Below are 130456 nucleotides of genomic sequence, written 5' to 3' on the forward strand. Positions count from 1 at the left end.
GGCTTAATCTAGGTGGAGGATCCTAGAAGTGGTATCATTTCAGCTTGTACTTCTATAAATTCCTAAAACTCAAAGTTTTCACTGTTAACAATGAGAAGCACACCTTTGTCTTCATAAGGTTCACCAGTTTCATATAACTCCTTCTACAAGAAACTGACAAAAGTGGTTCCTTCTGGGGGAGGCACTGGAATTCTACAGGTTTGGGATCTAATGGCCTAGGATAGGAAATTACTTACTTTTCACTGTACATTTATTCCTTTTTATTTAAAATATCAATATTAAAATAAGTTTAAAAACAAATGACTCCTGATCCTCTTTATAAAGATTCTGTAAATGTTTACACAATGGAAGTCTATGCAGCAGAAAGAAAGAAGGAGCTCCTACCCTTTGCAACAGCATGGATGGAGCTGGAAAATATTATGCTTAGCGAAACAAGCCAGTCAGTGAAAGACAAATACCATATGATTTCACCTTTAACAGGAACCTAAATAACAAAACAAAGAAACAATCAAAATATTACCAAAGACACTGAAATAGAGGACAGACTGACAGTGACCGGAGGGGAGAGAAGAGGGAATTTAAGGGGACAGTGGGAAGGGTTCACAGGAACAAACTTAAAGGACACATGGTCATAAACTAAGGGGAGGGTGGTAATGGGAGGGAAGTGGGGAGGGTGGGAGGGGGGACTGGATTGGGAGTAAAAAGGAGAAAACTGCATTTGAACAATGATTAAAATAAAATTAAAAAAAAAGATTCTGTAAATGTGATCCGAAAGGCAGATCAATTGTCTTTGTTTTCTACACTCCCTTTACTCAAAGGACATAAAAATAGTCAATATTCCATGTCAGAGGCATTAATCAGACAACTACCAAAGCACCTTTTCAATGTGAAATGCTAAGCATCTCTTCTGAGAACATTGGTTTTGTAATTTTGAAATCTCCCTCCCTGTTAATCATCCCTGAACACACAAATATAAAGAACTAATGATATCAAAGTACCACTTTAACCACCAACCCTTGCTCCCAGGCCTGGTCTGACTCTTTAATGCTCTGTGTTATAATCTTGGGCCCTTTCTTCTAATAAATTCCAATTTGTCCATGTATTCCTATCGCAGTCATTTCAGTAGCAATGCCCTGGGTTAAAAGACTGAGTTTCCTTAGACTACTTTGCAGCTAGGTATGGCCAGGCAACTAAGTTCCAGCCCATGAGAAGTATTGTGTCCTTTTCTGAGATTCCTCAGCCAGGAGATGCTCTCCGTTTGTCCTTCCCTGTGTATTCTTCCTGGAAGTGATTTTTGAGGATGGAAAGCGTATGCTGAAGATGGCAGAACAGAGAGATAGGATGCTGGATCTCTGATGGGATCCTGAAGCCACCATCCAACACCTGGCTCCTTCCTGTGAATTTCTTTCATTTGGGAGAATAAATCACTCTGTGGTTAAGTTATTATTATTTTGAGCTGCTGTTATATGCTGTTTACATAACTTTCTTTCTCTTCCCCACCCCACATTCTTTCTTCTTCATAATCACTTTTCTGTAATCCCTGTACTTTTGTACATTGTAATATACTCTCTAATTTTTGGAACTTTTAGCTTCCCTGCACACCACTCCATCTTTTGCCCAGAGCCACTTCCAGGTGTTCTCCTTTGTCAGCCCCCTTGTGCTGTCCTCCACATAAAATGCTGCACACTCTGCAGTTCTGCTATCTTGCAGTTAGTTCCCACTAGGAAGGTCAGCTTCAAAGAGGGACTGTCCTGTCTACTCACATCTGTGTTCCTAGAACTTAAAAGAGCATTTGACTTGTAGTAACTACTCCAGAAATATTTCATTGAGTTTATTGAGCACCCTTCTAAGCACGGAGGACAATTCAGTTAACAAAATAGAACAAAAATCCCTTTTCTGTGACACTCAAACTCAAACACTCAAAGTGTGGAAGAAAGAAAAATAAACAATAAACATTAAATCAATGAATCATTCAATGAAAAGATGATAAACTAATGCAGTATGTTACCAGGGGGCAGGTGCTGTGGAAAACCAGAGCAGGGCAAAGCGGGTTGGGGGATCATGGTAGAGAAAATGTGCAAGGGGGGAAATGGTCACAGTGTTGAATGAATAAATGAGGAAGAGTTAGCCCTTGGTGAAGGCAACATTTGAGTGAAGATTTAAAGGTGGTGAGAAAGGGAGCCATTCAGATATCTCAGGGAAGAGCATTCTAAGCAACTAGTACAATGAGGAGACAGCTAGTTCAAAGGCCCCATGGCTTCAAGGAATAGTGCTGAAGTTACTGAGCCTAGAGAAAAGTGAGCAGATGGGAGAGAGGTGTAAGAAGAGGTCAGAGATCTTATGCCTTGTAGGTCAATCTTAGTTCTTTGGCTATTACTCTTAGGGACATGGAGAGTCATGTCAGAAGAGGGGCAGGATGTGGCTTTAATTTTAGAAGAACACTCTGGCTGCTGTGTTGAGAACAGGTTGTAAAGGAAGAAGAATGGGAGCAGGGAGACCAGTAAAGAGACCTGAAATAATTCAAGTGAGAGATGGTTAAAACCTTGGATGAGGATGTAGCAGGAAGCAGGAGAAAATGATCAGATTCTAAATATACTTTAATGCCTCTAGAGGCTAGGAGACTTGTCAGGCAATTGGATATGGGAATGACAGAAATAAGAAAATAATTCCTTGAATGACTCCAAGATTTTTGGTGAAGGCAACTGGAAGAATGATTTTGTATTAACTGAAATAGAACTCTATGCGGAGGAGGCTCAGGGGTGATTTGAGTGTGGCTGTGTGAGGTGGGAGAAGTCTATCAAACATTCAAGTAGAGATGTCCACCAGACAGTTGGATATACTCACTTGGAGTTCAAAGAAAAGTTCTGGGTTAGGGGTATAAACTTTGGAGTCATCATGAATATATGAAAAAAGGCCCTGAACAATGATAAAAAAATATTTACCTTTATTCAAGGAACCTTAACATTATGTGGCAGAAGGAATGGCTTCCAGAGAGTGAACAAGACCATTTATCAAGAAATGGGTCAAAACCTCTATGATGCTTCTGAAACTTTCTCAAAACATGGCCTGCAGATCCGCTAAATCAGACTAAAACCATCTTTTGTCATTCAGTACTGTTAGTGATTCTTGCACATATTCAAATCTGAAAATCATCCACTCTGTGTGTGTAACTCTGTGGCACAGAGTGTCATTTGGAAGTTTCTACTGTCATACTTACGATGGCATCTGAGTGTGGGTTACACATCGTGGGCACAGCCTAAGGGCAGAGTCACTAGAAATCACTGATATCCAATTTGTTTTATAATTGCCACAGACTGATACATGTTGCATGGGATTTATCAATATTCAAGGGAATATATTTCTGGGCAATCTTCTGAATGATTGCCTGCATCATCTCCATAGCAACCCTGATAATTCGCCTTTAAGATGGATCTCTCTTGCTATGAGTAATAACAACTTGGGTTCGGATGGGCATGATATTTCAGGAAAGAGGCTGCTGTTTCTCAGCCATATATGATTCTCTGGGGTCAACATTTAAAAACCTATATACCCATGACAGTTTTTCAGTTCTTTGTAATCTTGACTTTTTTTCTTTTACTATTTTTGCTTACTGGTGGAAGTTTAAGAGCACATGAGATTATGCTATAGTCTGATGAACTGGAAAGTCCTTACAAAGTAATTGATTACTCAGAGAAACACAGCAGACAGGTGAAAGGATTACCCAGGTACCCTTTCAGGGAAATGCTAGTTTCAGAAGACTATGCAAAGACACTTAACAGGTTTCTTGAGTAATCATTTTCAAAGAAGACAGGACTCAGATTAACCTATAGTAACTAAATAATATGTTCAAGTTTTCTAGACCAAGAAAGCCATAAATCCAAATATCTCTTCAAATGGTTTGTCAGAATGTGTGGTAGTTGTGGGCTTCATACATTTCCTTCCTGGTCCTTTAGCATACTGGCATTGCCATTCTTAACACAGATATTGTTCTCACGGGTTCAAGATCCTGAAGCTACCTTTTTAATCTACTATATCAAAAAGAAACAGATAAAGCCACTTGGTTCAGTATGCTATAAAGAATCTGGTATTAAAGAACCTTTAGAAAGCATTTGGGCCAGCCCTGGCTGGCGTAGCTCAGTGGATTGAGTGCGGGCTGCAAACCAAAGTGTCGCAGGTTCGATTCCCAGCCAGGGTACACACTAAATGAAATCTTAAAAAAAAAAAGAAGGTCTTTCCTGATTAAAAAAAAAAAAAAGAAAACGTGCTTTAAAAATAAGCATTTGGGCCATTTTTTAAATCGTAAAACACAAGTTGTGACATCTCAAAGTTTTGTTTTCTAAAATTCTAGGTATTTCCGACTTCAGGTCTGCTGGACAAAAGGTTCACATTTTAAATAGTTGTCACTTTCATTTGTCTCAATTTTTTAAAGATTTTATTTATTTATTTTTAGAGAGGGAATGGAGGGAGAAAGAGAGAGAGAGAGAAACATCAATGTGCAGTTGCTGGGGGTCATGGCCTACAACCCAGGCATGTACCCTGACTGGGAATCAAACCTGCAACACTTTTATTCGCAGCCCGTGCTCAATCCACTGAGCTACGCCAGCCAGGGCAATTTGTCTCAATTTTAAAATAATATATTTTTATAATTTTTTCCATAAAACAGTAATAAATTTGATTGATATGTAGCACCTAAATTCAGTAACAGTGCCCAGGGACTGAGAGTCTGGGACATAGAGACCATAGGAATCACATTCATGTGGTTCTGAGAAAGCCTAAGCTGGAGGTCACTGGCCCACAGCATCTCAGAGCTAATATCTGAAACCCGAAGAAGACAGGACCTGGAAAGGGGGAGGGCAAATGGTACAGCTGGAAAGTGATGACTCTCTGGCACCATCCTAAGCACCCCTTCTGGCCTGGACTCTGGAAGAGGTGGGAGAAGAGCACAGTGGAGGCTCCAGTCCAGAGACAATAGTGGGAGAACAGGGTTCCCTGGGGAAGTCACCCTGCCTCTCCGAATGTACACCAGAAGGAGCAGCAGCATCCAATAAAGAAACACTGACTTCCTCATGAAACTCATGAGCTATGACTCTTGGCAGATAGCAAGTTTGTAAGTTATATTTATATTATTTTTTTCATTTACCAATGCTTACTAGTAAATAACTCAGAAGGGACTTCATAAACATTGAGATATCCCTTCAAACTCCCATCGTCTACTTTATTCAGATGACATTTCATTCAGATCTTCTTGTTTCCTCCTGCAAGCACTGGATTTTATTCCAAAATATTAAGCTCCATGATTTCCCTTCTCTTTCTTCACATGGGAAGTAGGAAACACATGGCTATGAAAAACACTGGGACTGGGACTGAGGCATGATGGGAAGGGAGCAAACGCCTGTGCCAGGGTACATCACAATGTCTGGAAAGTTCTGCCACACTTTGTATATGCCTTCCCATGATGGCATTTTCGCTTCAGTTAATATCAACAGTCCCTTCAGTACAGGCATCATGTTGTCTTTCTATAGCATTTGGAGTCTGTTGCATTAGGCATTCTCCAAGTATTTGTTGACTCATGATCTATGCAAACTTAAAAAGAAAAAAAATAAAATATCCTACCATGCGTCCATTTTCAAGACTGCAAATAGCATGAGATGTTGTCACAAAGGTTTAGTAGCAAAGCTGTAGTGTACTTACGTGTTTGGCTAACCTGGGAGCTGTAAACAGGATGAAAAATATAATGTAACAAAATGTTCTCAACATGTACTTGCTTAGAAGAAATTACCATTTGGAAGGTATCAACAGTGCCTCCTAAATCATCTGTTATTAAATATATTGTCAAGAGAATAAATCCTTTTGTTGTATATTATAAGAAAACAGCTTTATACAAGATTCCAATAGGAAATAAAGAAAAGGGAAAGAACATTTGGTAAAACATCCTTTGTTCAAGTAGCAGTTCCCATTTCCCCTTTGTTTTTATAGCTGTTAGAGATGATGACAACAAAAACTAATAGTCTCTAAATATTTCAAATTATACACATATACTATACATAAAATTATATAATATTGTGTATACAACAATACAACAATAATCGAGCAATTATCTTTACAATAGTTATATGAGATAATTCTCAGAACTGTCTCCAAGGGATCTCTAAATGCTCTAGTAAAAACTTAGAAAATAATTGAATTCCTTCACAGGAGTGTTTCCAATAAGTCAATTACGATGAACTAGGATGTTAATGAGACTTAGTGTGGTCATCATTTCTTAATATGTACAAATATCATTATGTTGTATGCCTGAAATTAATATAATGTTATATATCGATTATATCTCAATTTAAAAAGAGAAAGAAAACTCAATCAAGCTAATACAATGCAGGAGCAGAGAAAAATAAGTATGGAAAAGACTAGGTAAATGGAAAGCATAAAATATCATAGAAATAAATATATTAGTAACCAAAATAACTATAGTCTAAATGTATTAATTAAAAGTCATAGATTGTCAGATTCGACTTAAAAAAACCAACCACCAACAAATCCAGCTGTACACTCTTATAAGAGACGTATCTAAAGCAAAAGGACAGGTGCAGTTTGGAAATGAAAAATGGGAAAATATAAATCAGACAACTACTAATAAAAAATGGCAATATAGCTATAGTACTATGAAAGAATGATTAAGGATATGATCACTATGCTATGATAAAAAGATAAAAAAATTCACCAGGAGGATTTAGTAAATCATTCATTTTCTTTAGTAACATAATATCAAAACATGGAATGAAAATTTGGTATAATTATATTGTTGCTATCCTGGAACACCTCTCTTCCTCCTCCCATCTACACAAACTCTATCCGAGCCCATTTTTCAGATGGCATAATGATCCCTTGGGGAATTCCCCCCCTCCCCGTAATCAGGCCAGAAATCACCAAGACTCATTCTCAGAATGTCAATTACTAAACATACCAGAAATGTTAGTATATTTCATTCTACTTTACCTTCTGTATGTTGAAATTCTCTCATTAGTTTCCTTTGAAGGAACACCAAACTAGGGAAACACAAAACTTCCCCAATTTTATTATTTAAGGGAGTTAACTTTGAAGCTTTAATACTTTACTATAAATGTAATAATCGAAGAATATCATCAGTTCTACATCCTGGGCCAAGAAAGACACAGATAAAGCCCATCCACAACTTTTTTTTTCTCAGGCCTAACCTTGTAAAATATAACTATTTTATAAATATTTTATAAATATCTTCTATCTTTTCCCCTATAAGACATTTTTCCAGAACCACTAACAAATAGTAAAGTGAACTATACCTTGCTCATTCTCTACCCTACCTTCCAATTCTCAAAGTAGTTTAATGGTTCAGCAAAGAAAAAAGAAAAGCATCATGAATAACCCATAAAACACAATAATCGGCCTCCATGTTATTGAAAACTGAATAGCACTGTGACTACACTGTGTGCAGGGAGCTATTTCACTATGCGGAGTCATACAGCCAGCCTCGGAATGAGATAAATGACTCAGGAAGAGGGAGAGGTTTGTAAAATGAGATATAGCAGCCAAAAACTTTAATCAACAACCAGGAGCCCTGGCCAGGTAGCTCAGTTGGTTAGAACGTCACCCCAAAACACCAAGGTTGTGGGTATGATCCGAAGTCAGGGCACATACAGGAATAAACCAATGAGTGCATCAATAAGTGGAACAACAATTCGATGCTTTTCTCTCTCCTTTCCTCTCTCTCTCTCAAATAAATAAATTTTTTTTTAAGTTTTTATTTATTTATTTTTTTAGAGAGAGAAGGGAAAGAGATAGAGAGAGAGAGAGAGAGAGAGAGAGAGAGAGAGAGAGAGAGAAACATCAATGTGTGGTTGTTGGGGGTTATGGCCTGCAACCCAGAAATGTACCCTGGCTGGGAATCGAACCTGCGACACTTCGGTTCGCAGCCCATGCTCAATCCACTGAGCTATGCCAGCCAGGGCTAAATTTTTAAAAAAACACAAAAGAAAGCACTTCACAAGAGAATAATATCAGAACACCTGAACAGCATAGATTTCTAACAAAAGGATCACAGAGATGAATCAAAAAGACCACCTACTCAAAACCTTTTATTTTCGCCCTGGCTGGCGTAGCTCAGTGGATTGAGCATGGGATGCAAACCAAAGTGTTGCAGGTTCGATTCCCAGCTAGGGTACATGCCTGGGTTGCAGGCCATAACCCCCAGCAACCGCATATTGATGTTTCTTTCTCTCTCTATCTTCCTCCCTTCTCTCTCTAAAAATAAATAAATAAGATTTAAAAAAAAAACTTTTATTTTCCAGATAATAAACTGAAACCTGAGACCTAAACTGTATGTGTATCTCCCTTAAAATCTACAGGCTTTTCAGAGAAGGGAACTCAAGACCTACAATAATTAAGTCAGTTTCCCCAACTGAAATTCAACACTACCTTAGATAATGAGGCAAGTGAAATAAATACTGGAAAATACCAGGAACATTATTTATACATTCTAAATAGCAAGTTCTACTTATGCCTTTCCTTGCAGGAAAGTACACACTCCTGCACTCAAGCAACTGGATCTTGTTCACTATCAAGTGGCTCAAGGAGCTAGATGAGACTTTAGTGCACTCTTGGATACTAACAAAGACACAATGACACACCTTCTTGCCACTAAGACGTGCTTTTTTCTGCTGTCTTCCTTTGGCAAGTAAAAATAACCAGGGGGAAAAAAAAGTTTCTGCTACAGAATTTACCAGATATGTAGTCATATTTTTCATAGATGTGTTCTAAACAATAACAGGTCAATAATGTTTAGAAACAATTTTTGGTTAAGAGAGGCCAAGAATTCATGTTTATTTGGCATAGCAGTAACTTATGGTATATTATTAATATTGCTCATTTGAGAAATTAGAAGAAAAACTTGATTAACATATATTTACACATGGTCTATGATTGCAAAGATAAATTAGACAAATTGAAGGCTGTGTGACAGTAAAGTTGCTTTCCTAAGGGGAAAGGCATTTATTATGACTCAGGTGCCTAATCTAGCGTAAATCACTCTAAAGTTGTTTGCAGAAATTGTCCATATTTTATTGACTAAGAATACACAAAATGCTTTCTTATTCATTAGAGTTTTACTCTCAAAAACTAAAATATAACAGAAAAGGATAATTTAAAAAATAGATCTACATTTTCTGTTGATTCTGAGTACAAATATCCCTTAAATTCTGAAACTTCAGTTTTCCCTTTTATATCAATCTTTCATTCTCATATTGAATCCCTTATAGAAGTAAAATCTGAAGCCTAATATCAGTCTCATTCCCTTGGGATTTGGCGATGAACTCTTATGAATGAAAACAAGCAGCCAGTGGAGCTTACCACAAGTAGTGACAAAATTTTAGCACATAAAGAAAACTGCCTTTGCCCTGGCCTCTGTGGCTCAGTAGATTGAAGCATTGTTCCATAGACCAAAAGATTAGGGGTTTGATTCCCAGTCAGGGCATATGCCTGGGTTATAAGTTCAATCCTCAGTTGAGACGCATACAAGAGGGCAACCAATCAATGTTTCTCTCTCTCTTTCCCTCCTCCCCTCTGCCCCTCCCTCTCTTACACTATCCTTAAAAGCAGTGAAAAAAATGTCCTGAGGTAGTGTCAAAAAAATAAAAACTAAAGAAAATGGCATTTGCCAATTTTCAAAAAACAGAAATCATTGTGTATTTTACAGAGAGCAAAACAAATTAAGGCAACTCCAAAATGCTACCATTATTTTTACTATTCTAAAACCTAAAGTACTTTGTAGGCAAATATAGGCTGTTTGGTAGGCTTTTTAAATCTGCTTCTAAATGAAACTCAAGCACCAACTTACACCTTATACAAAAATAGATTCAAGGTGGATAAAAGACTTAAATATAAAGCGTGACACCATTAAAGTCCTAGAAGAAAACGTAGGTAGGAAAATCTCAGATATTTCACACAGAAACTTTTTTACTGACTTGTCTCCTAGAGCAAGGGACATAAAGGAAAGAATAAACAAATGGGACCTCATCAAAATTAAAAGCTTTTGTACAGCTAAGGAAAACAGTATCAAAATAAAAAGAGAACCAACTGTATGGGAAAACATATTTGCTAATGATACCTCAGACAAGGGTTTAATCTCCAAAATATATAAAGAACTTACACTACTCCACTCTAAGAAGACAAGTAACCCAATTAAAAAATGGGCAAAGGACTTGAACAGACACTTCTCCAAGGAGGACATACAGAAAATCCAAAGACACATGAAGCGATGCTCAATATCGCTAGCCATCAGAGAGATGCAGATTAAAACCACAATGAGATACCACTTCACACCAGTCAGAATGGCCATCATAAACAAAGCAACAAACAACAAGTGTTGGAGAGGATGTGGAGAAAGGGGGTCCCTAGTGCACTGTTGGTGGGACTGCAGGCTGGTACAACCATTATGGAAAGCAGTTTGGAACTTCCTCAGAAAACTAAAAATGGATCTGCCTTTTGACCCATCAATTCCATTGCTGGGACTCTATCCTAAGAACACTAAAACACCAATACAAAAGAACCTTTGCACCCCGATGTTCATAGCAGCACAATTTACAATAGCTAGGTGCTGGAAGCAACCTAGATGCCCATCAGTAAATGAATGGATCAAAAAACTATGGTACATTTACACAATGGAATTCTATGCAGCAGAAAGAAAGAAGGAGCTCATACCCTTTGCAACAGCATGGATGGAGCTGGAAAGCATTATGCTAAGTGAAACAAGCCAGGCAGTGAAAGACAAATACCACATGATATCACCTTTAACAGGAATCTAAGCAACAAAACAAAACAAAAAACTAGCAAAATATAACCAAAGACACTGAAATAGGGGATAGTCTCACAGTGGCCAGAGGGGAGAGAAGAGGGAATTTCAGGGGGGAATGGGTAGGGATTACAGGAACAAATTTGGAGGACACATGGACAAAAACTAGGGGTGGGGGGTAATGGGGGGAAGGGGGGAGGGTTGGGTGGATGGGCTGGAACGGGAGTAGGGGGGAGAAAACTGTACTTGAACAATGATTGAAATAAAAAAAATACAAAAAAAATCTGCTTCTACACTAACTGCACAAAATTTTAATACTGTAACTTTTTTGTTCCTTTTTAAATTAAGGATGTTTTTGTACAGGTTTCTGACTAAAACTGAGGCACATGAATACACAGATTTTAGTCTATAAGAAATTTTCAAAATTAAATTTTCCCTTCAAGTACTTCCAAATTAAAATTATAAATCAGTAAAAAAGAACTATGAGTAATGTAAGCATTTTAAGGACCCTTTTCTACTATTTTATCAAATTACTGGCACATTGAATTTCCTACACAAAAATACTCAAAATAACTATGTTTGAAGAATGGCTGAATCATCCTTAAAAATTTCCACTAACAAAAAGGAGCAGCTCAAAAACATTTAGACAGTAAATCTATGTTAATACTGTATCAAAAGAATGTAGACATTGCCTACAAAAAAATGTTTTACTGGCCATTGTAGTTATGTTTTGAGGGAAGGTGAAAGGTGTTACTTTCATATCTTTAACCTTCTTGTCCCTGGTTGAAGGTAAGGGGGGTAAAATCTCCCTATAGTTTACCTTAGTTAGTGAAAACCTTCTTAATAGTTGCTACAAAAATGTAATTGTTGCTTCTTCTTTCCTGCACCTCATCTTTTCACTTTTTGAGGACTGTTCTTAAGGTTGTAGAAAGATAGCTAAGATGAAAAATAAGAATGGGGAAGAAATATTTTGAAAATAATCATAAGGAGCACTATCATCCATGTGAGTAGAGAGTTGGTTGGGGACTAATAATGAACTCTCAACACCAAGAACAAATACATTTTATTGGGAAGAAAAAGGAAATGTTTGATGCAGTGATTTGGCAAAATCTGTGGTACATGAATCTTCAGGACTGACCTGTAGAGAGACCAGAGGCAGAAAACTGTAAGGGTGCCTCTGGGATAGCTCCCTGGGTATCAGTCAGGGTCCTGGCAGGAAAGACATAGAGGTCAAGCTGAGTAATTTAAGAAAAATCCACTAAGGGAATATCACAAAGATGTGGGCATAATTTAAGGAAATTCAAAATAGAAGAGTGCTACAATGGCAAGAGCCATAACCACTCCCAGGCCTACAGGGGCAGGGGAACAGTTATAGGAGCCAGGGGAGGGTGGCTGCATGGAGACAGATGCCTAATTGGAGCTATGGCCATTGAGAAGAACCTGCCAAAACTTCCAGTCTAGATGATAGCATAGGTAAATGTGGTACTCACATCCTCCCACAACCATATCAAAATTACAACTAAACAACCATCATTCAGAACCACCTGAAATCTGAATGAATGGGAGTCCTACAATTATGCAATTAAATAAGACACACTGAGACTAGTAGGAGGGGCAGAGATGTGGATAGGGCTGGTCCCACACCCACATGTGGTGGATAAAAATCCACAGGCATATCTCAACTGGAGAGGTCCAAGCCCCACACCAGGACCCTCAGCCCAGGGTTCCAGTGCCAGGAAGATAAGTCCACATAACTTCTGGCTATAAAGACCAGCGGGGATTGAGGCTGAGGGAGATGAAATGTTTCTGGACTCCCAGGCAGCTCTTCTTAAAGTGCTGGCACAGGGACTTACTCACACTCACTCCCTCTGAGTTCCAGTGCAGAAACAGCAGCTTGAAAGGCACCAGAGGCATATGGGGAAGAACCAAATTGTCTGGCATCAGGATGAGGGCTGGGAGGCCAGCTTTCTCCCAGACAGAAGTACTGGCAGGGGCCATTGCTCCTTTTCTGAGCCTTCCCCACTCAGAACCTGCAGGCAGGTGCCATATCTGAGTCTCCATCAACCTGCCTCACACTGTTCACCCCATGCTGTTGATTTCCTGAGGCCAGCCCCACCCAAATTTCAAGCCCATGCAAGCTGTCTCCAGTGGCTTTTTTATACAAATTGCCTATCTTGGCTAATGCTTCAGATTTCCCTAAAATCTCTCAAATAAGCAGCATCTGGCTTCAGGAGGCCCTCTCACCAAGTGGCCCCAAGTCCCAAGTGGGCACTAGTGGCAGCCGGCCATGATTCACAGCCTGGTCTCGCCTGGACACCTCTAAGCCCAGCACAAATAGCAGCCATCTTCAGATTGCTTTGTAGTTCATGCTGGTGGCCCCACACAGGATGCAGGTGGCAGCTGACCTAGGCCTGCACCTCCCCAGTGCACCCAGTGGACAGCTTCAGAACACATCTAGGCACTATCTCCACAAGCAGCACACTCAAGGGGTGGAATCAGCAGGCACTAGAACCCTGCCTAAGTAAGTCTTGCTCTTGGGGTGGGCCTCTGCAAGCTAATCTTCCACAGTGGTCAGAGGTCAGTGAGTAGTGGTCACATCCAGTCCTTGCAGCTGATCAGCCTGGGGGTAAATCCCTCTCATTGACATGCCAACAGCTATCAAGGCTCAACAAGGGGAGGGTATACACAGCCCACCCAGGAGGCCCACCTCAAGTACCCAGCTTGGGTGACTGGAGAGGCTATGCTACTGGAACCTACATAATAATGACTACATTAGGCCACTCTATCATGCCAGGGAGATGTAGCAGCTCTACTTACTACATAGAAAATAAACATAGTGAGACTACCAAAATGAGAAGACAAAGAAACGTCCCAAATGAAAGAACAGAACAAAACTCCAGAAAAAGAATGAAACATAATAGAGACAAGCAATCTACTAGATGCAGAGCTCAAAACAATGGTTATAAGGATGCTCAATGAACTTAAGGAGAGAGCAGGTGAACTTAGTGAGAACTTCAACAAAGAGATATGAAACAAAAATGGAAATAGAAAATCATAAGTCAGAAATGAATAATATATTAATTGTAATGAAGAATATATTATAGGGAATCAACAGTACAGTAGATAAAACTGAGGATCAAATCAGAGATTTGAAAGATAAGGAAGCAAAAACACCCAATCACAATGGCAACAAGAAAAAAAATTTTAATGGGGATAGTGTTAGAAGCCTCAGGAACAACTTCAAGTATGCCAACATTTGCATCATGGGAGTGCCAGAAGGAGGATAGCATGAAATTGAAACCTATTTGAAAAAATAATGCAGAAAACTTCCCTAACTTGGTAAAGGAAATAGACATACAAGTCCAGGAAGCACAGAGAGCCCCAAACAAGATGAACCAAAGCACATCATAATTAAAATGCTAAAGGTTAAAGACAATCTTAAAACAGCAAGAGAAAAGCAGTTAATTACCTACAAGGGAGCTCCCATAAGACTGTCAGCTGATATCTCAACAGAAACCTTGCAGACCAGAAGGAAGGAGCAAGAAATATTCAAAGTAATGAAAAGCAAGGACCTACATCCAAGATTACTCTAGCCTGCAATGTTATCATTAAGGATCAAAGGACAGATAAAGAGCTTCCCAGACAAGAAAAAGCTAAAGGAGTTCATCACCACCAAACCAGTATTACATGAAATGTTAAAGGGAAGCAGGAGGAGGAGGAAGAGGGAGAGGGGAGGGGAAGAGATGTGGAGGAGGAGAAGAAGAAGGAGATCCCTGACTGGTGTGGTTAAGTGTGTTGGGCACAGCCCCATAAACTGAAAGGTCACTGGTTCAATTCCCAGTCAGGGCACATGCCTAGGTTGTAGCCATATTGATGGTTGGGGCATGCGAGGAGCAACTGGTTGATGTTTCTCTTGCATATCAGTGTTTCCCTACCTTTCTTCCTCCCTCCCTTCCCCTCTCTCTAAAAATAAACAAATAAAATATTTTTAAGATCAAAAATAGGAACAATAACATGGCAATAAATATACATCTATTAACAATCAAACCTAAAAAACAAACAAGCAAGCAGAACAGAAACAGATGCAAAAATACAGAGAACATTTTAATGACTGCCAGATGGGAGGGAGTTTGGGAAGATGGTGAAAAAGGTAAAGGGATTAAGAAGTACAAATTGGTTGTTACGGAAGAGTCATGGGGATATAAAGCACAGCATAGAAAATGTAATCAATAATATTCTAATAAGTATGTATGGTGTCAATGGGTGTGAGATTTATCAAGATGACCTCTTAGTAAGTTATGTAATATCTAGTCTGCGGTGTACACTTGAAACTAATATAATAATGTATGTCAACTATAATTGAAAATTTTTTAAAAATATTAAAAGTTAAAAAAAAGCAGAGCCAGCTGACCCACAGCAATCTGCAGAGGACTAGAGGCATACATGCCTTCACCTTACTCTCTTCACACCCTCTGATCTTTTGTCACCACCACCTGCTGGCTGCACCCAGCTGGATGCCAGGGGCAGGGAGCAGCATGGAGGCAGGATCTAGAGAAGCAAATAGAAGAGACCCTGTCTTGGGGTAAGGTCATGGTAGTGGGAATGGAAAAGGTAAAACACAAGATAAATTTAACAGGACTTTCTGCCTGAGTGGATTTAGAGATGGAAAGAGAAAAATCAAGGATGATATCATAGCTTCAAGCCTGAGTTACCAGAAGAAAATGACAATAACATCAGCTGAGCCTATTTTTACCAACCATTGTATTCCCAATGCATAGCATAGTACCTTGGGCATAAAAAACCTTCTATAAACATTTGTCAGAGTAAAAAAAAGTGAATGGATGGATAGATGATGGGAAAAGCAAATTTGAGAGAAGACAATGTGTTAATGTAATCTTATACATACTGAGTTCAGAGTATGATGAAAGAGCCCAGCGGATTTGAGCCTAAAGCTCTGAAAAGGAAAGAAATAAATATGTACTCTAAGAACCATCCACACAGTGTATCAACACAATGAAATACTATGCAGCTGTAAAAAAGAAGGAACTCTTATCGTTTGTGACAGCATGGATAGACCTGGAGATAATTATGCTAAACAAAATAAGCCAGTCAGAGAAACACAAATACTATATGATCTCACTCATATGTGTAATCTAAAAACATAATAAAATGACAAACAAAATAAAACCTGAGGCATGGATACATGGAACAGAATGACAGATCTCAGAGGGGAGGAGGTTGGGGGGACTAAAAGAGATTAGCCAAAGAACATAGATGCATATATGCATACCCCATGGACACAGACAATAATGTGGTGAAGGCTGAAGCCAGGGATCTGGGTGGAAGGAGGCAAAGGTGGAGGAAATGGGGGACATCTGTAATAGTGTCAACAATTAAAAAAAAAGAACTATCTGCACGAATATCAGCTGACACCATGAGAGTAGATGAAATTCATAAAAAGCAGGTATAAAGAGAAAAGGAGGAGGGCCTAATGATCAAACTTGAGAGCTCTGTCTTATGAGACAAAGGAAGGAAGGGAAACCAATATAGAGAAAAGACAAAGGGAAAAACCAACAAAGGAAAAAGATAATATATGCAATCATTTGTTGTACTGTTAAAATAATTTCACATACATTTGCACATCACTGGCAGGTTTTCTTCTTCTTGACATTCTAGCCTTGCCTGACATACGTATGACACAAATGCAAGCTGGAGACCACCACTTACCTCCTTGCCTCAATCAGATGCTCTAGTTTCCCATCTTATCAGTTTTGTTCACCTAGAATCTAACTCAGCCAACACTAATCCTGTTGTAATTAAGAAAAGTCTCAGGACTTCCAGTAAAGATAGCAGCCTAGGTAAACAGCTTGCCTCCTCACACAACAACATCAAATTACAACTAAAATACAGAACAGCCATCACTCAGAACTGTCAGAAATTGAGTTGAATGGAAATCTGACAACTACAAAATTAAAGAAACCACATCCATCCAGACTGGTAGGAGGGGCACAGACACAGAATGGGCTGGTCAAACATCCATATGTGGTGGATAAAAATTGAGGAGGGATATCTCAGGAGTAAGGAGTCCCAGCCTCACAGCAGGCCCCTCAGTCCAGGGTTCCAGTGCTAGCAAGATAAGCCCCCATAACTTCTGGCTGCAAAAACCAATAGGGATTGAATTGGTGGAAGAAACTTCTGGAGTCTCAAGAAATTCCTCTCAAAGAACCCACACACAGACTTAGACTCACTCTCTGAGTTTCAGTACCAGGGTAGCAGCTTGAAAGGCACCAGCGGCATACAGGGAGAAACTGAAGTGTCTGGCATTAAAGCAAGAGCTGAGGGACAGAGGGGCAGGCAAAGGCCATTGTCTCTTTTCTGAGCCCTCCCCCTACAGAGTCACAGACTCTGAGACCTCCCCCTACAGAGCTGGCGGGCTGGTGCCACACCTGAGTTTCCATCAACCTGGCTAACACTGTTTACCCCACTCTGGAAATCCCCAGAGACTCCATCCCACCCAACTTATGGCACATGAATGACTGACCTTGCCTCATGCTTCACAACTTTGTAAATTCTCTCAAATAAGCAACAGCTAACCTCAGTGAGCCCCTAGCCCCAGTACCCAGCACTAGCAGCAACCAGCCTAGATTCACAGCTTGGCTTCTCCTGGGTATCCCCAAGCCCAGTACAAGTAGCAGCCATCTCAGAGTGCTTTATAGCTCAGGCAGAGTGGCCCTGGGCAAAACACAGGTCAGGGCTGATCTTAGCCTGCACCACCTGGGAAACCCCAGAGTTGGTGTACCCATTGGACAGCTAGAGACCATATCAGTGCACCACCACCCTGCCTCTGCACAGCTGATTATCTACAAAGGGCAGAGATTAGTAGTCAGTGGTCACAGCCAGTCCTTGTAGCTGACTGGCCTGGGTAAATCCCTCCCATTAACTTGCCAACAGCAATCAAGTCTCAACTACAAGAGGAGAGTGTACTCAGCCTACACAAAGGGCGCACCTCAACTACTAAGCTTGAGTGATAGGGGAGGCTGTGCTACTGGACCCTACAGGACACCTACTACATTAGGCCACACTACCAAGCCAGAGAGATGTAGCAGCTCTACCTAATACATAGAAAAAAAACACAGCAGGAGTGCCAGAATGAGCAGACAAAGAGCAGACAAAGAAACATGGCCCAAATGAAAGAACAGACAAAAATTCCTGAAAAACAACTAAACAAAATGAGACAAGCAATCTATCAGATACAGAGTTCAAAACACTGCTTATAAGGATGTTCAAGGAACTTAGTGAGGACCTCAACAGCATAAAAAAGATCCACACAGAAATAAAAGATAACTGATTAAAATAAAGAACAATTTATAGGGAAACAAAAGTAGAATGGATGAAGTTGATCTGGAACATAAAGAAGCAAAAAACCACCAATCAGAACAACAACAACAAAAAAGAATCCAAGAAAATGAGGATAGTGGAAGCAGCCTCTGGGACAACTTCAAGAGTTCCAACATTCTCATCATAGGGGTACCAGAAGGAGAAGAGAAAGAGCAATAAATTGGAAATCTATTTGAAAAAAATAACAAAAGAAAACTTCCCTAATTTGATGAAGGAAATAGACATGCAAGTCCGGAAAACACAGAATTCCAAACAAGATGGATTTGAAGAGACCCACTCCAAGACATATCATAACTAAAGTGCTAAAGGTTAAAGATAATTGAAAGAATCTTAAAAGCAGCAAGAGAAAAGCAGTGAGTGACCTACATGGGAATTCCCATAAGACTGTCAGGTGACTTCTCAAAAGAAACTTTGCAGTATAGAATGGACTGGCAAGAAATATTCAAAAGTCATGAAAAGTGGGGGACCTACAGCCAAGATTGCTCTACCCAGCAAAGCTATCATTTAGAATCAAAGGGCACATAAAGAGCTTCCCAGACAAGAAAAAACTAATGGAGTTCATCATCACCAAACCATTATGATATGAAATATTAAAGGGACTTATTTAAGAAAAAGAAGAAGATCAAAACTATGAACAATAAAATGACATTAAATACATATCTATTAACAATTGAATCTAAAATACAAACTAAGCAAACAGGAAGAACACTCTCCATGGATATGGAGAGTGTTTTGATGGTTGCCAGATGGGAGGGGGATGTAAGGGAATGGGTGAAGAGGTGAGGGTATTAAGGAGGACAAATAGGAAGTTACAGAATAGCCATGGGGATATAAAGTACAGTATAGGAAATGGAGTAGCCAAAGAACTTATACACATGACCCATGGACATGAACAAAGGTATAGGGATTGCCTGAAGGACTGGAAGATGCTGGGTAGAGGGGTGCCAAGGGGAAAATATTGGGACAACTGTAATAGCATAATCAATAGAATATTTTTAAAAAAGAAAGGTCTATGGGAGGGTTGAGTGGGTGGGCTGGAATGGGAGTAAAAGGGAGAAAACTGTACTTGAACAATGATTAAAATTTAAAAAAAAGAAAGGTCTGTTTACGAGGCTCATTCTTTCAAACATCATGTATTTCATACCTATTTTGCATTCAGCACTATGCTCAACAAAGTAGAAGTAAAAATAAGTCTCTGGTCATCATGGAAATTAAAATCCACTTGGACTAAAAAACCATTGAGCACAAAATAACTAGAATTCAATTAAGAGTTGACTTGTATGATTCAAACCAAATACCATTTCAACCAGTGAGAATGCATGCTACCCAGCACCTGTTGATATCTCTCTTCTCCCCCCGCCCCCCACATCCCCAACACAGGTTGATAGAGATGAATCCTAGATAGTTGTACTTCTATTAAACGCCCAATCATGCCATATGGTAAATTTCTCTTTACCTTTCTTTCTTCTCCACTGTTCCATAAGGTCTCGATTATCTTTGCATCTATTGTCTGGAACATGGAAGGCATTCATATCTTTGTTAAATGTATGTATGAATCAGAAGCTAAGCCAATTCCAGAGTAGCTGCCAGTGTCCTTAACTCTCTCCTACAGTAAATCCCAAAAGCTTTAAGGTTAAAATCTATTACCTAATATGGCCATTGACCAAGACTTGGCCCAGAGGATGACTGGTATTAAAGATCTGGTGCTGAGTGTTCAGGTAGAAAGGCTCAGAAAAACCCTGACAAATCCTAAAATGCTTTTAGAAAAGAGGTCGAAAGAAGATTCTAATACAATGCCTGAAGTATAAAATGTGTTCAGTAAATATTTTATGAGTGAATGAACAAAAGATAACTGAAGAAAGATAGTGAGCTCAAAAGGAGACCAAACTCAGAAGACAGGTGTGACAGATGTGGCTGTATCTAAAGCTTTCTGTAGCAGAAACTTAACTGAGTCTATTTCCTAATGGCTATTATGTCCATTTCCATATGTTAATTTTCCAGCATAACCCCCTCTTATTACTCCCAAACACCTTTTAAAGGAAAACAAAACCTCTTCACCCCACAGGTAGCTGTGACTCCCCAACTTGACTGGACATACTCATCATCTAGAGATCTTGCTAAAATGAAGGTTCTGAAGTATTACGTCTGGGGTGAGGCCAGAAATTTTGCATTTCTAACAAACTCCCAGCTGGGGCTATTGACGCTGGTCCAGAGACCATACTTGTAAAGTCTTAAGAGCCTAGAAGACATTTTACAGAGAATATAGAAGTAGTGGTAAAGCTGTGAGTAAGCTTCCTCCTGCTCCCGGATTTCCTAGTTATGTAACATTAGACAAGTCACTTTACCTCTCTGAGCCTTCCTTTGTCATCAGAGTAACATGGTGAATAACAACAACTAAGACTTACTGAGCGCTTACCATGTACCATACACTGTATCATATTTATCACCTTATAAATAGGACTTACGTTAAACAACCTGCCCAAGGTAGGTACAGTACACCTGGATCTGTTTCTAAGTAGTCTGACTCAAGAACCTGGTGTTTAAGTCATCGTGTAAGACTGCCTCTTCAGCCTAGCTCCTGCAACTTTTACGAAGATTAACTAATACCTGGTGAGTAACACAAGTTCCAGACTCTAATCTAAACTGCCTTGGGGACATTTTAGTTCATCTATCTTTATATCAACCCTGGAAGGTTATGGGTTTTAAAATAAGCCCAAGTAAGTTAAAGCTGAAGGTCAAACAGTGGCACAGTTAGGACTGGAATCCAGGCAGTCTAACTGCAGGACCGGTCGCTCTTTTGCAACCAGTCAAAAAAGGAGGCAACCAGGACTCCAGCCTACGAGCGCTCAGCAAGCTGCGGTGGGCGCACGCCACTCAAGGCGGTCTGTAAGCCCTGCTTGCTCCCAAAGCAAACCGAGTCTCTCACACTTAGCTTCACGTTTTCTGTGGAAAGAGTCTTTCTTGGGCCACAACCAGGATCCGCCCCCCGCCCCCCCCCCCCCCCCCCCCCCCCCGCCATGCACGGGTCAGTGTTCTGGTGAAATATAATTTGTCCAGTCCCAAAAAGGGCTGACTGGCTAAACATCTTGAGAACACATTTTCACTTTGTGACAGAGTCGCTCCGGAATCCCGCAACACTTAGCCCCAGGAACTTGCGCCGCCCACCTGCGCCGCCGCCTCCTGAGAGACGCAGTCCCATTTAGAGTCTGCAATTTGTAGATGGGGCTCCTCGCGCCAGTTCCACCTCCACCCCAACTGGAGCCAAAAGGACCGCTTCGAATACCATCTGCTCTCCAACAGCGCCCTCTGCCGGCCTCTTCTCCAGTTGCTCGAGTTATGAACCAATTCCGGTTGCTCCGGAAGTAAAGTTTTCTTTTCCGGGGCGCGCCTACGGACGTTCGCACGTGGTTGTGTTTCCCCAGTTTGTGCCGGTACTGGCGGGCAAGTAATTTGAACTGTCTTCCCGGAGTTAGTCGAGCCCCGGAGCCATGGAGGGCCAGAGTGTGGAGGAACTGCTGGCAAAGGCGGAGCAGGACGAAGCCGAGAAGCTACGGCTCATCACGGTGCACAAGGAGCTGGAACTGGAGTTCGACCTGGGTAACCTGCTGGCTTCCGACCGGAACCCCCCCACGGGCCTGCGGCGCGGGGGACCCACGCCGGAGGCTGAGCTGAAGGCTTTGGCGCGGGACAACACGCAGCTGCTCATCAATCAGCTGTGGCAGCTGCCGACGGAGCGCGTGGAGGAGGCGGTGGTGGCGCAGCTGCCGGAACCCATCACTCGCCTGCCGCGGGAAAAGCCAGTTCCCCGGCCGCGGCCGCTGACACGCTGGCAGCAGTTCGCGCGACTTAAGGGCATCCGTCCCAAGAAGAAGACCAATTTGGTATGGGACGAGGTGAGTGGCCAGTGGCGGCGCCGCTGGGGATACCAGCGCGCCCGCGACGACACCAAGGAGTGGCTGATCGAAGTGCCTGGCAATGCCGACCCCTTGGAGGACCAGTTCGCCAAGCGCACCCAGGCTAAAAAGGAACGGGTGGCCAAGAACGAGCTGAACCGGCTGCGTAACTTAGCCCGCGCGCACAAGATGCAGCTGCCCAGTTCGGCCGGTTTGCACCCTACCGGACACCAGAGTAAGGAGGAGCTGGGCCGCGCCTTGCAAGTGGCAAAGGTCTCCACTGCTTCTGTGGGGCGCTTCCAGGAGCGTCTGCCGAAGGAGAAGGCACCCCGGGGCTCCGGCAAGAAGAGAAAGTTTCAGCCCCTTTTTGGGGACTTTGCAGCAGAGAAGAAGAGCCAATTGGAGATGCTACGAGTCATGAACAGCAAAAAGCCTCAGCTGGACGTGACAAGGGCCACCAATAAGCAGATGAGGGAGGAGGACCAGGAAGAGGCTGCCAAGAGGAGGAAAATGGGCCAAAAGGGCAAGAGAAAGGGGGGCCGGCAGGGTCCTGGAGGCAAGAGGAAAGGGGGTCCACCTAGCCAGGGGGGGAAGAGTAAAGGAGGTTTGGGAGGTAAGATGAATTCCGGGCCACCTGGCTTGGGTAGCAAGAGGAAAGGAGGGCAACGCCAAGGAGGAAAGAAGAGGAAGTAAAGTTCATCCTTCCACCCGCCTGCCTGTAAACTAAGAACTATTCTAAATGTTGAGGTCCAAGTCCTGTAGGGGGGATAAAAGAACTTGAGGTTCATTGAACTTGAGGTTGTAGGGAAAGACATGCTCTCCCCTCAAGAAGAATGTAAATGTTGGACTTTACAGATTAATGTTTTTTGTGTTTTTTTTCCAACAACTCCAGGCCTTTGGCTGGAAATTTAAAGGATGTATTTGAGGACATAAGAATTTGGTCAAACAGCCATCTTTTCTCTCTTTTTTTTTTTTTTAAACTTTGGATGTGGTGTGAGGGAGAATTATTAGGCGTTATTTTTATAACAAGCTTGTGTATTTATCAAAGGTAGGGCACAGAAGATCACATTTTTAGAACTGGCCTTAAAAGTAATTGTGAAGTTATTTAATAAAAGTGTGTCTGTAGCTAATATTGCTTTTAACTCTTTGGCTATTGGTAGAAATTTTAAGTAAAGTCAGTGACCTGGATATCTGTACAGATAATTTTTGTTTACTTTGTAAAAAACACAAAGCAACTAAATTGTGATTATTTCAGTGATACCACTGTAAGAAATCATACTTCTTTTAGTATTAGATATAATATAGAAGGTGTAGTATAACTGGTGTTTCTGAAAAAAGATTTCCTGCTTTTGAGCACTGAAAACATTGATTTGTCATGGATGATAAATTTGAGCCTAAATAATGGTAATAATCATCCTTAATCCAGAAAATACTCAAATCTTTCAACATTTATGCTCCCAGTTTATTTAGTTTCAAGTAGAGTCTGTTTTGGGAAGACAGAAAACCTACAGATTTCTTAATTGGAATATTATCTTATTATCTTTAGATTATTTTGTCAAATTGACCTGCGCTGGTTTGTTTGGGTGGTAAAATGGTTATAGCTATTCTGGGTCTCTTTTTCCTACTTGATCTCAGTAATTTATCCTCGTAAATCTAAATATCTCCTTAAAAAGATTCATAGTAGATCTAGAATCCAGGGCGGGGTTTGCTGCTATTACCAAGCTAAGAGTCACTCTACTCTGCATTTTGGTCTGACAGTTGATAGGAAATTAAAATGGGAAATTCACTTTTTTAACTGTTCTCATTTTTATAAGGTTACTTTTGGAAATTCTTATGAAAAAAATACTGATTTCTTACAGGATACTTAAGATACATGCTCAATCATTACATTGGATACTTTCTAAGTTAAAGTTGAACTTTGCCAAGTTGATCATTGATCAGCTATTCCACTTGGACATGGATGCACTTGGGGCTGCTGTGCCCTCTCAGAGAGTATAGGTTAATCATGGAAAGTTTTAAGCGCTCATGAAACGATTTAATAGAAAATCCTGAACAACATCAAAAAGCCACACCATTCACAGAGCATTTAACATTTAACTTTAAAAATTTCAACTTGGTGGTGGTGAGGGGCCATGTTTGTGTTTACACTTGCATGATTTGGCAGTTGAACACAACACAGGCCCTGTAAAAAAGGGACCCTTGGGCTTTTTGCAGGGTTCTTCTTTGCTAAAACAGTTTAAGTAGTGTCTTTCTTTTTTCTGAAAGTACTTTAAGAAGTCAGAATCGCATTTTAAAGAAATTAGTTGGAAAAGAAGGATCTTGCTTTTCTCGTTCCCCTCGTGTGAATTAGAAGTATTCGAGACCCCACCGAGCAGTTACTTTTACAGCAATTTCAAAGATGGATGGGGAGACAGCTGCTGAGACGGTTGAAGTATTGGCTGGTAGGAAAGTGGTCCCGAGCCCCAGGGCTGAGGCTGGTGGGCAGTCCCGGCCCAGTGGGCGGGAGGAGGCAGGCGCTGCAGGAATTGGCCAGTCTGGGGATTGGGGGCGGGGCCACAGGGAGACAACCACGCAGTCATGGCCGCTGCCTCCCGCTCCCGGGTCGCGCACTTGCTGAGGCAACTGCAGCGTGCGGCGTGAGTGCGGGGCCTGGTGGGCGGGCAGGGGACCCGAGAGTGCCATCGTGCCCACGCAGCCCCTCTGGGTGTGATGCGCCTGAGCCCCGCGCATTCTCCCTTGGGTTACTTTCATAAACTTGAGGAAGGGGCTACCGCAGTGCATGGCCACTTTGCACTGGGCGAGACAGTTCCACGCAATCATGCACTGCGCAGTGAAGCAGGTTTTTACCCCGTTCTATATGCAGTTAAGGAAACAGGCCCGGAGAGGACACTGCCTGGCCCCACGTCATATCAGACGCCTCATGGCTTGGCACAGTGACCAAGACAAATTCGTGTATCCAATCAATGCTTTTATATTGGGTGCATGTTACCAACATACTATTGGTAACGTGCCAAAAACTATTCTAGGAGCTGGGGATACAAAGATGAAAGACACTGGAGCACTCTAAAGTCTAGTAGGATATAGGGTTGAGGGGTTAGGGTTTGTAAAACGGGTCTGGGCAGAATGCAGCGGACAGAGGGTGTAGAAGAGAAAGATGAAGCTGAGGAGTCACCCGAAGCTTCACTTGCATGCGCAGCACTGTTACAGCAGGAATGGTAAAATGTTATGACGTGTGTGACTCCTCTTCTGTTAAGACAAAAATGCAAGGTACGTAAGCAGCTGCCTGATAAAATTCTTGTTGGATGTGCCAGTGCAATATTGGGTCTGGAAAAATTCGAACAAATGGGTGGAGAAAAATGAGGGGCTAGGGGGCACTAGAGAGAAATTTCAAGCCAAGGGAAGGGAAGCACAAGAGGCAAGAGAAATAGAAAGTCAGCACCCTCCAGCCTCTTCATAGGAGAAGACAGATGGTGAAAGACCATGAATAGAAAATAGAACTTACTGAGCACTTACCATATGCCAGGCACTGTCCTACACACTTTACACATGCTATTATTAATAGTAACTGTAATCCTTACAACAATCTTCTGCAATACTGTATTGTATCCTCATTACAGGTGAAGAAATAAAGGCATGGAGAAAAAGAATTTGTCCAGTGTCACATAGCTAAGCAAATGGCACAGCTGTAATACGAACTCATATATTCTGGTTTCACAGTTCTTGTTCTCATCTAAGGAGTTTGAATTGTGCCGTGTGGTTAATGGAAAATTGTGGAAGCAATAATTCTTACTGTGAAACACTAATATGTTGAAATGCCCCATGAAAAAAAGAATTCAGTAGCCAAATAGATTTGGGAAACTAACTGCTCACTGCTGCATAGCTCTCTTGGAGAGTCAGGATGCATGTGAGCACAGGAAGGGCTCTGAGAAGTCGTGCAAGGGGAACAAATGGTCAGTTGTATTTAAACTCTTCATTCTAAACTTGTGTCATCATAGACCTTTTCACCAAGCAACACCATTTCTATCCCGTGGAAGTGTCATATAGGTGTTTTTAGAATGGTTGCATGAGAAAGGTGTGTGGCATAATTAGAATTAGGTTAGAGCTTTCTGGTGGCAGTGGAGAAGAAATACTAGAGGTAGTTGTAGAGTGCTCCAGCTCAAAGGTGATGGCTTCAGACACCAAAGAGAACCAGTCAGTACAAGAGGTAGATGTGAGAAATATTGAGGGATTGGTTAGAATCAGCAAGATTTTGTACAGTTTTAGTGAGATCGGGAGAAATTGAGGTGTCTGCCTGGAGCATCAGGTAAATATTGGGGACATTTACCAAAGTCAGGACTATAAGAGTTCGCTTTAGGAGGAAGGTGATGACTTACAAGTCCTGGGCATTTTGAGTTGGACATGACTCGGGTATATCCAGATAAAGACCCCCAGCTGGGAATTGAATAGATTGTTCTGGAGTTCAGGTTGAGAGCGCACCATGAGTGTGGCAGCAAAGGCCCTGGCAAACTCGGCATAGAGGCAAAGGGCCGAGAATGAAGTCCTAGGGAGCAGCACTGTTACAGCCTGAGTAGTAAAATGGTGTTTTGTTTGTCCTACACATTTTTTTTACAAGGTAAGCATTTAAAAGTGGGACTTTTCAAATAAAAATCTTGGAAAATTGGGAAATGGCATGATGGGGCCCACATCTGGAGGAAGTCTGCAGGGGCCGAGGTGGTGGCCACCGTCTTTGGACAGGGCAGCACTCCAGCTTCCTGAGAGACCCAGCACAGCCCACTGCTCTCTCCATACAGCAGCTGCTCTGACGTGCTCTGGCCTCTTATTTACATCACCTGCTGGCCTCCTTAGACATCAGGATTTGCAAATAATTTGCATTTTGAATGGAGGAAAAGGAACCAGCATTGAAGGACTGAAGTCCTGGCCAAAGGAGATGGGAGAAAGCCCAGGAGGGAAAGACATCACAATAACTGCAGAGTTACAGAGTTCTCATCCTCTGGGCTGGGGTGCACCAGGAACAAAATAACCCAACATCCCTGGCACTTAATTGTGTGCATGGGGCAGGTGGAGCAAACAATAAACTAGTAAGTTTAGAGTAAATTAGATGTTGATGAACAAGATAAAGTGAAGGAAGATTGGATGTTGGAGGAAGGGATGCAATTTTAGAAAAGATGGTCAGGGAAGACCTCATTATTTCATATTACTGCTGTCACAGATAATTGTGAACATGGTGGCTGAAAACAACACACATTTATTCTCTTAACAGTTCTGAAGTTTGGGAAGTCTAAAATCAGTTTTACCAGGCCAAAATGAAGGCCACACTCCCTTCAGAGGCTCTAGGGGAGAACCCATTTGCCTTGCTCTATCCAGCTTCTAGAGCTGTGCTCCTTCAGTTCCTCTGCTTGTGGCCACTTTCTCCAGCTTCACAGTCAGCAATGTAGAATCTTGCTTCAGTAGTCACATTGCCTGCTGTGTCCCATCTCCCTCTGGCTCCCCTATGAGGATGCTTGTGATTACATTTAGGGCCCAGCCAGATAATCCAGGATAATCTCTCCATCTCATAATCCTTAATTTAACCACACCAGCAAATGTGCTTTATAACGTAATATTCACAGATACCAGGGATTGGGACCCCAGATACCTTCAGGGGCTCAGCTGACCACACTCACTGAGAATTAACTGTTGCAGAAAGACCAGTGGAGGGAGGGAGTAAACCGTGTGGCTGTCTGGGAAGGTGCCTAGAGGTGGAGTGTGCCCAGTGTGGTTTCAGAACATGGTGCCTGGAGCAGAGCGCATGAGGGGGAGACAAGGTCAAAGACATTGGGGACCAGGTGGGTGGCCAAGGAAGACCCCAATATTTTTTACCTAAACAACTGGAAAGATGAATTTGCCATTAAACTGGAGGGATGAGGCTTTGAGGGAACACCAGGAGCTGAGTCGTAGGCAGGGAAACAGAGATGCCTGATAGATATTCAAGTGCAGTTGAATCTGGAACTCAGGTGAGAGGTCTAAACTAGAAGATAAATGTGGAAGTCATCAGCATAGAAGGTATTCACGGCCATGAGACCAGGTAAGGTTACTCAGGGAGTGAGTGTGGAAAGAGAAGTGTCCATGGGTAGCACCCTAGGACCCTCCAGTATTCAGACTCAAGAGCATGAAGAGCAGTTGGTCAAGGAGCAAGCAGCCAGTGTGGGAGGGAGAAAACCAGAGAATGGTGTCCTGGAAGCCAGAGGAAGAAAGTGTTTCCAGGAAGGAGGTAATGGATAAGAGGATGTTGTTGACAGGTCTGGTAAGGTGAGAACTGAACTGAGAAGTGAGTCATGTATTAGCAAGGTGAGGGTTTTAGTGACCTTGTCAGTGGAATCATGGGGTGAAGGCCAATTGGAAAAGGTTCCAGGGCTGATAGGAGAAAGAAATTGGAGAGAGGAGGTACAGTCAGCTAAAGGGAAGGAGAGAGGTGGGGCAGCATCAGGAGAGGGAAGAGGAACGAGAGAAGGTTATTGTTTGCTTTGTGGGGTGGGGAGATAAATCCATTTTACTGAGGGCCTTTCTGGAGGGTGAAGGGCTAGGAGGACCAGGAGACCTGAGGTCCTCTGCCCAGCTGGTGTTTCCTGTTTCACAGCTGCTGAAAGCTGTTTGCTTTCTAATACAATATAGGAAAAGGTCTATTAGGAGGGAAATTTTTGATGAGGAGGAGAAAGAAGGAGGAACAACTAGTAATGCCCTTGAGTGGGGCTGAGACATAGTACACAGGTAAGGGACAGGCGTTTGCTAAAAGCATGGCCGGTTTATTAGTGATACACGGAAGGAAGCCAGGTGGTTGGGCCAGAGGAGGAGGGGGTGGGTGTGGGGCTTGCTCTAACTGGGGTTTCCTTTACTTCTCCTAGGAGCCAAGAAGCTCATCAGTAGCTTCAGTCCATTCTAAGAATGTGGGGGAGACCATAGTCTATTCTCCCTTCCCCAGGGAAGGTTCTGTGTCTTTGCACACCAGGAAAACAGAGAAGGTCAGAAAATTTAGAATGTCTTCATTCATTACTCATTTATTCGGTATAAAGGGCATACTTTGTGCCCGGCACTACGCTAACCACTGCAGATAAAGTTGTGGAAAAGGTTAGCTCTTGCCTTGTTATCACAAAATTTACATTCTCAAGGCAAATGGAAACAGAAAAGGGGCACAGTGTGGTAACAGTTTTAATGGGAAGGGAAGTGCAGGGATCACAGAGAGAGGCTGCCTTCCCTGGCCCCCAGGCCTTAGGGAAGAATCCCCAGGGGAACTGACATCAGAACTGGCAACGAAAAAGAACACTAGTTACCTGGAGGAGGGGGGAAAGTAAGTTCCAGGCAGAGGAAATAAGAAGAACAAAGTTCTGGAGACAAGAGCATGTGTGGTTGATTGAAAGAACCAAGTTTATTTTTCAAGAGCTCAGCCCCAGAGATGGAGGGTGATGAGGAGCCAGGCTGGAGAGGTTAGCAGGGGTTCATCTGAACTTTATCCCAAGAGCCACGACGAACCATCAAAGTACTTTTAAACAAGGGAGTGACATCATTGGCAATGTACCTCTGGCCACAGTGTGGCAAAGGTGGAGTGAAGAGAAGCATGTTAGGAACTTCATAGAAAGCCAGATGAGAGATGACATGGGAACCAGAGAGTGGTAGAGGGCCCCAGAGTAGTGGGTGGATTTGGGTAGAGAAATACTGGGGGCCTTGATGCATGGTTGGTTGCAAAGGTGTGAGGGGTGAGCCCAAGATAGAAGCCAACATTTAAGCAGTGGGCAGAGTGGAAAAGAAGCCACAAGGAGAATAATTGCAGGTGAGCAGGGAGCCCTAGCAACCAAGAGCATTTCAGCCACCCAAGGAGGGGTGGCCCACAGTGTCCAGTGCTATGAGAGCAAGGTGCTGGGAGGAGATCTGAGGAGTGACTATTACATTAGCAAAGTTGGGCTTGTGAAGACAGCAGCCGATTTTAGGGGGCCAACGAATGTATGGGAGGCAAGGAAATGGGGCCAGCTGATGTAGGTCAGGAGCACAGCACCAGAGAAGGAGCAAGCTGGAAGCGACATGAGGTTGAGAGTTCTAAGCATGAAAATCTTAAACGTGATACAAGATCAAGTAAGGGGGAGAACTAGTAAATACAGGACAGACGGAGGTCCTGATAAGGCAAGAGGAGATGGGGATTCAAAGCACAAATGAGGAGTAGAAATAGTGAGTTGAGGTAGCCTCAGAGCCTGAAAAATATAAAATAAAAAGAGGAGGGTGAGTAGCATTGGAAAGCTTTGCGTGTCATCCCCCCCCCCCTTTGCACCTCTTTTCTTGTCCTTGGGGGACAATAAGCCCTCCTGTGAAGAAGAAACACCTGGGCCTTGCCTACTTTCATCTCTCCTGGGGGAGCCTGCAGCTGGGTCAGACCGGCGGGGATGCTCCTGGGAAACCTGTAGCACCTGGCGTGCTCAACTATGCCCACGAGATGGCAGCCGTGATTCACGCTTGCGCTCACACTGGCTTCCCCTGCGGTTTTGGCTTTCAGTTTTTGAGATCTTGACTACCACTGAATTCAACCCTTTCTTTCTCCTTCCTATTCAGATGTTTTCATTACAAATTTGAATGTAAATTTATACACTCACGTATCTATAGGAACCCCGCTATGACAAAGTCCTCTGGGCAATAAATATAAACAAAACCCTTTCTCAACACTCAAACATAATAAGCAGTTCAAAAGGAAGCCAGAAAGAGGACTGCCCACGAACAAGGAGGCTACCAGGACAGGGAAGGGATACGGAAGGCAAGGGTAGAGGAGCAGGTGTGAGCGCAATTCAGGCGAAAGCTGACAAGCACAGGGGTCTGGGAGGTGGTCGCTGATCCCTGAATCTTGGCAGAGGAAGGACAAGGTGGAGTCAGGAGGTGGTCTCAGGAAGGCCAGTAGATGAGGCCCAGAACCTGTATGAAAAAAAATTAAACACCTGAGGACAATGGGAAAACACAGGTGGGGAACAGGAGGTATGCAAGTAGTTAACCTTGGGTCAGTTTGGCCAAAGCTTCTAACGGGTAAGAGCTGAGACCAGGGACTCCAACTTAAACTTGTCTGTGTCCCCAGAGTCCTTATTTCAGCTACCCGTGGGTATTTATTAAGTACTACTTGAATAATTAATTAAAGAAAGAGCTTACAACAGCCACTTTTTTTGTCCATGGTGATTTCTGATTTTTTTATATGTTCAATCTTTGCCAAAAGCTGCTATTTTGCTAGCATAGTAAGACTGCAGAGCAAGTTACTTTGTCTTATCTTTGGATTTTCTAGTTTCACTTCACAGTTTTTCCTTTGTTTTTTTTTCCCCCCTTCTCCCTAGATGCCAGTGCCCAACTCATTCGCATACTTACTCCCAAGGTAATAATACATTTTGTGCTTTTAAACTGGCCACAATTTATGCTTCCACAGCTGGCACTCCAATACATTTGGGCAAAGGGTGAAGCAAGCAAATCCAGGGATATAAGCAGGCTGATGAAAATGGTTGCCTTCTCATTAGAAACTGGTAATATGTAGTTCTAATTACACAAAGTTAGCTGAATGTATGCTGCTGATTGTGTGTTTGGCTCTAATATATGTTTAATGATATTTATAATGTTTTTCTGTTTTAAATAGAATTATTGCAAAGCTAAAAAGGATGCCATGGAGAGACTCTTAGGATTGTCTGAGTTATCAAACAATTAATAAAGATGAAATCTTTTGAAGGTTCTAATACATCTGAAAAAAGAAAGAAGCTAAAGAGCAAGGTGGTTCCTAGAATGAAAAACTTTGTGCATTAATTTTAAAAATAATATTCTATTAAAAATAAAATTAAAATAGAATATTATTCTATTTCTTAATAATTAAAAATAATGACAAGTTTTCATTTCCCACAAACGTCTTAATCCTTACCCACTCCATTGTCCACAGACCAGCAGGAAGCTCATTGCAGCTTCAGCAAGTCATCAGAATGTCACATGAATTACTGACACAAATGCTGATTTCACCTCTTGGAAGGAAAGGTCAAATATAAACAGCAAGGCAAGGAGAGGGATAAAAAGTAAGGGGGCTGGCCAAAAGGACCCTAAGCAGAAACCCCCAGGGAGGCCCATTGGGAGTAGAACAGAAATAGAAAAACTGAGTGTTTTGCGGCTGGTGGAGTGACTCACACTGCAGGACAAGCCAAGGGCCCTCCCATTTATTAACGGCCTTCCACCGAACAGAAGGTTTTCCGGCCCTTGTGAACCTGTGCAGAACTTTGTCTTCAGCTGATTTTCTCCAACTTTTACTGGATTTTAAGAAAGAATGGGGAATTTCCTATTTGGGTGAATAACATTAGTAATTTAGAGAAAGTTAACTTCACAATTTAATAGTGTCCAATTTATGTCATTTCCTAAACTTGAGTCACTAGAGTAATAGATTAGACTAACCAGGACTGATTTAAAAGTAAGTAGATAAAAACAAGGACATTTAGTGGGGCCCTCTTGTTGTTCCAATATGGCAGAAAATCGTTTTGCCCTACCTACAGCCATTGCAAAGAAGTATCAATTTACAAAAATTTGTAATTACATTTCAGAAAGAAAACTAAAATTTTTATATTTATAAGCTTGAGAAATAGAAATATCTCACTGTGACATGTAACCTCCATGGAAAAGTTATTAATTGAAACAAATGATCACAGTTGCTATAAGAAGTATGAGCAAGATTCTAATTAATGAATCTGTTAATAATTTTTCTCTAACAATAACCCAACTCTAGAGCCTAGAAGATATCTTTTTCTAAAAGGTTTTTATACATTATATTTTCAAAAGTGTATTTTAATTTCAATGGGGAAGATATTTTAAGTAACTTTATTTTCACACAATCAAATCAAGTTAGCATTGCATTTTCTTGGAATATGGGTTTTAATTTTAATTTGATATGCAACAATGAAAATATAGTTCAGGCAAGGCTACAAGGGAAATGCTTATGTTCACTGCTAGAATACTAATTTACTATCAAACAATGATATTTTGCTTTGTTTTTGAGGCCTACTCTGATACTAAGTTTTACATTTCCAGCTCCTGGGATTTCACCTTCTGGAAAAACAACAGATTATGCCTTTGAGGTAAATTTATCAGCCATTCTTTCTTTTATGAATGATCTAAAAAATACAACTAGAGTATTTTGCTTATGCATTATTATCTCATTTGAAGTCTGCTATTAATTGGTGTCCTTTAATCTCAATATTTGATCAGGCCCTATTTAGCAAAACACCTTGTTAGGATAATGGAATATAAATTTTCTGATAAATGAGTAGTGACTAGAATACCATCTTCTGTACAGCCATTAAAATAGGACAAATTCCCAGTTCTACAAACTTTCCAGTTTATATATATTGTATGTTAAAGCTTCTTTAGTTTTGTAAGTATAACAACCCCCAAAGATTGCATCAAATAACCTTTTGACACTAGAATAAAGAAATAGCTCATTCTGATGAATCTTTATCACACTGTAATCACATAATTATTTGTTTAAATCCATGTCTTCTCCTAGTTCAGGACTTGTAAATTAAATGTCACCAGGGGCGGACAGCCAGCCAGCCCACGAACAGGCTGGGTGAGGACAGTGCTGAATGCACTGAGCACGCAGGCCCTTCTGAAGACTATGTCCTCCCCTCAGCCCCCACATGATCGCTGCCACATGGGAATGCAGGCCCGTGCGCCATTATTCCAGAGAGATCACACAGTAACATTGGATATTTTTACGCCAATTTTTAAGAGTTATGAGCCAACTCAATAAAGAAGAAATCTAAACATACTGTGGATCAAACAAAACACATCTTTGGGCCAGTAGTGACTATTCATCCATTGGTATAAAAGCTCTTCTCTCAGCTGTAAACTTTATGAGACTTTCTCTTGTTCATAGTTGTACAACCAGAGCCTAGCACAGAACCTGGAGCATAGCAGGCACTCGGTAGCATTGGGTGGGTAGAAAAACAGGTGGACAATTGGATGGATGGATGTGTGCATGCATGCAAGGGTAGTTGGATAGATGAATGGTTGGGTGGTGAATGCTTGGATGAATGAATGAAGAGGTGAAAATATATGAGGAATTAACAACACTTAAATTGAAAAATAAGAAATTTGAGAGGTAATTTAGTTATGGAGACAAAGAAAGACAGGCATTTCAAGCTGAGGAAAGAATTGAGAGTTTATGATGTGTCTGGAAAAAGATAAGTAATTTCAGTGTGGCTAGAGCTAAGGTTTGCTTAAAGAAGTAGGGTGAGTCTGAGGCCAGACGGAGTGAACAGGAAGGCCATGCTATGGGACATATACTTTATTCTCCAGGCAATGAGGACATATTTCAGGCTTTAGAAATAAAGTGATTAATCTCTCATACAGCCATCACCAAAATCTTTTTTTTTTTTCAGATGGCTGTTTCAAACATTAGATATGGAGCAGGAGTTACAAAGGAAGTGGGAATGGCAAGTATTTAAGATTTTTCGAGTTTACTGTAGAAGTTACATTATCTTTTAAAACAAATGCAAATGGACAACAATTGAGTCTTTGTTTTAAAAAAAAGTTTAATGTTAAGTTGGCCAGAAGTATCTATTACATTTCTAGTGTAATCAGACCTAACTTATAAGTTATTTTTGTTGTTGTAGGACCTGCAAAACATGGGTGCTAAAAATGTTTGTATGATGACAGACAAGAACCTCTCCCAGCTCCCTCCTGTACAAATAGTTATGGATTCCCTGGTGAAGAATGGTATAAACTTTAAGGTTTATGATGATGTGAGGGTGGAACCAACGGATAGAAGGTATTTTTTTATTGTCGTTTTTATTTACTTTAAGTGGAACCCCACACATATCACTGTTGTTTGAAACTTGCTGCAAAAATTACTTAGTGACATGTCAGTTTATTTCTGAAAAATATTACATAATGGCTTTTCCTTTCCTTTCTCACAGCTTTATGGAAGCTATTGAGTTTGCCAAAAAGGGAGCTTTTGATGCCTATGTTGCTGTGGGTGGTGGCTCTACCATGGATACCTGTAAAGCCGCTAATCTGTATGCATCCAACCCTCACTCTGATTTCCTAGATTACGTCAGTGCCCCCATTGGGAAGGGAAAGCCTGTTTCTGTGCCTCTTAAGCCTCTGATTGCAGGTAAAGACCGTTCATTTGCTTGTTTCTTCATTTGTTTTGTTTTGCAATTGGCAAAAGGCCTTAGGAAAAATGCAAGCCAGGAATTCTAGGGTATGTGTTTCTAAAGCTTTCTGATTTCTTCATTTCAGTGTAGTACCTTGTTTAGAGATCAAAATAGAGCAATTCATTTATGTTTACAATGTTGATCTTCATTATTGCACAAATGGAAACAGTTTGGGCCAGTGGTAGGAAAGTTTGCAGATTTAAGCTATGAAGTCACTGTGCGAAGGAGGAGGGAAGGCCATCGTTTACATATCATTAGATCCCCTATAGGTACATTTGTATTCTAAGCCCCACTCTGTTTTGTCCCATTTTGCCAGTCAGTGTGGAGTTTAAGTGGAACATTCACTATTATTTTTCTGGTGTTGACTCAACCCTTTCCTTTACATAATGGCTCTTCGGCTGACCTGAGGCTTTGTCTCTGCCCTGGGACATGTGGCCAGCGTGGCCACATAGCTCTGGGAGACATCTGCTCTGTGGCTGCAAGGGGCACAGACATGCAAATGCAAATCAGAATAGCTTGTCTGTTTCACACAGACCTTAGCAGCTTTCTGCTTTTAATTCCCTTTCATTTTCTAACTGTTAGCATATTACTGTTTAAAGTTTTATAGCTAAAATGCACTAACCAGTCACTGGAAAATACCAGTTTAAAGTCTTGTCTTTTCTCTTCTGTCCCCATTGTTAACAGGCCTCTGAGGGGATAGGAGTGAGGTGGTGGCAGATGAACTGCTTTGATGGGAATGAGCAATCAGCAGGGAGCAGCATAATTGATGTCTGGCAAATGGAACCCTCTGGTGAAACTGTGTCGGCATCACACAGAGGGGTGATTAGTAAAGTTTAGAAACTTGACAGAACTACAGGGCCAAGCCCAGCAAAGGCAGAGCATTACTGTGCTAGCTGCCAAGACGGAATAAAGACATCTTTTAGAGAGGCAAATGCAAGTTTTCTTCCTGGAGTTACCCAGCAGCCTGCATTTGAATATCCAACCACAGCTGCTTCAGCTCTGGTGCTAGAGAAGCTTGAGGTGCCCAGAACTCCACCCTGTTAATACAGAAAAAGACATCATACATGCGTGTTAAACCTACATGTGGTTAATACTGACATGAACACCATCCATACATGTTAACACATATACAGGCATCACATGCATACTGACATGCACATTCATGTTACACACATGCATGTTAACACAGACATGCACATTATGCATGTTAATGCTGGCCTGGGCATTGTGCTGTTGTACATGCCTGCTAATGCAGGCACACACATGCATGCGTGTGAATAGAGATATACACATCAGACAAGCAACAGGGGCAGCAAAGCTTCCTTCTCTTTGTTCCTTATTTCCTAAGGCTGAATTAAGTATCTCCACAGACCTTTATTTAGATGCTTTATTAATATTAATATTATTTTGTTCAAGTCCCAACTACTTCAGGAACTGGGAGTGAAACTACTGGAGTTGCCATTTTTGACTATGAGCCCTTGAAAGTAAAAATTGGTAAGAACTTTGCCCATTAGCTTAAAAACATTCTCTCTTTTACCTTTCAAACCTAGCCCCTTTTATTTAATCCTAATATTTAACTATCAAGGAGTTATGGAGTTAAGGGAAGGGTATGTACATATACACACTTTTTTTCTTTTTTTAAGTAGATACAAAATTAGGAGGCTAATAAACTTCTTTTTGAGAATTACCTACAAAAGTGTATTGAAAAGCCTTAAGTCTTGATTGGCCATTTTTCTGCCAAAGTTAGTGATGGTACGTCAGTAATAAAGGGTTATTCCTTTTCTTGGACATCTTTTTTACATTTAAAACCAATTTCATTGAGATCTAAATTTTATATAAGATTCCTACATTTTAAGAGCCTGGCTTGATGTACTTGATGACAAATATAGACACCCAGGTAACTACGACCCCAATCAAGATACAAAGCATCACCATCAGTCCAGAACAATCCCTCCAGTCCCGTTCCCAGTAACCACTGTTCTGCTTTCCATCTTCTTTGTCATTTTTATCCTATCTTCTCTGACTCTCAGCTAAGCGAGTGGAAATGTCCCTCTCTTTGAGTGTAGCTCAATATCCTTCTTTTTTTTAAAGATTTTATTTATTTATTTTTAGAGAGGAAAGGGAGGGAGAGAGAGAGACAGAGAGACAGAGAGACAGAGAGGGAGAGAGAGAGAGAAACATCAATGTGTGGTTGCTGGGGGCCATGGCCTGCAACCCAAGCATGTACCCTGACTGGGAATCGAACCTGCAACACTTTGGTTCACAGCCCGCGCTCAATCCACTGAGCTATGCCAGCCGGGTCAATATCCTTCTTTCAGGCCTTTGTAGCAGAATAAATTGACATTCGACTACACATTTATAGTAACTTCTCTTTTTAAAATTAAATTACATTATCCTTTGACATCAAGAAATAATAATAATTACCAACACTTAAATTTTATCTTACAATTTTTTAAAGACATTCCCATAATTTTATTCAATGTGATCCTTACAACAGCTCTGTGAGGGATGGAGGCCCTGTGATTGTGTAGTCGAATCTCACAGAGAACTCAGGGAGGCTAAATGACTTGCCCAAAGACACATGATCAGTTGCAGAGCAAAGACCCAAACCAGGGATGAGCTAGTGAACCAGCTCTCTAACATTTACTAAGCGAATAAACCCTGATTTGTATGGCATTTGCCAATTCCTGTGATATAAATACTCCCACCATAGCCAATGACGTCACTCAGCCTGCCTTTGGGAAGAGGTGCACATGCTTGCCTCCTACAAAGTGAAAAGAGCTTCTGCTCCACTGAAAAATTCAGGTTTCTAACTCCAGATCTCTTTCCATGCTCCTTGCTGCCTCCCTACATGAGAATAACTCTTATCTCATATTTTTTATTTTTTAGGATAATTTGTTATGCTAAAGTTATTCAGTGTTTGTAAATGAAGTCCATACCTATAGCCTCTATTGAAAATCCCTGTCCTAGGCATTGGTTCCCGAGCCATCAAACCCACGCTGGGACTGATTGACCCTCTGCACACCCTGCATATGCCTGACCGGGTGGTCGCCAACAGTGGCTTCGATGTGCTTTGGTAGGTACCTAGAGGGACATTTTCAGTGCCTGCATCTATGGACAGTATTTTCTTTTCTTTTTCTTTCTTCCTTTCCCCGCCACCCCCCCCCCCCCATAATGAAAACTTTTATTACGTGAGCTGAAATAGGAGGGAAGATTTATTTGCCTTTCTGGGCCTTGATTTGCCTCAGATAGAACTCCAGCTCCTTGCCCTGGAGCACGAGCCATCTGCTTGTCCACACTGGCCTGGCCTTGGAGCGATGTGTTCAAGAAGCTTGCCCTGCTGGAACTGCTCCTCTAGAAAATGGCTGATTGTGGCATTCTTTTTCCTTTCTTCATATTTCTCCTGAATTTTCCTTGATCTCTTTTTGTTTGAAGTCTCTTCTTCACTCAGGAGTCAGTTTGGCCCTTGTCTTGTGGCCCAGGGACAGACAGTGCATAGTGGGACTCATACCACTGTCGGTATGGTGTGCTATCAATAAGCATGATGCAGTTCTTTGCTAGGGTCTTGGTACAAACCAGTTTATTGTTGAACACATTTTCGACAACATCAATACCCCTTGTGTTGTGCTTACAACACTCTGAGTCCCAGGAGAAGTTTCCCATGTCCAACCTCAAGGCTCAGTACTTCCTATTGCTTCCCTGCATGCAGACTGCGTGTATGAGGCATGAGCCAATCAGTATTGGCAGCAGGGAGTCCCAGCTCACATTTTTGCTTCTTGTGGCAGGGCTTTCTCTTGCCCTCAGTCTTGTGGCACTTGTGCCAGTTGTTCTGAGAGATGCCCATGGCTGGGCGCCGGCTGGAAGAGCACAGTATTTTCTTAGTGAGAGTACTTACTAAGCATTCACTGATTAGCTCTCCACAGCAACCTCAGTGTAGACTGTCATTATCCCCTTTCCTAAATGAAAATAAGGATGCTGTTAGTGAGCAGCATGGTGAATAGGTGAGGCTCTGGGTGAGCCACAAACCTGCTGTTCAGGATGGACCACCCTAGCTGCAGCTGTGGCCACAGGGACAAGCAAAAGGAGCAGTTGAAGCTGGCATGCCCCTGTGGCTACACTAACCAGAGAACACCCAGGGTTGCCGCAACATGGAAGAGGGCAGGGAGAGAGCCGACATTCCCTGAGCTGGACTGTGCACACCGTGTCAACACTTCATACTCATTATCACCTCACCACAGCTCTGTGCCCGATGAAAAGGAGAACTCTCTTTGAGATGTTTAGTAACTTGCCCACAGTTATATTGTGAGCTCCATGGGCTTCGGCTGCTTTGTGTGGTGGCTCCCTAATCAGTGGCTTCTACCACTGACCTCACTGCGGAGCTCCAGGCCATTCATTCCAGTGGCTTCATGGAGGTCCCCATAGGCACTTCACACCACAGGCACTTCATACCAGCATGTCCCAAACTACCCTATTTCATCCATTTGCACATGCACATTTTTTCATATTCTAACATCTCAAATCAGAACATATCTTAAAATCGGTGGCATGGTATAGGGTTTTGTTCTCCAGTGGTGCAGTTTTTTAAATGGTACATTTTATAATGCACAGCACCTTAAGTTTGATGAAATCTGATAATTTTCTTAATTTCCACCTCCCTTCCTACCCCCTGCCCCAGCCAACATACCTCACACCTTCTACTCTGATTCTCTTACCTTAGTGAGCAACAGGACTCAGTAGGGACACCTCCTTTCTCTCATGACCACACTAGCCATCAGACCCTCTACCTTGTCCTGCTGAATCTCTCTCAGATCTGCTCCCGCCTTGATGCTCCTGCCTTGGTGTAGGCCTACCCCAGCTCTTGCCTGGATGGTTGCAGTAGTATCCTCATCAGTCTGCTTGCTTCCATCCCATAGTCCTTCTGTCCGTCCTCCAGACAGGCCTCACCAAACTTGCAGAATGCAAGATGACCATCAATATACACACACACATATACAACTCTACCTTACAAGTCTTTCAGTGGCTTCCCACGCCTAAGGTCCAAAGGTAAATTTCTTTGGCCCCAGGATATCGCCAATGCTCTGCTCTTTATCTGCTTGTATAACTGATCTTCCAGTTCCGCTGGAGCATTCTCTCCTTGATGGAGCCTTTGCTGACCCTGCCCTCCCCTCTCCTCAAGTACAACCAAGCATTCCATCCTTTGCACTTCCCCACTGGGGGGCCTGTACATTGCTTCTGAGACACCTCTCTTTTCACATGCCTGTCTCCTCAATGCACTGTGACCTTGGTGAGGATAAGCCCATCTTACTCACTTATCTATCCCTGCCCCTTGGCACATCATAGCTGTTGAATGAAGTTTGCACAAGCAGGAGGCAGCAGAGTTAGTATTCAATTCCAGGTCTGTCCAAGTCTGTGGTCTGCTTTTCTCCCTACATTATGCTGCCTGCCAAAAAATTGTACAAAATTGTTTTCTACTCTGTCCTGGCCAAAGTCGTCAGTACTTTGAAAAGTTGTTCTCTAACAACTTGGAAACAAGGGAAATAAGAGTATCCTCCTTAACTGGAAACTACCTAATAAATATATAATGGACCAAAGAAGTCACCTTTAAGTGAATGACTCACAAGCCCAAAGACTTCACTGTTAATCAAAAAGGTGTAGGGGTGGGCTCAGAAAAAAAAATTATGGTACTTACTCTTCCAAGTACTTTCTGCGGAAGAGAACCACTGGCCTGAAGTCTCTACCCCTGGCCCCCAGTGGCCAGTTCTGGAGATAGACACACCCATGTATTTGACCGTAGAGGCAATTCCCTTTGTTAGGACTTCACGGTCCTTCTGATTTGAACTAGCATCCATAGGACTTGCCAACGGGGAGAAAAGGTGCCCTCTAGAAGATTCAGGTGCCTGTACCCCTCAACAGTTATATTTCTCTTTATAAATTTGACTTTCAGATTTTATACATAGTTTCTGTGAGCTCAGCTTGGTGAGACAGAGCTGCTCTTGGGTCCAGAATCAAGATACACGCAGGGTACCTCAGTGGACCTCACCACCCTGTCCTCTTCTCATGGACACCTTATTCTTGCATTGCCCACAGAGTCCCTGTTTAGAACCACAAAGTCATAGCACCTGTTTACCAACTAATTTTTTAAAAGTTCCAATGCTTTGTTCAAAAGATGTTATCTGCTTCTCAAGTATAGCAGAAAGGAAATTCTCCATTCTAAGACTGAAAACTATAATTCATGCAAAAAAAATCGTTCATGTTATATTGTGTTCCCAATGCATCATTGATCTGGATGGTTATATTTATTATTATCTTCAGCAGTAGATCAGCCAGAATTGATGGCTGGCTAGCAGTGGGTGGAAACTCTGAAGCTTGGGTGTTGAAATAGCCAACCCTGAATTTGGGGTACTTAAGGAAGAAGAATTGGATTTTTTTCAGGACAAGAATTAATAATAACAGTGAATAATAAGTTTTACAATGTGCTGCTACCATATGATAAGAACTTTACATGAGTCAACTCAATTCAACAGTAGCTCCAGGAAAATGTTGCATTGTTTATTCCCATCTTAGAATCACAGGGAGATGGTGACAACCTCCCAACCCCAGCCCACAGTGGAAAGGTCCAGTGCTAGGATTTACACCTGGGCAGGTGACCCCAGGGTCAGTGTTCTCACTCCCTGCACTTACTCTTAATGGGAGGCTAGTGTAATTATGACCCTACTTGCGTAGTATAGTATTTGATTAATGCAAAGTATAAAATAGTAAACATGCTTTAGGAGGAAATAACTTTTTTAGATTCAGTGCATTTCTTCATGACTTAAATATTTAAAAGTTCAACATGGTAAACGTTGTTGAGCCCTTCTTTGTTTGTACCAGAAGGGCTCAAAAACACAGCAGTGCTGTTAATGTAAGCTTCACTATATTAATTTCTATAACAAGCAATGACTATTGTGGTCAAGAGTTGACCAGTGGAATGTATTGTGGTTATCAGTGCCACATAGCATATCCACAGTGAAGTGAATACATTTGTAATCCTAATGTTGGGAAGGAGGAAGACCACACGTTCCATCTGTGTATTTTAAATATTTCTTGTCAGCCATGCCCTGGAGTCCTACACTGCCCTTCCCTACCACATGCGGAGCCCCTGCCCTTCAAATCCCATCTTTCGGCCAGCCTACCAGGGCAGCAACCCAATAAGTGACATCTGGGCCGTCCACGCCTTGCGGATCGTCGCTAAGTATCTAAAGAGGTATGCCACTGAGAAGGGATAAAAATAGAAGAGGAAAACCACATTCCACCTTTACATAAAAGTAGCATGCCCAATCCTGATACGTCTTCAGTAAATCTCTTCAACAAAAGGTCAGTCTGGGGATGTAGGGAAGCATCTGCAAACTCCTGGGAGCGTGAAGTGTGGGGAGTAGGGGGACATGTGATGACAGGTGAAAACTAGGTCCTTTAGTCTAAAAAGGACCAAAGACTAAAAGGGGGCAAAATAGGAGCCTCTAATTTATGAAAGAGGCAGATACAAGGCTTATTCACTGAAGCCCCCAAACCAAAGCTAGGATGAGGGGAGATGTCCTTGAGATTTGGCTACCAAGAGCAGACAAGAAAACCACAGAGGCAGATGTGGGCTGTGCCTGTCTGGGCCCAGGGCAAAGGCATACTCAGATGAGCTATATTTAAGAATTAAATGTGTGGAGTTGTCTGTCCCAGGAGATACAAAAGGCTTCCTAAAAGGTTATTCAAGATTTGTGAATGACATAGCTATACTAGGCCCGTGGGTGAGCAAATAGATATTTAGAGGTGAAAGCTGATCCTTGAGGCATGAAGACATCCACAAAGTCAGACTCACTTCCATATTTATACATAAAGGAGGGAAAGAACATGGCAAGTTAGGCCTTGATGTGAGCATGGTTCCTCCTCTGGCCCTGAGCTGGAAGCTACCCTGAAGAGGAGACTGGACGGCATTTGTGACAGAGCCAGGGGAAGGGACGCCAAACTATTTCAGACTTGTGGGGACAACTGGGAAGCACAGAAGCATTTGATTTGGTAGAAGCAGATACAGATAACTGTCAGCTGATGTGTTCTGGCAGGAGCAGAAGGTTTGGCAGAGTAGCAGTGAACAGAGGAAAGGCTGAAGCTCCATCATCAACTCTTTCATCTTGTTATTCGGGGAGCACAGAGCAAACACCGGGTTTTGGAAAGGAGACTCAAACACTCAGCCATTTCAAATGAAAGGGGGAAAAGACCATGGCACTCTTATTTCATAACAGGAACCCTTCACTCCAGGCACATTGCAAGCAAGTGAGAAGTGGTGTGCTTGCCAGTCTTAGGCTTCCTCCCTAGGGCAGGGTTTCCACACAGAGTGTGCAGGAAGGCTGAGCTGCTTCTGAAAGGGGCCTTTGAGGATTTGCTTTTCCGAAGTGGCACTGGGGACAAATAGAGCAAGCAAAAGCTGGTCCTACAATAACATCCCACTTCCACAATAATAAAGATTAAAATAACATGTGTAGTTTCCACAGATAACATAAGAAGCCTCCAGTGGGCCCGGCTGGGGCAGTGTCACAGAAAGAAAGATGGCTGGGCGGGCTGCGTGTAGCCTGCAGGTAGCCCCAGGCGACAGGGACTCACTCCAGTAAACCCGTCTGGGCCCTGTGCATTCTGAGTGTATGTTTACTTTAAGGCCATTCACAGCTGCAGTCAAGGTCATTGACAAATGAAGAAGAAGAATGAGTCTGAGGGCACTTTGCTAGAGCAGCGCTCATAATCCAAGGGTCAGTGCTCTGCTTCCCCTGGCGCTTTTATCACACAAGCAGCCTGACAGCGTATTTATTATGCCTCTGCTGAAACCATTGATGAAAAAATGTTTACCCTCAGTTTTTCTTTAGAAGACAAGATGTCATTTGAATAAGTTGCCTAATTTTTCTTCCTACCAAATAGCATTTCTTTTTTTCCAAATTTTTCCCTAAGGTGGCTCTTTATTCAGTAGGAAATGCCAATGTTGATGTGTTATTGTTAGGTATTTATATCATCCACAGGGCTGTCAGAAACCCTGATGATCTAGAAGCAAGGTCCAATATGCACTTGGCAAGTGCTCTTGCTGGCATTGGCTTTGGAAATGCTGGTGTTCATCTGTGGTGAGCAAATTTAAGATTTTATTTCTTCACCTAAGCTATGGCTTCTTAATTTTTAAATGTTTATAACTTAGGACAGGTGTTAAGATTTCAACATGTTATAGAAAGAAGGTATTTAACTTAGCATCCTGGAATATTCTCTTAATTCAAATGTAGTTTATTGGGTTATAAGGGTTTTTTTAGTAACAACTTTATTGAAATATAATTCACATACTATATAATTCACCCATTTAAAATGTACAATTCAGGGGTTTTTCATATATTCACAGAGTTATCATTACCACAATCAATTTTAGAATATTTTATCACCCAAAAGAAAAATTCTATACCCCTTAGCTGTCACCCACCAATCCTGCTATACCCCCAGCCTCAAGCAACTACTAATCTACTTTCTATCCATAGATTCGTCTATTCTGGACATTTCATACAAATAGGATCATAAAGTATCTGGCTTTTTGTGTCTGGCCTCTTTAACTTAGCATAGTATTTCCATAGTTCATTCATGCATGTATTAGTACTTCACTCCATGTTATTGCCAAGTAACATTCCATTGTGTGGGTATAACACATTTTATTTATTCATTCACCAGTTGCTGGACAATTGAGTTGTTTCCACTTTTTAAAAAATTTTATTTTAATCATTCAAGCACAGTTTTGTTTCCACTTTTTGGCTATTGTGAATAACACTGCTATGAACGTTCGTGTACAAATTTTTGTATGGACATATGTTTTCATTTGATTTATATGCCTGAGAGTGGAATTTCTGGTAATTTTATGTTTAGATTTTGAGGAACTTCCAGGTTGTGTTTTCACAGCAGCTGCATCATTCTACATTCTCACCAGCAGTGGCTGAGGGCTCTGATTTCTCCACATCCTCGCCACATATTGTGGATTTTTAAAATCCACAAAATGTAGATATTTTCTTCTAATCTCTCCCAAAAAAGAGAGATCAGAATCTTTGCCATTAGCCCAGAATTAACCTGCTTAGTCAGAACTTTATTGGTATATTGCCTTAAAATTGAAAACCAGTGAACACTGAGGATTAAGAATAGGCCTTTGCCAGGGAGGGAACAATAAAATAAATGGTCACCCCCAAACTCTGCTGCTTAGAAGCACACCGATTATCACTCTTCCCAAAAAGCAGGTGAGCAAAATCTATCAAAGTTTGAAAAATGTGTTTACCCCTTGTCCCACCAATATTACTTCTAGAAATGTATCCTAAAAACAAATAATCATATGACCAAAGTGTTTTCTTATAAGAATAATCACCTAAGTGTTATTTATAACTGAAAAACTTGGAAACAACCTAAATTTCCTACAGTTTGGGAATGGTTAACTAAAGAGCAGTACTTAAAGAATAAAATAAGGCTATTAAAAATCATGTTTTAGGCCACAGCTGGTGTGATTCGGTTAGGCATTGTCCTGCAACCCAAAAGGTCACCGGTTGATTTCTGGTTGGGGCACATGCCTGGGGTGCAGGTTCAGTCGCATATCGTGGCACATACAGAAGGCAACTAATGGATGTTTCTCTGTCACATTGATGTTTCTCCCCCTCTCTTTCACCCTCCCTTTCCCTCTGTCTAAATCAAAATAAAAATAAAATTTAAAAATAATGTTTTAGAAGAATATAAAATGATATGGGAAAATGTTTACAAAGAATATTAAGTAACAAAAGCATTGTTTAAAACTGAATGCACAGTAGGATCATATATTAAAGATATGCATAAAAAAGTGAGAAGGAAATAATTCTATAACAGTTATTTTGAGGAAATGGGATTATGGGTTATATTAATGTTTTTACAAAGAACACACATAACTATTAAAATAAAAGAAACAAGCTAAAATATTGGCTATCATTGGAAAGGTACCCTTGAAGTCTGCACGAACCCTTTCACATCATGAAAACACACTCAGCAATAATTTTCTGAGTACTCTGGAGCCTGGGAAAGATAAAACACACTCCAAAATACCCAACACATCAGAGGACCCATAGTTTCTGATCTGCCTCGTAAAAGATGATAGGCAAAGGTAACCTTTTTTGAGGGAGATAGATAATTACAGAGTTCACCAAAAACTTCATTTTCTGTGAAATGTAAATCTTTTGGTGAATAAGCACAAAGCTATCCAATAACCCATATTAATTGAATTACAGACCATCTTACTATTACAAAACATTTTATTTTTAATATATTAATTGTAACTTTAGTAACTTCTCACAATGTATATTTTGAGTCATCTGTTAAGCTATAGTATTATCCTATATATTCATTACGAATTCAAGAGGATATAAAAAGGTTTTCCATTAAAGCAACCTTCACCCTCTCCCCAGACTCCCACAAATGAAAACCATGGTGCCTTTTCTGGAAAGTCTTTCAGGCTAGAAAAACCATTTATGATTCAACTCCATTAGTATGTGACACTCAGAAGGCTGTATCAGTTATTGGTGGCACAGATCACTGGCAGGTTAAGCTTGCACATCCAATGCAGCACATCTCGGTTCATAAACTCCCACCAACGTGGTCAGCTCGTGCAGGAACACACTGACAGAATACTGCAGAGCGAGACAGAAAATGCATGCCCTGAAACTTATTAAAGGAACTTCAAAGTGAATTTTCAATTTCTTCAAGATTATAAGGTTAACCAATGTATTTGGAGAGAATTTTCTGCATCAACACATTTTAATGGCATACAATTTTATAAGCATTTGAATTCAAACATTTCAGAGCTTTTGTTATGAATAACACCAAATATCAAGCGCATAACAGTATATCCTTATAGCAAAGAAAGCAGAATGTATAACTTGTGAGACTGTGAAGGGCTCTCCCATAAGAGATCTTTGTATTGACTTGAATTTCTGAAATCTGCATGTCAACATAAAGACTTTTTTTTTCTTTTCTAGCCATGGAATGTCTTACCCAATTTCAGGCTTAGTGAAGACATATAAAGCAAAGGATTATAGTGTGGATCACCCATTGGTGGTAAAATCATAATAACTTCTTTAATTAAACCTTATATTCCTTGAAACTGCTATAAATTCTTTGTCAATTCTTGATTGCTTGGAGTACAGGATAAAGTAATTTAATATCTAAGAGGCAGATGGAAGACCACCTTGCCCCATTGGTCACCTGTTTTCTTGCTCCGCAGCCTCATGGCCTGTCTGTGGTGCTGACCTCCCCAGCTGTGTTCACTTTCACAGCACAGATGTTTCCTGAGCGGCACCTGGAGACCGCAGAAATATTGGGTATGAACCATTACTCACAATTCTCTGACCCACATAGGGGGAGCATTTCCTGGGGTTGCTTCTGAAGATAAACCATAAAAAGTAATACTTTTTTAAAAAAATGTTGCTTTGAGATAGTTTAATAATAACGTCACTGACCTGCTCCAGGTCCCATCTAGCACTAAAATTCTTTAAGTTTGTGTATCTAATAGCTTGTTACCAATGAAATGGAACTAAATATTGCTTATGTTTAGAATAATCATATTTCCACTTTTCATCTTCAAGGAAATGAAACTGTACATACTGCAAAATGTTATAAATGGCTGTTAGTATATTTAATAGGTAATGAAATGAATTTAATTCCCAATTGTAGAGAGTCTAAACAATTGGAAACCTTCTAAAAAGATCACCAAAGAGGAATATCTTGCTGCTCTGTAGAATAAGTAATGTCTATAATAAGATGCCAACAGTGCCTTTTGAATCTTACAAGAAATAAAATTTATTCAGGATAGCGTAGTTAAGTAAAATTTTGGTATTTTTCTAAAACAAGAACTCTTTTAAGTAGATGAGTATTTTTTCTTAACTTTCCAGACACCTTATTCCTCTACTTGTATTTAGGGTAGGAAGGGAAAGTCTAAAAAGAAAACTTCATTATGCTCCCCTAGCACCAGCTGTTAGAGAGAGATTTCCAAGAAGGTAGGAATGACCACAGACATCCTTCCATGGGGCCGCTCCACTCTAGCTTCTCTCTGACACTCTGACATTTGTGCTTTATGCTGAGTTCCAGTGCTGGGCTGAGAATGTCACAAAAGAAGTCTGGGGCAGAGGAGCAGTGCTGGGGGCTTGGTTTTCCAGCAAGTGCTGTGGAAAATGTGGTGCCAACTTTACCAAGGATCTTATGTCCCTTTTCCCTTTGGGACTAGAGACGTAGTTCACCCATTTGTTGGGACTCAGATGCCTTTGTTAATATGCAAACACTGTATGTAAACAGGCAGGAGCCCAAATAGTAGGCTAAATGGATGATAAATAGGAAAATCTGAGAGAACTTACAGCTAACATTCTAGACAACGAACAAAATTACTGAAAAAAGCAATTTCTCTGTTAGACAAAACCCTGGCAAGAAGAACCCACCAATTCTTCTCCCATCAGAAATTTTGTTTAATATTAATTCTATACTTAGTCATTAATATTTCAATTCCCTAAGTAATCTTAGATTTTCTTAGCTTTATACAAATGTATTCTCTTTCTTTATCCTCCCTTTTTCTTTAAAACACTTCACAGGAAACCCCAGATGTTTTCATGGTGTATTTTATGGCAGAAATCCAAGAAAATAGAAATCTCATAACACTCGTATCGCGTATCACATCTCCACCTACTTCGAGTTTTAGCTGCACCGCATAACTGAGACTGGTCTTGTCAGGCAAGGTTTATGCCCCATCCAGCTGCCCCACCAGCCAGCCCTGTATCTGGTTCTATTTATCCTTTCCTGGATTACGAAAACAGTTCCCACTGTCCTAGAAGACTAAGAGGTTAAAATTGATTTAATAATGTGCTTCAGTGTGGAGGTGAACTGTGCATTCTAGTCTCCTTTTGAACAAGACAGAAAAAGTGAACGTGGATGGCAGCAGAGGCATTTGGGGTAATAACTAATGCTATATTCCACCTGTAAATTGCTTCACTTTAGGGCAGTGGATGTATTCAACTAGGATAGATGGGGTCAGGGGTGCTAAGGTTTTGGGATCAGTTCCCTTCATCTGGGAATCTTCGCTGCCACCTTTCCTGAGGGTGGAACCCCTGGCTCTTCCAGGTTGATGTCTCTATAATTTTGTGTATTAATCATTAATCATGTCCAAAATTCTGTCCTTTCAAATCTCCAACCCTTGGCAACCTTCTCTCCTTTCACCAATATCATTATCTACATATTAAAAACTGTTTTCTAAGACTCTCCATGTTCTTGGTTCTGTCTGACTAGTTCTGTAGTATTTATTTAGAGGAACCTGCTTTGCCCCTTGGTAACAAAGTCCAAAATAAAAACACTTATAGTTATAGAGAGGAAATACTTCTTTCCCTGGTTATACATAATCCATTTTTGTCATTTTCTTCCTTTTTTGGCACTTAGTGTTGGAATTTTTGTACTTACATATATCCTTGTCTCACAAAGTGTTTTTGCAAAGGGTTTGTCTTTTCCTTCGATGTTGCTGTGAGAAAAGACACTGAACGTGTAAAACCTCTAGATGTCAGCAAATCGCAAGCCTTGAAAGTTACATAAGCTGTTTTTTCTGCTACAAATGCTCCTTCTTCCTCAGCCAAACACCAGCCTTCTTTCTTAGTCTCCTTCCTGTGCCTCTTTTCTTGGCTCTATTCCTTGTCGTCCCACCCCACAAAGGGTGAGCAGCCCTTTGGAAAGGTGAGAGCCAGGTTAGCCGCCCCAGCGACTTCTCTGCACTGGCCTGGCCCATCTGTCTTCTGTGGGACTGCCCGCTGGGCCAGCCTCCAGGTGGAGGCACATTGGTGCCCTTGTGCTCCATGTGAGGGAGCCAGCAGTAGGTTATATATCAGCTATCATGGGACCAAATTACACCTAGGGCCAGCTTCCTCCTCCATCTACAGTCAGCGCTTTGTGTCTTCTAGGAGCCGACACCCGCACTGCCAGGATCGCAGATGCTGGGCTTGTTTTAGCTGACACGCTCCGGAAACTCTTATTCGATCTGGATGTGGATGATGGCCTAGCTGCCATTGGTTACTCCAAGGTTGATATCCCTGCATTAGTGAAAGGAACGCTGCCCCAGGTAAGAGACGCAGTGTATCCTCACTCCCTTCTAGTAGCTGCAGAAAAGATGTGGTCCACTTGGCACTTGATGCAGGAGCTGTAAACCTGGGGTCCTCTTGTGGCTCTCAGGTCTCCTCCACACCAGAGGGCAGCTCTCCCCTTCCCCAGGGGGTGGGGCCAAGGCTTCCTCACCTTTATATTCCTCCATAAAACTGTGGCATGTGTGAAACTTTTATGATGTGACTGAAAGGAGCCTTTATAAAAATTCAAGGCAAAAACAACCATATTGAGGTATGGCAAAATTTCCCTTTTCTCCATTTCTCCTCTTTTTGGAGTTCCCTATAAAACTATATGAAGCTGCTACAAAAGAGCCACTAATACTGTTTTCCCTCATAAAGAATTACAGATTCCTACAATTTTGTGAGGAATAGACATGGTCTTTACAACTACCACAAAATCACTTTTTAACATATTTGGGAGATTAAATATTTTATACATATACATATAAAGTATATAACATACATATCTGTGTCACTTTGGGTTTTCACTTATTTAAATGTTGCTAAAGAATTCATCTTTTATTTATTTTTAATATTTTATTTATTTATTTTTAGAGAAAGGGGAGGGGAGGGAGAAAGAGAGGGAGAGAAATATCACTGTGTGTTATCCTCTTTCACGCCCTCCAAATGGAGACCTGGCCTGCAACCCAAGCATGTGCCCTGACTGGGAACTGAACTGGTGACCCTTTGATTTGCATGCTGGCACTCAGTCCACTGAGCCACACCAGCCAGGGCTACATGTTGCTAAAGAATGTAAACTGAGCTGCCACCCTATATTTGGTAGAGGAATCATAATAGATGTAGAGTTTCTCCTCTGGAGGTTCTTGTGAAGAGAGTTTGTTCCCCATCAGACATCTCTTCCATGTAGGATCAGATACCCTGGTGCTATAGCATCAGATCCTCACAGGTGAAAACCTTACAACAGAGAGCCAGAGCCACGAGTGCTCAGTCTGTGGAACACACCATGCTCACCATGTGGAGTGCTCGTTTAGTCCTCCTGTCCAGAATGAGAAAGGCAAGATCACTTAAACATTATGAGGACATGAAGAGAAGGCATGTGAGCCCAAAGGTATTCACACATCTATGCCTGAATTTTGAACAGAGTTAACAGCTGGAATATCCACTCACACAGCATCCTGCTCAGTTAAGCAAGGGCTTTACACTAGCTTCATCCTCACTTAGCAAATGCTTAGAATGTTGAAGACCTTAGCTCAGATAAGATAATATTTGTATGGGTTTACTCCAGTCCACAGGAGCCAGGAAGGTAACAGCAATGAACAAAGCAATTTAAGGCAGTAGTGAATGGTGGGAACTTTGGTGAAATGGAAAACACATGGCTTATTTCATTGGGTAAGCCTCTTTTCAGCTAAAATTTATTATCCTCAAGTAGAAATTCAGATCCCAGTGTTGGTAGAACTTTCAATTTTCACAAAATTCACAATCTGAGTATCTGTGTTGAATTCCCTCATTTCCCAATGTACAAACCATACATGGCCTATGGGTCATCAGTTTCCCTGACTCAGACTAAGGATCAGTCTAAATGGACTCTGTTGCATCTAAAAAATACAAACGAATGAGAAAAAGAGGAGTCTCAAAGTGTAGCAAAGCTCCTAGACTAACTCACAAATTCTGGGTCCTAACCCACAAGTCCCAGGGACTAAATGACCAAAAACCATGACTGTTCCAGTTATTCCATCCAAATCTACTAGACTGTGAGTTCCATGAAGGTTGGAACTGGTCTCATTTGGTCATCCATCTTCTATTGCATCTATCTTGGGCTAGTAAACATGTTAAATGAACACATGCCTGCAGCCCTCTCCTCCTAAACCTTCTGTCTAGGTGAGCTTAATGGATGAATGGTGGTAACTTTTTGAGAAGTTTTGTTAGATTTAGTAGAACCCAACCAATGACAAGGAGCCATAAAAGCCTGTCTAGGGACACCAGAGACCAAGCAGTCATCATGATTTTGATGTAGCTCTGGCTCTTATGGTCCTAATGATAGTGTCATTCTGTAAAGGGTTCTCCGAAAAGTTCTGCTTATATAGCCCAGGGAAGTAAGTGTTCAGGAATATGTGTTTGTCAACCTCTGTGAATGGTATCCATGATTTTCAGATGAAACTGTATGATTTTTTTGGCCATTTAATTGCTGGTGGCAATGCATCTCCCAGCTATCAGGGCACATTGACACACATTTACTGCTTTTTTTGTTGTTGTTGTTGTTTTTAATATATTTTATTGATTATGCTATTACAGTTGTCCCATTTACCCCCTTCACTCCCCTCCACCCTGTACATCCTCTCCTACCCACATCCCCCACTTTAGTTCATGTCCATGTGTCATACTTATAAGTTCTTTAGCTTCTACATTTCCCATACTATTCTTACCCTCCCCCTATCTATTTTCAACCTACATTCTATGCTACTTATTCTCTGTACCTTTTCCCCCTCTCTCCTCCTCCCACCCCCCTGTTGCTAACCCTCCATGTGATCTCCATTTCTGTGGTTCTGTTCTTGTTCTAGTTGTTTGCTTAGTTTCTTTTGGTTTGGCTTTAGGTGTGGTTGTTAATACTTGTGAGTTTGCTGTCCTTTTACTATACATGTTTTTTCTTTATCTTCTTTTCTTAGATAAGTCCCTTTAGCATTTCATAAAATAAGGGCTTGGTGATGATGAACTCCTTTAACTTGACCTTATCTGAGAAGCACTTTATCTGCCCTTCCATTCTAAATGAGAGCTTTGCTGGATAGAGCAATCTGGGATGTAGGTCCTTGTCTTTCATGATTTGGAATATTTCTTTCCAGCCCCTTCTTGCTTGTAAGGTCTCTTTTGAGAAATCAGCTGACAGTCTGCTGAGAACTCCTTTGTAGGTGACTGTCCCCTTATCTCTTGCTGCTTCTAGGATTCTCACCTTCATTTTTACCTTGGCCAATGTAATGATGATGTGCCTTGGTGTGTTTCTTCTTGGGTCCAACTTCTTTGGGGCTCTCTGAGCTTCCAGGATTTCTTGGAAGACTATTTCCTTTGCCAGAATGGGGAAGTTCTCCTTTATTATTTGTTCAAATATGTGTTCAATCTGTTGCTTTTTCCCTTCCCCTTCTGGCACCCCTATAATTCGGATGTTGGAACGTTTAAAGATGTCCTGGAGGCTCCTAAGCTTCTCCTCGTTTTTTTGAATTCTTATTTCTTCATGCTTTCCTGCTTGGTTGTTTCTTTCTTCCTTCTGGTCCACTCTATTGTTTTGAGGCCCAGTTTCCTTCCCTTCACTATTGGCTCTCCGTGCATCTTCCTTCATCTCTTTTATGGTAACCTGCATTTTTTTCATCTAATTTGTGCCCAAAATCAACCAATTCCATGAGCTTTCTGATCACCAGTGTTTTGAACTGCGCATCTGATACAATGGCTATTTCTTGGTCGCTCAAAAGGATGAGTCCTGGGGGACTGATCTGTTCTTCTGTTGGGCACATATCTCTTTCCCTGTCTCTCCTTTTTTTTTTTTTTCCCGGTCTGGTCACCCTTGGTCACTCTTGTTACGGTGAGGGGCGGAGCCTTAAGTGTTCACCAGGGCTGGGCACCCCAGTTGCTAGATTGTGACGTTATATGTGGGGGCAGGAGTGGGGACGGGGATGGGAGGGAACAATGGCAGTATTTCCATTCTCCTGGGATCTCAGTCCCTTCTCTGGTATCCTGGGTTGCGAGCTCTGCCCTGGTCCATAATCGCCACCTCACTGGGTCCGCCAGCCCCTGCTTGTGTACTCAGGGTCCACTGCTGCATTCTTGTGCACCCCAGATGGCTTACGCTGAGTTCACACCAAGTTCTCCCGACCTCCTTGCGCCGCCGACCTGCGCCCCCCTGCCCCCCCCCCCACTCCTCCTCTCTGCTCCTCCTACCAGTCTGGATGAATGGGTCTACTTCAACTTCTTGGCTGTCTGACTTCTATTCAGATAAATTCTCTATCAGTTCTGGGTGTTATTCTGGCTCTAAATTGCTGTAGTTCTAATCTTGGTTGTGCGTGGAGGTACAGTGCATCCACCTTTGCCTCCATCTTGCCAGAAGTCACGTTTACTGTTTTAATTCTGCTGTGCTCAGACTTCTACTTTCAGAAGCTGTTCCAGATTAACAGTTGAGACCATCCACTAAAATAGCAAGTTGAGTAGGTATCAGTCTGAATGCCACAGAGTACATGTCATACTGGGAAATACCAATTGCAAAACCTTAATTAGAGAAAACTAATTTCTTTGTTTCACAAAAGATGCAAGATAAATTGAATTTTTGGAATACAAGTCATGTTTATAAATTAGGACTCCCTCAGGCTGTCCCAGCAGGCATGCTGCCTTTTTTTTATTATGTTAGAAACACAGTTAATTTGAATTAACTGTCACATTTGGAGTTAATGTCATATATATGATATATATAGAGAGAGATAGCTATATAGATATAGATAGACATACAAATATATAGGTATACATGTAGATAAAGAGAGAGGTATATTCATAGGGCTTTAGAAGGAATCTTAGAAATAAGCTTGTCTTACAAATGAACAACTACTATGCGTTTTTTGTTGGGCAGCAGTAAACATTTCATAGGAGTACTATAGCTACTTCATTAGTGCAGCGCACTAATCTTCACTTAGTATCTGCAGGATTTAAGGTAGTGAAGGGGATCTACTTACTCCTGCAAAAAAAAGCTTATTTCATGTAGTCAACATCTGATAAAGCTTCTTTTATGTTCAGAGATGAGGGACTGGTTTTCTCTGGGAGGAACAACCAGGCCAGTATTCTTGACCAAACAGCCGGCTCATACTGGCAGCAGCAAATAGCAGTCCTGTGTGCAGAGGCTTCCAACGGCCGTAGCCAGGCTGCAAGAGGAGCGGGCAAGAATAAATTAATCTTCCAAGCTGGATTTCTGAAACCTCTGGAAAGAAACATTTACATTTCAAATCAAAACATTTCATTACTGAGGAGACCTGTCTACCAAAATGAGTACTTCCACTCCCTGGCAGGCAGACCAGCTCAAATGTTGTTATTTTATGAATGTGCTAAAAGTAGTATTCTGGATTTATTTCAGTGTCCATGTTAATCAGTTGTCTTTCAGTCTTACACATTGATAAATAATAGCACGCTGCAGAACACATCTTAATTTTAAGAATTTAGCTGTTAGTGGCATTGATGACATGCATGAGGATATATCACAAACTACGTCCTTGCCCTGTTGAACCGGTCATTGGGAGTTAGAAATCTAAAAGAAAAACTCAGTTCAGCTTGGCCTGAAGTACTTCTGAGAGTCTTGAACTACTTCACCAAAGATGAACTGTATCATTTGAAGGACCCTTTGCTCGTCCAGTAAGAGCCCATTATCAACAAAATAATGGGACAGCAATCTTTGGCTGTAGCAAATGCTGAACTTCAGTTTTTGACCCTGCCACAAAGGTATATGTAGGTCACCGTGAACAAGTGTCTGCCTTGCTGTGGATTTTCAACATTCCTTAGTCTCTAAAAGATCAGCTGGGATGTACAATTGTACCTTGGCTCCACCCATACTTGGTCAGAGTTGTTCCCCCTCCTTCTGCCATCTGTCCATCCATTCTTCTTTTTTTAAGATTTATTTTCTTTATTTTTAAAAAGATTTTATTTGTTTATTTTTAGAGAGAGGGGAAGGAAGGGAGAAAGTGAGGGAGAGAAACATCAATGATGTACAAGAGAAACATGGATTGGTTGCCTCTTGCACATCCCCAACTTGGGCCCTGGCCCCTGACCCAGGCATATGCCCTGACTGGGAATCAAATCTGCAAACTGAGCCACACCAGCCAGTGCAAGGTTTATTTTTTAAACTGTGATAAAATATACCCAACAAAACCAACTAGTTTAACCAAAATTAATGCTATTTAACTAATTTAATGCCATTAAGTATATTTACAATCTTATGCAACTATCACCACTGTCCATTTCCAGAACTGTTTAATCATCCCCAATAGAAGCTCTGTTCTATTGTTTAATGGCAATAATATTACCATTGTCCCCTTTTACCCCTTTCCCCAGCCCCTGATAATCTCTATTTTACTTTCAGTCTTTATGAATTTGCCTATGCTAGCTACTTCATGTAAGTGGACTTATACAATATTTGCCTTATTGTTTTTGCCCTATTTCACTTAGCAAAATGTCTTCAGTGTTTTATGATTCCATTCCTTTTTATGGCTGACTAATATTCCTTTGTGTGGCTATACCATATTTTGCTTGTTCGTTTACTTGCAGATAGACTCTTGGGTTGATTCCACCTCTTGGCTATTGCATATAATGCTGCTAAGAACATTGGTTTAAAAGCATCTGTTTTAGTCCCTAATTGCAATTTATTTGGGTCTGCTAGGAATAGAATTGTTGGATCACATGGTCATTCTATGTTAACTTTTTGAGGAACTGCCAGACTGTTTTCCACAGCGGCTGTACCATTTTACTTTCCCACCAACAGTGCACTAGGGTTCCAGTTTTTTCACATCTAACACTTGTTAAACACTTTTTCTTTTAAGTGTATTCTATTGATTATGCTATTACAGCTGTCCCATTCTTTTTTCTCTCCATTTTCCCCTTCTACCTGGAATCCCTCCGGCATTCCCCCAACTTAGTTCATGTCCATGGGTCGTACATATAAGTTCTTTGGCTTCTGCATTTCCTATACTATTGTTAACCTCCCCTGGTCTCCTTTGTACCTACTATTTATGCTTCTTATTCCCTGCACCTTTTCCTTCACTATTCTCCCTTCTTCCCCTCTCCACTGATAACCCTCCATGTGATCTCCATTTCTGTTCCTGTTCTAGTTTTGATTAGTTTGTTTTTGTTTTTAGATCCATTTGTTGATAGTTGTGAGTTTAAGAAGCTTTTCAAGTAGAACAGAGGACTGAAGGGGACTTAGATTTGGATTCAGATAGAATGGGAAGTGGAAACAGTCAGATCTGGGATTTAGTTTTGTGGTTGGTCTGATAGACTTTGATGGATTTGACATGTAGAGAAAGGGAAAGAAGAATCAGGGATGACTACTGGGTTTTTGCCTTATTGCCTGGGTGTCATTTCTGAGATAATGAAAATGTGTGAATTTTGACATGCCAATATCCCGTCTCCCGCCATCTTCATTAATTCAACAAATAACGGTTGAGGACCCATTTACTGTATGCTGAGCACTCTGGGAGGTGCTGAGCATGGAGTGAACATAGCTCTTCCCTCATGGAGCTTCCCTCTTCCACCAGCTGTTCTCCCAAACAAGTGCTAACCACAAAAAAACAGACTGAGAGACCCATGAAAATGGAACCCCCCAAACTACTACATTTCTTAATTTTATTTAGGCCCAGAAATTTGGACATAGTCATTATAGTATCTTTTAATCCCTTGTTCCAGAGGCATCAAGGAGCCACTGGGACAGGGGATTATACAGGAGTTTAAATAGCCAAAGCATGTGCTGGCTAGCTTTGCTAACTTAACTTAGCAATCATTGGAAAATTAAGCAAGTCACCGAATGTGCTTGGGAAGGTAAAGATAAAACCTTAGTTAATATTTTAAAAGGAGCCACTTTTAAAATAGTAAGGTATTAGGCTTTTGAAAGCTGTACAGCATAGGGAATTTAGTCAGTAATAGTGTTAAAACTGTGTATGGTGTCAGGTGTATACTTGAAATATTGGGGGGGGTCACTTTGTAAAGTATATGATTGTCTAACCACTATGCTGTACACTTGAAACTAATACAAAATAATTTTTAATGTAAACTACAATTTAAAAAAAGAAAGCTTTGTGTGAAAGAGGCATCACTTTGATAAACTTCTGAGTTGCAAATCAGCTAGTATGAAGCAAACAAGAAATATGATTTTTAAAGATACAACTATTATTAAGTCATTGTTTCTTATGCCCAAGTTCATTTGCACAACCTAGTACCTTTTACAAACTGTCTTTTCAAAGCCCTGAGTAACTCCTTTTGTTTAATGTTTCAGGAAAGGGTCACCAAGCTTGCACCACGCCCTCAGTCAGAAGAGGATCTGTCTGCCCTCTTTGAAGCTTCAATGAAACTGTATTAATTTTTCTTTTTACTAAAAGAATTAGCATCAGCCCTCATAGTTCTGAAATGAGAAGTTGGTTTAGCCAGAGCTTTGTTTTCTCATCTCCATACATAACTTATCTGTTACCAGTTTGAATGTGATAATAAAATTACCCTACAGAAGATTCCAAGACACACAAAGTCAAGCTACTTCCATAATACCAGCTAGAAAAATGACCCCAGCATTGGACCCTAGTTTGTGTTCCTGCCCTAAACTCTGCAGACCACCTCTGCTTCATATATCAAGTGGGTAAAAACTCAGTGTCTATCAAAAGTGTTAATGTACATTTTTGCCCAGTAACCCATGTCTAAAAATTTATACTATAAAAGTACTCATATGAATGTAAAGAAATACAGTAAGGATGTTTCTGGCAGCACTTTTTCTAATAAAATATGAAAGAACCTAAATGTTCATTAATAATATATTGATAAATAAATTGCAGTATATTAAATAATGGAATGCCATCATGCTATTAATAAGAATGAGGTAAAACTATTGGAAATATGTTTGTGATATACTGCTAAGTTGGAAAAAAGTAAGTTGCAGAACAATTATATATTAGTATGGCCTGATTTTTATGTTTTTAATTATAAATAAATGTATGTCTATATATACATAGAAAAGAAGGATACAACCAAAATATTAAAAGTTATCACTGTGGAAATGGAATTTAGGACAGAGAGAATTAAAATATTCACTTTATATTTTATACTTTCACTTTTTATTTTATGAACATTTATGTTGTTTGGATTTGTTACAACAGCATAGATCTTCTCATCTGAAAGGGGGGAAGAAAAGAAATAAAAATATCACTTTACAGTTTTAGGTCAGATTTATCATATTTTATAAAAATACTAGTAACATATCTAAAAGTTAAAAACAAATAGAAAGGGGTTTAATATCAGAGACCTATCCTCTGGCAAATAAATTGCTCTTTTGCAAAAAGCCACTAACTTTTTCTTTGAATTGCGGTAACATTGGTTAACATACAAATTTCAGGTGTACAACATAAAAATTATATATCTGTGTACAGTTTAGCATGCTCAGTGCCCAACGCCTAGTTTCCGTCTGTCACCATACAATTGACCTCCTTTAAGTATTTGCCCTTTACCCACCCCTTTTCCCCTCTGGTAACCACCAATCTGTAGTCTGTATCTCTGAGTTTGCTCTTGTTTTGTTTTGTTTGTTCATTTGTTTCTTTTCTGTTTTGCATTCTGCTTATGAGTGAAATCATATGGTTTTTGTCCTTTTCCATCTGATTTGTTTCACTTATTTTAATATAATACCTTCAAGATCCATCCATGTTGTCTCAAATGGCAATATTTCATCTTTTCTTATGACTCGGTATTCCATTGTACTCATATATTGTTATTTATACAATATATACATATATATGCATGCAAAATTACTGAAAGGACATATATCAAATTTTTAACAGTGGCTATCTTTTGGATGGTACAATATGAACAAATATTTTCTTTTGTGTTTATCCTTGCATTACCAGTTTTTGGTACTGAACATATTTTATGTTTGCAATTAGAGAAAACCCCCAATACACATTATTTAAATGTTGTTTTCAGAATCTCAAGGAAATAAAGATCTTCATAAAGACGAAGTGGGCCTGGGAAGGTTGAATGTCACAACAATGCCCTACTCGTCCATTTTTTAAAATCCTAATATAATTAAATCTACATTACTTATTTGATTAAAACTTTAATTCAACTTAAAACATGAATAATTCCACAAGTACACTGAGATCTAGCCTCCAAAGCCCAAGCAGACAGACCTCATTGTGGAAACCTTTCTGAGGAGAATGAGCTGTAGAAGTGTCTGTAGGTCAGGAATGACAAAGAGGCAGACCATCGATGTCCTTAGTTCCACTGGCAAGGCTGAAGAGTGTAAACTACAAAACTGCTTGCTTTTAATTAATTTATTCTGAGCACCAGAAACAATTTTCCAAAGAAGGAATTCTCATGTAAAATGTTTTCTAATTTAAAAAGATATGTGCACCCCTATGCAGGATTATTTACAATAGCCAAGATGTGGAAACTCCTTGGCGTTCATTGATAGGTGAATGGATAAAGATGTGGTACATGTGCATATATTTTTACTCAGAAATGGTATAGTTATAATTCCTACTGTACATACAAATTCATTATACCAGATGCCCAAAAGGTAAGCCTAAGATAGCACCAACAGAATTCCAACTGTACCTTGCAGACCTAAACATCTAGTTAAAATTCCCTCTAGTTTTGGGGGGGTTTTTTTACCATGGATTCTGAGGGCAGAAGCTTCATGAACGACACAGAGAGCAGTTAAACTCTGTCACTCTGAGATGCTTCAGAAGACTTTAGTAAAAATTGTTAATGAATGTCTCAAAATACATTTAGCACAGCAAAAACATAAAGGTGTTGCCCCCCCACAAAAAAAAAAACAAAAAAAACAAGAAAGTATCAGAACTTTTGTAATATATTCTGCAAGGTGACACGTACCCTTAGAACAACATTGGATGAGGAGCCAAGGGCCCTGAGTTCTCTAGTCCCTTGGTCTGTCTGAGCCTCACTGTATTCAACCGAGGCCTCTTCCAGCTTGAAACTGCTATGACTAGATTTTGTGTATCACCTCATCCTTAATGCAAGATTTTGAGTATGGGAACTTTAATGTAAAATAATTTGGGCTATAAAAATGCATTCTCTACCTCTCTTAAACGTTTGATGCCTTTACACCAGGAGCCAGATGTCCAAATGTGACTCACCAGGAGCAGTGTTTGCTGTTCATACTGATGATGACTCTGGAGGAAGGATTTAAAGGTCAATCATAGAGAAACAGATTTAGGAAGCCTTCAAGTTTTTAATCTTAATACCCATCACTTTTGGTCCTCACAATCTAAGAATATAGAAAAATGTTTCCTGCCGTACCAGCTATTAAAAGAGTGTGAAATAGGAGATTAGGCCCATTTCTATAAACCAAACACTTTGATGTTTCTGACACAATTGGGTGCATTTTTCTAAATCAAATCTTATTATTTTCTATTGATTTAAAAATCGAAAAAGGCTTAGGACTCACATCTCCATTTATGTGAATTAATTTGCTTGCTAAGTAAGGCGAACATTAAAGAACAGTATTCAAAGTCTGTGAAATGCTACTTTCTTAAAATTATCCTCTTTGGTGACATTTTCACTTAAAATATATGCACATCCATAATTTATTCCATGATACAAAATATTAATTTATTTCAAGTGAGTCATGTCTGTACAGTTATTGTCAAGTGCCACACTGAATAGCTGGCTGGTTTTGCACTCCTGCGCCTTCTCCGTGCATGGGGACTGCTGTGTGGGGCTTGGCATTGTCTGCGTAGCTGTGGACACAGCTGTGGGGTGTTTTCCTCATTGACAGTGGTTAATGAAGTAAGTCTGCTCTTGTAAAATACAGACAAGTACAGTATCAAAATATATATAGAAAGAGAGAGAGAGTAAAAATTGCTTTTCTGGCCTTTTAACCCTGAGAAAGATTAATGGTTGTTTGGATTAGAAACTGTACCCTAGTGAGGGTCTGTTGCCTCCGGGGAGTGGGCATGAGAAAGGGGACCGGTCGGCCTGGGTCAACACCACACAGGCTGCTGCATCTCTGATGACCAGCGACCCCAAGCCGAGCTGGCTGCAGGCTCCTCCGTTAACCGCCTGATCCCCTGGGAGCTGTGAGGAGGCCAGGCCACATCCCAGCCATCACCATCACAATGGCCTGTGGGAGGCAGTCACTAGGAAAGACCACACTTTGGGCAGAAATTGGTTCTTGAAGCCCTAGGTTGAATAACTGGCAGCAGGGGGAGGGAGGGTGTAGTTTCTCAGGCTATTATTCTACTATCTTTCCAACCACCCCAACAACTCCGAATAAATGCATAGGCCCCACAAATTGCAGTAACTGTTTGTGATTTTGTCTCATGTGAAATCCCTCCTGAAGTTATGAGGACAGCTAACTTTAAAATAATCTCATCTTATTCTTTCTGGCTTTAATACTATTAGCTTTTTCATCCGGGTGATTTTACTTGGTTTTCTAATTTATAAAATTGGAAACTAATTAAAATAACCATGAGCAAAAATGAGAAAAAAACTACCATCATGCCATTACCCAAACACAGCTGTTACCATTTGATGTATTTCCTTTCCCTCATTTTCATTTGGGTGATGTAATCTCTAGTTCTTAAGGCAGGATATTTTAAGTATTTTCTATGTTGCCACATAATCTTCATAATTATTAATTTAAAGAGTACACAATAATTTATTGAACAGGAATTTAAAAATTTATTCTTACAGGGCATCAAGGTTGCTTCCAAATTTTATCCCTACTAATACCACAGCAATGCATATTGTATATATGGATTTTTTCATGCTCTAAATTAATTTTGTAGGTTAATTAATCCCTGATTGAATTTTTACATCAGAGTATGGACATCTGTATGGCTCCTGGTTCATAGTGTTCAGTTATATACACTTCACTATTGTTTTAAACATTGCTTACCCTCTCCTTCAATCTTCTCTTCGAAATCAATAGTAGTGTACAGAAAGGGAAAAATATCAATAATATTGTAATAAATCTGTATGGTGCCAGGTGGGTATGAAACTAATACAAAATTATATTGATTCTAAACTGTAATTAAAAAATAAAAAATTTAATGAAAACAATTAGCAGTAGTGCAGAACAATAAGAATGACAATGAACAACAAGAACAAGAACAATAATGAAATCAAGTTCCCGTGGTTGGACCAGCTAGACTGTGTATGCAGATCTGCAACATTCAGCTGTGGTTTTTCTTTTATGTCAGCATACCTTAAGAGTTCACTTGAACAGATTAAAATTTCCAAACAAAATTATGAAGTTTACTTTAGTATTATATTACTGCCTCTTAAGTAAAACTGTAGATAACCAAGTCTATTTTCCTTGGTCATTTACTTTCTTTTTTCCTTCTAGGACCCTCTATAGGCCCTTAAGTCTATGGGCCTGTGTTATTACATTCATGGTCCTAACTTATGCTGACCAAGAAAAAGGATCCAAGGTAGCAACAAGAAAATATAAATGTCTTTTTCTCTAAGGATGTTCTAGATTCATCTGTGCCTGTGAGTGAAAGCATTGCTGCACTGGGAGGGAGGCGAGTGTCACCAAACAACCACCCCACCAAGATCCCTTCCGAGGGGCTAAGTTACTCATCTAATCCTAAACCTCTCCAAGCTTTGCAGTCATGCTCACTGGCCCCACGATGGCAACATCACTGTGGCCCACTCTGGACTTTATGCCAAGCATTGCATATGAGAAACTAATGTTTGTAAGGCAGCATACAAAGAAGAGGTGTCTAAATGGGAACAATAGGCTGGAGTAACAACCTGAGTAAGGACAGGCTAGTTTTCTTTCATATTTTATATCTCATTTAACAACTATAATAAATGCAGTATATAACTCAGTACCTTGAAGAATAGTTTCCCAAAGGAGGAAGGGGATCACTGATTTGGAAAGAGGAAGAGAACTGGGGATCTGCCAGCAGGAGTGTTTTAGAGAGGGCTAGGGAATAATTATAGGAACGGGACATTTAGTGGTATTTTTAACCAAACTGTTGACATTTTTAAATATCAGCTCTCGTGAAACACAGTGGCCTATTTAGTAGGACACCTATTACAGCTGGTAATAATAATTAAAGACAATAATAATACGGGCATAGCTCATTCTATTGCACTTTGCTTTACTGAGCTGCAGTTTTGTAAACTGAAGGTTGGTGGCACCCCTGTGTTAACCAGGTCTGTCAGCACCATCTTCCCAAAAGCAGTTGCTCACTTTGTGTCTCCCTGTCACATTTCAGTAATTCTCTCAATATTTCAAATGTGTTCATTATTATATTTGTTTCGATCTGGGATCTGGGATTTTTGATGTTATTGTTATCATTGTTTTGGTGTTCCATTCTCATATAAGATGGACAACTTAACTGATAAATGCTGTGTGTGTTCTGGCTTTTCTGCTGACTGATCACTCCCCCTGTCTTTCTCCCTCCCCTCAGGCCTCCCTGTTCCCTGAGATACAAATATATTTCAGTTAGGCCAATCGAAACCTACGATGGCCTCTAAGTGTTCAAGTGAAAGGAGGAGTTGCATGTCTCTCAATTTAAATCAAAATCTAGAAAAGATTGAGCCTAGTGAGGAAGGCATGTTGAATGCTGAGATAGGCCAAAAGCTAAGTAGGACTCTTGCACCTAACAATTAGCCAAGTTGTGAATACAAAAGGAAAGTTCTTGGAGGAAATTAAAAGTGCTACTCCAGTGAACATATGAATAATAAGAAAGTGAAACAGTCTTATTGTTGAAATGGAGAAAGTTATAGTGGTCTAGAGAGAAGATCAAACCAGCCACAACATTCGCTTAAGCTAAAGCCTAATTTAGAGAAAGTCCCTCTGTTCAGTTCTATGAAGCCTAGAAGAGGTGAGGAAGTTGCAGAAGAAAAGTGTGAGACTAGCAAGAGTTGATTCATGAGCTTTAAGGACAGAAACTGTCTCCATAACATAAAAGTACAATGTGAAGTAGCAGGTGCTGATGTAGAAGCTGCAGCAAATTACCCAGAAGATCTAGCTAAGACAATTAATGACGGTGGCTATACTACACAATGGGTTTTCAATGCAGGTGAAAGTTTTATATTGGAAGAAGATGCTATTTAGGATTTTCGTAGCTAAACAGAAGTCATTACCTGCTTTCAAAGCTTCACAGGACAGGCTGACTCTCTTGTTAGGGGCAAATGCACCAGGTGACTTTAAGTTGAAGCCAATGTTCATCATTCCAAAAATCCTATGACCCTTTAGAATTATGGTGAATCTGCTCTGTCTATGCTCAATAAGTGGACAACAAAGTCTCAATGACAGCCCATCTATTTACAACATGGTTTACTGAATATTTTAAGCCCACTGTTGAGACCTGCTCAGGAAAAGAAAAGATTCCTTTCAAAATATTAATGCTAGGTTTTACTTCTCTCTAATGCTTATGCTTAGAAAACTTACTACAGCTAGGTTATTTTTTGTAATCAAAGTATATAACAATCTTTCCCCTTTCCATGTGAGTCTCCACTGCAAGATTCCACTGCAGTCTCACCCCCCTCCCTAGGGGTGTCAAGTGATCCTCATTTGAGGGTCCTCTGAATTCTTATAACATTTCTTGCATGCATCTCTTATTACTCTGGGTTGTAAATACATCTTATTCTGTGGGCAATCATTTATTTTCTTGTCTGTCTACCCCTGTAATCAGTGAGCAGAGGGTGGAAGTTTGCCTTAATCATTTTTAGATCCTCATCACCCAGCAAATAACTGGTATTCTGCCCATACTGGTAAGTATACTGGTAAGTATGGGCAGAATAGAATGGAAAGGAGAGAATGAAACAGCCACTCTGATTTTTTTCCTACTCAGACAATCTGAGTTTTTATTGGCCAAAGTCTCAAACTTTACAAGTGAATAAATGCCAAGTTTGCATGCCCCGGGTCCTCAGGTATAACCAATGAGTGGCAGAACTAGCATCCCTTGCCTGTTATATCCTGATATAAAAACAATCTGGGGAAAAGTAAAAGGTATTCTAGGATCCACTTTTTAAAGCTCTGAACCATTGAGAATGTCGGGAGAGCAGCCTGGTGGATCCACAGAACTTAGGAGCCTCCTCTTACAGATTAGTGAAGACAGAACGCCCTAGCTGAGCCAATGAGGGACAACTTTATAAAAAGCAGACAACTATTTATCTACACAAAAGAAAATCTTCCTGCCAGTATAACACCATTAACATCTTAACAGCTCTTCTATTATGAATCTGACATTTCCTTCTTCGAAGCCCAGTTTGAGCAATTTTCACTTTTAAAATGAAATAATAAAGTCATCAACATACAATAAAAGCTATGCAATATTTATAATCATAGGTCTTTAGAGTGTATATGTTTAAAAAAATTGAATTACTAGGCATTCCTTTTTAAATCCCATAAAGCCTTCAGCTTTAGAATGAGAGACTCAAACTCTTCTCTCGGGTTTTAATTTTTATGTGGCTTCTTATTTCTCTTTTAATCTCCTTTAAAACTTAAAACCCCTCAACACAGTTTCCACCGCTTCCACTGAATTGGCAGCAGGCTGGTCTTTTTATTGGTGAATAATGGATTTAGTTTGCTGACACAGGAACAATGAGAGGATAAACAATTCCTTTTGTGGCCCTGAAATTCCCCATCTGCCAAGTTCGGTCACAACTGAAGAGCACTGGGCAAAGACAGATGAATGAGCCCGCCACGCCTGATGTTAAGGACATCCGTCACACAAGCTGAACATGTGGCTTCATAAATCAGGAGCTAATAGCAACTCTGGTTGCTCATGTCATTAACTTGCCAGCCATTTAAATACCTAAAAATTTACCATAATGTTGAGCGTATGGACCCAATTTGCAATTCTGGTCTTACCAAGAAACCAGAGGTAGCAAAGGAAGCCAAAAATCATCTTCTAAATAAAAAAAAAATGCTTTTTCTGATGCATGCTCAAATATTTACAGATGAAATATATGATGTCTGGAGTTGTTTTCAAAATAAGATGGAATGAGAAAGTCAAGTTATAAATGAAAAAAAATTGGCCATGAGTTTCTCATTATTAAAAATGAGTGATGGGAAGCTAGGCATTCATTATCCTATATTCTTCATTTTTGTATATATTTAAAATTATTGGTAAAGTTTTTAAAAATTAAATAAAATGAAAAATGAGAGCTTGCAGTTGTAATAACAGCATTTTTGCCTAATTCTATCATTTCTTTAAAAAGAAGAAAAGAAAAAGCTGTGCTCACACAACAGTTCAAGCATTTAACAAGGCAAATAAGTCATCATCACTAAACAGGAAGGCAACACATTTCAGAGGGAGAAGATCAGGTAACACCTACTGTGGTTTCTCAGAAACCCACCTCACTCCACTAAGGAGAACTGCCTTGCCCAAGATCAGACCCATTCCCAAGGTAGTTGATATCCAGCAACTCAAGAAGGAGGTTCATTAGGAGGCCTGACTTAGCCTAAAATACAGATACCTGATTAGATTTGAATTTCAGTAAACAACAAATAATTTTTAGTATCAGTATGCCCCATGCGATATTTGAGAAAAAACATATACTTGGAAAATTATTTGTTATTCTTCTTAAATTAAAATGTAACTAGGTAACTTGTAGTTTATTTAACTTGAAGCACCTGCCCTCTGATAAGGAGCATCTTCTTCACCCACAAAGAACATCACTTTGCATAACTTAAAGATTGAAACCATCTTTCTCTCTCTCAGAGGAACTGAAAGTTGAATGTTAATCCTGCTCAAATTACAGGTGTATCTCCAATTTCACAAAATCAGATACTGAACATTAAACACAGATGCTTCTCAGAGGCCCACAGCCTGATGCCCCCAAGTCTTCAGACTGACATTGTGGCTTGCTGGGGAGTCCAGGTTTTGGAGTCATGACTGACCCAGATTAAGGACTCCCTTCTGTAAAACAGTAGTAGGCCCACCTTGCAGGGTTATTGTAGGGCTAGTGTATAAAGTGCCTGGTACATGACAGGTATCCTGTTGAGGGGCTACTGCCTCTCTGTTCAGCCACTAAATCCACAACCCCCAGGTGGTTTTAAAGCCATGCATGAGTATATATTCCTGGGAACCACTCCAGATTTTTGGAATCTGAATGACCGAGTTTAGGGCCCAGGCATTCCAGCTTTTATCAAGTTCCTTAAGTGATCTGATTTGCAGCCAGGGTTCTTGAAGGAGGACTTTGTCAAGAACCCTCTTCTGTTCATCAGTGGCTGTCAGTCTCTAGCAAAGATCAGAAGCTCTGGAGAGCTTGTTCAAATACATATTGCTGGGCTCTCTACCCCAGAGCTTCTGAAGGGCCGGTGGGGCAGGGAGAATCTGAGAATTTGCATGTCTCACAAGTTCCCGGATGCTGCTGACCTGCGGTCTGGGGAAAGTTTCAGAACCATTTTGCTCATCCAAACCCTACCTGTATATTATAATCACAGCGGGTGTTTTTCAATACCTAGGCTTGGGCCCTAGGGGATCATATTTAAATAGTCTGGTGGGGGACCTGAGCACCTCATAATTTTAATGCACCCAGGTCAGGAATATCTGCTCTCCTTACAAGAACTCTCTGCCCTCACTCCTGTGTGCCCTGGGACCAGCAAGAGGGTTTCACAGGGGCTCCTTAGAAACTCATCCCAGACGCCAGAACTGTGGAATCAGAATCTGCACTTTAACAAGACCCTCAGTGATTCCCATGCACATTAAAGTCTGCAAAGATTGCTTAGGTTTCAGCCTAAATGGAACTCCCTCAGAGAGGGCTTCTTCAGAGGGTGGATCTCCAGAGCTCCCAGGTTGCAGAAAGAGTTAGCATCACTCAGCTCTTCCCACTAGCCAAACTGGTAACTAAACATTTTGCAAAACTTGCAGTAAAGAAATAAAGGCTTCTGATGACATGAATTGACTGCCCTTGGAGTAAGTGTAGAAGCAAATTTTTATTTTTTTCGAATTTTTGTAAGAGTTTTTTTGAGCCAAACTGATGACATGTGCCAGGGAGTGAGCTCTCAAATACCCCAGAAAATAAATTTTGCAGCTTCTTCTATGCATTTAAGGAAGGGACTAAGGAAGATTACTTGGAGGTGAGAAAAAGGCAGAGATTGGATTATAGGTTAGTTAACAAGATTATGTTCTTTCTTGAGGGTGGTTATTTCAAAGGTGTGTTAATTTAGGTGCACAGAAACAATGGGCAGGGCTTGCTCAAGGCAAAGATTAACCTTTTACTAAAAAATTATATTCCAGCCCTGGCTGGAGTAGCTCAGTGGATTGAGCATGGGCTGTAAACCAAGGCATTGCAGGTTCAATTCCCAGTCAGGGCACATGCCTGGGTTGCAGGCCACAGTCCCAGCAACTGCACATTGATTTTTTTTTTTTCTCTCTCTTTCTCCTTCCCTTCCCTCTCTAAAAATAAATAAATAAAATCTTTTAAAAAATTATATTCCTGGAACATGACTCGCTCAGGAATTTACTGTTCCTTACATAGAATCCTTCCACCACCCTTTTTTCTTTTTTTTTTGGTTCACAGTGCCTCCTTTTGGTAATAATCAATTGAAGGATGCATTGATGACCAGCCTTTTATTTAGATAGTGTAGTCTCACAGCAGTAGGAAGGCTCATTCCTAGGAAGTCCCAGTACTGATGTCATCTTGTTGATCACTGGGGACAGGGAAAAATGGTAACCATGGGGTCTGAGTTGGGGTAGAATTTTCCCCAAACAGGAAAGGCAGGTAAGTGAACATCAGTCAGGTCTTGTGGCCATAGAAACAAAACTTTTAAATGGTCATAAGTGGGCATTCATGTGCCAACAGTGTAGAACCTTCAGCAGTGACTTCCCAGAACCCTGGAGAAGAAGACCCCAGGCCAGGACAGGACTCCCTTCCTTACACTTCATCTGGTCCTGGACAGAGGTTGTCGCCAGTACCCATAGGTGTGGCGTATACTGACTATTGCGTATGGATTACAGACTTTGTATTCCAAAATGGGGACTCAGCCATTCGCCCCCACCAGACATTGTAAAGTGCCTGAGCTAGCAGGGCCCTGATTATGTAATGTGATGAAGATGCTGGGCTCAGCGAACAGAAGTCAAACAGGATCATGTTGGCGAAATTTTAAAGATTAGTAATATCAAGTGTTGACAAAGGTGAAAGTGTCAACTGAGGCAGAATTTTTGGAAAGCAATTTGGGAAATTCCCTCAAAATTTTAAATATGGATCTACTATGACCCACACTCCTACAACTAGAAATGCATCCTATAAAAATATTAGAAGACAGACATAAAGACATATATATATGTATATGAATGTACTTTGCAGCATTATTTCTACTTTTAAGAAATGGAAGTAAGCTATAGGTCTATTGAGAAAAAAATGGATAAATTCTTATGAAGGTTTTTCTGCTCATCTTTGTAAAGGGTGAGAACTCTGTATGTTTACATGTGATGAGGGTGTAAATATGTTGTATGTGTGCATGTGTAGTGTGACTCCATTTCTATTTTTTAGTTGAATATATACATATATATGAGAAAATATCTGAAAATACATGCACTAATCTGTAAACAATGATTGCTTTTAGGAAGTGAGACTAGAATTGGGGAAGTGTATTTCACTTTTTCTGTATACCCATGTACAATTTTTGAATTTGTTAAAATAAGCATGTATAATTTTTTTCTGTGTCATTCCAATTTTAGTATATGTGCTGCTAAAGCAAGCACCAGCATGTATAATTTTTACTATTTAAAATATATTTCAAACAGGTAAAAATGGTTTCTTAAGAACCATTTTTCTCTGGGTGTGTTTCCTCACATTAACCCATTTAGTTGTGTGTTTCAGGCTTACTCATTATACACAGCACAATATACTGTAATTGATTAAATTTGGGCTTTCTTAGAAAAAGCCTAATCCAGCCTAGACTCTTTGAGAGATCCAAAGTAACTTGGATCCTAATCCAAGTAACCCTGATTGACTTCTGGGTGCCCCGAAAGGGTCTTAATGTCAATTTAGTACCAGGTCAAACCATATTTTTGGGTTTTAGCTCCTGCCATTTAATATTGCTTCCTATGAAATATGATGAAATATGTGGTTAACCAAACCCCAAATTCTTTTTTAAAAATTGCTGCTAAATCAGGTCACCCCAATGCTGTACTTAATTTTTTTAAATGTAAAAGTAGATGTTTTTATTTAGTTCTGTTAAATTTCATCTTGTGGGTTTTAAAGATTTTATTTATTTATTTTTAGAGAGCAGGGAGGGAGGGAGAAAGAGAGGGAGAGAAACATCAAACCATGCATACCCCCAACTGGGGTACCTGGTGCACAACCCAGGCATGTGCCCTGACTGGGAATCAAATCAGCAACTGTTCGGTTCATAGACCAACACTCAATCCACGTAGGGCTCACCTTGTAGGTTTTATTACCTACAGTATGTTAACGTAATTACTGACTATTCACATAAATTTGCTTTCTAGTGCACAGGATATTCCTCTAAACTTTATATTATCTTAACATGCATATTTAATCTCTGTAGAGGTTATAAAATACATAGACATGTCTTTCAGCCAGTACTCTTTTTAGCTGACAATGGACAAAATCTACTCAAACTTAAGCAAAAATGAAATTTATTGATGGAGACTGAGGTATTTCAGTGACCACAAGACAGGAATGACTCTAGGCCTGAGAGAGACAGGAAGGAAATGGGAAACTATTAAACCAGAGCAATACTTTATCCCCTCCCTTGTCTCTACCTGTTTATGCTCTTGCTCAAGCCTCTATACCCAACCCTCATTGTCCCAACACTATCCTCATCCCCAAGCCTCCATCCCTTCCACTGGCTTTCATTGTGTGTGCACATAACCATAGATACACCAAGTGTGGGCCCAGGTAAGAATACCTGCTCCCCTCCCCCATCTAGAACATTTTACTCTGGATCTGCATGCAGACCTCAGGCCCCTTTCAGACCAACAGTTCATTTATTTCTACTGGTTTGCCCTCACTGTCACCCCCATTGGCCCTGATAGCCACCCAGGCTTATTCAGAGTTAATGTCTTCCCTATGGCCCCAGACCAAGGCCCAGTTTCTGTTTTCAGGCGGCAGCAGTTTATGTCGGGCGTCCACTGTGGTTCAATCATATGTGGTCAAGGGAACAAATTCAAGTAGAACAAACATGGCTACCCAAAGCCATCCTCTGTGGCTGTGTGCAATTCTCAGAGACATGAGTATAATACTGACAACTACCTCATGAGTAAATGCCCCAAGTTTACCTACTATAGAAATGTCAATGGACACCAAGTCCAAGTCTAAGAGTTTATGGCTCAAGTTTTCCCAGGTTCAAAGTAGGAAGGGTAGCTATGGAGGTAAAGAATGAAGTAGAATTTAGTAGTTAAGCATATTGGCTTTGAAATCAAGTTAGGGATTAAATACTATTTCTGCTATGAACTAGATATTTTAATCTTGGACAAGCTATTCAATCGTTTCATGTGTTAATTTTCTTACCTAGAGGATGGCAAAAAAAAGTCTTATTGAGTAATTGTAGGCATTAAATGAGATTAACATATCAGGCTTCCTAGCTTTTAGCAAGCATTTCACAAATGCCAACTCTCATTATTAATATTATATTGTCATCATTATCAAGGAGAAGTAAATGTGTGATGGTGTAATGGAAAGCAATGCATTTGACATAATATATTCATGTTTCAACTCTACCTTATTTTTGTGTATAATATACACAATATACAGGGTCAAATACAACCATCCTGTGACCGTGCACCTTGAGCGTCGGACTCTGCTGGTTCCCATACCCTGCAGGCACCTGAAGGGCTGTATAAGAAGACACTAAGCACACAGCTCTCTAGAAATGTCAGCCTTGTCATGCAGTGGCATAAGGCAAAAACACTGTGGAGAAACAGCCTTTTTGTTTAAAATAGAAATTGTGAAGGAAGCCAAATTAATACATGACAAGTTATTGAATATCCAGTTCTTGTAGAGGGGGAAAAAAAGAAATGAAAAAGGGAATTGCTGTTACCAAAAATCATGTTTCCTTTTCAGTGAAATTCTCCATCCAAGCTTGGCGCTAACTGAGTAGGCGATTTCACTTCATCACTTCACAAAAGACTTCCAAATCCACTGCGGCAGACATGGCAAAATAAAAATGTTAAATACATCCTGGCTGGGAGGGGACTGAAGCCTCCACGCTCAATCAAAGGTTTGCAATAATAGGATTCATAAAAAAAAAAGACAGATGGGATTAGAAAATGTTGCAGGAAGGCTCTGGAATGAGATGAGCTCACAGCACCAGCCTGTCTTTTGTGGACCTGCACAATGATCCCCGAGCCAGACTGGATCCGGAAACCTCGCGACTAGGGGTTCAGAGAGAGGCCTCCAGTTCCCGGGCACTTTAGGGGAGAGAAGGCTGCAACGATGCATCAGATTTACAGCTGCAGCGATGAAAATATAGAAGTTTTCACCACTGTGATTCCTTCCAAGGGTGAGTAAATAGTCCTTGACTGTTCCCTTAACGTGGCACCTTATGCTGGAGGGTAAGGACAGTCACGTGCTGTTTTACTATGGTTACGGTTTTCCCTTAGGTCTCTGAGCTCTGACCGCTTCTCTGTTCTGATGATATTTGTTGTGGTGGCTTCTGAAAAGGAGGCACATTGATAAACATCAATCATTGAGAAGCAATCCACTGAGGGGGAAATAAGGGCAACTAAATATTCCTGTTCCACTTAATTCAGTACTGCAACCCGATATGCTGAATGAAAGTGACAGCAAGCCATTGTTGGAGGAAATAGATGAAAACAAAATTCCCTGGGCAACTAGATGAAAGCATCTTCTCCAGTGAGCAAGCAGGTTCTGAAATGAGAACCAGCTGCCTCAAAACTCTGATTTCTAACTGAGCAGTGAAATATGAGGAGAAATACTCCCCGCAGTGACCCAAAGTCCAATAAAGTGGTCAAATAATGTCCTAGCCCAGTCTGGCCTCTACCCGGGCCCCAGGGGCGCACTCCCAAACTTAACCTGGAACTAATGCCACCAAAAAGTGTGACTGCCCACACTTGTGGGCAAAGCAAATGGTGTCGTCCAGGGAAGGGCTTCAGGTGAGAACTCAGAGGACAGCAGGTCTCTGGTGACTGGACAGTTCCCTTGCCTCTGCCAAAGCTCAGCCTTCTGTCCTAAGGCCTCTGTTCTTTCTGTCACTCCACCCCCTGCTGTGCTGGAAGAGTCCAGGACTCTGGCTCAACCCGGTCTCATTGTCAGGCTTGAATGAAGCAGGCTGGGTGAGTGCTGGTGTTGTGAGCGTCTATTCAAACAATTCCTTTCTTCCTCCCTGGTCAGCTTCTGACAGGGTCATTGCTGGAGGGGGTGGGAGTGTGGGGGAGAGACTCAGCCTGGTCACAGTGAGACAGCCAGCAGTACAACAATTAAGCTTTAGACATCTATTGCCTGATAGCCAGAGAGAAAGAAGAGGTAGGAGTCTGCCCACGTGCAGGAGTGGGAACTATCATTGGAGACTCTGAAATGTACCTAGAAAGTCAAGGAGGTCATGACCCTCTGACCCAGCTGTTCTGCTTCTCTCTTAGATGTGGATGCTCAACAGTGACACTGATACTCTGACAGTGAAAGTGAAAAGAACCCGTGTCCTTGAGGTGGGGAAGGGGTAACAAACATGTGGTGTCATCACACTGTGGACTACTCCACTGTAGTAGCCAGTGATGGACTAGATCTGTATGTATGGACATAGATCTCCAAACATAACATTGAGTGAGAGAAAAGCAGACTGAAAAATTACACATGTATGATAACACTTAATTTTGGAAATAGAAAACAATACTTATATTGTTTATGGATACATATTTTGAGAAAAGTATGAAAACGTCAGCTGGAAAGATACAGACATAATTGGTGATCTTAGCAGTCCTGGAGGGAAGGACATAGAATTAGGGAAGACAAAGAGAGGACCTAAGCTTGCCCTCTAATTTTTTTTTTTTACTTTTAGATGAGTAGGAAACAAATTGGAAGCAAATACAAAAATGTTAAAATATGCGTATTTTCTATCATTTTTCCATTTAAAAAAGTTTAAGGGAGAAAGAAATCAAGTCAAATGGCTTTTTAAACAAAATTATTATGCAGTTCAGCAGCAATGTCACACTTCACCTGAATAAAATTATTCCAAAGAGGGCTTTTGACTCCATGCGCTTAGCATGGTGGTCAAGAGACTGCTTCCACTTCTGCACTGAGTGACCTTGGATAGGCTACTTACCCTCTCTGGGCCTGAGTTTTCATTTTTGTAAAAAGGAAAACTATAAGTTACCTCCCAGGGTTATTATGAGGGAAAAATAAAATATAGGTAACATATGTAAAGCATCTAGCATGGTACCTGGCATATAATAAATACCATTAAATATATCACTTAGTCATTTCTATTTTTATTCCATATTTATAACAATGAATATGTGTGGTCAAAGATGGATATTTAATTCATATTCCTTTCTTGCCATTTTTATTTGCAGCCATCTCATGGTGTTAAGCCAAGTAGTCAATGATACTCATGCACATTTCACTGCTCAGGAAGTTGTTCTTTGGAAAAGAGTGTTTGCAGCTTCTATTAGGCCAGAAATTGGAAGAGTCTGCCTCTTTCTTCCCTTTGTTTTGCCCCATCTTGCTTCTCCAAAGCCATCAGGCTGAGGGCCCTCGATGAGGAAAGCCTGTGCCAGCTTTTCTCACATCACCACTTACGAGAGAGACTAGAGACCATTATGTCCTCACATTTCTTAACTGCAGGAATATAAGTTGGTTTGATTTTATCTAATGAGGGTTATAGTCCTGCCTGATAGGCCCTTTCTCAACTGCTACTGTTTAGCCATGTTTATTCAATGGGCAATGACCAGAACATTCTCAGAGCACAGGTTCAGCCACATGGGCAGCGTGGCCTAGCGGTTAAGAGAATAGGTCTTTTTCTACCATCAACGGTGTGACTCCAACCCTCAGTGTCCCCATCTATAAAATGAAGAGTACTTACCTCGCACAGTTGCTGAGAGGCATGACTAAGATAAGGTAAATAAGCCACCCACCTAACAAGCTTAGTGGGGAGCATTTATTATTGTTGTATTATATTCCTCTTTCCAATATATGTGTATTGGGTTCAAACTAATAACTATATATTTTCTACTTGAGCCATCTGAATATCTCACAAAAATATGGCCATAGCAAATGCTATGGTGTTTCTTAAGTGTTTTAAAGGCATAGGACATAGATTGAGTCTCTAACTGAGGACAAGTGTGTATTTTTACTTTCTAGAGAAAGAGAAACCTAAGAGAAGGATTTCGTAAACACAATTTATGGTAAATACAAAAGATAAAAACTGTGGTTTTACCAAGAAGTTATACCAGAAGCTATTTCCTGAGATACAACAGAGTGGGTTTGATTCTGGGGTGAATAGTACCACAGTGTTCAAAATAATCTACTTGGGGATAAACAATGATGGGGAGGGGTTACTGAGGGGAAAAAGAAAATGGAGAAAACTCCAGAAAGGGAAATTCTAACGGAATGCTACAATCTTTAGAAATTACCACCTATTCCTTCCACCATTCCTCATCTTGCAGAGAAAGGAGCAAATCATAACGACCACTATTAACTCCTGGGAAATTACTCTTCACCAGGTGATGGGCCAAGGGCTTTATACAAATCAGTTCATTTAATCCTTACCACAGCCCTCTGAGGTAAGTGCTGCTATTACCCCTAACTTATAGATGAAGAAGGTGAGGCTTAGAGAGGATGAGTAATTTGCCCAAGTTACACAACTGGCAAGTGGTCAAGTTCAGATTCACACCCAATTGAAAGGAGTGGGGAGCCACGCCTGCTAACCTGCAGGCTGGACCAGTGGTGTCATGGCTGCAGGCGCTCTGAAGAAGACAGCAACTTGGCACTCGCCAGATCACAGACCTGATAGGTGACAAGGAGTCCTTCCCGTTCTAGGCAGGGCAGTGACAGGGTGGGATTTCAGTTCCAAGTAAATCATTCTAACAGCAGTGTGGGAAAGAGTGCCGGGGTGTCTCCATTTCAGCCACATGCACACCTTTCCCAACCAAGTGCTTTTTTATAGTTAATTGATTTTTAAGCTTTTTATGTGTGTGGTAAAATATACAAGATATAGAATTTATCATGTAACCATGTAAAGTATACAGTTCAGCAGCATTAAGAAAACTCAAACTGTAGTGCAGCTGTCACCATTACCCCTTTCCAGAACCTTTCCATCATTCCTCACAGAAACTCAGCACCCATTAAGCCAGTGATTTTCAGCCTTCTTTCATCTCATAGTGCACATAAACTAGTTATTAGGATTCTGTGGCACACCAAAAGATATATTTTTTGCCAATCTGATAAAATACATATAATTTTGATTGATTTACAATACTAATAATAATAGTAATTAACTACCCACTTTGCTCCAAAGTGACTTTTTAAAAATCAGGTACCTATACTTTTATATAAAGATTTTTGTTACCAAGAATTAACCAATCAGATGCAACCTTATTATGTGATGTCTAAGAAGAGACAACTCTATTATATGACCTGTATATTTATGGTTCAAGAAAGGGCATTTACAGTGGATGGCTATTATTGTGTTGTCTGTGGTCAGTGACCCTGACTAGATAGTCAGCTATTGCATGTTTTAAAATTTTTGCCCTGGCTAGTGTGGCTCAGTGAATTGAGTGCTGGCCTGCTGACCAAAGGGCCATTGGTTCAATTCCCAGTCTAGGGCACATGCCTGGGTTGCAGGCCAGGTCCCCAGTAGGGGGTGCACAAGAGGCAACCACACACTGATGTTTCTCTCCCTCTCTTTCTCTCCTCCTTCCCCTCTGTCCAAATAAAATTGTCAAAAAAAATTTCTTGCAGCACACTGGTTGAAAATCTCTGCATTAAACAGTAACTCCCTATTTCTTCTTTCCCAGCCCCTGGTAACTTCTACTTTCTATCTTTATGAATTTGACTATTCTAGGTGTCTCATACAAGTGGTCTCATACAATATTTGTCCTTTTGTGTCTGGCTTACTTCACTTAGCTTAATATCTTTAAATTTTCATGCATCCTGTATCAGAATTCCATTGTTTCTTGAGAATGAATAATATTCCATTGAATGCATAGAATATATTTCATCCATCAACCATCGATGGACATTTGAGTTGTTCCCACCTTCTGGCTGTTGTGAATAATGCTGCTGTGTACTTTGGTGCTCTCAACCAAGTAATATCTAAAACTGCAACTGCACCCTGCCTCTTTTTCCCTTTTCCCCTCCTCTGTGTCCCTGCCCCACTCAAGGTTCAAAACCTCTCAGTTTGTTGCTGTAGCTATGTCAGCCTCGTGGGTGTTCTCTAAAACTATTCCTTTGTCTCTCTTTGCAGTGTCCAGTCCAGCCAGAAGAAGAGTCAAAAGCTCTCAACACCTCTTGACTAAGAATGTAAGGAAACTTTAGTTTTGATTTCTTTATTGACTTTCATTTTAAAAAAAAGCAATGTCTAGCTTCTTTCTTTTTAAATTTTTATTTATTGATTTTAGGGAGAGGAAGGGAAATTTTGTTGTTTCACTTACCCGTATTTATGTATTCATTAGTTAATTATTGTATGTTCCTGACTGGGGATCAAACCCACAACCATGGTGTATTGGGATGATGCTCTAATCAAATGAGCTAGCTACCCAGCCAGGGCCCTACGTCTAGCTTCTTCACTCTCTTCTCCTTTCAATATAACCAGGAAAGTTTTCTATAGCTCTTGTTGTTGCTGCACTCTCCATCCTCTACTTAACCAAAATAATTGACATAATGCTAACCAGACAGCATCCAGCTCTGAATCAGACCCCTCTATTCTGCATTTTTCCCAGACGCAGAGCATAAACCTTGTTTTATGTATACTTTCTTTCTTATTTAAACAGAGTCCACGATGTGGGTATAGCATCCCTGACCTAGGTATTCTCCTATTGTTGGCATTTGCAATTTTCTATTTTTTCACCATTATAAACAGCAGCATAATGAATTTATTTATACAAAAGTCTATTTTTTGGATTAACTCCTTGGTACAGAGGCCTCAGAGAAGAATTAACAAGTAAAAGGATAAGAATAGTTTCATCTATGCCTCCATCCATCCATCCATCAAATATTTACATTCCTATTATGTGCAAGAGACACTGAGCTAGATGGGGAGAAATATGGTAATTTTTAAAACTAGTTTCTGCTTACAGTTTTGTCACATGTGATCAGGAATTCTGAACAATTACCAGGCTTGCAGCCATGCATTTTCACTCACCTCCAACCTTACCAACACTGGCTTTCATTTTTTTTTGTATTATCTTTTGCTACTTTAATAGGCACATGCATTACCAGAAAATTAGTTTGCATGTCTTTAGAGCCTAATGTCGCTGTGAATTTCTCGGTTTACTTATGGATTTCTTTATATAAAAGCTGTCAATACAACTTTGTACTTTAATGTAAAAGATTTATTTTAACTACTAATTGTTTCCTCTTGGTTATGCTGGAGTTTCTATTTCAATCACAATTTTTCATAGAGCAGCATTTTGATTTTCCAAGTATCTCAATTTTTAAAAACATATTCTCCATTAAAAAACAATTTTAAGTGTTCTCAGAAAGAGATGAGGTTTTAGTCATTGTTGTTTTTATGTACATTTATTACTTTTTTAATATCCAAAGCAGTACATGCCCATTATGAAATTCAAAACATGATCAAGTATACATACAATATAGTATTAATAAACCCTGAGAAGCTGTGGAACACAGTAGATAGGTGTGTAGACTTAGAGTTGAGCTGCCTGGGCTTAAACTCCAGTCCCATCCATTTCTAGCTCTCACCTTGGGCAAGTTGCCCAGCCATTCTGAGGCTCTACTTCCTCAGCATTAAAATGGGGATAAAAAGTACATATCTTAAGAACCATTGGGCCCTGGCTGGTGTGGCACAGTGGATGGAGTGCCAGCCTACAAACCAAAGCGTCATGGGTTCAATCCCAGTGAAGCCACAAGCCTGGGTTGCAGGCCAGCCAGGATCCCAGTAGTGGGCATTTGAAAGGCAACCACACATTCACGTTTCTCTCCCTTTCTTTCTCCCTCCCTTCCCTTCTTTCTAAAAATAAAATTAAAAACATTTTTTTAAAAAAAGAAACATTGGAAGGAGCAAATGATCTGATACTTGTGAAGTGCTATGTCCTAAACCTGACACATGCTGAGCATTCAATAAACACTGGCATTTTTTAAGTGAAATTTTCCTATATATTAACAACTATGCTATATTGCCAAGTAACATACTATTTTGCAACTTTCTTTTTTTACTAATCCCATTCTTTATAAAGGCTGCATAGTATGCCATTGTATGGATGTGCCATTATTTTTTACCCAAGCCAAATCTGAAGTTTTCTTAATTATTTAACTAAATTGTTGATAAATGAGGTTCCCCATTTTTTCTACTAAAACAATGCCATAAGAAATATACTTGAACATAATACCCTTAAGAGGTCACCAGTTCAATTCCCAATCAGGGCACATGCCTGTGTTGCAGGCCAGGTCCCTGTTTGGGGGCATGTGAGAGGCAACCAATCTATGTTTCTCTCCCTCTCTTTCTCCCTCCCCTCTCTCTAAAAGTAAACAAATAAAATCTTTAAAAAAACAGAAAATGCTCAAAGGATATAAATATTGGAAAAATAATGTAGCCATTGCCAAATTCTAAATGACTATGTTTTTAAAGTAGCTTTACCAGCATACCTGAGCCAATACTGTATGGGAACAGTGTTGATAACCTGAGACAATCCAATAGGTGAAAGTATTTTATTGTTTTAACTTGCATTTCTTTAATACCATTCCTCATCTTTTTATAGATTTCATTTTTTTTACTCTGGGTTACTTACTCATATCTTTTGCCTATTTTTTGTCAGTTGTATATTTCTTTAAAATAACTTCTGCAATATTAAGAAAGAAAAGGAATGTCAATGGATGGAAAATTTCCTTGTCGTAGGGCAAGAAAATTACTTCATTGTCATGGCCCTTGAAAACTTAAGTTCACACTCTAGTAGAAAAGTGCTCCTGACTTTTAAGGAGCAGTGGATATTACAAAAAATGGTAAGGGGAGCTGTTCTTTGTAGGTAGGTTAGAGTTTAAGAAAAGCTTCATAACAGATGTTTCAATCAAGGCCTTGAGTTTGGCATTACCTTGGATTTGAAAGAGCCACAAATCATTCATGAGTCGGCAACAATCCAAGGGAGTTAGGCATATTTAGTTCTCAACCAAGTTCTTGCCTTGAATTTCTAAACTTAAACACTGCTCCTGTCTGAATTACACCTTGTACCAATATCTACTGGCTTTATAAGGACAGAACAATGGTCACAAAAACTTTTAAGATGGAAACTAAACCACTGTACTTTCTAGGGTCCTGGGGAGGAAAATCCTTGAGGGATTTAGAACCTAAACAAAGGAGACAACTCTCAGTGATGGGGGTGAAGCCACATGAACATAAGATACAGAAAGCACAGCCTCCTGCAATATCCAGTCGACTCCAGCCAGGCACTGTGGAACCATGCTCTCAGGTTTCCTGGGGGTGGACATTTTTGAGAAAGGCTGCTATGTTTATGGTTTATGAATTCCCCTCTCTAAAATATTTTTTACTCAGAGACAAAATGACTCAAGTATACGAATACATATAAAAATTGCTTTTGATTAAAAAAAGAAAAGAAGAAGAAGCCCTGGCTGGGTTGCTCAGTTGGTTGGAGCATCATCCCATACACCAAACTGTTGCTGGTTCAGTCTCCCATTGTAGTACATATGGAATGCAACTAATTGATGATGTTTCTCTTTTACATTGATGTTTCTCTCTCACTCTCTCTCTCTCTCTCTCTCTCTCTCTCTCTCTCTCCCCCCCCCCCCCTCTCTCTTTCCCTTCCTCTCTTTATAAAATCAATAAACATATCCTCAGGTGAGGATTTAAAAAAAAATCAGAAGCTAGGATCTTGTCTTCAAATATGCAATCTTTCCCCAGGTGAGACAGTTTCATAATGTCCTCTGGCCTTTGAGCTGTCCTCCGAATATCTGATTTCCCCTCACAGCCTGACTCATCCTTTGTTTATAAAACTCAGCCCCAGCTGTACAGAACATTCAAATTAGAAAAGACAGAAAAGATCTCTCAGTCCACCTCAGCTGGGGAAAACGAGTCCCAAAGAAGAAAGAGTTGGCACTGATCTCGTTTCCTCATCCAACTGGCTCTCAGCTTCCCTTGAGTTCCTGAGAAAATGATTCATATTTTGCAACTGCTCTAATGGATGAATGTTTATGACTTTCTTTGTCCTGAAATTCTTATTTGTGTCTAGCATCAGTCCTTTGGCTACTACATGGATGTCAGGTTCCTTCCTTTACCAATATTTCTTTCCTTTCTGCCCCAGCCTTAGTGTCATAGATTCCCCTCTCTCTGGACTCATCCTAAGTTTTTTTTTTTTTTTCTGTCTGAACTCAGGGCAAAGCTACGTATTGTTCCTTCTCTAGACAATCTTTATTCCCCCTTGGATTCTCAGGCAACTTTATTGCCATGCTGGTCAACCTGATGCCACCTGCATTATAAGAGTAGCTGAAAGGAATGAACTGACGTGAAGGGGTGGGTCAGTGGAGGCCCTGCCACTGGCATTCATAAACAGCAGGAAAGATAGAGAAATGAGATTGCAAATGTCACATTCTCCGCAGAGTTCAACCTTGCAGGGGAGAGATTTGTCTGGTGATCTGCTGATTTTTCAAAAGGCACTGAGCAATCAACTGCCCTGGAAAATTCTTATCTGGATGTGGGTACTTCTGTGGGTCTGACAAAGAGCACTCAGGGGTCATAAACCCACAGTTTCTGTCCTGGCTCTGCCCCTCCCAACTCTGTGACCTTGAAAGCACATGGCTTCTCTTGGCCACAGTTTCCCTGCATGGACCGTTAGGGAGTTGGGCTAGAACAATTCGCATCAGCCCCAAGTCATGATGATTCTTCATCACCTACATCTCACCTGCCTTTCCAGCTCCCTGTTAATATACCCAACTCCCTGCTACCAGTTCCCCACCTTCCCATGTGCTCGGGGTGCTAAAGAGCCTACTCTCAGACTGGTTTGTTCTAAGACCACCAGCAGCAGCAGCAAGACCAGAAGATAAACCAGGCTGTTAGGAGGCCAACCATCCATTCAGCTGTGGGTCTAACGCACTGCCTTGGAGCCCTTTCAGAGCCTCTGTTATTGTGGGAAATGAGAACCAAGGACAAAGCCAGCTATAAAAAGGAAATATTCTGAGTTGGGCCCCTCTCCTCTGTCCTTTCCTGCTGTTAGCATGTTTTGTGGGGATTGAGGAAGATACTCTAAAGAAGCACTTGGCCTTAAGTCATAATCTGGCAGAAGCCTCTGTTCTCTCCCTCCCCAGCCTTGCCCCCACAGCTACAATGCAAAAAAGGGATGGCGGAGGTGGAGTTTCCTGGTCCTGCATGGAGCATTTGCTTCCCTTCCAGAGAAGAAAATGCTGGGTCTCCCCATAGACCCCTCAGGCTTTTACATCCTGCCTTACATTCCTGGTCTGTAAAGTAGGTCGGTCTGAAAACACATCAGTCCTCATTGTTCTTCCTGAGAGGAATGCCAAAAGAATGGAAAAATAAAGTCAGACATACTTGTGATGAGAGCTCTATAAGTATCAAACAATGAGACTTGAGTCTTTCCTACTCAACCCGGAGAATCATATTCTGGAGCAGGGCCCTTAGGTCAAATAGTCCATGTGTCCAGGGGAGTAGGACTCTGAACTAGCATTACCCCAGAAAATTCCAGTGTTCTGGGCAACATCATGGCAGAGCACAATGCTAAAAGGAAGGGAAGGAGGAGAGTCAAGAGGTGTGTGTGCAGGGTGCTGAGTGCCAGACCACCTACTGCTGTGCCTCAAAGACCCAATGAGCTGGTGTCCAGTCGGAGTGCTGCCCACCACACCCCCTGCACTGAAGGCCTGCTAAAAGTAGGAATACCACCTTCTGCAGTGCCCAGAGGGGACTAATAATGGGGACTAATCATGAATGTTCCTGAATTATCAGCTTTCTCTAAAGGCACAGAACAAATAAGTCTGGATCCTAAAATGGGCCTGACAAGGGTTAATTTCCTACCCTAGATAAGACCAAATTTGGGATATATTAATTTTCTAAGCAAAGAACTGCTTGTGGTAAACTGAGGCAAAGAGTGACAACTGCCCTTATGGTATCTCCCTCTGGGGGAGACATGAACCGCTCTCAGACTCTATAGATAAATACAAGTGTGGGCAAAGTAGCTTTGCAGTTGTGAGTGTGTGAAACACAGAGTTTATTCTTATGTGCTTATTTATTAATTTGTATTTTTCCATACGAGTAACAGTAAACCTACTTTTCCACACCCCTACATGTGGATGAACTGAAAGAGTGAGCTGCGCTATTAAAACCTCTACTAAGGACAGGCACTGGCTATGCCCCAGGGCAGCAGGGCAGACAAGGGCATCCCCTTCCCACAGAACCAGAACGTGTCGAAACTCGGGCTGAACTCAGGTCTGCCTGAACCCAAGCAAGTCTCTTCATCGATGACAATCTGATATGAGAGAAAGAAAGTGTTGTAATTTATTTCATTTTTAATGTTGTTCATCTTTTCATGTATTGGCCACTCATATATTTATTGTCAATGGCCAGATCATATTTTTTGCGCCATTTTTCTATATTCTTCTTTACTGATTTGTAAGAGTTCTATGTACAAAGGGATAATTGCCCTTTGTAAGTAACAAATGTTATATTAAACCATATTGTAGTGTTTGAGGTTTGGGGGGGTTGTTTTTTATAAACATGCATCTTTGATCCATCCCTTTGACCCAGTGGCCTGACATTTATTCCAACAATATCTGTTAGAGTTTTAATTTCCCCCACTCAATTGAAATATCACCCTATTATGATATTTTAAAATTTAATCTTTTTGCTTCACATCCTCCAAAAGTAAAACCATTTGTATATGTGGACAATTGAGGGGTTTCTGTCGAAAACTAGTCTGCAGAGCTGAGACGGGTCCACCTCACTCACAGCTGCACCACGTGCCCAGGATCTGGCTCAGAACACGTCCCCACAGGGTGTCTGCAGAGGGAAGGAACACACGCACCAGTGAATGCAAACCTCAGAGTGGCTGCCGTGTAATATGTGCGGTTCCAACCAGCTTCAAAGGAGTGTGAAGTTTAGAATGAATGACTGACTCCAGTGTCCAGGATAAGAATAAAAATATACAGAATAGGAGACCAAAACTGCTGCTTCCCTTTGTCACTCCAGATAATAAGATATTGTCTCAAGATTTTACATTTCAACTTTCAATGATTTAAGTATTTTGTTATAATTTTTAAGATCAGTTTTGGTGGGCCCTAACAAAAGGGGTATTTCCCCTTCATGTACTTCCAAAAATACCTATCCATCAAGTGGTCATCACAGACAGCGACCTAGCATTCGGCACTCTGCTCTGGTTCGCCAGGATTTCTGCTGAAGAACCACACACAGGGACGTTCACCCCCAGCCCCGCTGGACACAGGCACTCTGCGACATGGAGGAGACTGGAGCATTCCAGAGCTGTTGCTGCTCTATCCTGCCAGTAGTTTCTTTCTTTTTAAAAATCTGAAAATCAAGGTTGGGTCCCAAGTCCTCTCCCTAAGTTTTACCTCTGCTTGTTCCTTGTCCCCCCAAAAAAGCTGTTCTCACCAGGAACAAGGGTGCCCACCTAGCTGCCAAGACTGTAAGACCCCAAATTCCAGGACTATCCTCATTTCAAATAACCTGTCCTGTTGTCAAACCATGTCAGGCCAGGACGAGGATGACCAGCTCTGATGTTTGGCCTGATGGCCCAGGCTCCTGACTCTGTGATGGGCCTGCTGGTGAGGGACCCTGGAGCTTTCGTTTTCCTGTACCATGGCACCACGGACATTGTGAAGTTCCTTAAACAGCTGTTTCTGGCCAGTTTACCCAAGTTTTTTCACTGTTCGTAGCATTCAGAGAAGGGAGTAGTGCTCCAAAACATGCTTGTCTGTACAATGTCCATCAGCAAAGCTGCAGTCCTAGCCTGGGCCCTGGATCCCTAGATCTGACTTGGTCTAGAAGCTGACTGTCCTCCCTCCTCCCAGCAGGTGGTAATCGAGTCGGACCTGTACTCTTCCCGGCCCCTGGAGCTGCTGCCGCACCGCAGTGACCGCCACGACAGCGAGAGCCGCAGGTCTGGACGGCTCCAGAGCTCATGGCAGCAGGGACTCCACCCTGCCAAGACCCCCACCAGACCAGGTATGTGTGCCCTGGCCTGACCCCTAGTCCCGGTACCTCTCTGGGAGACAATGACTCACTTAGAGCAGCCACCGCAGTGTCTGCATCCTGCTTGTGTCTTATCTGACTGCACCATGGCCCTTCCTAGTGTCCTCAGTCACTGCAGGTGAGCAGAGCACCTGTGGCATGAGGAACACTCACTTCCCCCACGCATGCTGCTCCCGCTCTCAGTGCACTGGCTCTCAGACCCTATCTACAGCGGTCCCCACAACAACTTCCACCTGTAAAACTCACTTCTGGTGTGTGCTTCCATCTACCATCTTGCCCACAGGAAGCCCTGCTGAATTCAGGAGGAGATGAAAGTCATTATGTTCTAGGGGAGAGAAACCCAGTATAGTCATGACCCACAAAGCAGAAGAAGCCTACGTTGTTTATTCTACAGGCAGTGTGTGTGAAATTATACAGACTCTCCATAAACTACCATCTTAAAATCTCCCCATCTTAAATTTAAATGACTTAGGCTAGTTTAACACTCTATAAAAAGAATTTTGTGACAAATTTGTTTCAACAGCTGGAAACAGTATGGTCTTACCTTTCACACTACGTTTATAAATGGCTTCCACCTCAAGCAGTCCAACACACATCTTCCCCTAGCTCTCGGAAGTCTGCGATGGTATTTTGCCTTTAATTGCTGGTTTAGGTTATGTCTGTTATGCTCACAGCCTAAAATTATTCATATTTTAACTCCAGAAATACACAATGGAATGTCTGGGATATCCTTCACAAAGTCTTGGTGTGTCAACAATTTTGTATGTTACAAAAACTGAAACAGAACTCCATTGAGTATATCCCTTCATCCATTGTTCTCTAAAGTTTCTTTGACCACTGACACCCTGATCCTGTTTTTATGATCCTACTAGAGGAACGCATAAAGCAATCTATCTTCCCTAGTTAGGTGATTACACATATACACATGTATGTAGAATGAAAGCATTAGGAAAACCACAATCTGCCTTGCAAATTAAGAGGAGACAAATTTTTCTCTATGTCTATATATAAGTGAGTGGGTGGATGCATGTGTGTGTGTAGAAGGAGAAAAAGAGAATATCTTCACTACAGAATCATACAGTAAATTTAGAGCCGAGTTTCTCAAAGTTAAATGTACAAAAGCATCACCTGAGAATCTTGTTATGCAGATTCCAATTCAGTAAGACCGAGGAAGGCCCCAGATGTTATGTTTCTCATAAACTTCCAGATGATGCTGAGGATGTTGGTCCGAGGCCAACAAATTGATTGGCAAAGATTTACAGATGATTTAATGGGTGGCTCTCAAAGTGGGGTCCTCAGAGCAGCAGAATCGCCTGGGCACTTGCTAGAAATGCAAATATTGGGCCCCACCTGAGATTTATTGAATCAGAAATGCTGGGGTGGGGCACACCATCTGTGTTTTGATACCCCCCAGCTTATCCCAATGCCCATAGAAGACAGAGAACCACTGATCTATTGCACCCACCCCTGATAATTTACAGAACAGGAAACTGAAACCATGGAAACTGTGAATTACCCAAGGTCACACTGCTCGTTAGCAACAAAACTGAGATTAAATCTCAGCTCTCCCGATTTCCTAGTTAATGCCTCTTCCCCACGGAGAATAATGTCTTCCCAACTGTCTCATTTTTGGGGACACTTTCCTTCCTTTCTAAGTAGCTTATGGAAGCTTAAACGGACCAAGTCAGTCTTTAATTCTGAACAAAAACAGTAAGTTAAGAGATGGAGAGAATCTGCCCAACATGTGACAGTTGGCTCATGCAAGGAATGTGCTAGACAGGTTTAGAAGAAAAAAAAGAAAAGATTGAGCCGGGCGTTGATTCAACCGTCAGCTCCTGGAATCTGATAGATTCTAGACGGGGTGGGAGAGAGGTGGGTTTCTGGAGCAGAGCCGGACCCAGGGCTCTCCACAGCAAGGCTTGGCACCTGCCATCAGCATCTTCTTCCATCCTCCTGTCAGAGGACGTGTGTCTCCAAGGACCTCAGATCTGAGGACTTGTTTCTTTTCTGGGCTACAGGAGACAGCTCCTGGATGTTGTAACCTTCTCCCGAGGGAGAAAGATTCTCTGAAGAATCTTGGAAATTGTGGGGACTCTGAAGGCAGAGACCCAGCTGAGAAATGCTCTCAACAGAGCAGGTAAACCTCAGGTGCCTGAAAAGGAGAACCCCCCCCCCCAGGCCTGAGAGAACTGGTCACTTATGGAACCTCTCCACCAAGATGTCCTCAGGTACTTCAGAATCCACTTTTTCAAATGGAGCTCATCTTCCTCATTCAAACCTCTCTCCCTTTCTCAGCTGGGGCCACTATCCAACTTCCCTGCAAGCCACTGGGGTGTTTTCCCCTATACGCCTTCCCTCCCCCACCCTCACCCACCACTTCACACACTGAACGCTGCAGTGTCAGCTCCTGGACACGTCTCACCCCTCCCTCTTGGAACCTCCCTCGGGCTACCTGGACTCAGTGTCCCTTCATCAGCCCTCGTGTGTAGCAACCAACCCTGGCCCTCAGCCACCAGTCCCCCTCCCTCCATGAGGCCACCAGAAGGATCCTTCTAAAGCTGAAATCTGCTTCTCCCATTCTTCTTCTTTAAACACTGTCATCACCACCTGCAAACCACCTGCACCATGACCAAGGCCCTCCAGGACCCATCCTCTGCTGACATCTCCAGGGCCACCTCTCATGACACTCCTGTCCCTGCCAGTCTGTGCACAGAGCAACCCTGAGCTGCTGTGCAATCCCGTGACCTCTCCCTTACACGACATTTCCCTGGACCTTCACTGACACTCCTCTCTCTGTGGACTGCCCTCCCTGGGTCTGTCCGCCTGGCAAACTCCTCCTAGGCTGGGTTAGGGTCCCAGGATCTAGCTTCCACAGCCCTGCAAGACCAAAGAGGACTGTTTGTTGTCTTCAATGAAATTGGTATATTTTATTAAAGCCTCAGGATTCTCATCTAGAATGTGGGGGCTATGATGACAACTACCTGTGAGGGTTGTGGTGAAGATTACATTAGATAATGTGTGTGTTTTATACTCAGCACAGTGCCTGACACAGTAAATACTCAAAAATATGAGCTGCTATCATTACTTTTCATCATTATTTTTGCTAGGGCACCATACATCATGGTTTGATATTGGCAGTCTTGTGACTTTGTCTAACTGGCGTGGAGATGTTTTCCTGGGGGTGAGGGTGCTTTACTTCTGTATGCTCAATGTGATAGGACAGGGCTTATCCTGGAATGTCTGTCCCAGGGGAGGACGACATTGAAAGCCACCTCCCCCTACCCTCACCCTCCTGCCTGGTGCTAGCTCTCTCAGCTCAGCACCAGGATTCCCAGAACCTACAGGCCTCAGAGTAGAAATTACTCAGAAGTAGGTTGGGCCCTGGGAACAAAGGCATAGCAAGAAGGTTCTCAGGCACCTCTCAGGTAGCTGGTGTTCAGGACTCTGCAATTACTCCACATTAGGACTCTGTGCTTCCCACCACAGCAGAACTTCTCTGCTCATTTTCGCAGAGGGGTGTCCAGGAGCACCAAGGTAAATAACTGATCCAAGCTGTAAAGACTTCATTCCCGATAACCTCTGTGATCTGGCACCTTAGGAAAGAAGGCAATGCTGAGGCCATATTCTCTGAGCACCTACTTATTAGACCTTAGGTCTTGCCTCCTGGAAGGGCACCAGGGGAGCAGATGACCCCCTCAGCAGTTACCCTGCTGCCCAATCATACTGCTCAATTCTACTCCTTGGTACAAGGCCTTTGGAAATTCCCAACTTGCCATGGAAAAGAATGAAATCTTGCCTTTGTGACAGCACAGATGGACCTAGCAGGTATGATGCTAAATGAAATAAGTCAGACAGAGGCAAACACCATATGATTTCACTTATATGTCGAATTTAAAGAACAAAATAAACAAACAAAATAGAAACAGAAGAGAGTGACAGTTGTCAGAGGGGAGGGGCTTCAGGGAGCTGGGTGAAAAAGATGACAGGATTAAGAAGTACAAATTGGAGCCCTGGCTGGCGTAGCTCAGTGAATTGAGAGTGGGCTGTGAACCAAAGCATCACAGGTTCGATTCCCAGTCAGGGCGCATGCCTGGGTTGCAAGCCAGGTCCACAGTGGGGGCCACATGAGGGGCAACCACACATCGATGTTTCTCTCTCTTTCTCCCTCCCTTACCATCTCTAAAATAAATTTTTAAAAATATTTATATAAAAAAGAAATGTAAAAGTGATCATAATTAGATTTATTAAGTAGTTTTTAAAAAGAAGTACAAATTAGTACTTACAGAAAGTCACAAGGGTGTAAAGTACAGCATAAAGGATATAGTTAATAACATTGTGATAGCTTTGTTTGTGGCCAGGGGCGTAGTTGAAACACTGGGAGGACCACTTGATAAAGTATATGGTTTTTAACCACTATGTTGTACACCTAAAACTAACACAGAATAATATTGAATATAAACTTTAATTTAAAAATAAAAAATATACATCAAAGATAATTTTTTAGAAAGACAGAAATCCCTGGCTTTGAAAATGGATGCAGACCCAAGGGAGGCAGAACAGGGTGCACTGAGCGGTGTGTCCTCCATTCGCCTTTGCAGGGGGGATCGCCGAGCCCAAGGCATCAAACCTGTGTGGGAGTCGAGCCTATGGAAAGTCTCTGGTGAGTACACAAGCCTGGGGCATTGTAGCTGCTGTGCCCGGTCTGTAGCACGACAAGAGCCTGAGTGTCCTTTGGGCCAGTTCTGAGGGTTCACTGCCCTTACCATCCATCACCTTGTGGTACACCACTGGTGGCTGCTGTCTTTCTTGCCAGATTCAGCTCTTAGGCAAACAGAAGAAGATATTACCTAGCAGACATCTCAAACATGGAGGGAAAAAAGTGTTTTTATGGCTGGCCCCTGCCCAGTGGAAATGCCTGATCAATTCCCAAAGGCAATTACAGGGGGAAAGAGATGGAGAGGGTCTCGAGCATTGTGAAAACACAAAGTGCCAGTCATCTCAGGGTGGGACGAGTCTGTAGGGCACCTGCTCCAGCTCAGGTTCCCTGGGAGCCAGCTCGAGATTTGGGGTGTAGGATTAGAGATGTGCAGTAGGAATCAGTACCTGTGACAGTGCCACACAGACCCAACCGCTCCCGGTGAGAACTCTGGGGTGAGTGTTGCCCACCTGGGTTGTCCCCAGTTAGGGCCAAACGGCCAGATCTTTATGTTCCCTCTTCACCCTGTCACGGCATGTGGAGTGCTCCAAGAGGAATATTGTGACCTCAGACAATGTGGCCCTTCTGCAGCTGAGACAGACCTAAGGGAGAGGAGAGCCATCTGTTGCCTGTCCTTCCCTGAAGGGGGATCATTGGGTGGCATATGTCCAGGTCTAGCTCAGCGATTCTCTGAAAAACATAATCTCCTGCATCTCCTTCTGAGCATGAACTTGGGCACCCCTCTACCCCATTAACACAGCAGGGGTGGGGACGTTGGCTCCAGCTCCCTGTGCTCAGTGAGTGTCAGCCCTCAAGATGCATTGATTGCACCCATGAGAACTGAGAGAGACCCTACAGATAGTCTGGCCCAGCCCTTCATCCTTACAGAACAAACTGTGCAGAGTTGTGAGCACTTCGTGCCTGGTCTGAGCAGGAAATCTAACCTAAGTATCTTATCTAAGTCATCCCTACCCTAGGAAAACCACACAACGGGAAAGGATGGGACAAGTGACCCTTTCCTCTGGGCCTGAGACAGTGGGGCTGGGGTGCTGCAGCTCATCAGAGGCTGGAGAACAATTCAGAGCTCACACAGCTAAGTCTGATTCAACACTGAGATGCATGGAAGGACGTCAGACTCCAGACGGTGGGGAAGAAGGCGGGTGGGTGTAGGTTTCCCCCACTGTTGGCACGATGGGAAGGGAGAGCTCCCAAGAGACCACAAGGTGGCACAGTAACCCTGCGCATGACCTCCGGCCAGTTCAGGAGAGAGGGGAGAGGTGAACCATGCTGTCCTCCACCTGGAATTTCTCAGCAGTTCCAGGAATATGGTGCCCTTGGGGTGGAGGAACAAAGCATAGCGTATGTCCATTGACAGGGCAGCCTCTGGACCGGGCCCAGGTTAGGCCATCAGTTAATTTTCACTTCAGAACATGTTTCTTGAGTGCTCACCACCTCCATTAGCAAAGCTGAGGAAGGCCACCAAAGGTTAAGTCCCAGACCCTGCCACACACTGAGCAACCTTTCTGGGGACTAGAAAAATGGATAAACATACAAAACAAGCAGAGAACCATAGAAAGACAGAATTGGTGGATGCCAAAACATGTCACAGGCAAGCAGTGCTGTAGGAATGTGAAGACAGAGAGAAATCAATTTGGGCCACCAGCCTGAGGGGAGGCTTCCTGGAGGAAGTGGGCTTGAAGGGCAGGCAGTGATGAGGTGCAATCCAGAGAGGGAAAGAAAAGCTGAGAGAAGACGTGGAACTGGGCGTGAGCATTGGGAAAAGCAGGCGTGGCCCTGCTGGGACTGTGACTGCTGGTACCCGTGGGGGTGACAGAAGGCAGAGCTGCATAGTTAGGTGGAGTTGGCTTTGAGGGGGCTTGAAGAGCAGGCTGCAGAGGTGACCTCTGTCCGCCCCTCAGTGGGGAGGCCCCGAAAATCCAGGAGGAACCTGGGGCATGTGGCAAGGAGGCCCCAGGTGACCGGCCCTGAAGGCTGCAGCAGAGGAAGTAGAAAGGATGACAGAAATCGAGGCAGTATTGCAAAGTAAGAACCTGCACAATTTGACAACAAAGGAGGCACAGGCAATGGGGGTGTGAGGAGGACAAATTTCTCAGGTAAGACTGAGCTGCTCTCTCTCAAGTTTCTTCTCAAAGAATGGTGCCAGTACTAGCAGCACCTAGAAACTTGCTAGAAATGCATATTCAGTAGGCCACATTAGACCCACTGAATCAACACCCAGGCGGGTGCAGCGTGGTGCTAACAAGCCCTGCAGGGGAGTCTGATGCCCACCCAAGTGCAAGGGCCATTGCCCTGGGTTGATGATGGTTCAGCTTAGCCATCCTCCTTTCAAATGGCTCCAGTCGTACCAGAGTTGGGTCCACAGCTGCATTCTCACATTCTCTTCCCCTTCCTCACAACCTAGATTCCCCCGGTGGCCCGGATCTCAGTGAAGTCCCCCACAGCTGTCCTGGAGGCGGCAGCCACGGGCTCAGATAAAAGAGCTGTTCTGACAAGAGGGTAAGTGCTGTGCCTCCAGTCCACTGCCTGCAGGGCGCCCCACCTGCTTCCGGTGGAGCGGCAGAAGAGTAACAGGTGGCCTGGTTGACAGACTCTCGAGATGCTCACACAAAATCCATGCCAGCTGCAAATTCCCTCTTAATGAGGGCAATCATCCTGGGTGACTGTTTCCCTGGGATGAAGCGGAAGCCTTTCTGATGGCTTCCACTTCATTAACACCACTCTTTAAACTGGGGAACTGTCACTTGAAAGATTTTTGGTTAATTAGATCAATGTAATCACAGTCCACATGCAGAACTTCCCACCGGCATGCTGAGGTCAGAAATGTCTCCTGAATGAGGTTCGGGGCCCCTGCGCAAAGGTAAAGAAGTAAGATACAAAGGTTTCAGACTAAATATATCACCCCCATGTTACTATTTCCCCTGATCCAGAGCCAGCTGCTAGCTCACAGGAGTGGGTAATCCCCCCACCGCCCCCTCACTGCCTTCAATGGCGCACTAGGAAGGTGGCGGGCAGTCATCTTAAACTCAGTTTGCCTTGGCCACTTATGTCCCCACCACCATCCTCCATGCTGCAGGCAGCAGTCAAGCGGTGCTGCTTGCCTGGCATGCCACTGCCTTGCTGTGACTTCAGGCAAGTTATTCAGACCTCCATGTCCTCATCTAATTAAAATAAACAGACAAGACGGGGATGAATGAGATGTGTGAAGAGCTTAGCACAAACCGTTGCTATCATTTTTCAAGAAACTCACAGTCCAGTAGTTGGAAAGACACGCACTTGAGAATGTGTTAGAGGCGGTATGTGAGGGACCGCTGGCTAAACCATCCGTGCAGGTGGTGCGTACCTGGAACACTGTGAGAGGCCAAGGAGAAACAGACCAGTGCAAAGCCCTTCTAGACGAAAGAAAGCCATCCAGAAAGAATTGTGAAAGCTAAGTTATTCAACATATTGGGACCAAATGGGAAAAAACTAAGAAAACTGTTAGGATCATATTAAGTTCTAGTAGCAAGTTGTTCTCAGCAGCAGTGACTTCGGGTGACTGCCGGAGCAGGCCTGCAGGAAGTTACTGCGCCTCAGCAGAGGCTGAGCTTACCAGCCCACACAGCCACATTGCCAGGGCTTCCAAATGGACCCTTTGCCTCTAAGCTCAGACATTCCATTTCATTTTGTTCCTGGGCCCTGGCCACTGACAGGTAAGGCCCTTTCTCTCATGGAGACAAAGTGAGGAGAAAAACGTACTTATTGTGTGGCCTACATTGTGCCAGGTGCTTTATTTTCTCATTTTCCTCCTCACAAAAGCCTCATTTTGCACAGGAAGAAACTGAGGCTGGTGGACATTAAGCCCCTCGCCTGAGATCACACAGTGAGCAGGGAGCAGGATTCAACCCCCAGCCTCATTCTCTTTCCACAGCCAATGGAAAGAGCATGTCCTTTGGGACATCCACCCTTCCCAGCAAGATTGCTCAAGTAGAGGTGGGAGGGGTGGGAAAGTAGAACTTGGGACAAGAGCAGAACTTCAGGCTCATAAACCTGCCCAAGGCCATCTCCTTCCCTCACCTTTTTGGGGATCTCCCAGGCAGTGTCATTCTTGCATGCGTCCCAACGGTGACTCTCCCTCCCAGTCACAGGAGGTGTGCGCAAGGGAGGAATAGAGCATAGGCTCCTCTTCTTCAGAGGAAAAAGTAAAAGTCTGACTCAGTGAAGTGACTACCCTCCCCACACACCCCTGGCTTTTCTTTAGATCCAGACATCTCAAGAAGATGGCTGAAGAGTATCCAACCCTTCCCCAGGGAGCAGAAGCCTCCCTGCCACTGACAGGGAGCATGTCGTGTGGCGTCCCCAGCATCCTCCGGAAAATGTGGACAAGGCATAAGAAGAAGTCTGAATACGTGGGAGCTACCAACATCGCCTTTGAGGCTGACTAAAGGTGACCTTCCACAGGTGCCTTGCATTGGCCAAAATTCACTGCACGGGGAAGAGCTGGGCTGAAATGGAGCCACGCTTACCTCCGAAAGCAGCTGGTCTGAACACATACATCATCCTCACCTACTACCCGATCACCTGGCTAATGACTCACGAAAGGAACTTCCCTCAAAGGCCAAAGAAAATTATTCTTTCTCAGAATCGCTAAAGCCCCTGGTCTGAAAGTGACTTTGGGAGGTCATAAGTTTATATTCCTATCTCTAAGCGAAACCACACCAAAATAAAATTTCCCCAGCCCATTTTAAAGACTCCCAAGGAAGGAAGCAGGGGATTCTTCCATCTTCCTTGTGAGTGCTTCTGCTGTGTGTGTGTGATTTCTGGTATAAATGTAGGAGCTTGATGTTTGAGGCACTTGTAAACACAATGGTTCTCACTACTCCTGTTGTCACATTGATTGCATTTCGAGGGGTACAATTTTCAATGACAAAGCACCACATCTTGACTTAGTAGTGCAAATATCTGCTTGACAGTAATGTCAAGATGGGTTTGGATGATCATTTAGCATGACTGCATGAATTTTCTATTCTTTTATGTGCATTTTTAATAGAAAAATATGATTAAAAGTTAAATGTTGAATGCTAATGTTTTCTGGAATGGCATAGTCTAGTAGAATTAGTAATATTTTGGTATAATGATTTCAACTTTTGAAAGTGCTTTCCTATCACGTATCTCTGCTCTTCACAATTGTTCCCATTCTCCAGGTGGGAGAGGCCTTACAGGTTGTAGGACTAGATATCAGACAGTGGACCTGGGTACCAGCTCCTCCCTTCTCCACCAGACTCCTTGCTTTGCTTACCCTTGCAACTGACCTGAGGAAGGTTTTGAGTAGTAGGAGTATGTCTCTGGGAGCAATCTTTGAAGGGAAGAATTTCACAAAGCTGGAATAATAAGTGGTTTGAATAAAATACATTATTATACATTAGGTTAAGCCAGAAGAAACTGTCGTGTTTATAGGTCAAAGCCAATTGATTATCCATTTCATATAGTTCCACCTAAGGTATAATATTATGCTTTCCTTCTTTTAATGAGAATGTCATTATCAACTCTATGGTCAACATCAGTAGCCTTAAAGGTAATATGATAATGATATCTATCACTTACGAAATGGCTCCTGTGTCTGGGCATGAGCACTTTATATACATTGTCCTAATCTTTCTAATGGCTCTGAGTTAGGTGGCCCGACCCATTTAATAGGTGCCATTTAAAGTGGTTAAATGACTAGTCTGAAGGTACCTAATCATATGGGTGTCAGGCTTCAGTGCCTGTGTTATATCTATTCCTTCACACAGACTAGTTCAGAACATAGAGAAGGACCAAGGTTAGTAAATAACTTTGATCTCAGATGCTAACTACGGTGGATTGGCTGAGGCTGCGTGGAGTTCTATGTGGAGATGGAATCCGAGATGAAGGAGTGCGGGGATCAATTAGTGTTACCTGCCTGTGGAGGGGCTCAGGGACGTATGCCTTGTATATTGTCATCTGTGGTTTCAAGTCTTTCCCGAGAAGCTTACGTTACCTCAACTAATTCAGGGGCTTAAATTAATCCAACTCACTTAACAAAACCTGACACTCCATGGTGAAATTTAATCTAAGACTTGGTTGGAAATTGCCGTGTCTTGGTACAAAGAATTTGGCCACGTTACTGGTTTTGGACTCAGCTGCTATTTATATGCTGCTGCTGTGTGACCACGTGTTGATTTTTGCTAAGTTATCCGTTTCCTTATCTCCATGTGAACCTAAGAAGGTGTATGAGGGGGTGTTTAAGACGCTTCAACTTCTGCCTTTCACCTCGCTGATCTCTGCTCTGCAACTGTTGTTTTAGATTTCGTACACTCAGTCCTTGCATCTGAATATGATTTGGAGATCAAGTGATCTTTCAATGGGGGCCTAGTCTCAAAGGACTAACAGTCTTACTGAGTAGATAATGGAGCCAGGAACAAAGTTAGAGAGCAAACTGGGGATTTATGCTGGACCTGCCAATCAGAGTATCCTAAGACTATTTATTTTAACTTATTTAATTTATAACCGATGTCCTCTATTTGTATGTGGTAGCTGGAGATTTCTGTAGGATGGAATTAGCTTATTTATTTTTAATTTAAATATCTCATGTGAAGTGTTTACCTTGTATAAAACATTTTCATTGACTAATTCAAATAAAAATAAAATATGCTTTGTCTGTGACATTAATAAACCACAAGAGTTTGCCTGAGACTCCCTCATTGAGTGAAAAAGAATGGGGGGAAAGGGGGGAGGGTTGGGTGGGTGGGCTGGAATGGGAGTAGGGGGGAGAAAACTGTACTTGAACAATGATTAAAATTAAAAAAAATAAAAATTAAAAAAAAGAAGACTTTCATGGCAGACAGAATTGTGCACATGGACCTCATTGCTCCTTTCCCTAAATGAAAAGGATTATGAGAAAGAACTCAGCATGTTCTTTTCATCCTAAGGCAATATCTGGTTTGGATATTACAGGCCCTGACCAGCAATCAACACCAGGGCCCTTTCTGGTAGGGCCTGGCCTGATCTGACCTGTCCTCTCTGGGCTCACCCTCCTTCCTGCTGATGCTGACCCCTTAGTCCCTGCCACAAACCCCGGGGGTTCAGGGGCCATTGCCAGCCTGCTGGCCTCTCACCCCTGCGGTGAAGGACGATGCAGCTTTTTCCCTCTGTGCTCATTTCATGGTCAGCCTCAATGGAGACTGCCCACTGTGACTCACGTCACAGCCACTTGTAGAAAATGCCAGGCCTAGCTGCAGAGGGCAATCTGGGAATGCTGGAGCAGGGAGTCTTCTAACATCAGAGGCAACAGTGTTTCCAGGACATTTAGGGTAATAAAATCAGACGCCTGTGTTAGGACTGAGTCTAGTCAAATATTTCGGTTCTTACTTGAGCATTCTCTGTGGCAGTCCCCCCTACCCCTCCCAGTACTTGGGTTGCCTTCAGAGCAGGCAGATGGGCAGTGGGTAGGGAAAAGCAGCAGCAGCCAGAGCCCAATTTTAAAAGGAATCACGTGACACATTGACTCTAAATTGGCAGAGACCGAGGGACAAACAAGGAAAAATAGAAGATGAATCGCCTAAAGATTAGAATTGCATTTAGTTTTTAATTTCTCATAAGAATGCCAGCCTCTTTTGAGAACTTTTGGGTAAATGCATCACCACAAGGCCCAGAGAGAGAGAGATTCTGCAGACAAGGCCACATGCCTAAGAAAAAGAAATGGAAGGGCTCAGTCAGTTTGGACCTAGGACCAGACTCGCACCTATTAATGTCCTTTGTTGGGAAAGAGCATATAGGTTGGCAAAAGGTGTGTGCTGCCCAGGGAGTGGAAGCTGAGGAAGTTAACATGTGACACATCCATTGACAGGGCAGCAGGCTGGTGCCGACCTGGTTCCTAGCCCCTTTTGGGGGCTGTGGAGAAGCCAAGCAGGGAAGCTCTTACCTCCCCCTTCATTCCAGAAGAGCTTGGAAGTCAGCCCTCAGCCCTGGGCTGGCCCCTCAGAGCACAGGCTGCCATGAGGCTAAACCCTTTTCCCCAGGGGGCAAGCAGCCAGGCCTTTGCCTGTTGGCTTAAGAGGGACCTGTGCTTTTCCAGGAAGGACAGGGGATCTGGATCCTGCACAGCCCCAAATAAGGAGATGTACCTGGAATTCTGGCCAAGTGCTGATGGAAGTTTTGTACTCCATCTGGGCCCCAGGCACTCTCAGGGAGAGGCCCCACTTCAATATCAGGCTCCATGGAGCTCAGGATTCTACCCAGCCTGGAATTGTGGGGGTGGGAGCACAGGGGACACCAGGAGTTAGGAACCCTGATGAACAAAGCACAGGTATCTTTAAAGTGCCACAGCTAGTGCTGCAAGTGTGATCACATTCTCTGGGTGACAGCTTTCAGATACAGGGCAAGAAGCAGAGCAAACAATGGAAATGGTTCCTTTGTTTCACTCAGGACTAGTTCTGGGCACAGCAAAAGTGTGGGGAGGGCAGACTTGTTCTCAGTTTCTCAGTGTCCACTACCCTCAGCCTCTGCCATCTTCCCACGTGTACACACACAAACACACATAGGTACAGACATGCACATGTATTCTCACACACATATGTTCACACATTCCACACATGCTGTCCTTTCTGCTCCTTTCTTCCTTGCCCCACACTCTGCTCCTGGACCTCTGGTGGGGCCTGAGCTCACCGGGTGTCTTCTGCCTGCCCAGGGCTCCCACCTCGTTTATCCCACCCAGTGCCTCCCATGTTGGGCACCCCACACTCTGAACTTCCCCAACTGCTGGACACACTCGCTGGTGATGGGAGCTTACGCAGTGTTAAATGTCGTGGAGTTTCCTGAGCAGTTGAAAGGGAAATTTGGTCTCTTCCTTCATGTGTCCTAGAAAAGATTAAACAAAGTAATTGGTGTTGATACGTAACTGGCATGTGCTGGTGGGCAGGGCATGTGAGAAAACATTGCATTGCTCCCACCTGGCTGGTAATGGCTGATGCCCAGAACTCCCTCCTCGGCCCTGGGTGCCCAGCCCTCCCCTGGGACTCTCGCAGGCCTCCCCACAGATCAGCAGCTGGGGGTAATGCCTGGCACTATGGAGGGGCAAGTGGGGGCTCCAGGACCCGCTCAGTACTGTGACCAGTATTTGTTTTCATCGGTCGTTTGCTGAGGCTACACCACTTATTAAAAATGTGGGCTTTCCTCCTGCAGACAATGTGTTTGAATGTGCCTGTCTCATAATCTGGGGCACAGACCACAGAACTGTCTCAGTACACAGGGTGTACTGAGGTGTGGAAGGGCAACCTTTAAGCTGTTACCAGTCACTTACACCTTAGAGTAGGGGAGTGAGGGAATGAAGAAGAGGTTTCCTTAGGTACCAGAAGGCACTGTGAAAGGAAGGAGTGAAATGCTGAGGGAAGGAAGGGTGAGAAAAATCCCAAATGGGGAAGCAAATTCTGGCTACCTTCACCACTTTGTCTAGAGTCCTGTTCATCCCCCACCAGCACTTTAAATTCCTTGGATTCAAAGTGCAATACACCCCAGCAGCAAATGTCCTCCACGAAGGAGAAAGGAAAGGGCCCTACTCACTGGTGCCATACACCGCGGACACCTGGACGTGAAGGGTGGTAGAAATGAGCACCAGACTCCAAGCAGGAAGCCAGGTTCTAAGACTCAGCCCTACACTGACTCACAGACCTGCAGTGTGCCTGTGTGTGTGCATGCATGTGCCCATGTTCATATGTGTAGTATGTTTCATGTTAGTCAACCTGCTTGAGTTTCTTTGAGCCTCTGTTGCCCCTCATCCGTGAAACGTGGATTGAATGACCTGTGCGTGGGCCTCACAGGCTGATGAAAAATCAGAAGAGAGATGGTGCATAAAAGGGCTTTATAAATTGTGAATTGCTTCTCTAACATATGGTGTTATGATAATCCACTCCATTCAAAAGGAAGCTGGGCTGGGAGTTGGGAGAAGTGACTCAGGAAGCTAAGACAGGAGTGAGGGCTGAAGAGCTAGTCAGGAACCGAAAATAGAATCATTGTCAGAGTCCAGGGCCAGACTCCTGGGGCCAGGCCCACCAGTGGCTGGCAGACAGGGGCTCCAGGCTACCTGCCCCCGCCTCCGGTGTGGCCCATGGGGCCAGTGCCTGCAGCCTGAGGCAGCTACACTGCCAGCCAAGTCAATGCAGCCAGCAGCCCTGGCTCACAGGCAGAAAGCGGAGGGTGGTGACCATCCTCGGACTTCACTGTGAATTCAAATGGCTTGCTCTCTCCAGGAGCTGCCAAATGCTGCCAAATGCTGCCCTGGCCTCTTGCCTACACTCCCTACTGGCAAAATTAGCCCTCACATGAAACCTATGAAGTAAGCTGGCCCAGGCGACCGCTGGCCCTGCCACATGCTTTGGCCCGGGGACGGAAGCTGACCCTTTAGCTCGGAAGCAGGTAACAGACACCTGCACCTACAGGACTGAAGACTGAGGAACTTCCGAGGGATCAGGGTCTGGAGGAAAGCTGGCCTGCTGGGGCGTAACTAGGCAGGGATTTGATGTTTTACAAACAAACACCACACCAAGACATTCCTGCTGCTTGTTCAGGCCAAGGAAAGCGAGGTAATAACTCAAAGAGCAATGATCTCATCTGGAAAGCAGGCTCCCCAGTCTCTCACACAAACCCCACATCCCCAAACAACCCAGGAGACTGAGTTTGGCCTGAAAAAATCCCAGAGTGTCCCTGCCCTGTAGAAGGAGCAGGTGGCCAGTTTAGGAGCAGGCTGCACGTCAGGGACAGAGTTTTATCCTCTGATGCAGAGAAACTGCTGTCCCAGGGGAGAGGGGTTGGGATGGGGAGTTTTCAGCCTCAGGGTCCTGCCTTCTTGTCATGACATAAAGGAACCAGAGCAAAGGGAAAGCTATTTGTTGTCTCAGTCTCTAGGGACCTGGCCAGGCCCTGGACGTCAGCATGCTACCTCAGCAGCACAGGGAGCTGGGTGCTGCTGGGACCCGGCCCAGCCCAGTTCTGCTTCATTTCCCCAATCTGCTGCTTTGCTCTTCCCCAGGGTGTGGGGAGAGGTACAGGCCAGGGAAGGAAGTAAGAAGTGGGGAGGAAAAGGGAGGCCTGATGTGCTGGCTGTTTATTCCCTGCTCCTTGAGCCTGAGAAGAGGCAGAAAGCCATCCCCAGCCTTTGAAACTGGATAAATCCACAGGTGCTCAAGGCTGTGTGCCAGGGGCTACCTGAAGCCACAGACTAACCCCCACGTGGCTTCCTGGGCCCCCCAACCAGGGTATGGTAGACATCTTTAAGATAAATGCAGCTATATTAACAGGAGCAAACATTTATTGGGTGTTTACCACGTGCCAGACACTGTGTCTTGGCTCATGCAGTCCTCCAGAAATGCTATGATACAGTCCTTTCCTTTATCCCCTGTCTACAGAGGCTCAAAGAATGTATTAGCTTTTCTGAGGTCACACAGCTATTGGTAGCAGGCCTGGAGATGAACCCAGGCAGACTGACTCTGGAGCCCACTGCCTGTGGATGTCTAATTTTATACATCTGCCCTAAGGGGGCCTTGCTGGGGGCAAGGGCCATGCACAGGGGCTTTCTCTATACAAAGACATGGGCAGCTGGCCTTGAAGGAAAGGGCAGCTTCCCAGAGAGGACAAATTTTACTCAAATATTTCAGTTAAAGTCTGAGGCGCTCTTTGGAGGTACTATACCAAAACAGCAATAAATTATATATCGTAATACTTATATATAAATCTTCTTCCTTCCCTTCCTTTTCCTTCTTAAACAACTCAGTCCTAAAGTCATCTGGCCTGGTAAGGCAAGATAGGAATTCATGCAGACTAAGGGGGCAGAGCCTCAGTGACCCAGAGGGGCCAGGGGACTGGGTGCTTTTGATTTAAAGGACACTACTGGGACAATTAGAGAATCATGAGGGGGTATGCAGATATAGATGGCGGTCATGTGACTAGGTTAGTTCCCCAATTGGACAGGTTTGTTGGGATTATGCAGGGGAATGTTTTTATGTGGGGGGCATCGTGCCAGCAACTTAATCTTAATTTATTTCATTATTACTTTGACCTTCTCATTCACTTTTAAAACAAGCTAGCAATGCATGCATATATTCTCATTGGGAAAAAATCAAACAATACAGAAACTATTCATTGAAAAATATAAGTATCCTGCCCTCCCCTTTGATCTCAGCACCTTTTTCAGAAGTCACCACTATCATCCAGGTGGTATTTCCATAGAATACAAATATGTAGGTAAGAGAGTAGATTATTCAAAGTTCTCATCACCAGGAAAAACTTTGTAACTATGTGAGATGATGGCTGGTAACTAAATTATTGTGGGGATCATTTCACAGTATGTACACACATCACATCATGATCCTGTACACCTGAAACTAACAGAATGTTGTACATAAATTACATCTCATTAAAACTAGAAAAAAATAAAATGGCCAAGAAAAATAATAATTTAAAAATATTTTCACTATAAAAAAAGAATACCATTGTTAAACTTTTATTACATTGGCTGTTAAAGTCAAAAAAGGTTAATAAAGTACAGGTTACCAGGGGGAGAAACAAATATCTAGGCAACTTACTTTTAGATAGTTCAGGAGAAAAATGTTCTTTGCACTATGCTTTCAGTTTCTCTTAAGTTTAGGATTGTTTCAAAAAAGTAGTTTCATTGAAAAGAAAGCACACACACATACACACAACGAACCTGGGGATAAAATTCTTAGGTTGGAGCCCCCAGGGCATATTTCCATGGTCTTCTGCTCACAGATGCACTAAAGGAAAAGTGATTGGGGGATCTGGCCATATCCAAGCCAAGCTGTCTGGAAACAGCAAGTAGCCCGAGCTCAGTGAGCAGCTCATATCCTCCCACCTCCACTTGGGAGTGCCAGAAAAAAAGATTACAGTGTGTCACCAACTGCAGGTTCTCCACAGCCTGGATACTCACACCCCTGCTCCCACCCATCACTCCCAGAGCAAAAATGCCTGCAAGGCCTCATCACACTTTATTGATTGCAATAGAAAATCACTCTAAAGAGGAAATGGCCCTTGTACTTTGGGTTAACTCTACACAAGACTGGAGCTTTTTCTGGTACTAGTTAAGACTGATGGAGAAATTTGTGGAAAGGAGGATGGTGTGAAAAAGTCAGGCTCCTAGAGTGCCATCCCTACACAACTTCTGCACCTACTTGCTCCTCTGCACTCAGGGCAAAGGACATGGATGTCTTCCCCATTTCCAGTGATCTAACTATTTTGTTGGGTAGTCTCTCATTCTAAGGACCAAGAGAAGGCTAGAAACTCCTTCAGTGTTCCTGACCAAAACCACAGCTAATTTTTAGAAGGAGGAAATGCAGCCTGATGCTTCAGGGAGCCAGGAGGAGCCAGTCAGGCCCTCAGCCAGCCCATTACTCAGCAGGTGAGCTGATTTGGAAAGACAGGGGTTGTGTCCCGGTGTCCAGGGCAACAGCACAAACAGTGTGGAGGCATTCGGGTCAATGCCCTGGGCTCCCTTACATCAAATTCCTGAGTAACATGTTCTGGGAGGGGGCAGCGCTCAGGAAAAAACAGGTAGGCTGCTGCTTCTCTTTTTTTTTTAAAGAAAAAGAACAATTTACTTGTTTACTGAAATATTAATTCAATGTTTGGTTATCCACAGATTATCTCCATGTCATCTCCATTTAGACTATAACACAAGTCTCGGTTGTACAGTATTTTTCTGTCCCAAGATGCTCTAAAGTAACAGAGGCATTAATTGTGAGTGCAGAAGGAGCAGTGGCAGCCAAAGTCATAGCATCATTGTTGCTCCAGGGTAGGCTTCTCGGTGTGAGAACATTTTTCCAACCTGGAAATATCCCAAACTCTTTATTCTGCCTGGAAATGCAGTTTAAAAAAAAAGCCATGGGCCTAATTCCCACCTAAGTAATTCCTATAGTGCTGGGGACCTCCAGGATGAGAGCCCCTCCCCCACCACAAAACCTGAATTTGTGACCAGCATTAAGAAACATACCCTCCTCCACAATTTAATATTGTGTTTTGAAATGCAATCTGCCTTCCCTATAAGACAACGAAAAGTAAAACTTATTCTGAGGAAACACAGAATTTAACAGGGCCTAAGTGGGAATTACATGGCAAGCAAGAGAAGAGGAGGTTAGGGAGCATGAGATTGCAGAAGTGAGCAGGGTATTTGAGATGGCAGTCAGAAAGAAAAAAAGAAAAAAAGGAACTTTAAAAAGCTTAGGATCAGAAAGCAGAATGATTTCAGACAGGAAACTGTGCTGGATACTGGGAATACAAAAAAGAAAAAATAGACCTTGCTTTGGAAAAGAACAACGGTCTAGATTAAGACACCAACAAAACCAATTAGGAAACCACACGATTTGTGTCACAGTGGGGGCATTTACAGGGTACTGAGGGGAAAGAAAACAATGAGCATCTGACTCACTGGGGTCGGCAGTGGGGTTCAGGGACATTTGAGCTAGGTATTGAAAAATGAGTAAAAGTTTTGCCACAAAAAAGAGAAAAGGCCTGAGGGCATTCCAAAGATAAGTCAGCTAGAAAGGACTTGAAGGAAAAGGTCCATAAAACCAACCAGTTTAGGGGAATTCTGTCACAGTGAGAGCAGGGAGCATTCTTGGGCAAGATGTCTAGACCCTTTACATTTGGGGAATGGCACTACTGGTCAGCCCGAACCCAAGGGGATGGTGGGCAGGGGAGGAGAGAGGATGGTCTGGATTATACTTTGCACATCAACTTTTACCTTAGATGACTTGTCCATAATATAGGGAAAATAATTGCTGCTCTGAAAAGTTACAGTAAGAACAGACATATGGTAAGCATAGCAAATTATCTAACATGATTTGTTGGGGGTGGTCACCAAATGATAATAAAATTTTTGAAGCTTTTATTTACTTATTTATTTATTTCAGAGATGGGGAAGTGAAGGAGAAAGAGAGGGAGAAAAATATTAATGTGAGAGAGAAACATCGATCAGTTGTCTCTCTTGTGTGCCCTGACCAGGAACCAAACCCGAAACCCAGACATGTGCCCCAACTGGAAGTCAAACAGGCAAACTTTCATTCTTGGGGACTTGTCCCAACCCACTGAGACACACGAGGCAGGGACCAAATGATATTTTTTAAATAAATATTCGTTGAATTAAAAGTTAACTTCTCTAACTCTGCCTGGGTGGTTCAATTGGTTGGAGCATCATTCCATACATCAAAGAGTTGTGGGTTTGATCCCTGATTGGGGTGCATACCTGAGGCAACCAATCAACATTTCTCTCTCACATCAATGTTTCTCTCTCTCTCCCTCCACCCTCTCTCCCTTCCTCTCTCTAAATTCAATAAATATATACTCATTTGAGGATTTAAAAAAAGTAGTTAACCACTCTAAATCAGTTCATCCTGAGGAAATCAACCCAATCCATTTCCCTCCTGGGAACTAGAATACTTAAGAAAGTGGGGTTGGTAGTGTAACCTCCAAAGAAAAGAAAAAAAGCCCTTTCAACCCTCCCAACTATGTGAAGGGAGCTGCAGGAGGGACACTGACTTGGCCCAGGTGATGGTCAGTACACCTGCCTCCATCCCTGTAAGGTCATCGGTTGTCCTGAGATTGCTGAGGTCATTCCTGAATGGAGGCATGGGTGGTTTCAAGGTCTGGAGCTCAGTGCAGCGACAGAGTCACTGAGCACTGTGGCACCTATGGTCCAGGAACAAATGTGACCCCACCACTGGTCGTGCCCCTTGGTAGAAGAAACTCTGGGTAAGGGACATGGAACCAAAGTTCAAGGGAAAGATACTGTTTGGGGCTGAATCATTCCCCTGCAAATGGTAACATATTAAAGTCCCAACCCCAGTACCTCAGAATGTCACCTTATTTGGGATCGGGTCTTTATAGAGGCCATTAAGTTAAAATAAGGTCATTATAGTAGGTCCTAATCCAATATGACTCATGTCCTTGTAAGACGGGAAGTTTGGGCACAGTGGCAGCTTAGAGGGAAGAAGATGTGAAGAGATGTGTCCTCTGGAGAGGACAGGCATCTGCAAGCCAGGGGGAGAGGCCTGAAACAGATCCTTCCCTCCCAGCCCTCAAAGGAGCCAACCCTGCTGACACCTGGATTTTGGATTTCTGGCCCAAGGACTATGAGAAAATAAATTTGTGCTGTCTAAGCTGCACAGACTGTGGTATTTTGTTATGGCAGCCCGAGCTGAGGATACCCCCTGCATAGATGAGCTCCCGCTAGGCCAGGGTCCCTAGCGCACTGGGTGTGCGTGATGTGGGCGGGCACCTGGTGACTCTGCATCATGCCCCGTGCTTCGGGGGCTGCTGAGGTCAGGGCTGGATATTTGTGACAGTGTCGAGCTGCCCTACCAACTGTAGTTCTTTAGAGGCCAACTGTGTCTTGTTCCACTGTGAACAATAGCACTTTGGGATCTCCCAAAAAAGTATTTCCTGGTCATGTAAATGAAAAGTAGAAACAGGATATAATCTAATTTTATATTTAGAATATATAAAGCATACATGCCAAAACATTTATAGAGATTATCTTTGATGTGGGATGATAGATGATTTAATTTTTATTATTTTCATATCAGTGTTTATCTCCCACAATAAATGTATATTACTATGATGGTAAGATAAAAGAGGGGGTATTTTATTTGACTTATTGTACTTGAATACCCAGAGCTGTTGCTCACTGAGACACTAAGATTGGAATTTAGGCTCATTCCCTTGCTGATCACATCTAGGTGAAGACCTGAACCACAGCTATTGTCCCTCTGTCCCTGCAAGCCCAGGGCACAGGTTCTCACATAAAACATGGTCCCCAAGTCATCTGCCAGCCCTAAGACCTGTGGTATGGAGAGAGCTTCCAGCATAGAACACAGTTCCCAGCAGTCCAGGAGGGAGCAAGGCCAAGGGTGGTGCCCGCCCTTGAGGCCACAGAAAATGTCTTTCTAGACATTCATGTTGGATGGTCCTGTGAAACAGGCCTATGTCCATTTGTGGAGCTCACAAGACCATGGCCACCCTGTCTCCTACAAAACATGTCAAGGATTTGCACAGACTACAGCTCACCCTTGAGCAAATTTAGCACCCACTGTGTAACATAAATGGTCCTGAGATCCTCCAGCCAAAATGATCTCTTACTTTATCTAACAAGATCTCATAGCCAGAAACCACCGAAGTCTACTGTGAGCCCCACAATGCATGTTATATTTTACACAAACCAATTTCCCTGCATTAAATGCTCGCCATCAGAACAGAAAAGATACATTCACTTTGTGTTCCCTCTGGAGACTATTAGAATAACTGAATAACCTAAATCAATGCCTGAATGATCAAAATCAACCTTCTAGCTTGCTTTTGATCACATGATTTAAAATCCCATGCTGTAAGCAGCAGTGACTAGAGCTTAATTTTAACATCTCTACAGTCTTCCTTTCAAAACACATGGCAGTTAACCACCTTTGGGCTGAAAGGTTTATGTGGAGAAACCAACCAGGGATATGACAAATGCCAAACATGGTCTGGGGGCTCCTCAAGGAAGAGCCGAGACCACCGGAGGAAGAGTAGTTTGCCAGGATGGCACCTTTTGTTAGTGAAGTTTACTAGATTTAAGAAAAGCTGAGTCACCCTAAAGTCTTCATCCTTTTAAAAATGAGTTTGTATCTTATTAAAGTTACATCTCCTTCCTTGATACCCACTCAAAAGAAGTCCAGGCAGATCTGGACCTCTCAACCAGAGAGTACCATAGGTTAGTGTGGGGCATTAAAAACAAAACAAATTAGTGGTCCAATTTGCTCTAAATTCTTAGTGAGGCCTGGCCAGGTAGCTCAGTTGCTTGGAGCATCATCCCCATATGCCAAGGTTTCAAGTTCAATCCCTGGTCAGGGCACATACAAGAATCAACCAATGAATGCACAAATAAGTGGAACAACGAATTGATGTCTCTCTCTCTTTGTCTCTCCTCCCCTCCTTTCTCTCTGTCTCTCAAATCAATTTAAAAAAAGCCTTAGTGAATGTGTGAGTTTCATTAATTTTTATTTCACTTTCACTTCTTTTCACTGTGGCCCACGTTTTCCTCAAGTGGAAAGACAACCCCAAAGGGCACCCTTATTTAAATATTCAGGTATATCATTTAATATTTGCTTATAATTTATATCCAACCTGTTTCTAGAACTCCTTAAGCACTTCAGTCTATGCCTGAGTAGAATTGAGATGAAGGAGAAGTGTTGGGGAAGACCAGGCGACCGGGGACCTCAGGTTGGGCAAATATTTGTGAGCTGCTATTACAGGCTCAGCACCTGTTTTCACAAATACGTCCTCTCAGGCAACCTCGTTTTCTAAATGACGAAGTGGAAGCTCAGAGTCATTCAATAATTTGTCCAAGGTCACACAGATCCTAAATGTGTTTGCGTTTGCATCAGTCCTAGATTGGTCAATTACCCACAGGTGCAATATATCAGAAGAACTAGACAGGCAAGTGTGAAATGACTGTCTTTAAAAAAAAAAAAAAAAAAGGAAACCACTTGAAAATGTTTTCAAATGACGGCTACTTGAGCATGACCAGTAATAACCTCTTTTGAAAGGGGAAATAATTTGGCTACTTGTGGTTAAGAAATATCACCCCACCCTCAATGTCACCTACAGAGTCAGCCAGCTAGCTCCCTGCTTACTGTGCCCTCCACTTGAGTCATATGAATGCAGGGACAAGAAAAAGGGGAAATCCATTCAACTTCTGAAGTTGTCTTGCAGGAATGAGTGACTCAGATGCCATTGACAGATTCCCTACCCATCCAATAGCCTTATTTGGGAGGCACATGCTTTTGGTGCATACTTAAAGGCACTGAGGCTTCCAGGGCCCCAATTTTTAGCATATGGCTGAATTCTGGGCCCCAATCCTGCAGACAAAATCTTCAGAAATCTCTGGGGCATTCAATTTAACTTACCTGACCCTCAGTGGCTTTGTATATAAAATGAGGGTAACAATACCTTTCATAGACAGAAATTGTGAAGAATAAGTAAAATAGGGAAGTAATGAAACTGGCACATAGTAGGTGCTGGATCACTGTGAATTCCTTCTGAATTTCCAGAAGAAAGGAAGAGGGACCCTTTAAATAATAAATAAACAGTGGTCAGCCAAAGCACTTCCCTGTTGATTTCATTTATTCAACAACCACAAGTTCAGTGCCCACTGGGAAGTGGAGAAGGCAGGTGAGATAGAGGTAGAGTCCATGAATAATGCAGTAAGATAAATGCAGAAACAGGGGCAGAACAAAGAGGTAGGGGCCCCTGAGGAAGACTGATTAGCTTTTCTCAGGTGCGAGGAGGACCCCAGGGAAAAGTAGAATTAGATGGGGCCAAGAGTATGTGGTTGCTAGGGGGAAAGAAAGCATATTTGGCAAAGCGTGCAGCAAAAGCTAGAACACAGAGGCCTCAGGGAGTGGAAGACAGCCCACCTGAGGGGAGAGGGGTGTCTGGTGGGAAAGGGTAGAAGATAAAACTGGAAAGGGGGCACAGGGCAGGCAGCTAAGGGCCTAGAACGCCATGCAAAAAGCAGATGTTTTAGATTCTGGCTGGCAGTGGAAGGTGTATGAAGTGCCCAGGAAGAAGAGTGCTCTGAAGGGTTCTCTGTCACAGAAAGCTCTCAGCAGCAGCTCTGTCTATGATGGGAGGGAGAGTGCCAAAATGTTGAAAAGTGACAAAAAGAAATGAGAATAGGGAAGTAAGGAAGAAAGGCTAAGAGCCTGGATATTTCATGGGCTCTACAATTAGCATTTGAATAATTACATGGATTCTAGTAAGAACTTCCCAGGAACTCATAAAACTAGAACTCTGTGTATGGCAACTGCTATGTGCTATGTGATGTGCCCTTCCTAGGGGCACATTCCAAAGCATGACTGGGAGCCTATGGCATCCCAAAGGGCATTTGGTCCAGTCGATTCCAAAGGGCCCCTTTCCTTAGGCAATGAGGTCTGCTCCTGGGGGAGCCAAGTTTCCACACAGCACCTTCATGTCTTTTCCTGGACTCCATTTTCTCTGAGGGGCTTAACCATGCTCTGGAATCTAGTCTTATAGTTTTGCTTTGCCCAGGAATTTACTCATATATTCATTTAGCAAACATTTGTGAAAACCTACTATGTGCTAGCAGTATGAAGTTTATTAGGAAAAATATAGAGGTATAAGGAACAGATGGCTTTCATCTTCAAGGAGATGACTTCTAATGTATAACATACCTGTAATAAAATGAAATCAGCTAAACAGGCTGTAAGAACAGCACAGAAAAGATATTATGGGGATTCAAGGTGAGAGAGGTGATCTGAAAAATGTAGTTACAGCACAGAATTTGAAAATTATGTATTTGGTCCTTGCTTCTCAAGGTGTTGACCACAGGACCAAAACATAGGCATTACCTAGGAGCCTGTTAGAAATGCAAAATTATAGACTCCACCCAGAACTACTGAACCAGGGTCCATATTCTAATAAGATCCTCTGATGGTGTCTGCACACATTCAAGTTTGAGAAGCACTGGTTTAGACCCCATATGGTCTTACGGAAACTTGTTTTAAATATGGTGTGGGTTTTTTTTTTTAACAAACAACAAGCAGAAAGTGAACAAAACGAAATTCCTTGTGTTGTGAGATTAGCCTAACCACAACATAATCTGTCAAAATTAGTACTTTTCCTGAATGCATCTTATATTTCCAGCTCTTCCTTTATTCAATCGGAGAAGGATGCAGGTGTGTGGGGCTGAAAAAAGAAGGGGAAGAAATGGGTCCTCTCTGGGAGGCAGACGGGCTGGCAAGCTACCAGTGGATTCAGTTCCAGAAAATGAAGCCTTTGTGCTTTGAGGTGGTCTGATGCCATTTGCTCTTAGATCTCTGTTTCACCTTGCCTCCCAGCTGTCCTGTGGCGCCACATTGGCAGCAATGCATGTGTTCTTATGCTGATTTCATTTTATATATGGATCAGGAAAGGTTTGTTGACTACCTACTAAGTGTATAACATGAACTAAATGCTCTCAGGTACATAAAGGTGTGGTCAAAGATGCAGAGAAATAATTATAACAATAGGCAGACAGCAAGTAGTACCAAAGACTATGAATGTTCATATAAGGGAGAGAACATTCCTAGCTCAGAAAATCCAGGAAGGCTTCATGAGAGAGGCAGCAGAACCAGGTAGGCCTTAAATGATGATTAGGATTTTAAGAGGTCAATATGGAATTAGAGCATTTTATTGTAGAAAGAGCATTGCACCATGAAAAAGTATGTAATTGCAGAGAGGAGGGCTTTCTCTAAAGAGATGAAAGATTCTGAGGAGTGGGACAGCATGCTGGAAAGAAAGCTTGGAGTTAGGTCATAGATGGTCTCAAATGCCCAAATGAGGGCAGCAGGAAATCAAAGATTTATGGGGAGAGCAATGACATGATCATATCTGTCGTTTGGAGTTTTTTTGCACGAGGCATTTTTACAGCTGAGGGAGTGAGTGGGAAAGGGTAAGAATTTATGAGACTCTCCTATTTTTTCCAACAATTCCCAGTCAAAGACATAGATATTATTCTTTTCTGTCATGTTCTTCCATCTCCTCACTCCCCCACCCTCCTGCCACCATGCAATCAACATATGCTCAGCATCTCAAAGTGAACAGAGCCTGGGGAGCAGCACAGCCCTGTTCCCAGGAAGGTGGCCACAGAGCATGGGTGTGTTACGATGAAAAGCACTGAAGCCACGGGCTTATTGACGTCTGGGTGGCAATGACTATCATCCTCAGAAAGAAGAGGATGATCAGATAGGAAAGCCCATTTCACAATAACCTCCTTCACCTGGACTTGTTTCTGGGTATGTGCTGTTCTAAGAAGAAACATCCAGTCCCTTTTTCTGTGAACTTGATTCTTCTTTATCATGTCAACAGCACCAACACAGGAACTAGACAGAACTGTAGAGCCATTTTGCCAATTCCCTCATTTAATGGAGAGGCTGAATAATGACTTCTCCAATTGCAGCTGGCCAAGCTAGAGTAGATAGAGCCTTTGAAATATATATAAATGTAAAAGCTGGAGGGGGATCTCTAGCGTCCCCCACCCTTGGAAGGACGGGCTTCTCGGCCATCCATCTCCACAGGCTGTGTGTGCCCAGTTGTCCCAGCCTCACACTGGGCTACAGGACAGTGGGAGAGGCCTTTCACAGTGAGTACAAGGGGCACGGTACTTCTGTTGGCAGAAGCAGCTGATGTACCTGTATCCAGCATGCTGAGAGCCTGTTTTCCTTCTTAAAAACAAAAATGTAAATGAATTTTACACTATTTAGAAGAGAATTTTTAAGTTAAGAACGTGCAACTTATTCTGGTTGGCCTAGACCAAAATGCAAAGAGGTTGGTGTGAAATCGCTTTCTCGATGGGAACTAAGTGAGACACGCAACACGCTCAGTTGGTTCCCATTGGAGGCGAGAAGGAGTCGAGTCACCATTCTCCTCTCTCTGCAGCCCTTGTGGAGAATGTGTGTGGGGATCAAGTCCCTGCTGACGAAGTGCTCAGGGCTTACCACTGCTCAAAGAGGGAAAGACAGACACCTTCTCCAAGTCAGTGGTCACAGGTCTCACCACCTCAAAATATCTCCTCATGCTTTAACTGTCTTGTGCTCTGATTTAAATGTATAAAGAAGAAAGGAGATAGCCAGTTAAATAGGACATCAAACTCTGCACGTCCCTGGCAGAGTTTCCTTTGACCTGGGCTTCCCCCAATCACCTTGGCTAAAACATAAGCCAGAGCTCCTGTTTCCAGAACAGCATTGGTCAACCTGAGGGCAGAGGCTTGCTTTGGCCCCTCATTTATAGAAACAAAGCAAGATTCACAGACTCAAAGCAACCTCATGTCAGAAAACCAGAAGCCAGAAAGACTGGGCTCCCCAAGAGTAAGGTAGAGACAGACCAGAGCATTCTGTTACCCAGCCAGCCAGCTTGACAGGGAAGGATAAGGGCTGGACAGTAAGAAAGTAGTCTGCTTCTTCATCGTAGGTCAGCAGTGTCCAGTTGAATACAATGCATTCTGCAAATGTAATGTTAATTTTTCTAGAAGCCACATTTTTACAAGCAAGAAGAAAAAGAGAAATTAATTTTACTATTTTATTTAGCCCAGTGTATCCAATATAATGTCCTTTCAACATGTAGCCAATATAAATTATTAGTGAGATATTTTACATTCTCTTTTGTCTTAAATCTTTATAATCTGGTGTGTAATTTCCACACAAGCACAGCTCAAGTCAAACCAGCCACATTTCAAGTGCTGAAGAGCCACACATAGTTAACAGCCACAGTACTGAATGCCTCGAGTCAGTATTCTGGAAAAAGGCAGGCTGCCTATTGCAGTAGTGGAAGAGGGGACTGGTTGCCAGGGAAGATGCCACCATAAGTATTGCAAATAATGTCACTGTTATTATCATCAGCATCTTTGCAGAGCTTATTCCAAACCCCAACCCTGTAAACTGGGAATTATTCTCTCCTGATTCTCACTAAGGAAACAGGGTCAGTAAGGAAGGCTAGTCCATGGTCACACCATAAAGAAGTGGGTATGGGATCCTGACCCCTCCTGCTGGCCACACAGTGTCCCAGAAAAGCCCTGGTTCCAGGGAACAGTTCCTGACACTCCAAAGGACTCTCTGTGACTCTGTTCTGTCTGGTCCCATACAGATTTCTCTCTCTGTGGAGAAGAGCAATGACACAGCCCCCAACACAGATGGACGCCTGTATATATTATCCAGGAAAATATGGGTTTGTGGGAAGGTGGGGTCCAAGCAGGTGGCCGTGGGCATGTGTCAGAAGTGGCTTTTGAAGCTGCCCAGCAGTGCCTTCTCTCTTCACTCCCCTCCCATGGGCTCCCTCTGCAGGACTCTCACCCTGGTCTGCCTGTCCTCTCTCTCACACTCACTGCATACCCCTCCCCGAGCCTCATGTCCCTGTAATGCATTTGGGCTGCATGTCATTGCCTGCATGTTCTGCTCTCTGCTTAAGTGACGGACTGTGCTAATGTGTTAGACCTGCAGTTACCGCTAATGATATAATGGGGACCTTCTGGAGAGGACACCTAGATCTGAAGAAGGCAAGTCAGCAGAGCAGATGCTGGGGAGGTAGAGGGGCTTTTATACTATCTCACTTCATGTCTGCTACTCCAGAACAGCAGTATTCTAGAACTGAGTGCTCTGTTCAAATCTGACAGGGCATTTACTTCCAGATGCATTTCATCTAATGGTTCCCAAGGCTTAGGCCTCCACAATTCATTTTCACTATAATCGCTTCTGCTTCAGACCTGGAGAAAGGCCATCCCAGTAGTCAGAGGCCATGGGGCATGTAGTACAGATAAAGTATGGCTCTGCCAGCTTATGTCCTACCACCCACCACCTCACACACACACACAGAAAACACAAATCAACACCCGGCCAGGAAGCCACACACAACTCCCACCTGCCAGGTCTTGCTTTACCCAGGAGGAACACTAGGCTAAGATGTAAACTGGGGGATTCTCTCTAAGGGTCCCACGTCCCTCCCCACTCCCTCCAGTGTCCTTTCTCTCTGCACATGCACACACCCTGGGCCCAGCACAAGTCCATCCCTTGCTGACATCCTTTGCATTCAAAAAGTTCTAACAACGGCCAGTCCTGCTCAGTGGAGCACAAACATCACCCTGCTCTCTGCTCCCTGAAAGACCATATGGAAACTCCCTGTCATTGTTGGCCCACATCTGACAGAGTCAAAGGCTTTTATCTCAGAGGGAAAGAGCCTAGAGTCTGAGCAGCAACCCGACACAAAGTCAAAAAGACATTGGCCCAAAGGGCCTGCCACAGAGAAAGAGGTTTTTTGTTATTTTTTTTTAATTTTCTCTTCCCGCCAAAATGTCTGCACCCCCAGACACAGCAGCAGGTCCGTGGAGAGCCTGCCATCTGACCCCCTCTCACGTCCCTAATTGCCTCCCATCTGGTGTCTGACACGCACAAAGGCCTCTACCTGGCCCTGCCCAGCCTTTCTCCAGGCCATTTTGTGCATTTCTGGGGCCCAGGCTGGGGCTGTCCCCTGCCAGGCCTGGTCGGGCACATGCTGGTAGGCACCTGGCCTAGGACCATCTAAGGTCACTCAGGGAAGGAGGACAAAGGCCTGGCCCAAGGCGCAGGGCCAGGGGTCTCGGCTTTCCAGAGTGGACACTGAGGACATTTTGTTAGCCCAGGACTGACAGGTGATGTCGATGGATTGGCCCTTAGCCAGAGGAAGCGGATGTTGGAGCCCTAAGACCTATCAGGGTTGGCGATGTGCATCAGAACACATGGGCCTGTGACTCAGCAGCTCCCAGCTCTAAGAACATGTCCTGGGCTGAGATTCAGAAGAGCCCAGTGACAGAGCTGTCCCCAATTCAGAAGGGCCCAATGACAAGGCTGCCAGGGTTTTGCAGCACCATCTTTCTGTGTAATAGCAAAATTTTGGAAACAGCTCTAGCAATTCAGAACAAGCTGGGTTACATAAATAGTGGAAATATCCACACTATCAAATACTGTATAGTGATTTAAGATGATGCTGGAGACCTGTATATGTTTATATCAAAGGATATCCACAAAACCATTCTCAAATTTAAAAAGCAAGTTACAAAATGACATGTGCCATGTGACCAGATTGTTATACATATATAATGTGTATATACATGTATGTATGTATGTACCTGTGTATGAAGAAAAAGTATACACACCAAGATGTTAACTAATTATTTCTGTGTATTGCTTATGCTGATTTCATCTTCCTGTTTTTGATTATCTGTACTTTCTTATTTTTACTTATTTTCTATAATTGTGCATTACTTGATAATAAAAAACAAAATTAAAAATGAATGCTCTCTCGTTTGCTTATAGGTATCATTTAAAACCAATGGACTCGATGAGGTCATCTGAGGGAAAATATAAAGGAGGGAACAGAGTCCAGGGCAGAGGCCTGGGGACTCCATCCAATACTTAGAAGTTGGGCATAGGAGGAGGAGGGGACAGGAAACGGAACCAAGAAAGGGCAGCAGTAAGAAAGGAGAAAAACCAGAAGGATCCCAGAGGCCAAGTGAAAGAAGTGGTTCAGACAGAAGTGGCTCTGTCACGTGTCCCTAAAATGTCACATGTTAAGACTAGGACAGCAGCCGAGCTTTGGTTTGACAAGAGGGAATGCTATCAGAATAAGAGGAAAGGTGAGGAGGTGGAGCTTTGCTATAATGAGCAGCAGATACATGGAAGATGAAGGGTTTGGTGTCCATCGAGAGGAATTTTTTTTTAAGGTGGGAGATACTTCAACACTGTTGTAGGATGATGAGAATGCTCAAGAAACGAGGGATGCTATGAGAGAAAGGAGAATTTCAAGTGCACCCAGCTTGGAGAGAAGAGGCTTGCTCTGCTCAAGGAGGGAGAGGTGGGCCAGGAGCAGGCTGGACAGTTTACCCTCTGTGAGGAGAACACGAGTCCTATACAGTGGGCACCATGCAGGCAGCTTGGTGTCAAGGGAGAGGATGGGAGAGATGAGGTATTTCTAGGCTGATGGTCACTACTTAAAAAAAAAAAAGGAGCAAGCTGAGAGTGAACAAAAGTCTGAGGAGAGAGAAGATGAGGAGGATGCCCTCAGAGCAAGCAGACTCAGCTGTCCAGGGGCCTGGGACTGTGGCATCAATGTATACAAGATCAGTCGGCACCCTTGTGTTTGCCTCTAGCCACCCTCCAGTGCTCTGTGGGTGAGGAGACTTGCCCCGGGTGATGGAAGAGGTGGGCAGGGGCCTCCGGGAAGGCTGCCCTGCAGAGATTTTCTCATGCTGGAACATTTTGCTGTACACAGCTTCTTCCACCACTATGAGGAAAGTCTGATCTGACTTAACTTAGAGGTCACACCCTGCAGAAAGCTGCAGGAGGTGTCCCCATGAAGGACATGAATATTAATTAGATACCTGTATCAGTTTCTAAATTTAAAGTAGGAGTTCCCTGAGGGCTAGAAATGGGTTATCTTTATCTTTATCTCCTGACTTGTTAGGACAGAACTTAAAAAAAAAAAAAATGAGTAGGAGCTCAATAAATCCATGTCGAAGGAAGAAAGCGAGGGAGGGAAGAAAGGAGGAGGGGAAAGAAGACAGGAAGGAGGAAGACATTTCTTCCTCTCAAAATTTAGAAAATCAAAGCCCACAAAGGTAAGCATAGGTCCAAATCCTGCTTATAAAATCAACCAAGAGTTACATATAATTTTTGTTGTATTATATTAGACATATGACTAAAGCTCCAGGGAACTTGCATATAATTTACTTATTGTCCTAGTGTAATTAATAGTAAGAACACATGTCAAGCTCCCAACTGTCCTTAGGTTAGATGGCAAATTGTATGGTCACCCCAGTTAGAGCTACTATCATCTAGTCAACCAAGGCCTCCGAGTCACCATCCCCTGCAAACTCCCGTCAGCACCTCAGAACCCGGTGGACACTGAGTACAGACTGAAGGCATTTACCTGGGTCGAAGCCTTCAGAACAATCTGCAAACTGAAAATCCGAACTTTTTCATATTTTTTATGTGGTTCAGTATCAGATTCTCACTTTTCACCCTCCTTCCACAGCCCTACAGTATTACATGTGAGTGTAAACTGAGTATATCTTTTAAAATGTTTTGTTTGTATTTTCTTGTTTTGTCACTATTTTATTGGTTATGCACATCAAACAAAACTGAATTAATCTCTAACAGCTTTTTTGAGGTATAATCTACATACCATAAAATTTGGGTGTTTTAATTGTCAACTCAATGATTTCTCGTAAATTCAGAGTTGTGCAACTAACCAATACAACAAAAATTCAATTAATTTTACTTATATAATGGAAAATTATGCATATCTTGAGCTTTCTATTAAAATGATTATTTAATGAATTTAATTCCATCCCCAAATATATACTCCCTAACACACACATACTTTCTCTCCTAGGTTTTTTTTTTGTGTTTCAGGAAATGACTTCATCTCAACTCTTAAGACGATAAATGTGAACTATAAAATAATTATCACATTTTCTAGTGTGATAGCACTTTAGTATTTTTTCTCCAGACATACTTCATCTTATGTTTTCATGAAAAAGGGAGGGATATAATCATAAATGAGAAGACAGCTCTCTCTTTATAAAATAGGAGAAAGATGATAGCTGATATCTGTTGATTTAATTACACAGCCCAGAGTTCTGTCTCCAGGGTTCCCCTCCTCACTCTCACCCAAGCATCACACCTCCTCAGCCAGCTACTCAGGCTTTGTGGTTATTAATAATAGACACCCTGCCTTGTCATTTAAAGCCATTTTTTCTGCATTATTAGGGAAGAAAATCCATGCAGGTGCTGGGAAGGCAATGGGCCTTGTTTTCCCATGGGCCCCTTTTATTCTTTACCACAGATCATCAGACTACATGAAGATTCCAAGCTGAAAATTTCTGACCAACTTCTCTTTCATCACAAAACCTAAAAGAACACCATCATAGCTGCACTGAAATCTACTACTCTCATGTTTTTATATTTTATATTTTTGATGCATTTTTGAAGATTATTTGTTTTTAGAGAGAGGGGGAGGGAGAAAGGAAGAGAGGAAGAGAAACATCAATGTGTGAGAGATACATTGATTAGTTGCTTTTTGCATGCTCCAAGCTGGGAACCTGACCCACAACTCAGACGTGCTCTGACCAGGAATCAACCCTTCAGTTTGCAGTCTGGCACTTAATCCACTGAGCCACACCAGCCAGGGCTACTTTCACAGAGTACACATTTAACATTGTAAAATCAACTCTCCCACCAACTAATATGAGTGGAGTTTGCAATATCAATGTACCAAGAAACTTATTTGCAGCAAGCACTAAATCCTAACTTCTTACCCAGCTTGGTGTTTGTGTTCAGTGGGCCTAGAACACCTTCAAGAACATCAACAACACAAAATGCCTGGAAAAGAAAAAAATCTTTCTAGAGTCCTCCAGCAAAAAGTTATAGAGTTGGAATTTCTTATCTAAGAGCCCCAAGAGTGGATCCCAAACTTTCATATTTCATGGACCCGCACGATTTCAAATATATTGGGTGTTTGGAGAAGTGATAGTTCAGAGTCTGGCATATCTTGTCAAGTAAGGATATCCTCCTTTAAAAAAAATGATTTAAACACCCCCAATGAGAACATGTCCTCAGAATGACTATTCTATAAGTTTATTGAATTTTGTTTCACTTAGAAACCTATGTCCACCTGCTCTCCTTGAAAAAGAGCATATCCTCACCCAAAATAGAATTGACTTTTTAAAAATTTTTTAATTTTTATTGAATTTATTGGAGTGACATTGGTTAATAAAATTATATAGATTTCAAGTGTACACTCTATAATACATTATCTCTATATTGTATTGTATGTTCACCACCCACAGTCAAGTCTCCTTCGATCACCATTTATACCCCCTCTACGCTCTTCTATGTCCCCTACCCCCTTTTCCTCTGGTAATCTCCACAGTGTTGTCTGTCTATGAGTTTGGGGTTTGGTGGGGTTTTTTGTTGTTCTTCTTCTTTTGCTTAATCTCTTCACCATTTTTTCCCACCCCTCAATCCCCTCCCTTCTGACAGTTGTCAGTCTGTTCTCTGTATCTAAGAGTCTGTCACTGTTTTGCTTGTTAGTTTATTTTGTTCATTAGATTCCACATACAACAACATTTGTCTTTCTCTGACTGGCTTATTTCACTTAGCATAATGTTCTCCAGGTCCACCCATGCTGTCACAAAAGGTAAGATTTCCTTCTTTTTACAGCCAAGTAGAATTCCATTGTGTGAGTGCCCCACAGCTTTTTTATCCACTCATCTACTGATGGACACTTGGGCTGCTTCTAAATCTTGGCTATTGTAAATAGCACTGCAATGCACCTAGGGGTGAATGCGTTCTTTTGAATTCGTGTTTCAGGTTTCTTCAGATAATTCGCAGAAATAAAAATGCTGGGTCATAAGTCAGTTCTATTTTTAATTTTTTGAGGCAACTTTGCTTTCCACAGTGACTGCACCAATCTGCATTCCCACCAACAGGGCAGAGGAGTTCCCTCTTCTTCACATTTTCATCAACACTTGTTTATTGGTTTATTGATGATAGCCATTCAGACAGGTATGAGGTAATATCTCACTGTGGTTTTAATTTGCATTTATTTATGATTAGTGACATTGAGCATCTTTTCATATGTCTATTAACCATCTGTATGTCCTCTTTGGTGAAATGTCTGGTCAGGTTTTTTGCCCATTTTTTTTAATATTTGACATTTTTTTAAAGATTGTATTTATTTATTTCTTAGAGAGGGAATGGAGGGAGAAAGAGAGAGAGAGAGAGAAACATCATTGTGTGGTTGCTGGGGGTCGTGGCCTGCAACCCAGGCATGTACCCTGACTGGGAATCAAACCTGCGACACTGGTTCACAGCCTGTGCTCAATCCACTGAGCTACGCCAGCCAGGGCTCCCTTTTTTTTTTTTTTGTAAGAGTTAATTTGAACCCTGAGGACAGTGGTGAGGAGCAAGATTTCAAATGCCCCCTTTTGCCATTTTGTAATTGGATTTTTTTTGGTGTTGAGCTATATAAGTTTTTTATAATTTGGATATTAACCCCTTATCAAATGTACCATCAGTAGAATTGACTTTCACATAAACAATGAAATTAGAAAAAAAACATTTGTTTTTAATTCTTTACCCAGATCTAAAGATTGATAAATAACAATCCCAAATTGAATGCAATAAAATCTGCGATGATCTCACAAATTCCAGAGATTCTATATTCTTATCCTCTTCCCCCCACCTGTCCTTAATCTGTATCATGGTCTAAGGAAATCATTTTCTGTGCCACTCATTCTCCATCAGCAAACCTGAGAAAACATTCACCTTTACAACCACAACAAAAAAGTTATAGTGAGAGAAAACACACAAATCACCAGATCTAAAGTGCTCGGCAATGGCAGTAAATTAGGTGTTACTATATCTATTCTTCAAATTCATTTGTGACTCCTTGGTGACACGATACACATTCTCTTTTGGAAAGTGAACAGGAAGCCGAATATAAAGGTATAAATTACACTTACCTGGTTAAGTTGGTCAGATGAGGGTTATCAACCACTTACTAGTGCACTGCCCTCCTTAGGTCCTTATATGCTGGGAGAGGACAGGGATGAAGACAATGCAGTCTCTACAAGGGAACTAAGGTGTGGGCATGAAGCACAGGCCTTCTGAGCCAAGGGTGCCAAACTAGTCTAGGGGCACAATGTTTGTGGACAACAGGGAGGAAAACGTTTGTTACTATCTCTTCCACAATCCCAGCCTGCTTTTGATTTCTGAAACTGTTTTTACTTAACTTTTCATTTTGAAAAGATTTCACAGCAAAAAAAAAGAAGAGCAGAACAAGGAACTTTCACATATCCCTTTGAATGAGGCTCACCATTTGCTGACATTAGAGCCCCATTTGCTTTATCATTCTCTCTTTCCCTTACACGCACACCCACACTCTTTCCTGCACCAAGAGAGTTGTAGGCATCATGCTCCTTTATCCCTAAATACTTCAGTATTTGCTAGAACAAAGATATTCACTTACATAGCCAGAGTATAACAATCAAAATCATGAAATTTAGCATTGATACAATGTTATTCTATAATCTACGTAAATTTTATTTGTGTTCCTAATTATTACAAACTGAAAGTGTCTTCTAAAAATTTGTGTGCTGAAGTTCTAAGCCCCACTGTGACTGTATTCAGAGATGGGGCCCTAAGGAAGCAATGAAGGTTAAATAAGGCCATACGGGTAGGATCCTAACTCAATAAGAGTGGTGTTCGTACAAGAAGAGACAGGAGAGCACTCTCTCTCTTTGTCTCTCTCTCCTGCTCCCTCCCTCTGAACCCAGATGAGGATGCAGCTAGAAGAGGGACTTCTAGAAACCAGGAAGAGGGTCTTCCCCAGAAACTAAATTTTTAGGCAGCTTGATCTTGATTTTCAACTCCCCAAAAGTGTTGAGACAATACATTTCTGTTGTTGAAGCTGTACTCTCTATGGTATTTTTTCATAGCAACTTGAGTAAACTAATACACTAATAGTCCCAATAATGTTCTTTTAGCAATTTTTTTCTAGTTCAGCATCTAATCTCCCCAGAACTCTTAAAGCCCTTTGTCTATACCCCTTGCTTTGGTACACTGAAGGGATTGCCATTTGTTTTTGATAAACTTTTAGCATGTATGTGTCCATCTCTCTAGGGAAGCTTTAAGCAAAATGAATCTGCACTTTTGTCTTGTACATCTGTGATTATTATACATAGCCCACACAGGGTCTTGCACACAGAAGGTACTGAATGAATACTTGATGATGGATCAAACGGGAATAAGCTTTAATTACTAACTGCATTACTGCTTCAGGCCAACGGTCAGTAAGAGGACCATACTTTGATGGCCTATCTTGTCATGTTGCCAGAACAAATTTTTCCATTATTCAGTGGGAATAATGCATACTCATATTTCAGTCACATTATGCTCCAGTTTGTAGAAATAATTCTTTCTTCATGCTCAGAGACATATAAGCTCTTGAATTCTTTCAGGAAAAATGTCAATCTCTTACCAGGATTTTAAAGGCTCTTCAGGATATGGCCTTAATGTGCATTTTCACTGTATTATTATTTCTTACTATTCACTCCACATTTTAACCAAAATGGGTCACTTTCATTCCTTTTGAATGTCCTTAATTTCCCATTCTCCAACCTTTACTCATTCTTGATCTTTCTGCCTAAAATGCAATTCCTTCATCATAATTGTTCAAAACTACCCTCCAGTATTGGAGATCAACATGGAATAGATCAAAATTCAATTGTTCTTCCTTATATGCATGTGTACATTTATTCCACAAACATTTATTGAGTGCCTGCTATATTTCAGGCATGTACTAACATGATTGAACTACAAAGGTGGATGAGAAAATAGAGTTTCCTGACCTCATTACCACATCCGTGCCTTTGCTAATTGGTCAGTCTATGCTGAGAATTTTGGCAGAGTTTCTATTTAGAATGTATTGTTTTTCTGATCTAATAACACAATAGTTGGTTCTCTGGCTAATAAGAATAGCTTGCCTTTGTAGACAACTCCAGAAATGATAAACACATATACATTCATTATCTCATTTCATCCAAATGCAGAGATAAACCTAGCCCCATCTTATTAAACAGGAGACAGAAGTTCAGAAAGGTTAACTGACCCAGAGTGATGTCAGATCAGGATAAGAACGCTGGACTTCTGACCCCCCGTCCAATTTGACCACCTTCAGAAACCAGATGTGGAGGAGGGATAAGCAATATTATATCCACTTTATGAATGAGAAAGCATCATGAATGAGGTAGCATCAGCTACCTATGCTTTGAGAAAAATTTAACAATTTTCAGAATTTGAATTCATAAGTTCAATTAGTGGTAATTTGACCTTGCTTTACAAATACTTAAAACTTGAACTTGCCCTGGCTGGCATAGCTCAGTGGATTGAGCGCGGGCTGCGAACCAAAGTGAAGTGTTGCAGGTTCGATTCCCAGTCAGGGCACACGCCTGGGTTGTAGGCCATGGCCCCCAGCAACCACACATCGATGTTTCTCTCTCTCTCTCTTTCTCCCTCCCTTCTTCCCTCTCTAAAAATAAACAAATAAATAAATTAAAAAAAAAACTTGAACTAATATTATAATATGTCAAACCAGTAAAAAATTCAAATACAAGTAATTCTTTTGCACTTCTAGTTTTGTCTTACACTATTAAAGTAATGTTTCAGGAAATTTTGCAAAAACTCTCATACTGCACAAATTCTAACACAATCACTGCTAGCTTGGAAGTATTTCCTTTCAGACTTTTATCAAAGGCCAAAGTTTTTTGCTATTACAGTTATAGTCCTCATACCCAGCTTGTATTTTTTTCACCTGATGTTCTATTTAGACTTTTTCGTGTTTTGACATAATCTGAACATAGAACAGGTCTTGGAATCAGAAGATGCAAGTTCAAAGCACAGCTCTACAACTTATTACTTGCAAAGGCAGGCCTTATGGGGCCAAAGCTTCTACAGTTTGGGGAGCCCCTCTTTAAGAATACAAAATTGAGAGCATAATGACTATTTCTGTGGGAAATAAAGGAAATAAAAACACATGTCTGGAGATTTATAGATTTTGATCTTTTCTTCTGAGTTGTCTTTAGGCAACTTACCAGAAATGCTTCCTGATTGCAATCTGGTTGCCCCTCCTTGTTACACACAACGTGACTCTGGAACTCAGCGGGGCCTGTGCAATTGGAGACCCTGAAGGTTTAGCTTCATTTGCTTTATATTAAGTATACCTCTGCCAGTATGATCTTGGGAATCGAGAAGTGGCATAACTTCTCTAGTCATCAGTTTGCTCATCTGTAAAATAGAATCATAACAGCTATCTGAGAAGGCTGCTGTGAGGACCAAATGAAATCATGCAGAAACCAGTGTTGGAACCCACTGAACACATACATGCTGGTTGTTACTCCCTAACACCAAGCCCACACTGCTCCAGCTCCTCGTAGAGACCATTTGCCGTCTGGTTAGATATTATCTTTTTTTTTAACAATCTATGCCTTCCTTTCTTATGTCAGTTTTAATGGATTTTTAGACTAGTAGCTTTTGTTAGTTTTTGCAAACCTTTCTATAGCAATGTATAATTAAAATAGGAATTAGGTAAAGCCATGCTTTATCAGGGTTTTCCCCTTAATTATTTCTTCTAAAAACAATGCTTAACAAAATCTTTTTTTGAGGAGGGGGTGGAATGCACTGAAACAATTAGAAAAAGGTTGGAGGACTAAGAGCTTCAACGTCTCTGGCCTGTGAGCAGACGGGCCATTAATAACTTTGTAGTTTCTAATTCACAGCAGTCTCAGATGAGTTTCCTGCCCAAGCTGGTCTGCTTCTGAGACAAAAGCCTAGAGAAGTGTCTGTTTCACGCCCCACTGGAGGCGCACACTGCTCAGGGCTGGCCTCTCTGGTGGCCTATTTTCATCAGTGGTTTGGCTTTAACAAATCACTACAGGGAAATTCAGTTTGGGCAACACATATATGCTTTCCTTCATACCACTGGGACTCCACCACAATCCTTTGTATTTTGTAAGTAACCCATACAAGTGTCAATTGACCATTTCCCCTTACTGCTTCCTCTCCAACAAAGATGACTTTGTCTGCGGCAACTTCTTCAAAATGTTATGAGAAGTCTGAAGGTAACCCCTGAAGGTTATTCCTAAATCATTTATTCCACAGCTCATTGCCTTCCCAGGACCATTTTCATGTGGCTGCATTTTATCTGATGTCTTACCAGTTCTGACAAACAAGGACTAATTAGGCAACTGCAAAATAATACATGACCTGCGGGAAGGTGCTAATACCCTGACAACCAAGAAATGCCAAATGTCTCATTGCTTTTAAAAAATTAACCTCAGTTTTAGTCTTACCTTTGTGAAAGAAATGCTTCTGCAGTTACAAGTACTGCAGCCTCTACTCAGTTACCTTACTGTATGTGGTATTGGAAGACAGAATAGAAAGGGAGAACTACACAGTGAGCAGGAGAGATCAGCCTGAAAAAGGGGCTCAGCACCATCTCAAAAGCAGATCTAGAGCAAAGAGGCGGGAAAATGGGCCATCTAGATCCTCTAAGTGCTGGAAAGAAGAAACAAGAAACCAATTAAGAGTGGGTGGTGAGGCACAGCTATTACTTCCAAAGATTTCTCTTAAGTCTATAGTATTCTCTTTTATATTTAAAAAAGAATATGCCCTGGCTGGTGTGGCTCAGTGGAATGAGTGCTGGCCTGAGAATCAAGGGGTTGCTGGTTCTATTCCTAGTCAGGGCATATGCCTGGGTCGCAGGCCAGGTACTCAGTTGGGGGCATGCGAGAAGCAACCAATTGGTGTATCTCTTGCACATTGATGTTTCTCTCCTATCTTTCTTCCTCCTTTCCCCTCCCTCCTTCTAAATATAAATTTAAAAATCTTCAAGAAATTTTTTAAAAAGAATATATGTTTAAATACTTAAAGATAATTGAATATCTCCTTAAATACCAAAAGTAAATGTTTAGTAATTATGTGTTCTGTAAGAGAGAGTTGACCTTAAATTCAAATTAAATTTATGAAAGTGGCAAAAAGTATATCCACTTTGATTTAACAACTTTGATTCTATGGTAAATTTCACAATTATACCTCTCTTAAGTCATCTGGTCCACCAATTTACATCCCAGTCCAAAAGTATGAGAAATTTTTACTAATCCCTATTATTGGTCAAAGCTCAGCTGTTTGTCTTTCTTTCTTTCTTTCTTTCTTTCTTTCTTTCTTTCTTCCTTTCTTTCTTCCTTTCTTCCTTTTTTTCTTTCTTCGGTAACATCAGTGTAGCTCAGTAAATGGTGATTTCTAACAGAGTGTGCCCAACCAACCCTATGACTGGGAAGAATGCTTCCCACAAACACATATATGGATGTGTATTTATTAGATAAGTGAATGGATGGTAGAGAAAGTCTCTTCCATCCTAAAAAAAAGGCTAAGAATGATGAAATCAAATAAGAGAAATAATGTAATAAAAAAGAGCATTTAAGATAAAGTCCATTTTATAAAAAGTCTACTGGATAGCTTCTTTTCATTGACTGCAATTTCTGAGCATTATGTAATTAATATGTTATACTTACATTATTCAGAATTAGTGAATGGACTGTATATCTGCCACATTGCCCTAGGGAAACCTCCCCTTCCTGGCCACCCCACTAGTTGATCCCTTCATTGTAGTGTAGATATCCCTAAGTCATGGTATTCCTTTCCTTCAGAGTGTTAATCAAGGTTTGTAGTTATGTATTCACTGCTGAGTGTGTCTTTCTCCCCACCAAACATTAAATCCCATAAGATTGAAAGCAGATCTGATCTATCTCTATTAGTTCATGGTAGGACATGATCAATGTTGTTGAGCGAATGAATGAATAAGGGACCTAGGGTGTGCATTCCGACTTCCTTCCTCCTCCCCTACCAAATACTTGGCTCAGCTATAAATAAATTCTGTGCAAATGAGTCAGTGTAGGTTAGTCACACACCAGAAGATAACATTCCAGAACATTTAGAAAATATTTGTTGAGAATCCAATGGGAGCTGGGACTCTTCAGAGAATGACAAATCTAAAAGGGGACCTAAGGAGGCAAAAAAAGCTGAAACAAAAACCAGAAGTTAATGATGACCACAAGTGAAACGCAGATAGTGTGATAAGAATTCTGAAGAGGAAAAGTGACTTGCTGTTGATGTTATCCCCCGTTACTCCATGAACCACCTTTCTTTATAATATCCCCTTGCCCCTCAGTCCTTTGGTCACATCCATTTGGCAAATGGCTATGCTGCTGCCACCTCTGCTGCTGCACAGGATCGATGGGCCCACATGTTGGATGCCAGGGGACAGAAGGTGCATATCATTGTGCATTGGTGCAGGGGCCCTGCTGGTGGTTGCGCACCAAGCTGAGGAAACAAGTGGGGCTGGATTAACACAAAAATGGCTTTATGGAACCTAAGCAGAAGTTTGAACTGCCTGCCAACCTAAAGCTAGTCACCACTGCTGCTTGGCATTTCTACTGCTTCCCTGCTCAAATCAATTCCCTTCCCCCTTCTTCTCAAGGATTATTTCAGAAAAGTTTTATTCTCCTCTGATCTCTGACAGTGCCTCTCACAACAACAGTTCCTGCTTTTCTCTGTCAGAAGACAACCCTGTCTCTTACTCCACAAAGAAAGTGAAGTCGAAGAATTACCAAGAGAGTCCTCACCCAAGAGCAGGCCCCTTTCCTGGGGCAGCCCACTAGCAGTGATAGACCCAGGGCTGTAAGACCTATCTCCTCACCTGACCAGGGGCAACCTGAACGAGCCTCAGAGCTCCCCGTGGAGTCCGCCAAGCTCTTCATCAAGATTGCACTGCCACCCACCTTCTTCCTCTGCCAGGTCCTGCTTCCTTCCCTTCCCCAAGTGTGGATTACAAGAGCACTCCCACATACATTTCCTGCAGGCTGATCTCCGTCACAGGATTTGCTTCCCAGAGAATACATGGCCTACCAGGCTAGGGCCCTCTTCTTTGGGAGCCTTCTCTGCACTGTCCTCCTTCTCCACCAGTCTCACTACTCCGGCCACCTGGCCTTCATGAGTTTGAATAAGGAATGCTCGCTCCCTCCATGGGGCCTTTACTTGCTGTTCCACAGCCCTCTCTACCTAGTTACCTCATGCCTATCCATCTGGGCACCTCACTTCAGACATAACTTTCTCCTAAGGCAAATCGATGTTTCCTTGGTCACAACCTCTCATAGGACCATATTTCTCTCCTTCATGGCACTTAGAGTTCTGTCCATCTCCCCTCACAGGATTTAAGCATGCTAAAGGACTATTTTGCTCACTGGCACATCCTTTGTGTTTTGCATAGTTCCAGCTGGTGTGCTAAAAGCTGGGCACATTTCCTCAGGGGGCCTACTACCCCCTGAGAGAGACAGTAACATGAAAGTTAAAGAACATAGTAGACTTCCATTTTACTAATGAAGAAACTAAAGTTTGTGACTAAAGCTTGTGGGGCAAGTTCCCACAGTCAGTAAGGAGACTTGGTATCAAATTTAATGAACTACAAAAGACTCAAAGAAAAAAGAGGGAAACAGAGGGAGGGAGGGAAAAAGGATTACAATGACTGTTAACTTACTAAATTATTCTGTTGTGGCCTGAAATAGGTAGTGTTTCTTCTGGATTACAAAGCATTTTCTCTGTGAATTCCTAGTGGTCTAGAACTGCACTGCCCAGTACAGCAGCCACTTCCCACATGCAGCTATGGAGCCCCCAAAATGTGGCTGTAAGATGCACATTGTGTGGAGGGTACCACCCTGCAGTATCCATCTTGGCTGCGGATGCTCGTCGAAACGAAACACAAGAAAAACATACAGAGACAATCAGGTCCTGTGGGGGAATAGGGACAGAAAGGCCACCCTCTCTCCTGGAGGGCACCTTATATCCATTCCCAAGCAGATTTTTATTGAGAACACAGACTTAGTTTGTGGATTCATAGTCTGGCAGAAAAGATTGAAAGAAGTAGGCGACTTACAAAGGTGCAGACAGCACTCCTGCTGTGATTCTGGGCAAAGTTTGGGGTTTTATCATATGAAAGGACTACAGGTTCCAAAGGTTTCCTGTCTGTGCCTTCCAAGTTAATAACATCCTCCAGCAAACAGATCTCACAGGATCTTGCATATTCTATGTCCCAGGCCTGATCACCCCAGGTG

General features: G+C 42.1%; 3 protein-coding genes across 6 annotated transcripts; all 3 read left to right on the forward strand.

Annotated features, from left to right (window-relative positions):
* Positions 1-21585: 21585 nt before the first annotated feature.
* On the forward strand, positions 21586-23298 carry RRS1 (ribosome biogenesis regulator 1 homolog). The gene has a single exon (XM_028533685.2). It carries the CDS (start codon positions 21706-21708, stop codon positions 22801-22803), a length of 1098 nt encoding a protein of 365 aa, XP_028389486.1. The 5' UTR covers positions 21586-21705; the 3' UTR covers positions 22804-23298.
* Positions 23299-24644: 1346 nt separating this feature from the next.
* ADHFE1 (alcohol dehydrogenase iron containing 1) lies at positions 24645-59161 on the forward strand. 3 transcript variants are annotated; one of them, XM_028533910.2, is made up of 14 exons: positions 24645-24746; positions 31446-31483; positions 33163-33209; positions 34515-34568; positions 34749-34903; positions 35052-35248; positions 36708-36785; positions 38262-38367; positions 42382-42534; positions 44324-44422; positions 47318-47396; positions 47563-47659; positions 50270-50427; positions 58434-59161. In XM_028533910.2, the coding sequence occupies exons 1-14, from the start codon at positions 24688-24690 to the stop codon at positions 58515-58517; spliced, it is 1404 nt and encodes a 467-aa protein (XP_028389711.1). In that variant the 5' UTR covers positions 24645-24687; the 3' UTR covers positions 58518-59161. The 3 variants fall into 3 exon arrangements, with proteins under 3 accessions (XP_028389711.1, XP_035887068.1, XP_035887067.1); XM_036031174.1 differs by lacking the exon at positions 24645-24746 and adding an exon at positions 28631-31084; XM_036031175.1 differs by lacking the exon at positions 31446-31483 and having other exon boundaries at positions 24723-24746.
* A 14194-nt stretch (positions 59162-73355) lies between these two features.
* On the forward strand, positions 73356-96747 carry VXN (vexin). 2 transcript variants are annotated; one of them, XM_028534053.2, is made up of 6 exons: positions 73356-73598; positions 78516-78571; positions 86273-86426; positions 91052-91113; positions 93572-93666; positions 95408-96747. In XM_028534053.2, the coding sequence occupies exons 1-6, from the start codon at positions 73532-73534 to the stop codon at positions 95589-95591; spliced, it is 618 nt and encodes a 205-aa protein (XP_028389854.1). In that variant the 5' UTR covers positions 73356-73531; the 3' UTR covers positions 95592-96747. The 2 variants fall into 2 exon arrangements, with proteins under 2 accessions (XP_028389854.1, XP_028389855.1); XM_028534054.2 differs by having other exon boundaries at positions 73380-73598; positions 86276-86426.
* Positions 96748-130456: the final 33709 nt, after the last annotated feature.

This window comes from Phyllostomus discolor, chromosome 7 (genome assembly GCF_004126475.2).
Source record: "Phyllostomus discolor isolate MPI-MPIP mPhyDis1 chromosome 7, mPhyDis1.pri.v3, whole genome shotgun sequence".
Taxonomy (NCBI): domain Eukaryota; kingdom Metazoa; phylum Chordata; class Mammalia; order Chiroptera; family Phyllostomidae; genus Phyllostomus; species Phyllostomus discolor.

Excerpts from the sequence above, each read along its gene's own strand:
- RRS1 (XM_028533685.2), top strand. The coding sequence starts at position 21,706 with ATGGAGGGCCAGAGTGTGGAGGAACTGCTGGCAAAGGCGGAGCAGGAC.
- ADHFE1 (XM_028533910.2), top strand. The coding sequence starts at position 24,688 with ATGGCCGCTGCCTCCCGCTCCCGGGTCGCGCACTTGCTGAGGCAACTG. Across the intron at positions 24,747-31,445 it reads AGGCAACTGCAGCGTGCGGC|ATGCCAGTGCCCAACTCATT; the intron begins GTGAGTGCGGGG and ends CCTTCTCCCTAG. Across the intron at positions 47,660-50,269 it reads GGAGACCGCAGAAATATTGG|GAGCCGACACCCGCACTGCC; the intron begins GTATGAACCATT and ends TGTGTCTTCTAG.
- VXN (XM_028534053.2), top strand. The coding sequence starts at position 73,532 with ATGCATCAGATTTACAGCTGCAGCGATGAAAATATAGAAGTTTTCACC. Across the intron at positions 78,572-86,272 it reads AACACCTCTTGACTAAGAAT|CAGGTGGTAATCGAGTCGGA; the intron begins GTAAGGAAACTT and ends CCCTCCTCCCAG. Across the intron at positions 93,667-95,407 it reads AGAGCTGTTCTGACAAGAGG|ATCCAGACATCTCAAGAAGA; the intron begins GTAAGTGCTGTG and ends GCTTTTCTTTAG.